The 137,292-nt window shown below is 38.8% G+C and overlaps 1 protein-coding gene and 1 long non-coding RNA gene across 2 annotated transcripts; one reads left to right on the forward strand and one right to left on the reverse strand.

The window, feature by feature from the left end:
* Positions 1 to 27,739: 27,739 nt before the first annotated feature.
* On the reverse strand, positions 27,740 to 91,063 carry LOC307110466. The gene is made up of 3 exons (XR_013814445.1): positions 90,948 to 91,063; positions 29,909 to 30,008; positions 27,740 to 27,876 (listed from the first exon to the last, which is right to left on the reverse strand). It is a non-coding gene; the product is annotated as an uncharacterized lncRNA (long non-coding RNA).
* On the forward strand, positions 58,893 to 80,968 carry TYRP1 (tyrosinase related protein 1; the record flags this gene model as incomplete). Its single annotated transcript, XM_079790728.1, has 7 exons — positions 58,893 to 59,283; positions 60,561 to 60,883; positions 63,565 to 63,769; positions 71,746 to 71,913; positions 75,713 to 75,892; positions 79,256 to 79,402; positions 80,763 to 80,968. The coding sequence occupies exons 1-7, from the start codon at positions 58,899 to 58,901 to the stop codon at positions 80,966 to 80,968; spliced, it is 1,614 nt and encodes a 537-aa protein (XP_079646854.1). The 5' UTR covers positions 58,893 to 58,898.
* Positions 91,064 to 137,292: the final 46,229 nt, after the last annotated feature.

A 137,292-nucleotide genomic window follows, 5' to 3' on the forward strand; every position in this document is an offset into this window, starting at 1 on the left:
ACTAGGCGAATGCTTCCTAAGGGGACAAATTATATTTCTAATGAACTCCCTTCCTATTGGCACTCACTATATTGATCTCCTGTAACCACCACAAACTCCCGACTTTAAAAGTAAACGCTGTCTTTCTCTGCCCACACATCGCTTCTCCTCTTCCTGTATTCTCTTTGACAATACAGAAATTTCAGACATCACAGACTCCTCCTCCTTTTCCCCTCTGCCTTCTCCATTTGAGTCATCATTAAACTTAGCTGATTCTATACAAAATTTGTCTTCCAAATCTGAGTCCACCTCTCCAAACGCATTCATCACTTCTTGCCTAAACTTCTGAAATAGTGCCCCAGCTGTGCTCCTATAGCCAGCATTCCTTTATTCAGCAATTAGCCAATCATGTTTATTCAGTCACTCAACAGAGATTAACTGAGCAACTAAAAGATGCCAGTAATTCTTTCATCTGCTAAAAAATCAATAATGAATACCTCTGAGCTACTGAGGCATTTATTTATATTGTCACAGTATAACCTTTGCAAATTAATCGTATCAACTCTGTTGAAAACCTCCATCCACTCTATTTGCATACAGACTATGACTCAGTACCAATTCTGTATCATGTCATACAAAGTCCCTCATATTGAGGAGCCAGTCTATTTTAAAGAAACCTTTTCTAAAAATGACTCATTTTTCAAATAACCAAACTACACCAAACTTATCTCCACAGTACTTTGTACACAGTAATGTTCACTTCTGCTCTCCCTTCCAGCTCTATCTGACGAATGGTCCAACTTTTAATAACCAGTTTAGTGTCTTCGCTATGAAAATGAAATCAGTCAATTAACAAGTTTCTACTGTACCTCTTCCTGCTTTAGTCTCATCAACCATTTAGTATTTTCTGACTGCTTATCTTAACTCATTCTGATTACCAATTGAGAACAATTCTCTATATCTCCTTAGAAAACTCACTCCTTTTGATTTTGTCCTTATCTTATGCTACCCTGTTTATATTAAAATACTATAGGCCTGTGCAACAGAATTAAAACATACAGAGAACAGCAAGGGGGGGGGGGTGGCACGATTAAACAAAGAACTTATAAGCATATATGCATAACCCATGGACACAGGGAGTAGTGTGGTGAAGGCCTGAGAGGTGGTGGGGTGTGGGGTGGAGGGGAACAATGGGGGAAAATGGGTACATCTTTAATACTTTCAACAGTGGAGATAAATTTAAAAAGAAACACACAGACAACAACCTAAAGTGATCCACATCTGGGGAGATTTTTGAACTACAGAGCATCTTTTTCTCCCTCTTTTCCAACATGTGATTTTCTGAAATAGAAATCAATCTCATATGTTGAACCAACTCAAATCTAAATTATAAGTTTGGAGTAGAATCAACATTAAGTAAACAATAGTTAAATAATTTAGCTGACGGCATGACTATTTCCACTCTGTTGCAAACACATGCTTCTAATTTCTTTAAATGAAGAAATAATGACTAAAACTAAATCACCCCATCATGTAATGCATCCCAATACAGTATTCCAACCCAATGTTGAATTCATTTGTTCATTCAATAAATATTCTTGAGATGATTACTATATGTTAATAAGCACGTAGTTCTAGTAAACTACTGAAAAAAGAGTAAATCAACAAACATAGCATAAAATTGTAACTGCTATAAGAGAAGTCTATATGGAAAATTGTGTAGTCCAGAAACTGAAGTTATATAAGAAGGAAGAAGACATTAGATAAGGAAAATAAAATCCCAGACCAGGTCAGGATAGGTGTCTAGCATGTGCAAAGAGAAGAGAGCATACTAAGTGTTCAAATAACCCAAGATAGATGTATGTGTATGTGTATGTGTGTGTGTGTGTGTGTGTGTGTGTGTGTGTGTGTGTGTGTGTATGAACTTAAAGATAGAGTCCTTCATGAATTATAACATCCTAGAGCTCAAGGACAGCATCTTATTAATCACTGTTTCTCCCACATTATATTAAGTAGTAGGCACTCAGCAATTATTTCTTGAATAAATAACTGTCTTATAAGAACTAATCAGAAGTGACAGTTCTCAATTTATTTGAAAATTCTAATATGTGACAAGGAATTGAGGCCTGAGACTAGAAGCAGCAGAGTTTATGTAATTATAGATTTTTTAAGTTTGATCTTTAAGATTTGGCTGTACTGTGTAGATTATCAGATAAATTTAACAAGAGGTCCTATATCAGAGCACATCAAGAATGTTAGATTAAATTCATTATGGCCCAGAATTTCTTTAAATTTTCAGGTAGAATGATATTTATGCTATCAGGATAGAACTGGCATGTGGCAGTTCTATCAGTGCAGACTAAAATAACTGGTTACTTAGATAAATTGTTGGGTGTGTGCCTTCTAAATGTTATAAAAGCAACGTGGTGGAGCCATGATGTGGAAGTGTGTGCTGCCTCTTTGATTCATTCTGGGAATATGCTTGTAATGCCAGGCAGAGCTGGCCACAGTTCATGCTTCTGTGCCCGGTTGTAGGACTGTATTAGCCTTCCTTGCCTTCACAACTCTGAAATTCTAGAGAAGACAATGAGGCAACAGACAAATTATTTTTATCCCTAGATGGGCTGTTAAGCACAGAGAAGAACCTTGTGGAAAGAGTTGGAATGCTGCAGTCAACTAGACCTCGGTTAAAATTTTGGATATGGACAAAGTAACACACAGCAAAAGAAAGCTCCAGTCCCTCATTTCTTCCCCTAGTCCTATCTATTTCTCAACCTTTGGATTCAACTGAGATCACAGTCCTAAAAGCTTTAGTACTTCCAAAATGGAATCCTGCCATTTCTCCCCACCTTCTATTCCCAATGGCCTCAACACTTGCTTCCCTGGTTAGAAAAACAATCTACTTTTCCCCAGTTTCCAGGGCAAAAATTCTGGGTAAACTTATGGCTTTCTACTGTTCCAACATCACATCCAATCCATCAATATTTCCTGCCAGCACTCTCTTTGGCATAAATCCTGAATCTGATCACTTTTCATAACTCCCAACATTGCCACCTTCGTCCATATCCCCATCATTGCCTTCTGTCTACCCTTCCAGCAACCATTCCTGCCATAAAACATCTTGTACTTTATATGACAATTAAAACTACCACATAAAATATAAATATTTATTTTGCACATTGAGAATGATGTTTGCTTTGGAATTGTCACATATGGTCTTTATTACATTGAGGTATGTTCCCTCTCTTCCCCTGAGGCTGAGAATTTTTATCATAAATGGGTGCTGGTGTCAAATACTTTCTCTACATCCATTAATATGATGGTGTAGTTTTTAGATTTCATTTTGTTTATGTGGTGGAACACATTTTATCATTTGCAGGTATTGTACCATCCTTGCATCCCTGGAATAAACGCCACTTGATCATGGTGTCTGATATGTTTAATGTACTTCTAGATCCAGCTTGCAATATTTCATTGAGGACTTTAGCATCTATATTCATGAGGGAATATTGGTTTATAACTTTCTTTGCAGTGTCTTTATCTGGTTGTAGCATTAGAATAATACTGGCCTCATTGGATGAGCTTGGGAGCCTTCCCACGTCTAGAAAGCTTATGGAATAATCCTGAATAGCTTCTGGAGTCACAGTTAGCACAGGGACTATGCCCTGCGATTGTACACTCTCTTACTAAAAGGGCTACTTTATTCACATCTGATCTCTAGTTCATTTGGGATAACAAAAATGTTGTTTAGGATTAAAACAAACAAAAATAGGGGAGCCAAAACATATTGTTAGGAAGATTCCATTAAAAGGAATTATCCAGAATATTGAAAGAAATAAAGACAGAAAGCAGATCAGGGTTTTCCAGGGGAAGGGGGAGTGGGGAGTGAGGACTGTTGGTGCTGGTTTCCTTGTGGGGTGATGGGACATCTGCAACTAGACAGTGGTGATGCCTGCACAGCATCCTGATGTACTCCATGCTCAGGAATGGCACCATTTCAAACACAAATGATAAATTTTATTACTTAAAATTAGTTGTAGAATTGGGAAATGAAGGCTAAGTACAGAAAAAATAAAATGATAAAAGCAATAAATCCCCAAAACCCCCAAACAGTAAACATCAAAAGATAAAAAATTGAACCACAGCATGGAGAACATAAAAACAAAATAAAAAAGGAAAAGAAAAGGAAAAAAACAAGGTTGTCCCTTGGGACAGGGTGAGCACGTTCCACAAGGGGCCCTTGATCTGGCCTCTCCACAGGCAGCTCCTCCTCTGAGGCAGGGGCCAGCATGGGCTCCAGGGAGGGTTCTTCCTCCAGCGGTGCTGGGGCCTCAGTTTTGTCTGGGGCCGGCCCTGGCTCCACAGCTGCAGCTGGAGAGGCTGCTGGAGGTGGTGAAAGCTCTGGAGGTGGAGATGCCTCCAGCTCCGCATCCTGCTCCTCAGGATGGACTTCCGGTGTGACAGGAGGAGCCGCCTCTGCCTCCTGGGCTGGTGCTGGAGTTGGGAGGGGAGAAAAGGTCACCCAGGGGCCTGCATGTCCATCTGTCCTACAAAGACAGAACACAGCCACAGCCCAGGACCCACCACAGGACGTCTCCCAACCCGCAGTCCAACAGATGGGTGTTCTTTGCTCTTCTCCAGGCTCTGGGGTGCTCCCTGTGTGTCTGGCAGCAATCCCTTCCCATAAGCTCCCATGCAGCTCCACCCCAATCCCACCCTCACTTTCCCCAGCTTCTCACCCTTGGGCTCTGCCTCTTTGGCCTCCAGGTGTTCCGGGCCAGTCTGGTTGCCATGGGCACTGTAGTCCAAGTCCCTGGTGAAAATTGTGAGCTGCCGGTTGAACCAGGGCTGCTTTGGACTTGGAGGCCTAGGGAACCTGGGCTGCTTCGGGGTTACAGGCCCGAAGAACCTGGGCAGCTTCGGTGGAAGAGTCCCTGGTTGTCCAGCCAGGGGCCTTGGCTCCCCAGATCCCCAGGTGGCCACACGCACTTCACGCCTGCCCTGGCGCTTGGTGGTGTGGCTCATGGGGTCTTCCTCAAGCAGCTGCTGCTCCTTTTTAACATAGGCTGAGCTCTGCAATGACAGTGACCATCAGCCAGTGGGGAGTCCTCAAGCCTGGCCCAGTCACTGCTGCTTGTGCCCACTGCACCTTCTGCTCTGGATCAGGCCCAGCCCTGTTCCTGCTATGGGCAGGCCCTCCACACTTGAACCCCGTTCTACACACACACACACACACACACACACACACACACACTCACACACACACATACATTCATGGGGAAGGGTCATTGGGCTACTCAGGGGGGATCAGTGTGGTGGCCTGGCCCCAACAAACCTCCCTGGGCCTCCCTGTGTTACCTTTGGGTTCCGCCGTGAGAAGGGCCACAGGCGGCGTCTGGGTTGAGCCTGGACCCAGCAGCGGGCACATCGGCAAATACTCTCATCGCTGCCTCTCTTGAGGCCTCGGCCTCGGGACACAGGGAGACAACACGAAAACATGGTGTCTTCCCTCTCCAGTGCCTCTATCCGAGTGAGATGGGAAGGGGCAGTTATAGAATGGGGCTGCCTGGTTACCAGGTTCCAGAGTTCCAGGTTCTGTTCCAGGTTCTGTTCCAGGTTCTGTTCCATCATCAGGAAGTGAAGTCACTGCCCCGGTCTGAGGACACACTCAGTGTAGGGGACCCAGGTAGTGACCAGTGGGCAGAAGCAGCAGCGACTACAGCTGGGCAGGGTTTGAGGCCTCCCAACCAGCTGCCAGTCACTGTCATTGCAGAGTTCATCCCAGGATATGAAGGAGCAGCAGCTGGTCAACAAAGACCCCCCACCCATGTCCACCAGTGAGGGGCGGGTGAGCCATACCACTGAGGGCCAGAGCAGGTCCGAAGTGAGTGTGGCCTCCTGGGGGTCTGGGGAATAGGGCCCATGGATATGTGAGTAAGGACTCCTTCACCGAACTTGCCCAGGCCCCACAAGCCTCCAATCTCAAAGCCTCTCAGTCTCCGCTGGCAGCTCACCAATGTTGACTCCAACCTGGAGCACGGTGCCCATGTTCAACAGACCTGGCCTGATGAGCTGGAGCGCAAGGAGGCAGCCCAAGGGTGAGAAGGTGGGGGAGGGGGGATGGGGGGTATAGGTGCATGCAAGCGTATCTGGAGTACTCTGGCCCAAAGACACAGGGAGCACCCCAGAGGCTCCAGGAGAAAAGACCAGCCTCAGATCCCCCACCAGATGGACTGCCTTCCCGGAAGGAATTCCTGTGGTGGGTCTTGGGCTGTGGCGATGTCCTGTGTTTGGAAGGCACATAGATATGTAGGCACGTGGGCGATCTTTTCTCCTCTCACAACTACAGCACCAGCCCAGGGGGCAGAGCAGGCTTCTGCTTCAACAGCTGTTGTACATGAAGAGGAGCCCAATGCAGAGGCAGACGTGGAGGTGGTCCAGCAGCTGTGGAGCATGGGCCGGCCTGTGCAGCACTCCTGACCTAACTGAGGACTCTCCACCCTTGACTGAAGAGCCCTCCCTAGACCCTGGGCTGGTTCTTATCTCAGAAGAGGTGCTGCTTTTGGAAAAGGCATCAGAGCCAGCTCAATGTCTGTTTGTTGAATGTGGTCACCCTGTCCCATCAGAAGAATTTGTTTTACCCTCACACATTGACCTGCTACTTTTATTTTCTTTGTTGCATTTTTGTTTTCTCCCTGGCATAATTCGGTTTTTAATTTTTTATTTTTATAATTTGGTGTTTATCTTTAAATCAAATGTTTTTCTTATTAGTAGCTTTCATTTTCCCATAGTGTAATTAATTTTAAATAATAAAATTTATCACTTGTATTTTAAATTGTGCCATTTCTGAGCATGGAGTACATTCACATTGCTGTGTAATGACTACCACTGTTTAGTTACAGAATGTCCCATCACCCTAGAAGAAAACTCTGCCCGAAAAGTACTCACTCCCCACTCTTTCTCCCCCTGGAAATCCCTGATATGCTCTCTCTCTCTCTCTCTCTCTCTCTCTCTCTCTCTCTCTCTCTCTTTTTTTAATCTATTCTGGCTGCTTCCTATAAATGGAATCTCATAATAGGAGCCTTTTTGTGTCTTCTCAGGATGCAAGACTGGTACAATATCCACAAATCAATAAATGAGATACCCCACATAAACAAAATGAAGGAAAATAAAAGCACATGATCATATAAATTGATACAGAAAAAGCATTTGATAAAATCTAGCACCCATTTATAATCAAAACTCTCAGGAACATAGGAATAGAGTGAACATACATCTACATAATAAAGGACATATATGACAAACCCATAGCCAACATCATACTCAATGGGCAAAAACTAAAACCATTTCCCCTAAGAACAGGAACAAGATAGGGATGCCCACTCTCACCACTCCTGTTCGACATAGTACTGGAAGTACTAGCCATAGCAATCAGACAATAAAAAGAAAAAAAGGCATCCAAATTGTAAAAGAAGAAATAAAGCTGTCATTATTCGCAGATGACATGATATTGTACATGGGAAACCCTAAAGACTCCATTAAAAAACTACTAAATTTAATAAATAAATTTGGCAATGTAGCAGGATACAAAATTAACACCCAGAAATCTATGGCTTTTTTATACACCAAAAATGAACTCACAAAAAGAGAAACTAAAAAAAAAAAAAAATCCCATTTACCATATCAACAAAAAAATTAAGATACCTAGGAATAAATTTAACTAAGAAGGTAAAAGACCTGTTCTCAGAAAACTATAGGACATTGGAAAAAGAGATAGAGGAAGACATAAACAAATGGAAGAATATACCGTGTTTGTGGATTGGTAGAATCAATATCATTAAAATGTCCATACTACCCAATCTATCTATAGATTTAATGCAATCCCCATTAAAATACTAAGGGCATATTTCATTTATCTAGAACAAACTCTCCAAAAATTCATATGCAACAAAAAAAGACCCCGAATTGCTGCAGCAATCCTGAGAAAGAAGAACAAAGTCGGAGGGATCACAATACCAGATATCAAGCTATACTACTAAGCCACTATTCTTAAAACTGCCTGGTACTGGCACAAAAACAGACATATAGATCAGTGGAACAGAACAGAGAACCCAGAAATCGACACAAGCCATTATGCTAATTAATATTTGACAAAGGAGGCAAGAGCATACAATGGAGTCAAGACAGTCTCTTCAATAAATGGTGTTGGGAAAATTGGACAGGTACATGCAAAAAAAATGAAACTAGACCACCAACTTACACCATACACAAAAATAAACTCAAAATGTATAAAGGACTTAAATGTAAGACGGAAAACCACAAAAATCTTAGAAGCCATAGGCAGCAAAATAGCAGACATTTGTGGTAGCAATATATTTAATGATACAGCTCCTAGGGCAATTAAAACTAAGGAGAAAATAGACAAATGGGAGGGACTACATCAAAATAAAGAGCTTCTCGGTGGAATGAGAGCAATTCTAGTTTTCCTTGTCTTTCACTGCAGTGCCCATGTTGGCAATGGTGTGGATAGCAGTTCAGAGGGTATCAATTGTGTCTTCTGTGTCTCTCAGTCCTCTCTAGCCGACCTAGCACCTGGCATATACTAGATGCTCACTACCACCTCTACTTCACTTGTTTTAGAGGATTACAATAATGGAATTGAGCCCAGATTTGGCAACTGATCATTTTTACTTAATCCAAGAGCCTTTTCCATTCTGTGTCCACAAGGGAGCAGGTCCACAAGCAAATTTGTATTGTTCCAGGAGGATACCCAGCTTTGAAATGCCTGAGGCATAAAGCTGATCTTTGATTGAGATCAACATTAATTGTAGTGCCACTTATTACCTCTTTGGGCAATAGATCTTTACTCATATTGTGGGGTCTGCACACCAAATATTAAAAAATAATAAATAAATAAAAATCTTCTGTACAGCAAAAGAAACCATTAACAAAACAACAAGAAAACCCACTGCCATATTTGCCAATGTTATATCTGATTAAGGGCCTAATCTCCAAAATGTATAGGGAACTCATACATCTTAACAAAAAGAAGATAAACAACCCAATAAAAAAAAGTGGGTAAAGAACTTAAATAGACACTTTTTGAAAGTGGACATACAGAAGGGCAAGAAAAATATGAAAACATGCTCAAAGTCACTTATCATCCGAGAGATGCAAATCAAAATGACAATAGGATAACATCTCACACCCATCAGAATGGCTATCATCAACAAATCAACAAATGACAAGTGCTGATGAGGATGTGGAGAAAAAGGAACCCTTGTGCACTGCTGGTGGGAATGCGGACTGGTGCAGCCACTATAGAAAATAGTATGGAGTTTCCTCAAAAAATTAAAAATGGAACTCCCATTTGACTCAGTGATCCCATGTCTTGGAATATATCCTAAGAAACCTGAAACACCAATCAGAAATAATATATGTACTGCTATGTTCATAGCAGCACAATTTTTAATAGCTAAGATCTGGAAACAGCCCAAGTGCCCATCAGTAGATGAGTGAATAAAAAAGCTGTGGTACATTTATACAATGGAATACCATTCAGCAGTGAAAAAGAAGGATCTCTTACCCTTTGTGACAGCATGGAGGGACCGGGAGAGTATTATGCCAAGCAAAATAAGCCAGTCAGATAAAGATAAGTACCACATGATCTCACTCATATGTAGAATCTAATGAACAAAATAAATTGATGAACAAACTAGATCCAATTCAGAGAAGCATGGAATGACTGTGGAAATTCAGAGGGAAGGTCAGAGAGGAGGGTGAGAGATGAAGGTGGGGAGAGATTAACCAGAGAATTTATATGCATGTATGCATAGAACATGGACACAGACAATAGTGAATAGTGTGGTGAAGGCTTGGGAGAGGTGGGTATGGGGTGGAGGGGGTCGATGACAAAAAAGAGGGGGGCATATCTGTAATACTTTCAACAATGAAGATAAGTTTTCTAAAAAGAAAGAAATTGTAGAACATACAAATAAGTAGAAGCATATACCAAGTTCATGGTTAAGAAGAATTAATATCATTAAAATGTCCTTACTACCCAAAGCCGTCTAGAGATTCAATGCAATTCCTATCAAGATGTCAATGGCATATTTCACAGAACTAGAACAAATATTCCAAAAATTACTATGGAACCACAAAAGAACCCAAATAGCCACAGCACTATAAAGAAAGAAGAACAGCCGAAACCGGTTTGGCTCAGTGGATAGAGCGTCGGCCTGTGGACTGAAAGGTCCCAGGTTCAATTCCGGTCAAGGGCATGTACCTTGGTTGCGGGCACATCCCCAGTAGGGGGTGTGCAGGAGGCAGCTGATCGATGTTTCTCTCGTCGATGTTTCTAGCTCTCTATCCCTCTCTCTTCCTCTCTCTGTAAAAAATCAATAAAATATATTAAAAATAAACAAAAGAAAGAAGAACAAAGTTGGAGGAATCATGCTACCAAAATACTCTATAAGGCCATAGCAATCAAAAGAGCATGGTACTGGCATAAAAACAGACATATAGATCAATGGAACATAATAGAGAGCCAAGAAGTAAACCCATGCGTTTATAGTCGATTAATATTTGACAAAGGAGGCAAAAACATACAATGGGGTAAAGATAGGGTAGTCATTCAATGGTTTTGAGAAGATTGGAAGTGTGCAAAAAAATAAGTAAGTCTAGATCACCATCTTACACCATACACAAGAATAAACTCAAAATGGATGAAAGACTTAATTGTTGGACTCAAAACCATAAAAATCCTAGAAGAAAATAGGCAGTAACATCTCAAACATTTCTCATACCAATATTTTTTTTTCTGATAGATTGCCTTGGAATCTATCAAGGGAAACAAACGAAAAAATAAAGAAATGAGACTACATCAAACTAAAAAAGTTTTTGTGCAGCAAAGAAAACTATCAATAAAATGAAAAGACAACCCACTGAATAGGAGAGCATATTCCCTAATGATACATCTGATAAGGTGATAATATCCAAAATTTATAAAAAAAAAAACTTACACAACTGAACACATACACACACACTCGGATAAAAATGGGCAAAGGATCTGAATAGATGCTTTTCCAAAGAGCGCATATAGATGGCCAATAGACAGATGAAAGGATGCTCAACATCATGTCACTAATCATCAGAGAACTACAAACCACAGAAAGGCTATCATCCACAAATCAACAAACAACAAGTGTTGGAGAAGATGTAGAGAAAAGGGAACCCTTTTGCACTGCTGGTGGGAATGCAAATTGGTGCAACCACTGTGGAGTTATCTAAAAAGTTAAAAATGAAACTTCCTTATGACCCAGTGATTCCACTTCTGGAACTGTATCAAAAGAAACCTGAAACACTAATTTCAAAGAATATATACCCCTCTATTTTCATTGCAGTATTATTTACAATAGCCAAGACTTGTAAGCAACCCAAGTGCCCATCAGTAGATGAATTAAAAAAGCTGTAGTACACAATGGAATACTACTAAGCTGTGGAAAAAAAAGGAAATCTTACCTTTGCAACAGAATGGATGGACATGGAGAGTATTTTCCTAAATTAAATAAGATAAAGACAAGTACCATATGATCTCACGTATATGTGGAATCTAATGAACAAAAAAAGAAAGTGAAAAACGACTCAAGGATACAGAGGAAAGAGTGACAGCTATCACAGGGGGTGGGGGATGGGATTGGGTGAGAAGGGTGAAGGGATTAAGCAAAGAAAAAAAAGAAAGACTCATGGACACAGACAACAGTATGGTAATTGCCAGAGGAAAGGCAGGTAGGGGGGAGGTAGAAGAAGGAAAAGGAGGGATAAGTGGTGATAGAAGGAGACTTGACTTGGAATGGTAAACACACAACAAAATATACAGATAATGTATTATAGAATTGTATACCTGAAACCTATATAATTTTATTAACCAATGTCACCCCCATAATTTTAATAAAATGTAAATAAGATTATGTCACTTGCTCAAAATCCTCCAGAGGTTTTCCATCCCAATTGGAAAAAAAAATTCCAAGGTTTGATCATCACATACCAGACCATACATAATCATAGCCCCAGGCAAATTCTCAAACACAATTTCCCACAGTCACTTCCTCAAACCTTACTGTTCCAATTTGAACAATACCAATCATACCCTGACTGTTTCCTCATTTCACAGGGTTAGCTTCCTCTTCTCATCCAAGTCACTGCTTACAATCACCTCCTCAAAGAGTCCTTCCCAAACCACCCCATCAAGAGGACTCACCTTTCCCTAGCTGTTTCCTATTATGCTTTTAACTCCTCTTCATCCCTACCTAATATTACATATCTATGTTTCTGTTTATTATATATCTTCCCTAATGAATAATAACATCCATGATATAGGAACTATATCTTTTGTTTGCTACCCCAAGGCTAATCGTGGTGCCTTACATGTAGTAAGTTGTTTGTAAATGTTTACTTAATATTTAAAACTAGAGGCCCGATGCATGAAATTCGTACAAGGGGCTTGGCCCTTGCAGCACCAGCTTTATCTGGAAGGTCATCTGGAATGTCATTCAGAAGGTAGTTCAGCCATCCGGTCTAATTAGCATATTATGCTTTCATTATTATAGATGTTCTCTCAATTGTTCCCAAATAATCCCTCCAGAGACCCATTTTTGTGTATTCTGGGGTGTAGTGTCCATTGTAACCAGCACATCTTTTTCTCCCTAGCACTTCTGATGTACCTGTTTCCTTTTCTAGATTCATCACCAGCTCATATGCTCTTCATTGTCAGAAGAGCATGTCTGACTTATTCACTATTATATGTCCAGTGTCTATCTCAAGGCTATCTCAAAATATAGTGAACAACAAATGCTCAATAAATATTGTTGAATAAAATAGTGGTTAATCATAGTGTCTAGGACCTGTTCAGTACTAAATAAATGAAAACCATGATAATAATAATACCTATTCTTATTTAATACAACTGGAAATTTCTTAAGTACTGCCTGCCTAAGGAAAGGAAGAAGCTGATTAAGAAGGTGTGAAAGACAAGCCATTTGTCATATCTATTTTAATTTTAGAAGACACAATCAACTTAATTTAGATTTATTATCCATAGGGCAGGTAAAAGGAAGATGCCTGCACTTTATTTTCAGCTTGCTAGGAAGCATTTTCCCAGCCTAAGAAAATAACAGGCATTAACAGCATTGTATTCATTTCTCTTCTCTATATCACTGGGCACAAAAAGGAACATACTTTTACTGTAGGGCTATTGTAATATACTTGCAGTCAATAACAGGGCTGAATTTAAGCATATGTTTATAGAAAACTTTCGCCAAATAGAAAAAGAAAGAGGTAAATTACTTTGTGCTTGAAAAGCAGTTGCTAACCTATCAGGAAAATTGTCAAGAGATTACACCATTATTTTCAAGAGTAAAACAGGAGATGATCTTAATCTCTACAAAGAGCTGAGTTAAAAGTGATGGAGTAAAATCCGACCTGTGAGTGCCTCCAACACTGTATCATTTTGAATTACTATTCTGGGTATTTATTGAAAACAATAATGTATTCCTTGAAAAGCTATCTGAGTTTTACATTAGGATGTGCAAAATTCAGGGGGGTTAATTTTTGTTCTCTCATAGAAATTTCTAGTAATATAAATTGTTAGAATTATAGACTCTAATATAAGGCTATGCTCTTGGACAATGCAAGTATTATTTGTAACAGTTTGGGGAAAAATATGGCAATTTGCTATGTCATTAAAATATATGTCAACAAACCTTTTAAAGGAAAAAATAATTTCAATTGAAACCAAGGTAATAGGCATTATGTTTGGTTATGATAATACACTGAACTGATGGATAATTTCAGATCCAACACTCTCCATTTATAATACATTTTTTTTACTATGTAAACATCATCAGAACATTTCACTCTCTGGCCTCAGACTTTAGTGAATCCTTAGTCGCTATCTTTAATCATTCAAGAAATCTTAAAGAAAAATTGGTTTCAGCTTTGTCAGGAAGGACGTCTGGAATGACGTCCAGAAGACGTCTGGTCTAATTAGCATATTACTCTTTTATTATTATAGATGCACAGACACACTTGCCTATAAAAACAAACCATAAAGCCTAACTTTTTAAAAACTGCAAAAGCCCCTCAAATGGCACAATGGTACAGTAATGAAATTATGAAAGTAGGCATACTTGTTTAGTTGTTTTCATTTTTTTATTTCCTGACATTATTAAAAATTTTGTTTTAAAATATGCTTAAAAGACCTAAAGAGGACAAGAAAAATGTAAATCCTACATATAAAATTAGTTACCCACAGTTACTACTTTAAAAATATATTTCTTAGCCTATTGTTCTGAATAATTCTAAAGTTTTGATGCCTACATTAATTGCTCTCATTCTCTCTTCCTCTCTCTTTCATTACCAAAGGTACTTGGAAATAAGTTAAAATTCCCAGTGAATAGGAACCATTATTTTTAAATAATTTCAGACACCTGACATGACCAAATATGTCCTAAATTTATACTTTCCATGCTCAGATATAAGTTCCGATCCAAGTTCAAATCTCTAAACTAGCAGCTGTAGCATCTTTATAGATTCTAAGGGCACAGCTATGAAATTTTTACATTTAGATGTATTTTTTTACTGTGCGTAAAAGTCGGATCTCATAAATCTGCTAGTTTCTAAAATCTCCAGCCTTTTGAATAGTGGTCCTAATATTTCTATTTAAATCAAATGGGACCAAACTTATTACTTCTGTTCTGAAAGGTCATTTTTCATCAAGATTGTATTAGAAAATAAATCATTTAAAGCCATCTTTTGGATGGCTTCTTACATGGATGTCTTAAGAAGAACATGTATTAAGAGTGGCTCTACAAGGCAAAGCTGATTTGTTAATACAATGTGGTCTGAAGCTGCCACCTTCTGGTACTCAGGCAATATTTCTCTAAATTTCGTATTCTGCTGAGGTAGCACAACATAATTAGAACAACCTCCATCAATATTAGAGAAGTCTGTTAAACACAACAAAGGCAAAATGCCACATCGTGTATCCATGTGTGTGTGTGTGTGTGTGTGTGTGTGTGTGTGTGTGTATGTATGTGTGTGAAATATTAAAAACACTATTAATAGAAACAGTTTGCATTGGTGGAACCCTAGGAACCAAGGAAGTTACTACTAAAACGAGACAAGCTCTAGTACTGAGACAGGGCATTCATATAAGACTCAGGAAACAGAAAGCTTATGTGGGACAGAGGTTCTGATTACAGTTTTTTCAGTGTTCTCTCACTCCACCTGAATAATGCATAACTTGCTACTTTCTAAGTATCCTGCTTTAAGGGTAGTTAAATGAATTCCTTACCGAAGAGGGAAATTTTAAACTTGGAAACTACTTAGAAATATGAACCAAAATATATCTCTACTTGCTAAATATTCAAATATGCAAATTCATAATGTTGAAAGGCTTTAAGTGTATTTATTACTTTTTTCTATCAAAGAGAAAATGAGATCCGATTAATTATATTTATAATTCATGGCAAATGATAGATGTTTCTCTTTGAAACCAATTGTTGAGGTCGTTCAGGGGCAAAGCCCAGAGCCTGAGTAAGGGGTCAGCTGCGAACACTCACTGAGTTCCATGAATGACCACTTTCTTGTATTTCTGAGAAGGCCGTTTTCTTTTTGCAATAGCCAACAGAATAAAGGAAGACTTTTACTGTGTTGTGTTTTTTTTTTCCTACTTGCGTGTATTGCATATAATGTTCTCCTTCAAGTGAAGGGCATCAGGGTTAGATATTTAGAATGAATAAAATAGTTCCAAGAAAAGAAACCGGCAACCTGTTCGGTGGTGCTGAGCAATGAAACAGACCTGCAGAGCCTGCTGGAGTTACAGCACATAAGCGAAGATTAATGAGGCCTGAAAATGTAGGGCCCCACGGTCTCCAAGCCACGTGCGAGGCATCTCACCTCAGCCCTCTGCACGTTGAACAGCTCCCATTCTCAAGGCAAGCATAACTGGGTTCATTCCTGCTTTGATTCAGAAACAGTTTAGCAAAATCTAGAACAAAAGATTTCATTTTTAAAAATCACTGTTTTGGTTCCTACCCAATAGCAGTTGGCCTGGTCATCTGTCCTGGACTACAGGGTGCCCTGGGTGGGGATGGGTGCTCTGAAGCTGTTTCCTTCCCAGTCTGGGTGACTCAGGGCCAAGACCTGACACGGAGCCCCATTTCTTAGGGCACAACAGTCAAAACAGGAAACGTGGCATAGCTTCATCTGTCTCCTGTCACTGCTCCGTCAGGCCGGAGGCAGCGTGCTCCTGGTAGTCAGGGAGCTTTGAAAGCTTGTAATATCTTTGATGAAGGAAACAGTGACTGTAATAAAAAATCACTTTCTCACATTGATTCTAGATCCCTGATTGTTGCTAGTGCCACATAGTTATCCCAAGTAGACATGAAAATAAAAAGAGGTTTGTTCTTAAATTTAGATGGTTATAGGGTAAGGTGACCAGATTTTAACATTGGTAAAGTGGGACACCATTGGCCGGGAGGGGTGTGTGGGGGGGTGTTCTTTTTTTTTTTTTAATATATTTTATTGATTTTTTACAGAGAGAAAGAGAGAGGGATAGAGAGCTAGAAACATCGACGAGAGAGAAACATCGATCAGCTGCCTCCTGCACATCCCCTACTGGGGATGTGCCCGCAACCAAGGTACATGCCCTTGACCAGAATCAAACCTGGGACCCTTGAGTCAGCAGGCCGACGCTCTATCCACTGAGCCAAACCGGTTTCGGCCCGGCGGGGGGGGTGTTCTTGATTAAAAATTTGGTCTATATTGTAATCGCTTTTGGTTTTTTAATAAAAGGAAATTCACTTCTTAGATCATCATTGAATTTGCATCCTCTTTTCTTACTCATTATGTTAAAAATCTAAAAAAATAATTTAAAATTATATTATAAATTATTATATACATATTACTTAAAAACACAGTAAGTAGGTACATAATTACATGAACATATTTTATTGTTAGTTTATAAATTAAATTAATTTGATTGTTATAAAGTAACTATATTTTAAAAATGATTTTAATCCTATATTTCTTTCTAAATAATAACAATACTAACTTGTATTATTTTTCCTCTGAATTTGCCGTAACGTAAGTCGTGTCACTTTCAAAGCCGGCGCTAGACTTTTTGCCACCACTATAAAATATAAATAATACGAGTACTGTCTGCTAAATGCAAGAAAATTTATGTATTTATGAAATAAATAAATAAATTACTTACCTAAATTATCTGAATAGCTGATTTGTAATGACATCACTTGTTTAACTAGCTTACTAGCACGCAGTACGATGTGTATCGTCTGAGAGACAGTTACAAAATGTTTTCGTCGTTGCCAATCCCCAAAAATGCCATTGTTCATTAAGTCCAAACAATGGTGGTCGAATTCTAACAACTGATCAACAATGCGAACTTTGATAAGCAGTTCTCGATAATCAGTTCTCAACAATTATTTGTTATTATTAAAGTTTAACATTATAAAATTAACAAAAATAATATAAAACTCATATCCTGGCTAAATAGCCACATGGCCGCCGAAAACCGTATATTCCCTTCCCGTTCTCCCGCCGCTCCCTAGCTTGTCGTGCATTCTTTCCAAAAATCGGGACTTTTTTAAAACTCCGTGGGACGCGGGACAAATTGTTAAAAATCGGGACTGTCCCGCCAAAAGCGGGACGTCTGGACACACAACCGACTACATTGTGATAAGGACTTCATGTATTTAATGTATCTTTTCTTGTTATTACAAATGGGGACCTTTTACAGGAGCTTCTAAAATGTTTTTAACATATATGTGCACATATATACACACATATATGTGTATATAAAGATTCCATATGTGTATGTATATATAGATGTATATGTATGTATAAATTCTTACAGGTTCAAATTCAACCTAGGATTTTTGGATGATCTGTCTCCTCCCCATAAACATTTATTAGCTCAAACCACTCAAAAGCTGAATTTCACAGAGATTTTTAGTGCTAGAACAACATGGTTCAATACATGCACATACTGAAGACACCATAAATTCCAATTAATAGCAGACCACTCTGTGAACCATAGCGTACAAGCAGTAAGACACATGAAAGTTGATTGCTTCCTCATTTCATCTCGTACAATAGCAGTGTGTGCTTAGTTCTCCTTTTGAAGGGACTTCACACTCCTACTCCCCTCTCATTTTCTATAGGCTCTAGAACACTCCTTGGTCACGTCTTCCTATTCCGCCTCCCCTTTTTTTCTATTCCTTTCCTTTCCTTTCCTTTCCCTTCCCTTCCCTTCCTTTCCCTTCCTTTCCCTTCCTTTCCCTTCCCTCCCCTCCCCTCCCCTCCCCTCCCCTCCCCTTCCTTTCCCTTCCTTTCCCTCCCCTTCCCTTCCCTTCCCTTCCCTTCCCTTCCCTTGCCTTCCCTTCCCTCCCCTCCCCTCCCCTTCCCTTCCTTTCCCTTCCTTTCCCTCCCCTTCCCTTCCCTTCCCTTCCCTTCCCTTCCCTTCCCTTCCCTTCCCTTCCCTTCCCTTCCCTCCCCTCCCCTCCCCTCCCCTCCCCTCCCCTTCCCTTCCTTTCCCTCCCCTTCCCTTCCCTTCCCTTCCCTCCCCTCCCCTCCCCTTCCCTTCCCTTCCTTTCCCTCCCCTTCCCTTCCCTTCCCTTCCCTTCCCTTCCCTTCCCTTCCCTTCCCTTCCCTCCCCTCCCCTCCCCTTCCCTTCCCTTCCTTTCCCTCCCCTTCCCTTCCCTTCCCTTCCTTTCCCTCCCCTTCCCTTCCCTTCCCTTCCTTTCCCTCCCCTCCCCTTCCCTTCCCTTCCCTTCCCTCCCCTCCCCTCCCCTCTCTTCTCTTCCCTCCCCTCCCCTCCCCTCCCCTCCCCTCCCCTACCTTCCCTCCCCTCCCCTCCCCTCCCCTTCCCTTCCCTTTCCTCCCCTCCCCTCCCCTTCCCTTCCCTTCCCTTCCCTTCCCCTCCCCTCTTCTCTCTCTCTCTCTCTCTCTCTCTCTCTCTCTCTCTCTCTCTCTCCCTCCCTCCCCCCTCCCCCTCCCTCCCTCTCATATCTACTAAAGATGAAACTAGCCAACAAGATTATATATTTCATGAAACTTTTAACTCTCACATAGTCTGTTGACTTAGTGCATACTATGTGCTATGTACATTTAATGATATTCATTATAAACATTGTTGATCATTATACTTCTAAAGCGTATATATATATAGGCTTATATAGGGGCAAGACTATTGCTTCAGAAATATGGTAATTTCATTATCAAATGTGAGAGGATATGTTCATGAAAATAAATATTCTCCAAATAATTCTTGGTAAGAAATGTTGAGAGACTGTTAGGAATTCTAGTACCATTCCTTCTCCTACAATTATAATAATATATTTCCTCTATTTTCAAGAAAAGTCCTTTTCATTATTTGAGTTTGTATAAATATGTGAAAATAAAAAGGCTGACAATTCTACATGGTATTCTAAATCAGTCTCTTTAGGGATATATTTGTTTCATTAGGAGAGACAACAAAAATGTGTGTGTTTATAATTCTATTTAATTTAGATATTTAAAATTTATTTGAATACACACATGATAAACTTACTTAAGATAATTCAAATAAACATAGTCTTAGTCCTTACATTCTTTGTTTTATTTTCCAAATACCATTTAGCACACTATACATTTTCTTCAGCTAATTTGTTAAACACTCTTTTTCAGTTTTCACATTTAGGATCTGAGTCTAAGAAAAGTTTATTTTGATTCAGGTTTTGACAACCCTCATAGCTAGAAAAGTTATGCAAACCTAAATAGAAAAAAAAAGTGATCATTGGTTGTTCTTACTTAAGACATTCATTTTTCAATTTCAGCTACAAACTATTCAAAGAAAGTTGCTGGAATATGGCTAGTAGGTAGACCTCTTTCTTGATACATTTTATATTTTTTGAGTTGGGTGAACTTAACTGTGCTATATGACCACAGGATATACTGGCCAATGAAAGAAGCAATGCCAATACATGAAGTAATGCTGAATTACTTTCATTTAATCAGAACATATGCAATTTTAAAATCTAATATTTTCTTAAATACCCCAATAAAACATTTTACCTACCCTGTAGAGAAAGTTGTACCCCCATAAACAACAAATCTGTATGTTCTAAAAGTTTAAATATTCAACTAATACATTGTTTACGCATGATATCCCTTGGGATAAGTTCTATGCCTTTAAATATCAATGATTTACTTCCCAGGACAAACAGACTGCCTTTATAGATCCTAAATCTTTCTGACAAATACTGTGACTTGTTTTAAATGCATGGTGTCAGTTCCCTTTCAGGTAGCTTTTTTGGATTTTGTTCACTTAGAAGTCTAAATAAAGTGGGGTTTTTTCTCCTTTACTCGTGGAAATAGTGCCATAATCTCACACCCCTGTCCTCCACTGCTAACCACAGGCACATTTTAGAGGGCATCCTAGGTGCAATTGGAAAAACAGCCTGAAATTACAATCTGTTAAGGAACTGTGGGGCGGAGGTTCCAGCTCAGACTGCAGCACAGTTTTATAGACAGCCTAGCCTTGCATCTAAATGATGAGCCTGTGCTATTTTCTCTGGTGGCAACACTATTGTGGGGGGGGTGGGGGGAACAGCTGGGAGAGGATTTCCTCCCTTACTTTGGGTTTGATTGTCTAAAAATGGTTAGTTTAAAAGAAAAGTTTAAAAATAGTATGTCCATTTGTTTTTAAAGAATAGCAAAATTATTCATTCTCATTAGCTAGGTTACAAGAAAGCTCTTTTAAATAAATAAAATTAAAACGCTAACGCATGGTTCTGAAATCCTAGCCCTGTTTAGTAATTTTGCTGTGTGCCTTTTTCCATCATAAATGGTGAAAAGGTCACATCTGACTGAAAAACCCATCAGGGCAAATATGAGATTCAACAATACAATAACAAGAAGATAAAGATATATAATTCAGCTGACAGCCATGCTTGGTTATTTGATGCTTGTCAGCTCCAAGAAACCTTATCTTTATTTGGAAGCACCTACTAAAAGATTCTTCAATGACTTCCTATCACAATACAAGCATGATTGCGCACTTAATGCGATTTCCTGCTGTCCCTGGGAAAAAATGAAAATGAGTTCAAATCAAGATATGAAATGATGTGAAAGGCATATCAAAAGGCAATGGCCACGCTTTAAACACTGTTTTCATTGCACCACTAAAATGATGAGGAATTTTAAAGCACCATCTACAAAATAGACACAACAGACTCTATAAAATAATTACGTATTTCAAAACAGGGCAAATGGAACTTCCTAGACTTTTTTATATCGATAGAAAAAATGAAAATCTTGGTTGAATGAATTCCATATGCACAGCAGACTTGTTCTCCATCACCCAGAATGTGAATCAAGATTGCACGATAAATCACTGCTTATTCAATCTTTTTCATGCAAGCATAAACAGGAACACAACAAACAACTAAGAAACTATTGCCAGACTACATCCCCAGGCCTCTTGAAAATTATTTCACACAGTATGCTCCACATATCAAATCCCACAGCGAATAGGAATTGAAGAAATGAGATGATTGTCCAGATAACTTGGTTTCAAATCTTATAGAAATTCAGAAGCATTAATAGATGATTAGCTTGGGTCTCAGAAGAGCACTATCTCTACAGAAACATAGTCTGACCAAGTTTTATTTCCTGATGCCACAGTATACCTCTCTTGTTGAGGGGTTCCCAGACTGGGCCAGATATAACCTAAAGTAGCCTCAGGTGATTGGCTAGGAACTCATTGGCCCAAGTCCCAAGAACACTATGGATGGGAATGTTTCCTTATATCTAGGCCCTCAAAGATATATTTTTGGAATAATATATAAAATTTAAGTCACAAAAAATAGTTAATAAGGCATGTTTGCTTGTTTTTGTTGTTTTGATTATAAATTCATTTGTCTTATAGTAACAAATTAATAGATTAATATTCTAAAAATGTTCAAATAAAATCTGTTTTCATATATATGTACATATATATAAGCATATATACATATATACAAACATATATATATAAACATACAATAATTTTTTTAAATGTATTGTCCATTGTGGGACCAGGATTGTGTAGATAGTGGAATTCCAGTGAGCAATACCTCGTCCCTGACCCTGGGAAGTTTTATTCTATTCAAGCAGGTAGGCCTGGCCAGTGTGATTCAGTGGTTGAACATCGACCTATGAACTAGGAAATCATGGTTTGATTCCAGGGCACATGCCCAGGTTGCTGGCTCGATCCCTAGTGTGGGGCGGACAGGAGGCAGCTGATCAATGATTCCTTTTGGTCACTGATGTTTCTATCCCACTCTCCCTCTCTCTTCCTCTCTAAAGTCAATAAAAATACCTATATTTTTTAAGTAGGCAGGATATTAAGTACCATAAAATGTGTAATAAAGAACAACAGGGGAAATTTTAAAAAAATTTAGTTCAGTTTAGTTTGGGAATGAGACTAGTAAGGATAGACTTTCTAGTTTAATTGATGCTCAGAAAACTTAATTAAAGAGAATAGAAAAGAGGGTGAGAGTAAGAGAAGGTTCCAGATGATGTAAATTGTTTATAATGCATCAAGCATAGAGCACTGAGCAGATGGGAATGCTGAAAGTATTTCAATATGGCTAGAACAGAGATATTGAGAGGGGAAGTTGGCAATAGATAAAACTGAAGAAGTAAGCACAGACCATGAATTGATGTTGTCAAGTTTATATCTAGGCCCTCAAAGATATAGTTTTGGAATAATACCTTGAGAACAGAGATGAGCTATCTCAACAATGCTCAGTGATGGGCATTAGTATGTGCATTGTAAAAGAAAAATTTTGAAATTCAAAGATAGAATAGGATTTTTCAAGGTAATTTAGTGTAGCGGTCTTAGTTCTGGCAGAAAACAAATGACACACTCGAACTAGGTAACCAAAGAGAGTTGGGTAAAGGTAGTATTTATAAAGGTGAATTCAGGGTGTAAAGAAATCAACAAGGAGCAGGTCTAAGTAAGAAGTGCTTGCTGCCTCTAGGCTTGAAGGACCACACAGACAGAGTATTGCCAGGATCAAAAGAGTAAAGAGTGTGGAGGGGCCATCTGACATTCAGTAAAGACAAGACTCTTACCCGCTGTGACCAGTGGGACGGGAGCAGGGGAAATTAAAACTCTGGCCACTTTGCATTGGTTGCACTCAACTGGAAGCCAAAGACTAAGAGAGCCCTTTGGTGCAGTCATGTTGGAGAAAGGTAGAAAGAGGATATAAAGAGACAAGACAAGAAGGAAGTCAATAACAGAGCTCAAACTTAAGCTCAGTTCTCTGTCTTCAATTTCAAAATCATTCTATCTAGTGTAAAAGAAAATCATTAAATTATCAAGAACAAAAACTTCCTTTACAGGCCACTATTTCTCTTCCATTTCTATATAAATAATGAAGTCTATTAACAAGATATTCAATGAGTGGAATTGTTCTGTAAAAAATACTTGAAACTCCTGATAATACTTGAGACTTTTGTGTCATAGAATTTGGGCAGTAGGATGTGCCTTTATGTTCCCACAAGGAGTGCAGTGGTCTTGGTACTGTAGTAATAATAGAGAAGAATAAATGTATATTTAATTTAAATGGAAATGACTTAAAATATCTTGAATTTCATGATAGAATTTCTAAAATAATTGGAATTCATGTCATTTCAAATTCATTTACTTTACTGATAAACTAATTTACTAGTGTAAAGTGCCTTAAGGAATGAAGAAAATTTGCTTTATTATTTCTTTTTTTCTTTAAAATACTAAACTATGATTTTCCATTTTCAATAAATTAGACAAGATTAATCCATCATATTGAATTTTAGATAAATTTAAAGTTATAATTGCATACTTTATTTCCAAAAGACAATACTTAGTCCAATGCCACATACTGACATACTGTAATAAAACCTATGGATATTAATAAATTCTTTTAATAATAAAAGGAATTATACTTCTATCATAGCTTCTAGGAGGAATTTCAAAATCCAGGTACAGGATAGAGCACAGCAGCATTTTACAGAGAGACCAGAAATGACCATTATATTTCTACAAAGGCATAAACTGGCTTCTTAACATGCTCAATCCACCCAACTTCCCTGAGTCTCAGACTCTTCCTTTGGAAATTGAGGGAGTTAAATGACCACTGAGGTTCACTTCAGTGATACCTGGATAGTTAAGACAGCCATACCTGCGATGAGATATGCTACACCATCAGCATCAAAGAGCTGTGGGTTTTGATTCCTCCACTTAAGTGTCATTAACAAAACTTAAAACTCTAAGCCTCAGTCTGTTGGCATGTAAAACAGGCCCCATAATAATCAATTCCTCATTGAATTGTTGGGAGAATTAAATTTTTAAAATGCATATGAAGCGAATCTAAAAGATAGCTAGTGTTTCTATATAAGGAAACTAATAGACATCACTGCCACTCTATGAATATGAAAGATTGAAATAAACACTCCCTACCCTATTTGTATAGCCCCTTGATGATAACAGTTTTTTATCTCACTGAATATTGCTCCCAGCCCCTCAGGGACCACGATTGCTTAACAAGTTACATGTGTTTATTGTTTCCTTATATTTGATCAGAACCATCCTGTTCACTAGAACAAGAATGGAAAGTGTAAACATGGAAATGCTCCTGAGGATAAATTGTGACTAACAGGAGCTGGGTTCCTCTTTAATCTCCCAACCCCAACCTCATTCCAATGATGTCTTCAAACTGCGATGAACATTTACGAATTGAAAAAGCTAGAGAAAACCTGTAAGAATTGTCCAGGAGACAAAATGTATGTGGGTCCCATTCTGGGGCAGAGCCCACCCAGAGTGGAAGAGGGGAAGCTAGTACTGGGAAACTTCCCCTGGAGGAGGTATATTTGGTTGCACTTTTTTTCTTTTACACACATTTTCCCTGAGAGGATCATCCCGTGCCCCTTGCGATAGAAAAGGCTGAAAACAGCTGCTGTAGACATGCTCGGTGGTGGGTCGGGGGATACTAATTCCTGCGGGATGGTGAGTAAATAAGCGGTCAAGGTATTTCTGATGTCCCTCAAGAGCTCCATCCACCAGCTCTACTCCAATACACTAACCCGGGTTCTCAGTAAACTCATGAAAAATGGGCATTATGTGAGGCCAGGGTCTTTGAAGAGGAAGCACACAGAGAAAGATAATCTTAGATCACACCTGCAGAAACACTGCACTCTGAAATTCAACTCTTTCCCACTCTAATGTCTCCAGATTTCCGGCAATGCTAGGGCCTAGCCTTTAGTCCTTTGGGAGGAAATACTATGTAACTGAGACCACAGAGAAATAAGAGCTCTGGGGGGGGGGGGGGGGGGGGAAAGAACCTAACATGACTTCCAACATCCATCAAGCACAAATATTGCAAAAGAAAAAATATAAATTAGCCAAGCTGGTGTGGCTCAGTGGTTGACCATGAACCAAGGGGTCACTCCTATTTGTGAATTGTTAGAATTGATTTGAGTCTTATTATCCCTAGCAATTCCTGAAAAAATAGTCAGATCTCACAGTATAAAGAGTATGCATTTTACTCTTTCAATTTAATATAAAGAGATTTAGATTTCAAAAATCAGAATTATTAGATATCTCAAAAAGAATTCACACTCAACGGTGATAAGAAAAAATCACTGAAAAAAAATGCCAAGCCACTTATCTGAATCAATTGATTTTTCTTTGCCAATCCCACTGAGTTTGAAAATTCACAGGCTAGAAAGAAGAGTAAGTGTGAACTACTACTGGAGACAAAGCATCATGATATGACATTTTAAATTAAGAGCAGAGAAAATATTTTCTCTCAATCACTTATAATATTTAAATTATTTCATGTCCTCTTTTTTAAAAGTATCCATTTACCACTAGTTTTTTTGTTTTTAAAGCATATGGTCATATCTGGGATAGTCAGATGATCTAGATCTGTTCTTAGGACTATAAATCCCATGTGTTCTTATTCAAAGTAAATAAATACAACTTTTAATTCAGAAGTAATTTGAAACTTAGAGGGAAAATTCAAGAACAGTATAAAGAGCCCCCCTATACTCTCTCCTGAGTCACCCAGTGTTAACATTTGACCCCATTTACTTTACAATTTGCTCTCCTTCAGTCATATCAAGGAGATACGTCAGACAGGCATCTGGATGCTCACAGGAGCATTGTTTTCTGTTGAATTCTCATTATAAATGGTATGAGTCAAGCACATCCTTTGACTTTGGGCTGGGCTAGATGCTCTGCTCTAATGCCACTCTAGGGTCTACTCCATGTTTGTAAACTGAACTTAATAATCTCCTTTAGAGCAGTTTTTCCGCAATACAGGACGAGGCTTAAAATCAGGCGTCATATGTGTTCAGTTCCCTTAATCAGAATAGTTGCTTAGGCGTTCTTCATCTTACATGACATTGAAAGTTTCTGCTGAATAATCTCTACCCCTTCCTTTTTAAATAGAAGGTTACTCATGTTGTTTGTTGGATATTTCTTCAGGATTAGATTCAGGTTATACCTTTCCAGCTGGAATATAACGTAAGTGATGTGTGCTCTTCTCAAATATCACTTTCCGGGGTACATTCAGTCAATCTGTCCCTATTTTTAAAGTGAATTTTAATTAACTACTCGAGATGCTGTCCTGGCCTCCTACTGTAGTTTTCCCCTTGCTACTAATGGGGATCTGCAGGGAGATTCTTTAAGATCCAACGAATACCCTGCTCTTCAACAAAATGTCCATCTCAGGTTGAGCATTTACTATGATTCTTGCCAGGCCCAATCTTTACTGTGATGGTTACAAAAGGGATTTTCCACCTCCAACACTTTCGCCTTATTTCATAGTCAGCACGTGGCATTTTCCTGTAAACAAACTCCCCATTTTCCCTAACCCCACATTTATTTTTACTCTATTTATTAGTGAAATGAATTCCTAATTTTCCCCATAGTTATAATTCGTTACTCTCCTTAGTTATTGGATGCTCATATTGCTCTTGATTTGGCAGAAGGGAGCCCCTTTAAGCTGACTCCTATGTGTGTGACAGGCCTCATCGTTGTTTTTATGACTTTCTTACTTGTCAGCATAACAAGATGTTCCAGGCTGGTCTCCTCTGCCTCAGCTCTGTGCTCGGCATCTCTTGAAGGAGCCCTGACCCCTTTTACTAGAGTGTGGGATTAGGACCTGAGATCTGGGTGCTATGTGTGCTCATTAATACCTGGGGGGGGTGTTTCTAGGCCTTTTCAGTGGACAGAGTTAGGAAACATATGCATGTTTTAAAGCCATAAATATACCAACATACACAAATATATAATCACATTCAAATATACAGATACCTAAATATGTAGACATATACCTAAATATACATGTGGACAATTTAGAAATCAAGAGTCCATTCCAATCCCTCAAATGCTATCCATCCTCACCTGGTTCATCATTCTCTTCTCCCATTTTTATATCATTATCTCCCTTTCTCCAAACATTGTTGGCACCCTTACCTATTTGCTCAATCAGGATCACTTCACACGTACTGTTACAAAAACAACCCACGTTTAAAAGTGTGCTATTTGTTTGCTGCTAAAGACTATGGGTGTAAACTTGAATGTTTTGCTCACAGTCTTCTCAGTCCCAGATATCCATATAATTTGCTACTCTCTTTTACTGTTCATAATCACATACCTTACACAAGGATCTGAACTTCTCTGAGCTTCGGCCTCCTCATCTGTGAAGCAGGCATGATGATATCTCTTACTTCATAGGATTGGCGTGAGAGTAAATGGGACAAAGAGCTTCACACAATGCTTGATGCTGGAAGAACACAATAATTGACCTGCAGTCCAATAAGCAAGGAAAGAAGCTGTAGACTCGATTGTCTTAGCGGTAAAAGTAGTGGTGGTGATAATAGAATTAAAGTTTGATTTATAGAAAATGCAGCCTCTTCTATGGATTATTATTGAAATATGTATAAACTTAGGCCTGGTTTTAAAGAATGACAGTCCATTACAAGTGTGTCAAATAAGTTTATTCAAAAAAATATTGTGGCCACTATTTTCTAGGTGTTGGGTTTAAAAATATAAATAAGCCCTAGACGGTTTGGCTCAGTGGCTAGAACATCTGCCTGTGAAGGGTCCCGGGTTCAATTCTGGTCAAGGGCATATGCCTAGGTTGCAGGCTTGACCCCCTGTAGGGGGTGTGCAGAAGGCAGCTGATCCATGATTCTCTCTCATTATTGATGTTCCTAACTCTCTCTCCCTCTCCCTTCCTCTCTCTGTAATCAATAAAAACATTAAAAAAAGAAATCCTATATAATAAAGAGGTAATATGCAAATTGACTGCCACTCCAACACATAAGATGGCCACCCCCATGTGGACACAAGATGGCCGCCACAAGATGGCCAGCAGGGGAGGGCAGTTAGGGGCAACCAGGACTGCAGGGGAGGGCAGTTGAGGGGTGGGTGACCAGGCCTGCAGGGGAGGACAGTTGGGGGGAACCAGGTCTGTAGTGGAGGACAATTGGGGGCAACCAGGCCAGCAGGGGAGAGCAGTTAGGGGCGATCAGGTCAGCAGGGGGGGGCAGTTGGGGGGGCACCCAGGCCTGCAGGGGAGGGCAGTTGGGGGTGACCAGGCCTGCAGGGGGGAGCAGTTGGGGAGGGGGGACGCAGGCCTGCAGGGGAGGGCAGTTGGGGGCAACCAGGCTGGCAGGCAGGGGAGGGCAGTTAGGGGCAATCAGGCCAGCAGGGGAGCAGTTAGGTATTGATCAGGCTGGCAGGGGAGTGGTTAGGGGGTGATCAGACTTGCAGGCAAAAGCGGTTAGGGGCAATCAGGCAGGCAGGCAGGTGAGTGGTTGGGAGCCAGCAGTCCCAGATTCTGAGAGTGATGTCCAACTGTCCGTTTAGGCCCGATCCCACTAAACGGGCAGTCGGACATCCCTCAAGGGGTGCCAGATTGGAGAGGGTGCAGGCTGGGCTGAGGGACACCCCTCCCCCCGTGCATGATTTTCATGCACTGGGCCTCTAGTAACATATAAATAAGACATGTCTTTGAGTGTTTATAATAGAATATGCAGATGTAGACAGGCAAAATAATTGTGAACACAAAATACTATAAAAGATAGATGCTTCTAAAAGGGGTTGAGATTAGGGAGAAGGTACTAAAACTAGAAATAAAGTATCTGTAATTACATATGGAATCCAGATTGTTTTTACTGGTATAATACTTAGAGTATTTACCCAAATGTTGACATGGGAAATTTTAGGTTTTTTTTTAAATAATAAAATAGTATTTTCCCTTAATTTTTGAATTCTACTGAAATTATTTCTAGTAATTGTTCTATATTAAAAATGAGGTTTCTGCCCTAGCCAGTTTTCCTCAGTGGTTAGAGCACCAGCCCACAGACTGAAGAGTTATGAATTTGATTCTAGTCAAGGGTACATACCTTGGTAGCAAGCTCATTCTCAGCCCCAGTTGGGGTTAATTAAAAATTTTAATTCCAGAGAATATGGATGGATTTGACCAATTGATGTGCCTCTCTCACATTGATGTTTCTCTCTCTCTGTGTCTCTTCCCCTCTCATCCACTCTCTCTAAATATATATATTTTTAAAAATCCTTGGGTAAGAATTAATCCAAAAACAAACAAACAAAAAATGTTTCTGAGACAATTTCTACCATATTTAATTAAAATACAATCTCCCATGTTGGGAGGGGGAGGGGCAATGGTAAGATATGTACAAATATAATACCACAATAAAAAATATATAAATAAAATAAAATAAAATAAAAATACAATCTCCCACCCCAGTTAGCTATGACTTAAAATTCAATTCATAAAAGATACAACATTTTATGAAATTCTCTACTTACCCATGATTTACATTATCAATCAAGTCTTGAGAGACTACAATATCTTGATCCAGATGGTTTCTCATTGGCTGGCCCAGAGATTCAAGAAACTCAGCAAATCCTAGGTAGAAAAAACACACACACATAGGCATATTATAACAGAGAATCAAAGACCTAAAAAATAAATAAATAAATAAAAGACTTAACAATTGTCACAGAAAATAAAAAGGGGGTGGGGGGGGGAGGACATAGTACATTCAAAAGTAGAACAATAAACAAACAACTAATTTTTTCATAGAAACCATAGAAGTAAAAGATAATGGAATTATATATGTAAAGTGATGGAAGAAAATAACTGTTAACATAGAATTTTATGTTATATTCAATAAAATTCTACTCAAAAATGAAGTTATAATAGGCATAAAAAGAAAATATAAGACAATAAAAGCAAAATATGTGAGAAGGGGAAAAATTTAAATTATTGTTTCTAACATAGTTTGAAAGTGGTTAAAAAAGTCAGAAAGAATATAGATTTGAATATTATTTTCCAACTTTACTTAAATTATATTTATCAGACATTCCACTGAAAAACGTGAAATTTACTGAAAGCAAACATATTCTGAGTTACAAATTAGGCCCAAATTTTATAGGAACTGAAATTACCCATAGTATGTCTTATGATCAGAAGGATAGAAAATATTTGAATTTAGGTTAACTGAAAAAAATGAAAAACACAACTTAAAAAAGTGACAAAGAATAAATAGAAATCTGAATGATACTATAACTTTTAAAGAAACTCAGTCTATAACTTAAAATGTTCCCAGGAGAAAAATTCAAACTCTAGTTTGTTTAACCAGTTAATTTTAAATAACATTTAATTAATATATGTTAATTAATTAACATATTCCAGAAACTCCTCCAGACAAAAGAAAGAGAAGGGACTCTTTGCAAGCCCATTTTATAATGCCAGTATAATAACACAAACTTCTGACAAAGATATTAAAAGAAGGTAACAGGTAAACATGTCTTATGAACACAGATGAAAAAAAAATTCTGAAACAAAATATTAGCAGGAAAAACCCAGCAATACATAATAAGTATAATACATAATGAGTTTATCCCATAAATGCAAAGTTGGTTTAGCATTACAAAATAAATCAATGTAATTCACCACATTAACAGAATGAAGGTGAATATTGATAATTTTAAGAGATTAAAAAGATTCATCTCCATTTGTGATTGTTAAAAAGTCTCAGTAAATTAGTAATAAAAAAGAATGCTCTTTTTGTTTTTAAGTCAATTAATTAATTAATTAATTAATTAAAAATTTTAAGTCCCACCTGAAAATATGGAATGTAGATTGATTTGAGAGAGAGAGAGAGAAAGAGAGAGAGAGAGAGAGAGAGAGAGAAAGAAACATCGCTGTAAGAGGGGAACATATGCACCCCAAACCGGGATCAAACCTGAAACCTAAGTATGTACCCTGCCTGGGAATTGAACCCAAAACCTTCTGGTGTATGGAATAATGCTTTAACCAACTGAACTACAGCAACCAGGGCAAAGATAATACTCTTAATCTGATTTAGGCTATCCAGTAAAAAATATATAAGCAATATTATAATCATCAGTGAAATGTTGAATACTTCCTCCTACATTCAAGAATAAGACTAAGATGCCTTATATCACCACTTCTAGTCAACATTGTGTTGGGGGCCTTATTTATGCAGTAAGGCTGGAAAGATAAATAAAAAGTAAGGAGATTGATAGGAAAAACTAAAGTTGACCTTTTTTTGCATAGAATATTTGAAAAGGATCTGTGAAAAAACACTATTAGAGAATTAACAAGGGAATTTAGTAAGGTGACTGAATTCAAGGTCAACACATATAAAATAAATTGCATTTCTATATACTACATACACAAAACATAAAAAAGAAAATTTTAAATTCAAAATCCCATTATTAAATATAAAATATCAATAAATAAAAGTAATGAAAGATATATAAGGCCATTAAACTAATATTCACATATATAGCTGATAAAATAAAGACCTAATAAATGGAAGGTGTATAGCAAATGATAAATCCTCTCCATTGAATCCAAATTTGAACAATCTCCTAGGGAAGCAGTTTGGCAATAACTACTAACACTGTTTATGAGCATAATTCATGACCAAGCAATTCCACTTTGAGGTATATACCCAAGAGAAATGCATAATTTTGTGCATCAAATGATATATAAAGTGTTCATTCATAGTAGTATATTTGTAATAGCCCCAAGCTAAAAACAATAAAAATGCCTATTTAAAGTTGAATAACAAGTTGCAATATGTATATACAATTGTTTATTATATAGAAACTAGAGGCCCAGTGCATGAAATTCGTGCATGGGAGGGGGTCCCTCAGCCTGGCCTGCACCCTCTCCAATCCAGGACCCATCAGAGGATGTCTGACTGCCGGTTTAGAACCAATCCCACATTCGGACATCCCTCTTGCAATTTGGGACCACTGACTCCTAACCTCTTGCCTGCCTGCCTGCCAGATCACCCCTAACCTCTTTGCCTGTCTGCCTGATCACCCCTAACTGCTCTCCCCTGCTGGCCTGATCCCCCAACTGTTCTCCCCTGTCAGTCTGATCCCCCTAACTGCTGGCTTGATCACCCCTAACTGCCTCTGCCTCAGCACCGCCACCATGGTTTTGTCCAGAAGAACGTCTGGAAGGTTGACTCGAAGATGTCTGGTCTAATTAGCATATTACCCTTTTATGAGTATAGATAACAAAGAATACAACATCTCTGACATAAAATAATACAGATGAATCAAAGACATGCTGAGTGAATGAGTTTAGAAGAGTCTATATCTGGAGAGGCATATTAACTGGAAGGAGGCATGTGGGACCCTCAGCATCTGCTGGAAATGTTCTATATATGGCTCTAAGTAGTTGTTACATAGGTGGGATACATATGAAAAATGTATAGCCCGACTGGCATGGCTTGGTGGTTGAGCATCTACCTATGAACCAGGAGGTCACTGGGGTTCAATTCCCTGTCAGGGCACATGCATAAAAGGCTTGAGCTTTCATTTAAAGGTGAGCCAGGACCGCGCCCGGCTAGCTCAGTTGGTAGAGCATGAGACTCTTAAAGGTGAGCCAGGGTGATCTCCTGTATTATTGCAAAGCAATTAGATCTAGGGTTTAAAACATGATTTTTCACTTTGGTTTTAGATAAATGTGTTTAAACAACAACTAAAATATATACTAGAAAATATTTCCAAACAGGAGTGATGAAGGTCTAATTCCACATCTCAATCATTTTAAATGAATTGTAAGACTAATGTTCTCGAGCCATTGCTAACATTCTGTTTCTATTGTAATTACTTTTAGGTTATGTGGCATAAAAAATATTTTCTTTGCATGGAGTTGGGGCAAGGGAAGGTTATACCTAAAAGACATAGGCAATTAGCATTCAAAGTAGCTGAAACTGAGAAAAAGGAGAGGCCTTTATATTTCCTAATCAGAAGTAAATGGCATGATTCCAATATGAGCCTTAACTTGTAATTCACAGGGACAGACACAAAATTACTAGCATTGATTTGTGATTAAACTGCTGTTCACATGAGCAACTCTATGAAGTATATTTCTCAGGTGAGTAGCATCAGGAATGTATTCATTTTATGATGAGAAATTATTTTCCTCTGGAATGACCGGAGAGGTCAACTAATCAAACATAAATTCATATGGCTGATAAAAGAGTTGAGGGGGGGCTGAAACCGGTTTGGTTCAGTGGATAGAGCATCGGTCTGCGGACTGAAGGGTCCCAGGTTCGATTCCAGTCAAGGGCATGTACATTGGATGCGGGCACATCCCCGGTAGGTCGATGTTTCTCTCTCATCGATGTTTCTAGCTCTCTGTCCCTCTCCCTTCCTCTCTGTGGAAAATCAATAAAATATATTTAGGAAAAAAAAAAAGAGTTGAGGGGGGTTGGTCATTGTGCTGTGAGATAAAGAGCTATTCCCAAGGATGTAGCTATCTAGAACATGATACCTTATTATTTTTTTTTTTGGTCACTTTTTCATACTATACAATAACTGTTCTTTTAAAAAAATATTTTCAAAGTTGACTTTTAATAATATCCAGCAGAGAGATCTTATGACAACCACAACTTGCCTGGATTATCCACAAAATTTTACTAATACTCCAGTTCACATTGAGCAATAGTGCATGAGAGACAGATGATAGAGATAGAGATAGAGATAGAGATAGAGATAGAGATAGAGATAGAGATAGAGATAGAGATAGAGAGAGAGAGAGAGAGAGAGAGAGAGAGAGAATCTTCCAGTCAAAGACACTTACTGTATCTATGTCATATGAAAATGCAGAGGTGACTGATCCCTCTGTTTTGACACATCGCCACATACTTTTCTTTCATTGAAACTTTATACAGTATATTTTTTATTTGTTTTAAAAATAAACCAAAGATAAATTAGCCAATAAAAAATCTGGCAAGTTATTGCTACTGCCCATAGTAGCATATTTCCACAAGATAACTATAGTTGCTTAAAAAAAAACGAGTTTTCACATTGATATATTTATCTCAGTGTTTTCTCACTTGCAATGGTTAGTACATCCCACCTGTAGAAGAATCTATGGAAGCAGTAAATACCTTAAAAGCATTTTCAAAAGGTATATTGCCTCTCTAGCCAGCTACAACGCAAAGGCGGAAGGAGTGGAGACCTTCTCAGCAGATGGGATGGTGTAATGTGTCTGGGGCTGGGGATTTGCATGAATATGAATTACAAATAGCACAGATAACATGGCGTTCAAAAGCTGTTAGGAATCTTGAATGTCAAAGTCATTTAGCTGACATTTGGAGGGACATAATTACCTTAAGAACATGGAAATGGGCTGGTCTAAATTGCATGGGCAGAGAATCACAGAACAAACAATGGCATTGCTTTGGCAATAATTGTGACAAGCGGGCACAGCCAAGGATGCCAAGAATGGCACACATTAATGCAGTGACATTTTTTCAATGTGTGCTGCCCTTTTAGAAATATGCATATGAGGCCTAAATAACCTCTGACCCATTATAAAATAGCAGGAGACAAAAACATAAAATCTACCATAAGTCCTATTATTGACAGTCCAAAGAAAAGAGTTCATTCACATATCATCCACACAGCTTTATGTATTTCAAACATTTTAAATGTATTTAACATTACCAGACTTCAAAGTGTCATCATTTGCACTAGGTTTACTTGCAAGTCACTAGTGGTACCTAGAGTATTTGCACTGAAAAGACTGACAGTTCCTGATTGTAGAATATGATGCTGTTAACAAAAGTAATTTCTTACAGTAACATAAATTATCAATCAAAAATTAAACCTGCAGGTATAAAGGTAAAAAATGTTTTCCATCAGGTCCTCATTTACTCAAGTGTATAACAAAAAAAGATATTTGAAATATGAGACGTGTGAGATTCTGAGGAAGAATACCAGACATGGTTTACACAATAATAGGTAAGTTCATGTATCCCTGGAGGAGGTAATTTACAAACATGTGGTAGGGCACTGCAAGAGAGCATATTTTGCTACCTCATTTTTGTATGGGTGCTAGACCTTCAGTACAAACGATGGTATGAAAGTAATGCTTCATTAACATTTCATCAGATAATTCACATACAGTTTCTGGAATATTGATTAAAATTCAACACTACTGATGCAATGAACACTTTAATATCTATCCACTAAAAGGAAATTTGTGAACCCTAATTAATATTTAATTTTCAAAAGTGAAATGAGATATTTGATTTTTTTTAACTCATCAGTATCCCTAACTGTCATAACTTTTGGAGCAAGTAGAAAGCAATTTACACTTATTTCCCCCTCTATTCTGATGCCAGCCCTGTTAGACCCCAAATTCATTGATCACCATTTTCCCTAACTTCAATAGCACTTGGTGTCTTTCCCACACCATTTAACACCTATTCACTCCTGTATTGCTTGCTAATTTTTCGTATGCATCAGTATTTCCTCTGCAGTGGAATTGCATAAATTACTTATGAAATTATTAATACTATATTAAGGCTGTAACATGTACAGAGATGGAATTTGTTGATAGATTAGCAAAACACTAGTTGTGTGGTGATTAAAAAAACACAAATATGATTTTCACTTACATGTGGAATTTAAAAAACAAGATAATAAAATAGAAAAAGACTCATAGATACAGAGAACAGACTGATGGTTGTCAGAGGGGAGGGGGATTGTGAGATGGTGAAAAAAGGTGAAGGGATTAAGAAATACAAATTTGTAGTTATGGATAGTCACAGAGATATAAATTACAGCATAGGGAATATAGTTAATAACATTGTAATAGCTATGTATGGGGCCAGGTGGGTACTTGAAATATTGGGGGGACCACTTTGTAAAGTATATTATTGTCTAACCACTATGTAGTTCACCTGAAACTAATACAGAATAATAGTGAATGTAAACTGTAATTGAAAAATAAAATTAAACAAACAAACACAAATTGCCTATTGAATGCTCAGAACTGTGTTAAAATGTGGAATAAGAAGACAAATAACATGTAGTCCCTTCTATAATGGATATTGCAGGCTGTGAAAAAGTCAGAAAGCAGATAGATGTACACACAGAAGTCAATGATTGACAAACAGACATGATAATTATCACAACGGAAAAACATTGTTATACCCAGCAATGGGGAAGACCCAAGGAGTTTCTGTTAATGAAAGGAATAAAACCACTCATCATTGAGAAGCCTATTTCTCAATCATAAAATATTTCAAGGTCAAATTTGAAGAATAATTCAAGATTAGGAAAAATTCAATTGATATAACCTTTGACAGAATGATGGAAATAAAATCAATATTAGATTATCTCTAATTCAATCTGAGTTGAACAAAAGACTGAAGCCAGTATAAGATATTTGTAAAGTATTCTGGTCTAAAGAACTGATTCTGAAATATAGCAATCAGAACCCAAGTGGGTTTATTCATTCAATGTATGACTAGTGATCCAGAACTCTGAGCCAGACAACATGCTAAGGTGTTGAGAGAGAAAAGTGAGCAAGACAGTCCTCATAACGCTAATAGTACAGTCAAACCTTGGTTCTTGAAGGTCTCCCATCTCAGACAATTTGGTTCTCGACCAAATTGTTCATGAAAAAAAAAAGTCTGTTTTTTAACAAAACCTGACAACCCTTTGACACTGATACATCAGCATGACAAAAAGTGTCTCTCAGGCCACAAAGGAGAGAATGGGAGTCAGTTTGCCTCTAAACTTTGCATTAACACCTCCGGGAATTGTGCTGAAGCACCAAAACTTATGGTTTTATTTCACATATATAATAGTATTTTCAATTTCATGTCTCATTGCTCTGAAAGAAATTCTAAAACAATATTCATAATAATGCTGATAGTAACTACACTGATTTCATCTTTATTTTAATAAAAATTGCTAAATGTTTCCCTTTTAATTGCAATGTTAGCTATTAATTTATATAGCGCTAGAGGCCCGATGCACAAAGATTCGTTCAAGAATGGGCCTTCCTTCCCCTGGCTGCCGGCACCACCTTCGCTCCAGCCAGAGCCGCCTTTCCCCCTTCCCATGCTGCCCAGAGGCCTAGAGCGGCTGGGGTGGTGCGGAACGCCTGCATTGTTGCCACGGCAATGACGCAAGTGTCCAGCCCCACCCACAGCCACTCGGCGCCTGCATATGCAAATTAACCCACCATCTTTGTTGGATTAATTTGCATACTCACTCCTGATTGGCTGATGGGCATCGTGAAGGTATGGTCAATTTGAATCTTACCTTTATTAGTGTAGAAGATGTTTAATGAAGTTAAAAGATATTCTTGTTATTAGGTCACCAAGATTTTATTTTTATCCGAAACAGGCACTAGATTGTCTAAATGTATTTTAAGCGTTCACTAAAAATTCCATTATATTACTTCCTTTTATTTATTGATAGACTATAGTATTCAATAAAATTAAGTTTCCATTTGTATATCCTAAATAAATTCTTGATTAAACACATTATATTTTAATTGATACTGGAATTTATTTACTGGTATTTTATTTTACATTTTTGCATGTATATTCCTACATCTTATTGTCTGTGGTTTTGTTTATATGTGCTATCTTTATGAGGTTTGGGGATTAAGGTTTTTAGAGCTTCATGCAATACATTTGAAAAAGTTCAACATTTTTCTATTTTCTTGTACAATTTAAATGCTAATGGTTTTCTCTGGTATTAAATCACTGTCTAAACTTAAGTAAATCTTGCCATTTATAGATGGGACATTTTATCAAAAGTGGGAAAATGTCTGAACATATTTAGTGGATTAGTGAATACCCATTTGTATGACAGATAGAAAACCACTGGGACTAGGAGTATCCTAACTTTTCTTACAAGTTTCTAAAGATCATAAAGATTAAGTTTTTCAGGGTACCCAAATTTCTCATCAAACATTGAGGTATATACATATGGACTCCAAAGATATCCTCTATGCTTAGTAAACCAAGAATTGTTGTTACTTAAAAATATGTAAAATATTATTATGTATGGCCCAAAGTTTAGTTTCAGGAAATTAACAACCATACATACAATCATATATTAACATAAAAAATTTTGTTTGCATTGACTCAGGTTTCTCTTTAATGCAGACCCAGACATCAAATAAGGCACAGCACAGATTTTACAGCTGCCTTTCCATAATAACATAATATTTTTTTTTGTTTCTTATGTGTTGTGTGTGTTTTTTAATCTCTATACTCAAAAGTGTAACACTTCCAGTCTGAAGTTACATGGAATGGGTTTGTTTTTCAGTTTAAAAATTAATAGTTTTTCCATATTTGTTTTAAATAATTAATGTGATTTGTACATCTTATAGTTGTTTCTTGGCATTAATTATTCTTCAGAAGGTAATTTCTGTTCATGTATAATTAATGAACAAATATATAGGTGAGGTGTCAGTTGAGTGGTTGACAGATTGTCTTTAAAACAAATAATGTTTCTTCCAACTACTGCACTTTCTTTTTAATGCTTTAAACCTCAGTTGACTGTATAGGATAGGCTCCCACTGGGCGCCTAACTGCGGCATGACAAACTTAATTAGAAAATAAAAGATAGGGTGCTGCTGAACTTATGAGAAAGCATTTTCAAAGTTTAAACTGATGACTTTCAAGCTTGTGAGGGAAACACAATATTGCATTCTTTGTTTTGCAGATCATGGGTTATGCTTGTACATATGCGTGCGTACATAACTGACGTCACTTGGCTCAAAGAACAATGCCAAGTTATCAAGACATCCATGAGAACTGCACTGATGGAATTCATTCAGTTATTTCCTTTTGTAAATATCCCCTTAAAATTTCCTTCTATTTTAAAAAAGTAGATGGGTTTAATTTTCTTACTTTGGAATCTCTCCAATTTGACTTGGTCAATTTAATTAACTCCATTGTGTTTTTTGAGTTTAACTTCCTTCATATAAAATAGGTTCCATTGTATTTGATGATTTCCAAGATCTGATACCCGTATAACACAATATAATTTGTAGTTGATACAAGATATTGGCAATTCAAATCACATCAAACACCTAAAGGTGAATTCAGGTTGTTTTTTTTTTGTTTACTTGCATTTATTCATAGCTAATTTATATAAATCCTCTAGCTCTGAATATCTGCATATGGAAAATAATGCTAACAATAAACCCTACCTTATATGATTGTGGGAAAATTTAAAAAGATACGTCTATAAGTGCTTTTATAGTACCTAGCATAATGGGTGCTCAATAACTGTTATTATTATAACCATATTATTCTTCATTCATCCTTATGGACATGATTTTAATCAAGTACTAATATCAATGAAGGCATAGTATCCCATAAAATATATTTTTTTAAAAGAAGGTACAATCATCTGTATCATTTTAGTTAAATTTTATTGAACTGTCATAAAATTTCTCATGTGATATTTATCTTTCTCTGACTGGCTTATTTCGCTTAGTATAATATTCTCCAGGTACCTCCATGCTGTATCAAAGGGTAAGAGATCCTTCTTTTTCATAGCTGCATAGTATTCCATTGTGTAATTGTACCACAGCTTTTTAATCCACTCATCTACTGATGGGTACTTGGACTGTTTCCATATCTTAGCTATTATAAATAATGCTGCTATGAACATAGCAGTGCATTTATTCTTTCTGGTTTGTGTTTCTGGTTTCTTAGGATATATTCCTAGAAGTGGGATCACAGGTCAAATGGCAGTTTCATTTTTAAGATTTTGAGGAAACTCCACACTGTTTTCCAGAGTGGCTGCACTAGTCTGCATTCCCTATTAGGGTTCCTTTTTCAAAACAACAACAAACTATTTCTCTCTGAAAGTATGGTCTTATTCTAAAGGTCATACGGAAATTCTGGCAGCAAGTCACTGACAAATCACAAATATTGCTTTCTGAGTTTTTTTTTAAATATTAAATTCATCTCATGATAAATGTCATTTAGTTAAGAAAAAGCATAGTGAATCCTGATGTTCATGAACTTTAGAGGAAATTTGCTGCAGCTCTGTAAATTCTGCCTTCAGTATATAATTATATTTATTTTTTATTTTCAAATCTTTATTATTGAAAGTCTTACGTAGCCTTGGCTGGTTTGGCTCAGTGGATAGTGTCGGCCTGTGGACTGAAGGGTCCCGGGTTCAGTTCCAGTCAAGGGCACATGCCTGGGTTGCAGGCTCGATCCCCAGTAGGGGGCATGTAGGAGGCAGCTGATCAATGATTCTCTCTCATCACTGATGTTTCTATCTCTCTCTCCCTTCCTCTCTGAAATCAATAAAAATATATATAAAAACAAAAGAACAACAACTCACTTATAAAAAAAAAAAGTATGCCCCCTTCTTCTCCCCATTGACTCCTTCTAGCCGTCCCCTCCCCTCAGCCCAGGCCTTCATCACCATATTGTCTGTGTCCATGGGTTATGCATATATGCATACAAGTTCTTTGGTTTATCTCTTCCCACATAATTATATTTATTTTATGATTATATAACCAATATCTGCGGCTCTTTGAATATTCCTCATTTTAGAACCTTCCAGGGGCCTTTTAGATATGGGTCAACCATAGTAGCCCATTCCAGATTGATTATTTTTTATAACCATTTGATGAAACCAAGAATAATGTTAAAAATATTTAACAGCAGTAAGAAAGAGGATTACTTGGACAGACATAAGAGCTGAGTCATGAAAGTCCCTGGTAACACTTGGCTTGAACCTTGTAGTTGTTGGTTCATGAGAATGTACAAAGAGTCCTAATAAAGAAGTTTTGATAGAAATGGGCTATAGGAAGCTATTTCCCTACTGATGGCAAAGTATTTCAATAATGTTTTAGCAGCTAATAAGGACTCTACTCCTGTGTAGCAGCTCTGTATGTATATAACCCCTAAGTATCATTCTGTGAACTAATGGAGTTGGGTTAAGTCAAGTATTTATTCTCTATGTAGTAGAAATGAAAAGATATTAATTACCTATATTAAAGATAATAATTCAATATAAGTGTGCATATTAAGCAGTATTTTTAAAAATATATCTTTATGATTTCAGAGAGGAAGGAAGAGGAAGGGAGAGGGAGAGAGGGAGATAGAAACATCAATGATGAGAGAAACATTGATCGGCTGCCTCCTGCTGCCTCCTGCACGCTCTCCATGGGGAATTGAGCCCGCAACCCAGGCATATGCCCCTGACCTGAATCAACCCTGGGACCCCCTTCAGTCCACAGGTTGACACTCTATCCACTGAGCCAAATCAGCTAGGGCTTAAGCAGTATTTTAACTGCCCTCCTCCTTGCCAACCCTCCCTTGCTAGCCTCTTTCCCACTCTGTGTCTATTTCCATCACATATGACAATTTGACTTACAATGTTTTTTATTTAAATATGTATTTAACTATTAGGTTGTGTGTGTGTGTGTGTGTGTGTGTGTGTGTGTGTGTGTGTGTGTGTGTTTACTCAGGTTCTTCAACTACAATTCAAGCTTTTTGAGACCGGGACCACTTTTTCATTGTACATATCTGTATTCTCTTTGTACTCACAGTGCCTGGTACATAGATGATCCATCATTATTTGTTGAATAAAATAATGATCCTATGTCATTAACCAAAACGGATCACTTCATGTTCTATAGTCCCACATCTTTGCTTGTTTACCACCATTTTATAAATAAATACTGTGGGCCTTTTTTTAATGACTTAAGCTCTGTGAGAGTAGGGGGCACATCTGATTTGTCTTGGTGTGCTATTCAATTATCCAGTGCCAAGCCCATTGATAGTTATTAGGTGGTGGCTGAAATGGGGATGGAGGACAGAGAAAGCTGCTCTATTACCTTCTTGCAACAAAGACATGCTTATTTGGCTGGAGATTTTAAGATGCTGAATCACTCAAAGGCTGGATCTCAATCTCAAAACACTGGGTTTCTTCCAGGATCATATGAGTTACAATAAAAAAAAAAGAAAAATGCCAACTATTTCTGCCTGCAAGCATATAATTACACAAAAAGTCATATGACAAACCCAGCAGCAGTCACTAACAAATCACCAACATTGCTGTAGAAGTTTCCCTAATTCTATATTTCAGATATGTTGTGTTAGGAAACTAAGAAATAATATCATGACCTAATTCTGCGGTCTCTTCCCACTTCTGGGAAACTGTGTAATGGATTCATCTGAGGATATTGCAAATAGCTTACATCTTTCTCCCCCTCAGAGAGACAAAAGGGAAACTTGGCTTTCTCCTTTAAGGCTTTACTTGTGAGACACGTAGGAGGATTGTGCTTATTTTTTTAAACAGTTTGACACAATGCAGCATCCACAAGAATGAACGTGATGAATTGGTGCAAGTCCTACCTGAGGTGAATGCTGGCAGGGAAAGGGCCCTGCGGTTTGCCCACTGCTGTCACCACCTGCTGGCTTAGACCAGGCGGAGGCAGCTGGTTCTTCGCACTTCAGTTGAGGAGCAAAGATTATATCAGTTTTATTCATATCAAATTGTGCACATTCTTTGAGAATTATCTAGGAGATAATAAGCAACGCCTTTTCACCTTTTGGTTTTAAAAAATTACATTACTCTTTAGACTATAGGATATGCTGTGATTATGGAATCATAGACACACTGTATGCCTTAATGACTCTAAATTAAGGTCGCCAGATTTAGCAAATAAAAGTATAAGGTTTCCAGCAAATTTATGTATCAATAAACAATGGTTTATTTTTGTTAGTGAAATTATGTTCCAAGCAACATACTTACACTAAAATTTACTTGTTCATCTGAAATTCAAATTTATCTGGGAGTCCTATATTTTATCTGGCAACCCTACCCCAAGTTCGAATTCCAATTTTTCTACCAGTTGCTTCTTGCTAGCTATTTAACTCTCTGAGCCTTACATATTTGGAAATTAAAGTGAACATATCTATCTTGAATGACTTTTGAGATAACCAAATAAGACATTTTTGTCTTTCCTGATATGAATGTCAAGTCAGAAGTAAGCTGAGCACACCTTTAAGTCTAAAGGCATATTAATAGTCAAGATAGGATTAAACATAATAAATATATATTGTACTAACAATGTCCAAATCTCAGTCTCCTAACATGAGAAGTTTATTTCTCATGCATGCAGGATTCCATGCGGCCTCTCAGTAACCCAGACGGCCTGGATCTGGTAGCCCCCCTTTGTCAGGCACAAGTAACAAACACATAAAACCTGGGCCAGCAATTACATGCTTCAGCCTAGAAGTGTTATACTTCCCTTTTGCACACAGTTCATAAACAAAACTCATCACATAGGCCTGCCTAGCTATAAAGGGGCAGCAACATATAACCCACATATGCCTGGAAGGAGAAGGGAACCAGTGTGGGTGAGTACTACAAGCATTTACCACAATCCTACATAATAAAAAGGTAATATGCAAATTGCATCACTCCGCTACACCCATGATTGGGCCGGCTGGAGGTGTAGGGGGCGGGACTCAGGGTGGCAGATTGGCTGGCGGTAGGAGCGGCGGGGGGGGGGGGCGCTGCGGGAGGACCCATGGGGCCGGTGGAAGACCCAGTGGCAGAACTCGGGGTGGCCGATTGCGTGGCTGCTGGCACCAGTTTTCCACCAGCACCAGTTTTCCTCTGGCCACCCCCGATTGGAGCGCCTCCCGAGTCCCGCCCTCAGCCTTTGGGAGGCGCTCCGATCAGCGGGTGGCCAGACGAAAACTGGTGCTGGCGGAAAACTGGTGCTGGCAGTCAGGTGAAGGAAAGTCTATTGCACAAAACTTTGTGCAACGGGCTTCTAGTACTTATCATATCAGAAGCAGTAACAGAATCTGAGAGTTAGATAAGTACTCAGTGGTCCAAACTTGTTCCTACTGGGGAAATCTCTTCCAGGATGTCACCAGTGCCTCAGTTCTTGAATGTCTCCAATGATATGGGGCTCATGGCTCATTATTAAAAATCTTCTTCGTTGTTGAACTTATTAAAATAACGTCTACTTCCTTATAATTCCTAAAATAATTTGCTCCACTCTGTGGCTGTCACTGCCAATGTTTGCACTTTATTAAAATAAAGAAAAGAAAAGAAAAGAAAAGAAAAGAAAAGAAAAGAAAAGAAAAGAAAAGAAAAGGAAAGGAAAGGAAAGGAAAGGAAAGGAAAGAAAAGAAAAGAAAAGAAAAGAAAAGAAAAGAAAAGAAAAGAAAAGAAAAGAAAAGAAAAGAAAAGACAACAGCTATAGACATAAGGTAAAAATTAAGAAGGTATGATTATTTTAAGAATGAAGAATAAACAGGCACTTGAAAAATAGAAAAGAATAGATCACTTTTGAAGGCTAAGAATGCTTAGTGAACATTAAAATATATAATCAGTCAATTAGAGTTTCCTTTTCTTAGACATTCCTCTTCAGAAGGTGGAGATAGAGTGAATGCATGGGGTAGTTTTCCCCTTCCTTTTTGCTTTGTGTTCTGGTTGTGTGTTTGTACTACTTTTATTCTGAAAGAATAATTAATATGGAGAATTTGTAACTGCAAACAAAGAAACCTTACTTGTTTTGGTCAATTTTAGGCTAAACTTTTAAATCTATTAGCCAGGTAAAAGTCCTTAATGTGCCACATATGATAAAATACATAAACAACAACAACAACAAATACTACTTTGATGGCATTGCCTACTGTTTAAGGACCTGACTTTTTTTATTCATGAATGAAAATAAAGATAGGAATACATATTTAATATATACATTCTATAAATAGAGAACAAAGTATTTTGTAACTAGATCACTATACTTTCTCTATTCAGAAGAAAGTTTTATTCGCTTCCCATCTGATTTTTCCTACCGATTAGTATCTGGGCTTAATTTTCTTTCTCATCAGTTTCCTGTTTTGTTTGTTTAGACCTTTCATGCATGTTGGAGGGAAATCATTGAGCACTTCAGGAAAAACTCAGAGTTCTATTTCTACTGGACCAAATTTTAATTCTGCACGAGAAAGTAATCTACTGCTAGAGTTCATTTCCAATTGTAGGAAAAGACTTAATAATGACCGCTGACCAGAAGGGGACTCAACAGTTCAATATTGAAAGGTTATGGTCAGTAATTGTTAAGACATGACATTAACACAGCTCGTAAATGAAACATTCTGATTTGATCAACCGATTTCTCAGTCCTTTAGACATCAGTTGACCACTTATTTATACTTCCCTCTGTGTCCCCTCCATCTCTATACCCTGCTTACCATTGTCCTGTTTATTTCAAACTGTCTGATAACAGAACCACAGTTAGTTGTAGTGTTGTGAAAATATTGCTAGAAATGGGACTGAGAAAACAATTATTTACTGGTTTACAAACTAGAGTAAATCATTTTAGTTTTATAAACCTCTATGAGTAAGGATCTCTACCCTATAGAGTTAGTGTGATGATTAAATAAAAAATGCATTGCAAATTTATAACTTAAGTTATTGCCCCCAGGATTATAAGTACTCCTTACACTTTTTAATGTACACAAAGACAAAAAGTTTCATAATAATTGATTAGCTATCAATAGCCTAGACAAAAAGTTAAATTATGAAACAAGCAAAAACCAAATATAGAAATTAAAACATAGAAATTAATGTTTCCTTGAATGATATAAAACATAAAATAAGCAGTGTTAAAGTTAATTCCATAACAAAAGCAAAAGACTTTCCCAATAGAGTCTAAATAAGCACTATTTCTAGAATCATGCTTAAGAATTTCATAAATATTGTACAAAGGTAAGAAGTCACTGTTGACATTAACAAAGTCTTTTTTTTTTTTTGTAGATCTCAAGAATTTCTAGATGCCCAGAGAAAAGACATGAATAAGTAAACACAACATTTGTAATGAGCAGCATTACAGATGATACTAAGACCCATAAGGAAGCCTACACATTTTTCCTGCCACTCTTCTCTGCGGATATGCATTTCTGCCTGAGGACTACCACTCCCTACCACCCCCTCATACTGAACATTCCAGGAAAACAATCGAGTGCAGAAATCCTTTTCTGTCACTGCTAGCACCTGTGACCCTCGGCTGTGACTCCCATGTGAAAGGGCAGGGTGGTAGTGACTACCCAATAAAAGCCTTGACTGATAAGACGACTCAAAGACAGAATTTACGTTAATCATCTGCTTACTTTATATTTACAGTGTTTCTCAACCATGCAGAGCTCACGGAGGACCAGCGATTGAGAGCTTGAGGGTGCCTTCTCTAGTCTATCACATGTGCTGGGTGAGCACCACTGCTGGAGTGGGCACACCCTCCCGACTACGTTCTCCACAGTCACTTTTCAGCAACCCCTCTACACCCTTCCCCTGCTGCGTGCCTCTCTCTCCTCCAGTACTGCAATGCTGCCAACTTTTTCATCCCCTCCCCCTGTGGTATCACTTCTGATGCCCAGTCCCCATGGTCCATTATTAAATGGAGAAGGGAGAAAGAAGGCAAATTTGGTTCTGGTGAAGAGGTGGAAAAGGCATGGGGTCTCTGTCATTGTCTGCCTTCTGAAAGGTTATTTCCAAAATAACAAGACACCATTAATGGGAGTATTAGCAAATGTTGGTTGTCTCTCCAAACCTCTTATGGAAGAAAGGAAGAGAAGGAAGAGAAGGAAGAGAAGGAAGGAAGGAAGGAAGGAAGGAAGGAAGGAAGGAAGGGAGGGAGGGAGGGAGGGAGGGAGGGAGGGAGGGAGGGAGGGAGGGAGGAAGGAAGGAAGGAAGGAAGGAAGGAAGGAAGGAAGGAAGGAAGGAAGGAAGGAAGGAAGGAAGGAAGGAAGGAAAATAAACAACAAAAAGTTGTCTTTTTACCTAAATTTGATTTATATTACCAAAGTCCCCTCAGGTGTGTGTGTGTGTGTGTGTGTGTGTGTAAAAAGGGAGAAAAGGGAGGAATGATGACACTTCTAAACATGTCAAAACTAGTTGTAAAGAACAATAGCAATAATTATACATGCACACAAAGTCTCTCAATATTGATCATGCTTTTTCATTTATCATTTTGGATTCCCTATTTTTTGTTGTTGCTGTTAATCCTCACCCGAGGATATATTTTCCATTGTTTTCAGAGAGAATAGAATGGGGGGGGGGGGGAGAGAGAGGGAGAGAGAGGTGAGAGAGAGACACATTGACAGGTTGCCTCATGCATGAGTGGAGGAGAGCGAACAAGTGACCCTTGACTGGGAATCGAACTCATGACCCTTTAGTGTTCTGGTGCATGCTCTGACCACTGAGAAACACCAGCCAGGGCTTCCTAATTTTAATTTCTTAAATGTCTCACTTTACCCCTCTGTAAATTGACAATATATTATAAGTTAATTCAGTGAAAAAAATGTTAGAAATGTAGACAAATAATTAGTTTGATCAAACTAAATCAAAACTAATACTCCTCAATTCATTATACATATAGATTTCATTCTATTTTAATAATAAATTTGCACTGATTATGATAAATCTTTCTAGAGTCTCACTTTATCTGCATATTTCAAGATTTAATTTTAATTTTAACAAGATTTTCAAGCTCTTAAAGGACTTTAAAGACCTTTTTTCAAAATGTTTAATGTGATCATTCTTATACGTAATATTTTCATACTTTTAAACTAGATATAATGTAATTTAAATGTAACCTGACTTACAAAAAGATTTCGGTTATTTAGGCTTTGCATTCTCTTTTATATAGGAAGCTACTTTTGCAACCAAAATGCTGGGTCAGGGAGTTCCTAGGTGAGGGGGAGGAGGGGGGAGAAAGAGAGAGAGAGAGAGAGAGCTGTCTTTCCACCAACAGGCAGTAAACAACCTGCTCCTAAAGGCAGTGAACTTCGCCCTCTGAGCTTCTCCCATCACCTGCTCTAGAATATATTGTTTAAACCTGATCAGCAAGTTTTCCTGAGCTGCTTCCTCTCTATTACATTGTTTTCTGACATTACCCAAAACTAATACTTATGTCTGGTCTCAGAATTATCTGATGTTCTTTAGCAGTGAGGAACATTTCTAGAAATGCCTAGCAAAATAATTACCAATTGTCCTCCAAACGAGCATTAACGAGGAGGAGTTGAACCCAAAACTTAGGTGGTCTCCTTTGGTTAGCAGTATTTCATTTCTGGGAGCATCCGTTTTATTTATTTTAGTGAAGACACTTCTAAACATCAATGGAGGATTCTGGTTAATGGTCCCAATGGGACAGTCATGACCCTTTGTAAATCTTCTAATGTTTTTCACTGCATCACATGTTCCTAAATAGAAACTTATTTTTGCCAACGTTGAGAAGTCTCATCAATCTCTGGGCTTCCTGTTTAGTAATGAGTTACTAAGACATAAGCACTGATTTCTCACAATTGGAAATATCCCCGGTTTCTCTAGCCCATGTAACTCCCCAACATTTTATAAACTATGTTGGGGATTTTAATTTTACTTGTGTTTTTCTATTCGTCTGCTGAGCAGCTGAGCTCCTACTTCCTCCTGTGCTACTTTCTCAATGTAGGCAGCTGTCATAGTATCATCAATGCAATGTGCTACCTTGCCCTTAACGATACTACAAACACAAGATATCACTCCAATGTAGTAGCACAAGATAAGCATGGAATATTATCTTGGCACCACAGCAGCACTACAATCCCCAAGCATCAATACTACAGTTCTCCCTGGCCTGGTGTGGCTCAGTTGGTTGGGCATCATCCCATGCACAGAGAGGTTGGCGGTTCGATTCTTGATGAGGGCACATGCCTGGGTTTTGGGCTCAATGCCCAGTAGGGGTTGTGCAGGAGGCAGCTGATCAATGTTTCCCTCTCATATGGATGTTTCTCTCCCTTTCCATCTCTCTCTAAAAATCAATAAAAATATTTTTAAATCCTGCATTTTCTTCATACTGTAGTCTAAAAAAGAACCCTGATCATGCATCAATCTATAATGATCTCTACCAATTTCAACATCCCCTGTACTATTTATCAGGCATTTCAGCAAATATATTGTGGGGATCATAATTTTGTCTCCCTAGCTAGATGTGAGCTTACTGAGGAAGAAGGTCAGTTCCTACTCTTCTTTTACAGTGGAGGCATTTACCCTTCAGATATATATTTAGGAATTCTGTCAGAACACTTCTCATGAGTGGCATGAGCATAGGTCAGAGGAAAAGAATCAGGTGAGATCACAGAATCACTAATGATATCTACATCTCTAAAATATCATGTATCCTCCACCTGCCACATTAAAAAATACACATATTTATGATTACTATGCTGGCTATTTTGGAGGCTTCAAAATAGCTAATGGTTGGTCATTGGAATAAGACTATTAAGTGATCACCAAACCGATCTCTTTTCCTTGGAAAATATGTGGACTCCATTTCCCAGCCCCCTTGTAGTAGGGTGGGGACAGTGGAACTTTGTAGGCAGTGATGAAACTACTTTCAGGTTTGGCCTTTAAAAAAAATCTTCCACATAACAGTACGCCATACTCCTTCCCGTATATTTCACTGTGATGCAAGTATGCATGGTGACCTTAGAAGTTGTGTGTTGAAGATGCAAGATTCACAAAATGAAAGCAATATAAATTCTCTCACTTTAAGAAGAACCACTCTGTCTAGGAACATCCATTTTACAATTCACATGAAGAGGAAAAGAACAATTATGGTATGACTAGAGGCCCGAAGCACGAAATTCCTGCAAGGGGCTTGGCCCCTGCCCACTGCGGCAGCCGCCTCTCCCCTGGCACTGCAGCTTCATCTGGAAGGTCTGTCTAATTAGCATATTATGCTTTTATTGTTATAGATAAGCTTCTGAGTGTCTGATATTTGCTTACAACTGCAACTAGAGTTACAAAAATATATAGGCAAGCATCCTTCCTTTTTTTACGAGGCATCATGTTGAAAGAAGAGAAGGAAGAAATGTTGCTACATAACCTCCAACCTTACCTCACCCAAGATGCTAGACCAGTGGTTGGTAAACCTCGGCTCGCGAGCCACATGTGGCTCTTTGGTCCCTTGAGTGTGGCTCTTCCACAAAATACCACGGCCTGGGTGAGTCTATTTTGAAGAAGTGGCATTAGAAGAAGTTTAAGTTTAAAGAAATTTCAATCGTTATACTGTTGATATTTGGCTCTGTGACTAATGAGTTTGCCGACCACTGTGCTAGACCATTAGCGTATCACAGAACTTACAAGGCTCTCTCATGTGTTTAAGTAAGGCAAATCTCAGAAATAAGCCTCAGTGTCTATTTTACATACACATCAAATTAGATACAAGGACAAAGTATCGAAGTCTAATTAAAACAATGGATAAAGTAATCACGTCTACCAATTATATTATTTATACTAGAGGCCCGGTGCACGAAATTCGTGCACGGAGGGGGGTTGTCCCTCAGCTCAGCCTGTACCCTCTCCAATCTGGGACCCCTCAAGGGATGTCCGACTGCCCGTTTAGGCCCGATCCCTGGGATTGGGCCTAAACGGGCAGTCGGACATCCCTCTCACAATCCAGGACTGCTGGCTCCCAACTGCTTGCCTGCCTGCCTTCCTGATTGCCCCTAACTGCTTCTGCCTGCCAGCCTGATAACCCCCTAACCACTCTGCTGCCAGCCTGTTTGCCCCCAACTTCCCTCCTCTGCCGGCCTGATTACCCCTAACTGCCCTCTTCTGCAGAGTTGATCACCTCCAACTGCCCTCCCTTGCAGGCCTGGTCCTTCTCAACTGCCCTCCCTTGTAGGCCAGGTGCCTCCCAACTGCCCTCTCCTGCTGGCCATCTTGTGGTGGCCATCTTGTGTCCACATGGGGGCAGGATCTTTACCACATGGGGGCAGCTATATTGTGTGTTGCAGTGATGATCAATCTGCATAGTACTCTTTTATTAGATAGGATAGAGGCCTGGTACAGGGGTGGGGGCCAGCTGGTTTGCCCTGAAGGGTGTCCCTGATCAGGGTGGGGTTCCCTTGGGGTGTGGGGTGGCCTGAGCGAGGGGCCTGTGGTGGTTTGCAGGCCGGCCACGCCCCCTGGCAACACAAGCAGAGGCCCTGGTATCTGTAATTTATTTTCCTTCTACAATTGAAACTTTGTAGCCTGGAGCAGAGCCAAGCCTGGGGCTCCCTCCGAGGCCCACAGCCATTTGTGTTGGGGTTATAATTGAAACTTTGTTGCCTTAAGCGGGTGGGCCCGGCCAGGGTGTGCATAAAGCTTTGCTTCCCCTGTTGCCGGTGGCAACCCTGGCCTGCTCTCTCAAGCTCCATTCTGCCGCCATTTGTTTGCATTTGTTTACCTTCTATAATTGAAACTTTGTAGCTTGAGTGGAGGCTTAGGCCTGCAAAGGCTGGCAGAAAGCTTGGCTTCCTCTGTTACCTAGGAAACCTTGCTCTCTGTGGCTGTAGCCATCTTGGTTTGGGTTAATTTGCATACTAGCTTTGATTGGATGGTGGGCGTGGCTTGTGGGCGTGGCTTGTGGGTGTGTCGGAGGTATGGTCAATTTGCATATTTGTCTATTATTAGATAGGATAGAGATACATGTATATATATACAGATACATAGGAGTGTGTGTGTATCTCTATATATACATATATATAACTATTATATATTTCATAATTAGGTATGTATTCCATATTTAAAATATATAATGTATATTATATAACTATTATATATTATATGATACATACCTATATATGTAACCATTATAAATTCTGTGTAAATTAAAATTTTATATCTACATAAAAAAATTTTAATCATCACCTGAGGATATTTTTCCATTGATTTTTAGACAGAGTGGAAGAGAGAGGGAAAGGCAGAGAGAAACACTGATGTGAAACACATCAATCAACCAGGGTCCAGGCCAGGGAGAAGCCTGCAACTAAGCCACATGCCCTTGACCAGAATCAAACCCAGGACCCTTCGCTCCCAGGCCAACATGCTATCCACTGGGCAAAAACAGCTAGGACTACAACATAGATTTTTGAAGTAGTTCTAAGAAAAAAAAAAAGATTTAGTATTCATTCTGTACATGTATTCATTCTGTATACATTGACATTTTCTCAAATATTTCTTTTGCTAGTAAAATCTATCACTATCCCTATACTTTATATTATGACTATTATAATAAAAGTTGCAATAAAACAGGAACAGTGTCAAAATCATTGCTACAAATTATATAGGCTTGATACATACTTTCAAAATATGGTTAAAAAGTAAAAAGTGAGCCAATCTGATTACTAAATATATACTATTCACATTTTATATAATATATGTATATATATATTATATATATGTATACACACATTATTTTATATACATATATTTAACTATTTTATAAGGACTTGGAATATAATGACTATACTATCTATCATTTGCAGAGCATCAGCCCTGTTGCAGCCCCTAGCACACAGTAGAAGAACATGAAGATTGACCACAATGATGACCATAGAGATAAATTTATAAATACCAAAATAATGGAAACTTTATTTTTTACCAGGGTTATAGCTCAGACACAACCTTTGGAAATGGCACCATAATTTTCACTACACAACAAATAATCAAAGATACTTGTATGTAGAGTGGAATAATTGCACTCTACATACAAGTATCTTTGATTATTTTACTTTGATGCCTAACACAGATGTAGTTGGCAGTTTCTCTATAGGGAAATTTTACAAGGTCATTTGTTAAAACAAGCAGAATATAAATCATCAGCACAATAAATACTTTAGCCCTGACTGGTAAGCTAAGTGGTTAGAGAATCAGCCTGAGCAGCAGAGAGTTGCAGGTTTGATTCCAAGTCAAGGGCACCTGCACCTGGGTTGCAGGTTCAATCCCCACCCCAGTCAGAGTGCGTGTAGGAGACAACCAATCCATGTGTTTCTCTCATATAAATACTTCTCTCTCCTCTCCCCCTTTCCGCTTGCTTCCACTCTAAAAAATCAATGGAAAAAATATCCTCACTCTTCCAGGGAGGATTAAAAACAAAACGAAACAGAAATGCTTTAAATGCTTTAATATTACCTTATCAAGAGAAGATTTCAATAAACAGAAATCAAATATTGTTAACTGGCCCTGCGCCAGTATTTGCAATATATTACAGATTTTCAAGAATGCAATAAGGAAATTAATGGCACATTTTATTGGAGACCACATTATCTGAGACCTCAACTTCAAATATTCCGCCCGGAAATAGCAATGGTATGTTTGACTGAATCTCTGCTCAGTGACACAAAAACACAGGCCTGACATTCTTCCCTTTGCTCCCACTGAATGTAAGCTCCTCCATGAGGTATGAACACATGACTGGCCTAACAGATGACTCTGAGTTGCCTTAATGCCTTTGGAATTCTAACCATTAATCTAAGCTGAGAACAACTAAGCATGTAATTGAACAACATGTAATCCAAAAGGCAATAAGTATAGTCACTATCATTTGCCACACATATTACTAAAGATATTAATATTCATTAATAATTTTTCTAGAAAAAGAAGGGTATTCCTGAAAATGTTTCTCCTCAACTTAACCTAAATTCCTGGTCCTTTATAATTAGGTTTTTTCCTAACTTCTTTTATAAACGACAATCATGAGACTTCAAAGGAAAATATAGGGAGAGAGGATCAGTCCCTTTGCCTGAGATATGATCTTCATTCACATCAGCTATAAACGTCTGACACGCACACTAATGGTGTTTACAGTACAATTCTTAGTACTCCTTCTGTGCATAGCTCCCTATGTCTTCAAAGCTATTTCTTTGGTTTAATAATGCTTTAACACTAAGACACAATTTATGGAATTCAGCAGTATCATTCATCTAAAGGTCATTGAGATTTGCTATTATTTAACTGTTAATAATAACTATTCATTTTTTTACTAATGCGTGTATTGTTAGATTCATGTGTAGACAGATACATGTAGGTAAAGTTTCAGACTTAGCCCATTTGTAAGGCAAAATTACTGTATAAAAATTAATTTCCACCAAAGAAATCTTAGAAATAATATTTGCAGTGGACTGAGGACTGTTACACATGTAGTTTGACATTCATTTCTGACCTATGCTGTGAATAACTCAGAAGGATCCTGACACTGCACATTTCACAATATCCAGGCAAAATAGAAAGACATAAGTGCATTTTCTTCTTTTTACACTTTGCTCCAGCCTCTCGCATAGGAAAACACCAGTAAACTGAGGAATAATGTCAGTGTATGTGTGTGGAATACACTAGTGGGGGGGGTCTATTTTCAGGTTTTCACAATTAATAGAGAGTGTTGTTTCAGCTTTCCTCTCTCTTCAATGTTTGACACTCTTATTTCACAGGACTATTTGTAACATCGATTTGGCATTTGTCAATAATAAGGGCATTGTGTAAAATACATTTGAGTATTGTAAGATAGTTATAAATATGGTATTAACTTTATTATTTTTCATCTATTTCAAAATTTCTACCTTTGATTCATTTACTTGTTAAATTAGTATGGATTGATTGTCTGCACTGTACTGATTACTTTTATCTGAGCTTATTTGCTTCAACAATATAGACTTGTCACACATAGTTGACAGATCTGAGCTGAGACTCAGGGAAACAAAGGCAGTTGCTCACTCAGTCAAAGCTGGTCTATTTTATGACTTGAAATACAGCACTCTCTCTATTTCTCAGCCTTCCTCTTTTAGAATGTGAGCAATACTTGCAAACCACAAACATTGTGGAGCCCAACGAAGTTGGTTTCAAAACCTGAGATTTCTAATTACAAATTGCATAATTTTAAAAAGGTTTAAACTCCATAAACTTCTGTTTGCTCATTTGCAAAACAAGAATAAAAGTAATATTTTAATAACATTTTGAAAGAATGAGAGGTGATATATGTACAGTACTTAGGGAAATAATAGATGTTCATTCATAGTAGCTAGTGAAAATACATTCCTTTCAGCAAGAGCACTGTTTACCATTAGACTGGGAGTAAATACAGCAAATGTCTGCTCCTCGCTCATTTTTAAACATGGCTATATGGCTCTCTAAGAGTGCTTAGGTCAATACTGAAAAAGAAGGACAAAAGGTTATCTTCTGATAAGTGAGAAACTACAAGTGAAAACTGAATAAGTAATAAATATTTCAGGTAGTGCTTAGTATTATGAAAAAGACTAAATCCTAAGAAGCAAGTGATGAATGATGGTATTGGGGATGGAGAGGTCTACCTCAGGTGGGGCGCTTAGGCAAGGCCTCTCTGAAGAGGTAACAGTGGACCAGAGACCTGAATGAAGTGATAGAGTAAGTCATAAAAGACCTGCGGGATGGCCGAGGGAGAAGTAGATATAAGGCACAGAGGCTGTAATAAGCTTGCTCTTAAGCAAAGAACAAGAGGGAGGGCAGTGAGAGGATGGTAGGAGGTCATCAGACATAGGAGGGTCCCGATCATATAGGCTTCTATAAGCACTTGGATTTATTCTAAGTGAGTTCAGATGCCATTGAAGGGATTTGTTGAGAGCAGTGCAATCAGGGATCAGCAATAAAAAGCTCTCTCAGACTGCCGAATGGAGAATAAAATCTTATGTGGAGAATAAATTCCTGTGTGGTTAAGCATGGAAAGTGAGGAGATAAACTAGGTTATTGTCATAGGCCAGGTGAGTGATAATGATGGCTCAAAGTTAGGCTGTTAGAACAAGTGATGAACGCAGTTTGCATGAAACGAAGAGAAAGAAACAGTGGCTTTTGCAGGTATGCCCCCCCCCGTCCCCTGCCCCCACCCCCCTGCCAAGCAACGGGATAAACAATAATTTCATTCACTGAGATGGGAAAGACTGAGGAACATGTTTTAAAAGTGTGCGACCAATTAGACATCTAAGTGGACTTAGTAAATAAGAAGTTAGAATATAAGTCAGATCCTCTGGGGAAAGATTGTTATTAGTTATCAACAGGATTCACCAGCTCATGGGTGAATTCCATGTGGCCAAATAAGATCGCTCTTGGTAGTGATACCTAAGGTGGTGTTCCCACAATCTCCTAGAAGTGCACAAATCCATTAGGGTCCAGAAAGAAAATAACAGAGCATAATTTTATATTTATTCTTACACTTAATTAAATGCTGTGATTCAATACTGATGCCCTTGCCTACCCCATATCAGTCATTTATGTATCACACTGCACTCGGGGTGTCCTGGGGTAACTGTGAGAATTGTATAACAAAGAGGTGTGATGGACAAAGCTTCATTTTTGTTTTTGTTTCTGTTTTGCTTTCAAAATAATACAGCACCTTGTAGTTTACTTATATCTGCACACATAAGCATATAGGAATAGGTTACCTAATTTTTAAAATAGCTTTTTACTATGAACATTTTATTTTGGGATAACTTTAGATATACAGAGAAGTTACACAGTTTCCATACACTCTTCACCCATACATGATTTTAGTATCTTTGTCAGAAGTAAGAAACCCACCTTGGTACATTGCTACTAGATTCAATCAAGAGAGAAAAATGATAATCTACTTCAATCCAGCAACGAGTTGAACTCAAAAAAATCAAAACAAGCAAAAAAGACTATATAAATATTATTTTATATTCATTATGTTTTACAATTAATTTTGCCCTGAATGGATATGAAACCTTAAGATATTGGTTACTGATGGTATAAGGCCATTAAAATTAGCAAGGCATTTAATTAATTTAAAATTAGTATCATTGGCTTAATCATTGAACAGAAAGTAGGAAAGAAGCTGGTTAGTGGTCAACTTCTAAACCACAGAAACAGCAGTGAACCTGTGATACTTTGATGAAGAGATGGACACCCCCCCACCCAATGCAGGTGAAGGGTACCCAAGGTCAACACCAGCAGGCACCAGGAGGACCAATGGCATGTGACGTGGTGTAATTGTATTTGATGCTTTTCTTTTATATATATTTTTTCTTTTATATTTCTAATAGGAAGGGAGAGGGAGAGAAAGAGATTAGAAACATCAGTGATGAGAGAGAATCATTGATAGGCTGCCTCCTTCACTCCCCACAGTGGGGATCGAGCCTGCATGCGCCCTGACCAGGAATCGAACTGTAACCTCCTGGTTCATAGGCCGATGCTCCATCACTGAGCCACACCAGCCAGGCAATTTCATGCCTTTTCTAAAACAATTATTCTCTCTAGAAATGATAAGAATGGCAGCACTGGTTTTCAAGACCAAACACAATCAAAAGCTACCATCAGGGCCAAGCATTGGCCTAACCTTGTATCACCAAGAAAGAGCCAGTATTCTGATTTCATCCTCTAAAGCAGTGGTTCTCAACCTTCCTAATGCCGCGACCCTTTAATACAGTTCCTCCTGTTGTGGTGACCCCCAACCATAAAACTATTTTCGTTGCTACCTCATAACTGTAATTTTGCTACTGTTAATGAATCGTAATGTAAATATCTGTGTTTTCCGATGGTCTCAGGCTCTACAGCATCAGTTCTCAATCTGTGGGTCGCGACTCACAGGTTGAGAACCACTAGCAGGGTTGCCTAAGACCATCGGAAAACACAGATATTTACATTACGATTCATAACAGTAGCAAAATTACAGTTATGAGGTAGCAACGAAAATAATTTTATGGTTGGGGGTCACCACAACAGGAGGAACTGTATTAAAGGGTCACGGCATTAGGAAGGTGGAGAACCACTGCTCTAAAGGTATACATGTCAAAAATAAAAACTCTACACTGGAGACAGACGTTCCCTAGTCTCTCTGATTTGTTGTATTCCAAATGAGTGCCTCTGGCCTTTTAAGCATCACAAGGAAATCAGTGGGGAGGGAATCATGTGCTAACCAAATACTTAAAGGGCAGAAAAACTCACTGATGTGAAAGAGGATTAGTAAAGGGTGCAGAAGAGCACCGGCCCCTCCCAGTTTGGGTGAGCAGATTTGTGATTAGTTATGAGGCAGAAACCCACATGCAATTAACAGCTCTGACATCAGGGGACTGGCAAATATAAAACACTCAGCTCTAAGAGAGCTTCAGCAGAGAATCCCCTCAGGAGTCGAAGGTACTGGAGAGAAGCTCCATGGGTAGTGGGTGGACTCCAGCCAGGCCTCCATTAGGCTGGGGGGATTTTAAATCATGAAAATTAACTTGCTGGAAACCTGCTCCCAATTCCTCTTGCAGCCCCATGGTTAAGTGTAATTAGTGGTGGTGACCTGCTAATGACTGCTTTTGATAAATGGCATCCAGGATGAGTATTTTTATAAATAGAAATTAAGACGGAAGTAAACTAAATGACTAGGGTTGGGGATTTAATTACGTGGGTATTATACATGTCAAAATTTTTAAGGTAAATAACTGTTTTTCTGACTTGAATTGTCATGGGACAGATGTGAAAAGCATTTTGAAGGTGGGTTGGAAAGGGCTCATGCCATTTATAACATGCCAAAGGGGGAGGGGAGGAGAAGCCTTGTATAATTCCATTTTGCTTTCTCCTTTTCAGCTTGATTTTTATCTATGTGCCTCAGCCTCTGCACAAAGGGCCGCAGAACCAGAGCCTGGCTTCCAGCAGAATGGAAGTTCATAAACTCCTCTCTCTAGGATACATCTTCTTGCCCCTGCTTTTCACTCAGCAGGCCGGGGCTCAGTTCCCAAGGGAGTGTGCCACCATTGAGGCTTTGAGGAATGGTGTGTGCTGCCCAGACCTGTCCCCCGTGTCCGGGCCTGGGACTGACCCCTGCGGCTCCTCATCAGGGAGGGGCAGGTGTGAGGCAGTGACTGCAGACTCCCGACCCCACAGCCCCCAGTACCCGCACGATGGCCGAGACGACCGGGAGGGCTGGCCCACACGGTTCTTCAATAGGACGTGTCACTGCAATGGCAACTTCTCGGGACACAACTGCGGGACTTGCCGTCCTGGATGGAGAGGAACCGCCTGTGACCAGAGGGTTCTCACAGGTAAGCGGGGGTATGGAATGGCTGGACAGTCCTGCACGAGACCCAAATCATTTGAGCTGGAAGAACATCTGGAAAAATCACACAGCTCAATCCTCTCTGCACAGTTGAGGAAAGAGGCTTACAGAGATTAAGAAATGTATTTAATTTAAAGGAATGAGCTTGGAGCTCAGGTCATCTGAGTAATATTTCCTTCCAGAACATGTGTTGAGCCACCACTGTCTGCTGGGAACTGTGCTAGAGGTTTATGACTATACTTTCAGTAACTCCTCAAGGTAGTTATGTTAATGAGCATAGGTGTGGTCCCGAAAGGACAAATCCACACCGCTGGTACTCGGAAAACCTGGAATTCATGCTGAGGTCTGTCTACCTCTAATACATGGGCCTCTTGTACTCCCCTTCCTCACCCCCCAGTAAATTTTCCCCTGTGATGAGCAAGTTTAGCCATTTTCGATGATGAGCCCAGCCAGCAGCCTAAATAGCAATTAATAACAAGGCATGAAATAGTAGCAGCCAGCAAAATGCGATTGTTTTCTGTGTGCCAGACCAAGGGCTGAACAGAATGTTTATTGAGTCTATTATGAGCCAGGCTCTGATCTGCTTTTTATGTGTAAACCCTTTAAAATGTACAACTCTGCAGAGATATATTATCCTATAAAATAAAAGCCTAATATGTAAATTGTCCCCTCGACCGGGAGTTCAACCCGGAGTTTGACCAGGGGGCAGGCAGGACAACCGCCCGAGGGCCCTCCCCTGGCCCCCCCTCCCGAACCCCTGCCGGACCCCACCCGTGCACGAATTCATGCACTGGGCTTCTAGTGTTTTATATATACTTTGCAGATGAAAATTGGGGCTTAGAGAAATGTGTGGCCATTGAATGAGTCTCTGGTCTTCACCACCATGCTACACCACATCCCTTGTTTTTGCAAGATTTATGACATTAAAAAGGTAGAAAAGCTTAAGAAAAATGTCAATAGAGAGCAGAAATAAACAGAATACAATCATAAAGTCCACAAGTAAGATGACAGAAAGCTCACAGAATTCTATATTAAATTGGAGAGGGAGGGAGAGAGCAATTGAGGGAGAGACAGGAGGGAGCCAGAGAGATGGGGAGGGAGGGATATATAGTAAGAGGTATTTTTTAAAGTATAAATTTTTTAAACATGCATGCAAATTATCATTACTGGTAAACAGAACATGGTGTGTTAGATTATTATGCTCATTCTCTACCCGTCCCCACAAGGCAGAGGTTTTCATGTTTGCATTTTGTATCCCTAAAGTCAGGAGAAACCTTCTGGATTTAAGTACAGAAGAAAAGAATTACTTTGTCCGGGCCCTGGATATGGCGAAGCGCACAACTCACCCCCGGTTTGTCATTGCCACCAGGAGGTCAGAAGAAATACTGGGGCCAGATGGCAACACCCCACAATTCGAGAACATTTCCATTTACAACTACTTTGTGTGGACACACTATTATTCAGTCAAAAAAACTTTCCTTGGGGCAGGCCAGGAAAGCTTCGGCGAAGTGGACTTCTCCCATGAAGGGCCAGCTTTCCTCACGTGGCACAGGTTCCACCTGCTGCAGCTGGAGAGAGACATGCAGGTACGCAGGCAACATTTCCATGTTCAGAGCCTTTACACACAGGGCGCCTTGTTTGCAAGTCGTTTGAGCCACTGTGTTCCAAAGCATGGCATGACAAAGCAATCCCGGTTCTTGCTCTGCCTTAGGCATTCTAAGTTCCTCCCTGTGCTAATTGCTTATTAATTGATCTTGACCGTTTGTGAAGTGAAAAGAAAGTAATCTCAATGATGAGGAAGGCAAGTGAGACATTTGTAGGTGCGAATGAAAGCACTGGACATGGTCCACGGCTCTGTAATTAAAACAATGACTCATAGTTTGCAATGGAAGAATCTCATTTGATATGCCCTTCTTCTCAAATGTAAGCCCCTTACTGGTTTGGGTGAAGCAAGTGTGTATGAACTTGCCAGTCTTCCAAGTCCCAAATACATAACTCTTCATACCAGTGGACAATACTAATGTGGTATAGTCTTTAAATGACGTAAAAAATCCCTTTCCATTTATATTGTCATATTTTCATTGAGCACCATTGTTTTCTGTGCCTGTTATCACTGAGGCTTTCAGAAGAAATCTATTAAAAATATCCCATTAGTTAGATATCAGTTTTATTTAAGAGACATTGGCATAAAGTGAACTTCAACCCAAACAGTTATTTCCTGCTTATTTTTAAATGTTTTATTGATTTTCAAGAGAGAGTAAAGGAGAAGGGGAGGGAGATAGAAACATCAATGATGAGAATAATCAATTGGCTGCTTCCTGCATGCCCCCTACTGGGGGCCAAGCCCACAACCCAGGCATCTGCCCTGACCAGGAATCAAACCCTTACCTCCTGGTTCATGGATCGATGCTCAGCCACTGAGCCACAGTGACCAGGCTTCCTATCCATTTTTAAGCACATAAGCGCAAATCACATTAAATTATCTGTTAACAAAATACTTTATTATTGTGTCTTTTACTAATTGCTCCTTCTTAAGAAAAGTGTTGTAATTTTAAAATAAAATTTTAAATTACTAGATCTAGGAAATCAACAAATTAAACCAGTTTTCTATGTGAAACAACTGTAATAAATCCCTCTCCCTAAGTTAAAATCTAAAAATTAACCTAAAAATATATGAAGGCAGAAAAGGTGTTTATTTATCAATGTGTAGTATCCCTGTGCCCAGCATTATTCCAAGAAAATAAATGGTTAGAAGAGTGAAAAAATAATGCATGACAATAGAGAATAAGATATTTGTATGAATGTAGTCTATCCATATGCAGTTCGAGGGTGATTAAATGAATTCATCTGGTATTCTGCACTTCATATTTTATAGCTCTGAATACAAGACATTTGGTAGATTACGCGTAGATAAATCTGTCATTTGTAATCGACTCTAGAGCTTCATGCCTTCAAGTCATTTTCCCATGAGCACACCAAAATGAAAGGGCAGATGGAAAGTATCTAAAAGCTTCAAATTTCGCCTGTGTAAACTTCAACCTCTAGGACTACTTACATTTTTAAAACCCAACAGCACAAGGGACCCAACAAATTACAGTCTATATGTAATGCGCCGTGGAAATGCCACATGAATATGCTCCGGCTCCCAAATGTCAGTTACTGAACCACAAATGACTCTTAATAATCCCTTGGAAGCTGTCACTAATATCTGTGAACCAGAACAATGGCTTCCAAATGAGGACTCTACATCCCTGGAGACCCATCCCTGGCGAAGCCTGGGAAGGCTCTTGGCCCTCTATCACACCCTGAGGGCCAGGAGATGCTTCCTAGAAAGGTTGGAAGTGAAAAAGCAGTAATGTCCCAAATGCATGGAGGCGGAATAAAACAATGGCTATTCCTATTTAAATCTGACACTCTCCATGTAACCCCCCGAAGACCGAAAGGAATGGGAAATAACAGGTACCATAAATGTATCTTTTAAGGAACCTAGGAAAAATACCCATATGATCTTGAGTCCAGCATTTTTAAAATCGTTGAGATCAGCCCTAAATGGAAACCAGGCCCCTGTTCTACAGAGCAGCATGCACAAAGAAATACTCTGTTTCCCTTCAGCATGTCCTGGTGGTATGAGCTTTGGGCAGGAGCCTGAATCTTCATAGTTTAGACTCTGAAGCAGAGGTCTCTACGTAAAACTTCTTTATAGCCCAGGCAGATAAGGTAAGTCAGATAGAGTCTGTGTAGCCTGTGGCCTAAGCAGAATCTAAATGCCTCAAGGCATTCCAGTTAAACTAAAAGTAAACAGAAACAAAACAAAAGGTACTGATCCACAGAACACATTTCAAGGCTGGGTCTGGCTCCAGACCAAGAGTTAGCAGTGCTTGAATTTCAGAAAGGAAAATGGAAGGAGGTGCAAATGTCAAGGAGTAGAAGTGATTATTGATAACTTTTGGCATAATCAATAGAAATATAATTACCTATCTAAAAAAGAAAAGGAAGACCTTTCCCCTGCCCCCTAAAAAAATCAATGGCAGGAACTTCTGTATAATGAGTTGAGTTTAAATCACTCCCGAGCCTAAAGTGACTCCTTTTAGTAAATGAAAAGCTTTGTTAACAAAGTAGTTGAGTCCTCCAGCCCCTCAGACCCACTAACTGGCTTCTAAGTGGCTGAAATGAACTAATAGAAATAGACTGCCAGGGAGGAAACCCAGCAAAGAGAGAGAATTTTAAACAAAAACCAGAGAATGCTAACTGAGTTTCTGTGATCTAGGAAATGTTGCAGAATCCTTCCTTCTCCCTTCCTTACTGGAATTTTGCAACTGGGAAGAACGTCTGTGACATCTGCACCGATGACATGATGGGCTCCAGAAGCAACTTTGATCCCAACCTTATAAGCCCGAACTCTGTCTTTTCTCAATGGCGAGTGGTGTGTGAATCCTTGGAAGATTATGATACCCTAGGAACCCTCTGTAACAGTAAGTTCCAAATGACATCTAGGATTCAGAATTCCATTGAGGGAGAGAGATTAAATGTGCTGCCTGAAGGCCATTCGTTCTATTAAGGATGCCAGACTAAAATCTATTATTGCAGAGAATTGATGTAATAAAATCAATTCATGAAACAACTAAGATACTCAAGGCAATCTATAAGGTGCAGCAAGGAGAACAGAGTGTCTGTACATTATTACATTTCTTTTCTTGAGCAATCTGGTAAGTGCATTGCTCACTTTCTTATTTTGGAAAGGTCTAATTGTATAACTTAATCCTCTTAGTGCACTCAGCACTGCTTACTGATCATGTGTCTTGTGTTGGAATTTCACAGAAAATGTTTCCCTAGGAAATCTGAAGTACATAGAAAGACTTGGAAGTGCCAAAGGAGTAAATAATAATAATAATAATAATAATAATAATAATAATAAATTATTATTACATTATGTTATTATTATGTTAATTTAGTCAGAGGGTTAAAAATAAAAAGATGATATAGAGAATGCTTAACCAGTTCTAGCATCCTTGTTCCAGGGATCTGAATACCAGCTCTGCCACAGGTCATTTCTGTCATATATGGATCTGCAACTGAGCTTTCTATTCTCTTCCTTGGATCCTATTATCTGTCCCTGTGCTGCAAACACAAGGTCTTCATTATTAGAGTCTCCTTATCCCCCCTTATTTTTCCTCTTTAGGCATGTCTGGCTATCCTGCATAATAAGAGGCTAATATGCAAATTGACCAAACCGAGGAAAGACTGGTCGCTATGAAGCGCACTGACCACCAGGGGGCAGACGCTCAACATAGGAGCTGCCCCCTGGTGGTCAGTGCACTCCCACAGGGGGAGCACCATTCAGCCAGAAGCTGGGCTCATGGCTGGCAAGCACAGTGCCAGGACCCCTTGGGGGATGTCCGCCTGCTGGGGGGAGCAGGCCTAAGCCAGCAGGCCGACATCCTCTAAGGGGTCCCAGACAGCAAGACGGTGCAGGTGGGGCTGAGAGACCCCCACCCCCAGTGCACGAATGTCATGCACTGGGCCTCTAGTTTTCAACTAATGTTCTTCCATATAAAAGTTAGAATTATGGGAATTTATTCTATTATTCTATTCATAACATTTATTCTGCATATATTCTTTAAAGCATCAATTATTTAAATTATTTTCTAAACTTAAAGAGAGACTATTCTAAATGGAACAAAGGAATTAGGTGGATTTTCATCATTAGGAGATTATTTAGCTGTGTTTAGGAACAAGAGAAGTGATATGCATGAAATTTTCTTCCATAGAAACTTAAGAATTAGAATAAATGTTTATTTGTTTGGCATGTTTAATAAGTGGTAGCACTTGAGGTAGGGAGATGAAATTGAGGATCAAGATCTCTTTAGATAGTAAAACATTAATCTCTTTCTGACCAGGCTATTATATTTTGGCCTGGAAGTTTTTCAGACATTTTCTAATCACCCTCTTGACTGAATAACAAAATACAGCACAAATTAAATGGGTAAATTAAATTATAGCATAGGAGATTTTTTCATCAGTTTTTTTTAAATGTAATATAACTCATAATTCTGACACATAGTTTCTTAAAATATTGAACATATTTTAGGTGGAACAATTTTTAAGTTTACCCTTTGTCTTAGTTCAAGATATAGTAAATGCTAAAAATTATATTAAGCCAGTGAAAGAAAAAAAGGAAAGAATATTTTATTGAGCACATTGTGCCTGATATGGTGTTAAATGCTTTAACATCTTATTTACTAGTCATAATAACAATGCTTTTCTCCTACTTTTTTTCCTGAATGAAATTTCCATTCCTGTGGTTTCAATGATCATCTTTTACAGGACAGCCATACTATACATCTTTATATCAAATTGTCCTTAGACTCTCCATGCCTATGTTTTCATATGCTTGTTGCACAGTACCTTTCCACTATCTCATTAATGCCCCAAACATGTTGTGTAAATTAACAAAGTGAATTACTGACCCCTAACATTCTTCCTGCCACTAAAATATAGTCTTTGGTTTATCAGATGAAAAACATTATTCTTTCTTCACAATACTTCTCAAATCTACTTTCTCCTTCAGAACCCAGAACTTTCCATTCATTTCTGCATGGAAATTGTACAGGACTCAATCCATAGGAAGTTAATATGGAAAGGGATGTAAAGTGCAGCAAAGGAAATATAGTCGATAATATATATAATCACTATGTATAGGGTCAGATGGGTTCTATGCTCAATGGGAAGATCACCTCATCCTACATAATAAAGAGGTAATATGAAAATTGACTGTCACGCCCTCACACAAGATGGCCACCCCCATGTCGTCACAAGATAGCCACCCCCATGTCGTCACAAGATGGCTGCCACTAGATGGCCAGCAGGGGAGGGCAGTTGTGGGCAATCAGCCCAGCAGGGGAGGGCAGTTGTGGGCAATCAGCCCAGCAGGGGAGGGCAGTTAGGGGTGACAAGGCCAGCAGGGGAGGGCAGTTGGGGGCGACCAGGCTGGCAAGGGAGGGCAGTTGGGGGCGACTGGGCCTGCACGGGACAGTGGGTAGTTGAGGGGGACCAGGCCTGCAGGGGAAGGCAGCTGGGGGTGACTGGGCCTGCAGGGGATGGAGGGAAGTTGGGGGGGACCAGGCCTGCAGGGGAAGGCAGTTGGGGGGGACCAGGCCTGCAGGGGAAGGCAGTTGGGGGGAACCAGGCCTGCAGGGGAGGGCAGTTCGGGGCGAGATCAGGCCGGTAGGGGAAGGCAGTTGGGGGTGACCAGGCCTGAAGGGGAGGGCATTTGGGGGCAAATGGGCTGGCAGGGGAGGGCAATTAGGGGAGACCAGGATGCCAGGGGAGGGCAGTTGGGAGCAATCGGACTGGCAGGGGAGCAGTTAGGCATCAATCAGGCTGGCAGGGGAGTGGTTAGGGGGTGATCAGTCTGGCAGGCAGAAGCAGTTAAGAGACAATCAGGCAGGCAGGCAAGCAGGCGAGTGGTTGGGAGCCAGCAGTCCCAGATTGTGAGGGATGTCCGACTGCCTGTGGGATCGCGTGTAAAGTGGCAGTCGAACATCCCCTGAGGGGTCCCAGATTGGAGAGGGTGCAGGCTGGGCTGAGGGAACCCCACCCCCCCAGTGCACAAATTTCATGCACCGGGCTTCTAGCAAGTTATATAAATGTCTAACCACTATGTTGTACACTTGAAACTAATATATTGTCAACTGTAATTAAATTGTTTTAATTTAAAAATAAAAAATAGATGCAATGGCAGAAGTTGTACATGTACAGATTTTAAAGTCACTAGATTAAAATTAAATTGGTTTAACTAGTTTCTTCACTATCAAAATCCTGCTCTACAAAGCTCTATGAGAGCACATTGAATATAGTGTTTTTGAAACCCATGTAACCAATACTTTCTTTCTTGGGATGTAGTGATTGCTCCCTGAATAGTAATCTCCAAAATATCAGCTTAAATTGATGGGTTAGCTAGTACAGTCTCAAAGTTTTTATAATAATGTATACCTAAAAAATACATATGCACTTTCCAGTCTCAATATAATCATGTTTTGTTTTTATACTAGAGGCCTGATGCACGAAATTCGTGCACGGGGAGCAGGGGTCCCTCAGCCCAGCCTGCACCCTCTCCAATCTGGGACATCCCTCTCACAATCCAGGACTGCTGGCTCCCAACTGCTCGCCTGCCTGCCTTCCTGATTGCCCCTAACCACTTCTGCCTGCTAGCCTGATCACCCCCTAACCACTCCCCTGCCAGCCTGATAGATGCCTAACTGCTACCCTGCCAGCCTGTTTGCCCCCAACTTCCCTCCTCTGCTGACCTGGTCACCTCTAACTGCCCTCCCCTGCAGGGTTGGTCGCCCCCAACTGCCCTCCCTTGCAGGCCTGGTCCCTCTCAACTGCCCTCCCTTGCAGTCCTGGTGCCTCCCAACTGCCCTCCCATGCTTGCCTGATCGCCCACAACTGCCCTCCCTTGCAGGCCTGGTCCTTCCCAACTGCCCTCCCCTGCTGGCCATCTTGTGGTGGCCATCTTGTGTCCACATGGGGGCAGGATCTTTGACCATATGGGGGCAGCCATCTTGTGTGTTGGAGTGATGGTCAATCTGCATATTACTCTTTTATTAGATAGGATAGACGCCTGGTGCATGGGTGGGGGCCAGCTGATTTGCCCTGAAGGGTGTCCTGGATCAGGGTGGGGGTTCCCTTGGGGTGTGGGGTGGCCTGGGTGAGGGGCCTGTGGTGGTTTGCAGGCCAGCCATGCCCCCCAGCGACCCAAGCAGAGGCCCTGGTATCTGGAATTTATTTATCTTCTACAATTGAAATTTTATAGTCTGGAGCGGAGCCAAGCCTCCTGCTTGCTCTGTGGCAGCAGCCATTTCTGTTGAAATTTACGTATCTTCTATAATTGAAACTTTGTAGCCTGGAGTGAAGGCCTGCGCTGGCCAGGGCTGCAAAAGCTTGGCTTCCTCCATCGCCCGGGCAACCCTAGCCTCCTCCTCTTACAGCTCTGTAGCTGCCGCCATTTCTGTTGGAATTTATTTACCTTCTATAATTGAAACTTTGTACCCTTGAATGGAGGCCTGGTCCCACCAGGGTGTGTGGAAAACTTGGCTTCCTCCATTGCCAGGGAAACCCAAGCCTCCCTCCTGCTCTCTGTGGCCACAGCCATCTTGGTTGGGGTTAATTTGCATACTCGCTCTGATTGGCTGGTGGGTGTGGCTGGTGGGTGTAGCGGAGTGATGGTTAATTTGCATATTACTATTTTATTAGATAGGATTATATAAAGTTATTTTTATATTATATAAAGCTATTTATGCTAATCATTATGTTAATTATAAAGCATACAATTAGGATTTCTATGAATGAGTTAAAGTGAAAATGGGTAGATGTTGAAATATTATCTCTTCCACCCAGTAACTTATTCTCTAAGGCATGAGCACTCCTCTCTGGAGACCACTGAGGCAGACTAACAAAAAATGCTCCGAATCAAACTCTTCTCCTCCCACCCACCTAAGGCCTCTCCCACTTCGTGAATTAAACATAACTTTCTCATCTTGCTGTTTGATTTCTTCACATTATGGTTCTTATCTAACTTTTCATCTTTCCCACCATCCAATAATCTCTTACATTGCCACGTAGCCCAGGCAAGCTATCCTCCAAACAGGCCCTCTTTTACAACCAACATGATCTATCCCATATAACAACATGTACAAAACAACTATTTAGCAACTATTAATGCCAGGCACTGTACCAAAACTGGGGCACATACTAGTGAGCAAGAACAGATAGAGTTCTTGCTCCAATGAGGCTTATCCTATATCAGTGATGGCGAACCTATGACACGCGTGTCAGCACTGACACATGTAGCCATTTCTGATGACACGTGGCCGCTGAGGCGGCCGCATGCCGAGGATGAAACATTTGCTGCTCCTGAGGATGAAACATTTGCGAAATAATGTTTTTTCCTCAAAGTGACACACGACCTGAGTTATGCTCAGTTTTTTGGCGAAGTTTGACACACAAAGCTCAAAAGGTTGCCCATCACTGTCCTATATAATAAAAGGGTAATATGCAAATTGACAACGGCACAACAACCGGGAATGACTGGTCACTATGATGCGCACTAACCACCAGGGGGCAGACGCTCTATGCAGGAGCTGCCCCCTGGTGGTCAGTGCACTCCCACAGGGAGAGCTCCACTCAACCACAAACCGGGCTGATGGCTGCAAATGCAGCGGAGGTGGCGGGAGCCTCTCCCACCTCCTCGGCAGTGCTAGGGATGTCCATGGGGAGCGGGCCTAAGCCATCAGTCAGACATCCCCCAAGGGCTCCCGGACTGCCAGAGGGACGTCTGACTGCCAGCTTAGGCCCAATCCCTTGGGGAGTGAGCCTAAGCCAGCAGGTGGACATCCCCCAAGGAGTCCCAGACTGTGAGAGGGCGCAGGCTGGGCTGAGGTCTTCCCCCCGCCCCCACCTCCCCCGAGTGCATGAATTTTCATGCCCTGGGCCTCTAGTTTATATTTGGAAGAAAGCTTATCATCTCCTGTTATTATCCCTGCCTAAAATAACACCTATTTCACATGTGGAAATTCTCCTCAGTACTTCAGGGCACTTTCTGGATCCACCCAACTGGGAAAGATATTTCCTTCCCTCCCTTAAGAGGCATCTATCATATGATCCCTAGTATCACAGCTCTTTGCTCAGTTGTTAGTCTTACTGCCCTTCAAAAGACTTTAATTATTTCTGACATAACTTCCTGTAAAATGTGTTCATTGAAATTGAAGATTGTTTTTCTTTCTTTCTCTGAGGGCTGAAACAGACAGCATTAAAGTACAAAACTCCATATATATATATATATGCTAGAAGCCCGGTGCATGAAATTTGTGCACGGCAGGGGGGGGGGGGGTTGTCCCTCAGCCCAGCCTGTACCCTCTCCAATCTGGGACTCCTGGAGGGATGTCCGACTGCCCGTTTAGGCTCGATCCTGGTGGGATCGGGCCTAAACGGGCAGTCGGACATCTCTCTCACAATCCAGGACTGCTGGCTCCCAACTGCTTGCCTGCCTGCCTTCCTGATTGCCCCTAACCGCTTCTGCCTGCCAGCCTGATCACCCCCTAACCACTCTGCTGCCAGCCTGGTTGATGCTTAACTGCTCCCCTGCCAGCCTGTTTGCCCCCAACTTCCCTCCTCTGCCAGCCTGGTCACCCCTAACTGCCCTCTCCTGCAGGGTTGATCACCTCCAACTGCCCTCCCTTGCAAGCCTGGTCCCTCTCAACTGCCCTCCCTTGCAGTCCTGGTCCCTCACAACTGCCCTACCTTGCAGGCCGGGTGCCTCCCAACTGCCCTCTCCTGCTGGCCATCTTGTGGTGGCCATCTTGTGTCCACATGGGGGCCGGATCTTTGACCACATGGGGGCAGCTATATTGTGTGTTGCAGTGATGATCAATCTGTATATTACTCTTTTATTAGATAGGATAGAGGCCTGGTGCACGGGTGGGGGCCAGCTGGTTTGCCCTGAAGGATGTCCCAGATCAGGGTGGGGTTCCCTTGGGGTGTGGGGCGGCCTGAGCGAGGGGCCTGTGGTGGTTTGCAGGCCAGCCATGCCCCCTGGCAACCCAAGGGGAGGCCCTGGTATCTGGAATTTATTTTCCTTCTACAATTGAAACTTTGTAGCCTGGAGCAGAGCCAAGCCTGGGGCTCCGGCAGCCATTTCTGTGGCAGTTAATTCACCTTCTACAATTGAAACTTTGTAGCCTTACGCGGGTGAGCCCGGCCAGGGTGTGCGGAAAGCTTTGCTTCCCCTGTTGCCGCCGGCAACCCTGTCCTGCTCTCTCAAGCTCCATTCTGCTGCCATTTGTTTGAATTTGTTTACCTTCTATAATTGAAACTTTGTAGCTTGAGTGGAGGCTTAGGCCTGCAATGGCTATGGAAAGCTTGGCTTGCTCTGTTACCTGGGAAACCTTGCTCTCTGTGGCTGTAGCCATCTTGGATTGGGATTAATTTGCATACTCGTCCTGATTGGCTGATGTTGCAGAGTGATGGTTAATTTGCATATTACCATTTTATTAGAGAGGATATATATATATGAAATATAGATTGCAGTGTAAAATTTAGGTTTATGAGATTATTTGGACAAAATTCAATTTTCCATTGAATGTTTATTTTAATATATTCTCATGAAAGAAGCATATGTTGATTTAACAAACACTGGGACCTCTATCTGTTATTGTGATCACTTCTTCTTTCGGATGATTTTACGTGTCACTTATCTATTCTTCTCAGAGAAGTTGACATGATAACAGATTTTCTTACTTTAATGCCACTGAAAAGCATTTTAAAAAATTATCTTCTCTACCAAGAAGAACCTATTATTCAGGGTCCATGCTATATATAAAATTTTATAAGGCAATAATAAGATCTCTAACCATTCTCTAAATGTTTGCATACCCCATCTTCTTCCCAGGCACTGAGGGAGCGCCAATTAGGAGGAATCCAGCCGGAAACGTGGCTAGACCAATGGTGCAACGGCTTCCTGAACCGCAGGATGTCGCTCAGTGCTTAGAAGTTGGTTTATTTGACACACCTCCTTTCTATTCCAACTCTTCAAACAGTTTCCGAAACACAGTGGAAGGCAAGTAAACAAAATTGGTGCTCTGAATTGATTTAGTTATCACAGTAAACTGAAGTACTCACATTCAGATCTCTTTGAAAAAAAATTTAAATGCCATATTGATCCAATTAGTTTATCTGAATAGTGCTGCCAATATGATATAGATACAATTCTCTGCTCAGAAAAGCACTTCCTCAAGTAAAAGTGTCAGACCACGAAAGTCCCTTTTATCTAAATTCTCACCCGAGGATATATTTTTATTGATTTTAGAGAGAGAGGAAGGGGATGAGAGAGAGAGAAAAAAACATCGATGTGAGAGAGAAACATTTAATCGGCTGCCTCCCATATGCGTTCCAACTAGGGACCTGCGACCTAGGTATGTGCCCTGACCCTGGAATCAAATCCACAACTTTTTGCCTTTTGGTGTATGACACAATGTTCCAACTAACTGAGCCATCCAGCCAGGGTCCACAAAACTCTCTTAAGCATAAGAGAAGCTCTTGGAAATTGTTTGCAAATCTCTTAAATACTTAAAAAGTATTTAAACTCAAATTTCTGGTAGGTGACTGGCCAATATGTATATAACTATATCAAATTCTAGTATAGACAAATAACATTGAACCTTTCAGAGCTTACTACATTTTTTCTTAAAAATTTGAAAATCTGAACAATTCATTCACATTCTGTAAAGCCTGGTTTTGGCACATGTTTATTTAGGTTAGTATTACCCTGTACCTTTTTAAATAAAGGTCTATAAAAATTAAATCTAGCATATAGGGACATTTAGTTTGAATTTCCTTAGTTAATTCCAAGTATTTTAAAATTGAGTAAACTGAGGTCCAAACAAGTAAAATTAATTTCCCAAGATATTCAGCTAGCTAGTAACAGCACAGATTCAAACCCAAACTCTCTAAGTTCAGTGTCTTTATTTAATAAATTTTGAAATCTATAAATCATGCCTGATATATACAGGGAGGGGCAAAAGTAGGTTTACCGTTGTGAGTATGCAAAATAGTTTATTCTTATATTCTTATTTATTATTTGTATATTTTCCATATGAAAAACTGTAAACCTACTTTTGCCCAACCCTGTATTTAATATATTAAAATAGAAAAACTTTTAACTTTATTATAAACTTGTTATTGTCCAATATTACCTTAAATATAGCATCGCCCATGTTAGACACACACACACACACACACACATACACACACACACACACACACACAAATGGGCACTGATCTCTCTGTCCCATGATTTAAGATATTTGATGTATAAATCTGATAATTATTTTCAACTCTCTCCCTTTTATTATCAAAATTATATGCCATCTGCTCTCTTTATGTTGATTTTGATAACTATATGTGAATCACTTATTTGTAGATAATTCAATAAATTATCACTATTAAATTGACTAGACATATACTGTATATAAAAAATGAGTTTATAAGTACTGATTTATAAATGAACTAGAGGCCTGGTGCATGAATTCGTGCACAGATGGTGTCCGGCCGGCCCACCCCAATGGAGGCCCATTGGGCCAGCGTGGGGAGGGGCTATGGGCAGTTGGCTGGCCACTGCCCCTCCCCTGACTGGGATGTTGGGGTCAATCTGGGGCTGGGCTGGCCAGGGGACGGGGTGATTGGGGCCCAGAGCAGGCTGGTTGGCTGCTGCAGTGCGCGTCATAGCCACCGGTCATTCCAGTCATTCTGGTCATTTCCCCGTTCTGGTTGCTAGGCTTTTATATATATCAGTGGTTCTCAACCTTTCTAATGCCACGACCATTTAATATAGTTCCTCATGTTGTGGTGACCCCCAACCATAAAATTATTTTCGTTGCTACTTCATAACTGTAATTTTGCTACTGTTATGAATCGTAATGTAAATATCTTCTGATGGTCTTAGGCTCTGCAGCAGCGGTGGTTTTGCTACTGTTATGAATCATAATGTGTTTTCCGATGGTCTTAGGTGTGACCCACAGGTTGAGAACCGCTGCTGCAGAGCCTAAGACCATCGGAAAACACAGATATTTACATTACGATTCATAACAGTAGCAAAATTACAGTTATGAAGTAGCAACGAAAATAATTTTATGGTTGGGGGTCACCACAACATAAGGAACTGTATTAAAGGGTCGCGGCATTAGAAAGGTTGAGAACCATTGATATATATATAGATGTGCAGATTATATCTTATTGATGCCTAATTAAGTACAACATATACTGATTTCTTTTTTTTTCCTGTTTTTTATTATCTTTATTGTTGAAAGTATTACAGATGTCTCCTTTTATATTCCCCCCATTGACTCCCTCCATCCACCATGTGCCCCTCCCAGGCCTTCACTACTCTAGTGTCAGTGTCCCTGGGCTATGCACATATGCATATAAGTTCCCCAGTTAGACTGAGTTCTTGGCAGAATTTATAAAAAGACTAGTGCTAGCCACATGCCACATACACTGCAGACAATCATTAAACATTTGAATCAAAAAATAATGGAATAGATGTATGAACATGAATGAATAAATAAATGTGTAATTACACAAGTAAGTTAATGTATTTTAAATTTGAATTTTGTTTTATAATATATAACCTTTCCCTGATCTCCCACCTCTGGTCCTTCAAGCCAATAAGAAGACACACATATAACTCCATCCCACATCACAGACACTCTATTTTTGTTTGTGATCTATTCTCAATATCACCATATAACATGGGAATATATATATGGGAAATATGTAAGTTATATTATACTAGAGGCCTGGTGCATGAATTCGTGCACCAGTGGGGTCCCTCACCCTGGCCTGTGCCCTCTTACAATCCAGGACCCCTCAGGGGATGTCAGACTGCTGGTTTCAGCCTGATTCCTGCAGGCCAGGCCGAGGGACCCCACCAGTGCAGTGCATGAATCCGTGCACCGGGCCAGTTTTGGCCCGATCCCCACAGGCCAGGCTGAAGAACCCCACTGGTACACAAATCTGTATCCCAGGCCTCTAGTATGCATATAAGATCTTTGGTTAATCTCTTCCCGCCCACCGCCCCTTTCCCTCTGAGATTCATCAGTCTGTTCCATGTTTCCATGCCTGTTCATTGAGCTTCTTCCCCCTGGTGGTCAGTGCCCGTCATAGCTACTGGTTGAACAAATGGTTGAACATTGGACAGTCATTTAGGCTTTTATATATGTAGATAATACATATGTTTATTATATGTAAAATGGAGATATATGTGGAAATATGTATATGGAATAGACATCATTATCAAAAGTTCTATAAATGTTTTGAGGGCAGGCTCTCCAGATGTTTAAAACTAATACAGAGATGTTAAGAAAGCCCTGAGAAATTGTAACTTCTCCACAACAGTAAGTTTCTAAAAATAAATATGCTGACAGTCATTCAAAGGGAATAATATAGGAAACTAAAGTAACATCTGGCAATTTAAATTCCAGGACAATCAGAGTGGTCTCCCAATTGTGTCAGCAGTTTTCAGTAGAAGCTAGAGATTTCCACTGTTATATAGAATGATGTTTGCCTTGTGGAAATAGAGTATTCTATGTATTTTGATTGGTATCCTTTGCAGGTCATTATTTTTAACCTGGAGGCTACATTTAGAATGCCATGCCACTAGTTTAAAACCAACCTAGTTCTGGGTATAGCAAACAAATGTCGCTAACCAAAGGTACAGAGAAATAATGCTATTATGTTAAGGTAAAAACTGTCCTGGCAAGCTTAGGAAAAACTGTTGCTCAGTATAATCACTGCTGTTGACTTGACAAGTAGAATATTTGTAATGATTTTTACTATTCTCATTCTATTTTTATATCTAGGTTACAGTGATCCCATGGGAAGGTATGACCCTGCTGTTCGAAGCCTTCACAATTTGGCTCATCTATTCCTGAATGGAACAGGGGGACAAACCCATTTATCTCCAAATGATCCTATTTTTGTCCTCCTGCATACTTTCACTGATGCAATCTTTGATGAATGGCTGAGGAGATATAATGCTGGTGAGACATTTTTATATGCTTTTCGCGGGCTCAGCAAAAAAAGATTGTTCGGATGGCATAGTTATCACTTCAGGCTAAGCCCTTGACACACATAAACTACATTTCAAAATAAGGCAAAAATAGCTCTATTATCTAGCCGTTTCCAAATACTCCAAACCACTTTGACAAGGCAGACAAGAAGTCTATCAGAATTGCTATAGTAAGATGATATTTACTAGCATTCAATAGAACTAAGCAGTTAATCCCTTCTCATTTTTACTGTTTCCCAAATTTTTCTTCCAAATATCTTCCAATGAACATTCTAATTGCTTTTTAATATAGACAGGAAATTCTTACAGAGCTCTTCTTTGATATTCCAAAAGAGAAAAAATATTACACTCATAATCCATAGTTTTTATTTTATTACTTTATGAACTCTCACAAATGGAAATTTTTCTCAACTTGAAAAGATGGTGTTGGTTTTTATATCACGCCATAGAAAATCTCTTTTTAAGTTCATTTTAACATACTTTTAAACTCTTGTTTACAAGGTCACTTTCTCTTAGTTTCTACTCAGCTGAGAGATTTATATTACTTTTATTTATTTTTTTCACATTACTTTTCAATTTGTTCCTCTGGTTAAAACATTGTAAATTTTTATATTTTAAAAGTGTCCTAAATGTTGACTTCTGTGCCTTTATCTCATCATGCATATAAACATAATATTTGAGATTAACTACCTATTCATTTATCCACCCAATTCAGCCAGTCCCTTATTTTCTTGTATGTGTTTGTGTGTGTACAGTAGAAGTTCTTAATTCAACCTGGTTAAGACCATTAATTGATGAGTTGGTCAAAATAGTATGTTCCATTATTTTTAACCTGGAGGCTACATTTAGAATGTCATGCCATTAGCTTAAATCCAACCTAATTACAGATATAGCAAACAAATATCGCTAACCATAGGTGCAGAGAAACAATTCAATTATATTAAGGGAAAAACTGCCCTGGCAAGCTTAGGAAAAATTGTTGCTCAGTATAATCACTGCTGTTGACTTGACAAGAGAAATATTTTTAATGAGTTTTACTATTCATCAGAAAAATCATTTAACAAGTGAATAACTTACATACAAATATTGGTTCATTTATCAATCTGCTATGAATTCACTGATTGGAATTCCACCTCATTTTCATGTGTATTTACGTACGTACGTATGACTATAATGCATTATCTATAATAAAGAGAGATGGGAGCCATAGAAAGGTTATGTTAAAATCCAATTGCTATTGTTTGTTACTTTTACTATTATTTCTCCCTTCATTTTAATGGCTATAACTTAATCACACAGCTGAAGCTGACCTGGATAAGGCTGATTAAGTGAAGGTGAAATGGAAGTTTACAAATCCAAGTTATTAATTTTAATATCTAACTTGAATAAATAATGTTCTGCAATACACCAACATGTGAGTTTCTTGAAGACAGGAATTTTGTCTGTTCAAAGCTATAGCCCCATGCCTAGAACAGGAACTCAACAGATGTTACTAGATAAATACTTAAGCGTCAAAAATATAAACACTACCTGCCATTTCTAGAATCAATTGTTCTTCAAACTAGATTCTAAAATGCTCTTCTGTGCTTCATGGAAACACATGGACTGTCCAGATAATGTACTTCTTACAAACACAATCTGACACTTCACTAGCTTTCTCACATATCCCAGCTCTTCTCAATATATTTCCACTCATGTAGTGCCCAAGCCCACTTGCAACTCTGGCTTTGTAACATTCCAGCTGGTAATTAATTGTAACAACATATAGAACAACCAACAAACTACAACTTTTGCCACAAAGGACATTTCAGTACTTTTAACCCTTACGACAAAAACTCACCAATGATATAAATACCTGCAACTTGTATTTAAACAGAACAGTCCCCCTTTGTCTATAGGGGAAATGTTCTGAGAGCTCCAGGGGATGCCTGAGACTGTGGATAGGAGTGAACCCTAGAACTGCATGCACTATGTTTTTTCCTTTAGGTACATACCTATGGTAAAGTTTCATTTATAAATTACACACAGTATAGATTCACAATAATAACTAGCAGTAATATAGAACAATTATAACAATATCTATATATATAAAAGCCAAGTGAGCAAAACAACGGAACCACCGGAACAACTGGAATGACTGATCGCTATGAGGTCCACCACAGTGACAAACTGGCCAGATCAGGGCCCCGATTGGCCCCCCCAACCTCTTATTGCCCCTCATCCCAATAGCCTGGCCCCTGATCGGCCCCCCACACCCCGATCAGGGGGGACCCACTGGCCAACTGCCTGCAGCCCCTCCCCCAGCCGGCCTCCCACCTGATTGGGAGTGGGGCTGGCTGGCCAACCTCCTGCATCCCCTCCCCCCCGCCAACCCGGCCCCGATCGGACCTCACCCATGCACGAATTCATGCACTGGGCCTCTAGTATTTTAATAAGTTATATGAATGGCTTTGGGGCAGTTACCTGAACACAAGCACTGCAATAGCACAACACTAATGTGATAACTGAGAGGATGCTAAGTGACTAACGAGCTGGTGGCATATACTGAGTGGATATGCTGGGCAAAGGGATAATGCACTTTGTGGGCAGGACAGAGCAGGAGGGTAAAGATTTCATCACGCTACTCAGAACTGAGCACCATTTAAAACTTATAACATTTAATTTCTGAAATTTTCCATGTAATATTTTCAGACCACAGTTGACTGTGGGTAACTGAATCGTGGACAACAAAACCATGGTTCAGGGGAGACTACTGTAGAAAGAGGAGAGGTAGCAGGAAGCAAGTACAATTCCAACACCGTGATTCGAAATTTTAAGTGTTTTTTGTTAACAGAGTAAAACCCAAGGAACAGGTTAATATTTATTTCTTTAAAAGTAAACAGAAAAAAAGAAAATATACCAAAGAGAAACATTCACAGTCAAGGAGAAACCTCCATTAGAAACTATCTCTCAAATTTAAATCATAGATGATGTTACAGCAAACTATAGACCCATCTTTTCTTTACCTTTGAAAAAATAAATTTAATTGATTTTATTAAAATCTGTTTCTGTAATCTAAAAGTAAAACAATTAATGAGCATCAAAGATGACAAAATACTAAAACACGCCAGCTTTTGAACTTGCTTTTTCTATGGGATAATACATTAATTAGTGCTATAATCAAGGCATTTGAAATCTGCTTTATGCAATTCCCTGTTCTGCTGTAGTAAAACTTATGTCTTTATTCATTGTAAAATATGAAAGAATGTTTTTAATGTTATGCTTGAATATTTCAGGACACCTTCAGAAAATAATTATATACTAATATTAATAATGTGTTTTTGGCATATTTTAGATATATCTACATTTCCATTGGAAAATGCCCCTATTGGACATAATAGACAATACAATATGGTGCCATTCTGGCCTCCAATTACCAACACTGAAATGTTTGTTACTGCTCCAGATAACCTGGGATATACTTATGAAGTTCAATGGCCAGGTGAGTATTAAAAATGTATTTTTACTGTGGAAATTTTCAAAAGCAATATGTTACCTTTAAAAGTAAACTAATCACAGTATTCTTGAGGCTGATATTTCCCACTTGCATTTAGAAACATTCATTTAGATTTTCCTTTGGGGATAAAGAGAGTGAACGTAACATTTGTTGCCAGCCCACTCTGACCTGGTATTGCGCTGATTATATAGCACACTATCTCATTCAATCCTTACACCCCTCCGTGATAGGGTCATAATCCTGATTTTACAAATACAGAAGACAAGGCTTAGCAAGGGTAACTGTCAAAGGACCCCTCGCTTAGTAAGCAGAGAAAATTAGTTTTGAGCCTAGCCCCCTAATTTTTCTACATTATAATGTGCTTCTGATTATCCTTAAAAAAATTTTTTAAATGGCATGAGGTACTCTGAGCTGTCCTTTCTGAGATTTTGAAATGCAAAACTTTGTTTAAATTTAAATTTATTTTTCAAGAAAGGCAGTAGGATTCAGTGGAAGAACACAGGGTTTGGATTCCGAAAGACCTGTACTCCAAAACCAATTATATTATCTACTAATCAACTGACCTTGGGCAAGTGACATAGACTCTGAGCCATTATTTCCTCGTGTTTAGAATGAAAATAACTACCCTAATGGAATCTACTCATTATGAGAAACTAGAGGCCCAGTGCATGAAATTCGTGCATGGGGGTGGGGGGCTGTCCTTCAGCCCAGCCTGCACCCTCTCCAATCTGGGACCCCTCGAGGGATGTCCAACTGCCTGTTTAGGCCCGATCCTACCGGGATCAGCCCTAAACGGGCAGTCGGACATCCCTCTCACAATCCAGGACTGCTGGCTCCCAACTGCTTGCCTGCCTGCCTTCCTGATTGCCCCTAACCACTTCTACCTGCCAGCCTGATCACCCCCTAACCACTCCCCTGCTAGCCTGATTGATGCCTAACTGCTCCCCTGCCAGTCTGATTGCCCCTAACTGCCCTCCCCTGCAGGTCTGGTCACCCCTAACTGACCTCCCCTGCAGGGTTGATCCCCTCCAACTGCCCTCCCTTGCAGGCCTGATCCCTTCCAACTGCCCTCCCCTGCTGGCCATCTTGTGGCGGCTATCTTGTGTCCACATGGGGGCAGCCATCTTTGACCACATGGGGGCAGCCATCTTGTGTGTTGGAGTGATGGTCAATTTGAATATTACTCTTTTATTAGATAGGATTAGAAAGTGCCACCAAGATGACAAGTGCTATACAATAAAAATTAAGTATGAGGATTTCAGTAAAGTGCCTAAATTTAGTATCCAATTTTTGATGGCAACTATTAGCAGATTTATTTTTTGCTCTTGTTTTATTTTTCAAATAGGTCGGAGTTTTCATATTTCTGAGATTATTACCATAGCAGTGGTTGCTGCTTTATTGCTGGTTGCAGTCATTTTTGTGGGCGCTTCTTGTCTGATTCGTGCCAGAAGCAACATGGATGAAGCCAATCAGCCTCTCCTCACTGACCAGTATCGACACTATGCTGAAGAATATGAAAAAATCCCGAATCCTAATCAATCCATGGTCTAACTATAAAAGACCGATTGTCTTACACAATAGTATTACAAAAGCCCTATGCTGAACAATAATAGATTGAGTTACTAACTGTATTTTCTTTCACTCTGTTCCTTTCTTCCTATGCCTGCACATGTTGGAATTAAAGCTCCAGAAATCACTTTCCAGAGCTGGGAAGAATCACAACATTTTCCTTTTTATTTCAAACAGTAGGTTGCACCCACTCCGTGTGTTTAAGCAGAAAGTGTCAAGAATTTTGGCATGTTTTAAAGGTCAATTATATGACAATGTAAATAAGCTGCTTTTGCTTTGTTTAAAAATCATAAAGAAAAATCATGATTGATAGAAAATTCCTGATTAAAATACATGAGTAAGCATTTCAACAGTATTAAGATGTAAATATATTTCCATTCATTGACACTGACCAACCAATGTAAAGGAAGCCACATTTATTAGTTAAAGTAATTTACGTGGAATTATAAATGGGACTCTAATAAACTTCTTCAAATTGGTCTTCCCCTTTTGGTACCAGCATATTTAGTGTAAGGTTCAAGACCAAAACAAAATCACAATCTTTGTCACATTTTAGAGAGATAAAAGCATCACTTTGTTTAAGAGATAATTGATATTGCCTGTCTGCCACTGTGTTCTCCGACCTCTCAATTTGCTGAAAAGGAACTACCCATCTATACATTTCCTCTTCTAGTAGCTCAGAGATCCACAGGAAGGCATGAAGGTGAAGAACCTGCATCACAGTGCTCTACAAATAGCATTCAGTTAGTTGTGTTTAATTCAAATAGCTCTCCCTTATCACTTATCACACTTTCCTGTGTTTTCAATTAAAATATTATTTCACTGGTCCTCTTTATTTTTATCTTTTTAATTTTTAAAAATGTTTATATTAAATTGAGAGAGAAAAAAACATTGATCTGAGAAACATCTATCTGCTGCCTCCTGCACGTCCCCTACTAGGGATCGAGCCCACAACTCAGGCATGTGCCCTGACCAGGAATCAAACTGGTGAGCCACAAGGGCTAAGGCTGGTCCTCTTTCTTATGCAGTTCTGCAAGAATGTCATTCTTTATCTTTCTAGCTGTTATACATTTTTCTCTTTTTGACCTGATACTGAAACAATATTCCCAATGAAGAACTCTCTAGGTTGGTTGCAGTAAACAAATACTTTAGTTAAAATTGGTAAAAAGTAAATAATAACAATAGTATTCATACACTACTGAAAATGGCTAGTCTGATATTCCCAACTCAATAAACAAAGCAAGATTAAAGTACTGTATACCTGAGTGGTTACTAGTTTTCTCTACATTAAGCAATCTTAAGGCTACATTTTAAAGACAGACAAAACGTGTTAATAAAATAGAATGCATATAGGAATAGCCTATTTTTAACTTTCAAAGAGCAGCACTCAATTTATTCTCTTGTAATACATTTTGATTTACATACTCATGGCTTTTCAGAAAAATTATTGTATAAGATGTTTTTATATAACCATCGATGAAACTAAGTCCCACACTTTATATTTTTGAAGTTAATAGTTATTTATATAAATAATTATCCATTTCATAAATATTTATTAAGTGCACATAGGTTTCAAACACAGTTCAAGGTAATGTTGATTTGAGGAAGGAAAAGTCAGAAATATAAAATAGAGAAGGTCACATTTGACTTGGGCCTCAAGGAATGCCAACGAATTTACCAAATATAAGGTTTGGGAAGGGCTTTCCATGCAAGAGTGACAGCATTAGCAAAGTCAAAGAAATTTGAAAAAGCATGAAACATTTAAAAATATAAAGTAGGTCAGTGTGCTTAGAACACAGTTTTTATGGAGGAGAGTATAAACATAAATTAGGAATAAAATCAGTGTCTTATATACAATCCTAAGAAACTTAGAACTTGTCCTATAGGTAAGAGGGAATAGGGGCGAGTCACGATTAGAGTGTGTTTAATAAAGATAATGCCGATGGTGATATTTGTAAATAATGTTGGTTAATGGTAAGAGTAGAGACTAAAAGACTAGTTAATACTGAGTAAGTCATGAGAGAAAGATGACCAGTCTCAAAACATAAACATTAATTCTAAGAGATTCTAAGTATAAGAGAAAGCTACACCCATTATCTTATAAATATAGCTTTGATAATTTATTCCTAAATGTGTTGCTTTATTTTTCTTTCATTCAATACCTTTTTTTTCTATTTATTTTACAGTTCTGTAAGATCTTGATCAGGTGACCATTACTTTTTCTATAATATTCTACATTATTCATTGCAAATAATACTCATTTGCGATCTTGGATATTTCCCACTGTTCTCAGTCTTCCAGTTCTCTTATAAAACACTAGAGGCCCAGTGCACGAAATCCGTGCACAGGTAGGGTCCCTAGGCCTGGCCGGCTATCAGGGCCGATTAGGGCCTTCCAGCTGCCAGCAGGAGCCTCCCTTCATTCTGCACCGCCCTCTGGTGGTCAGGACATGTCATAGCGAGTGATCGAACTCCCGGTCTCCCAGTCTAACTCCTGAGGGGACACTTTGCACATTAGCCATTTATATATATAGATAGTAAATAAAATTATTAATATTAAGTGCTCATTGGAAAGCATATTCCACACCACTTAAACCCATTCTTTCCTATTGTATAAGCACCCACTGCATGCCAATGCCACCAATTGAGCTAAGCTTAATAGTCTAAACAGAGTGAGTAAAAATGCCTGACTGCACCTGCCTGTACTGTCCTCTGAAGTTATATTCTGTCTTCATTCCTAGAAGCAGATTTCCGAGATAATGCTCATTTATAGTTCCACGTGATCTTTAAAATTTATTGCAGGGAAAAAGAAGCTTTGGGTTATTAAAATAAGTGTTCCAATATTTGGTTATGAGATATTTGTTCAGAGATAACTCCTTGAATATCCAATAATATCAAGTATTTTGGTCTTTGCCATTTACTAGTCAAAATTTTTATTAACCAAACAACCAATGAGACATCCAGTTGACAGAGCTAATGTGAAGCAGAAAAAAAATTTAAGTATATTAACAACAACAACAAAAAAAACAGAGCCTGATACGAAATAGATTAAGTTTAAAAGAAAAAAATGTCAGAAACTGGCCCCTTCCAAATCACAACTGCAAAATTAAAGGGAAAAGGAAAACAAGAATTAGCAGGATTCTTTATAAAACAGCCAATGAGATTTTAGTGGATTTCATGTTCAATGTAAGCCAATAGTTCAATGACACCAATAATGAGGGAAAATGCTAAGCAATCAAATAAGGGGGTGGGGAGAACTATGCAGGAGCTAATATAATGTTTTTCATTAATACAGAAACAAAAATTTGTAGAGTTTGAGTCACAGGTGGAGCATTCATTCAATGTTAAGGCCACAGTTTAAGGGGAACACTGATAAATTGGAATGTGCCTCTACATCTTTTAAATGATACAATGTTACAATTACTAGCCCAAGAGAGAAACTTGAAAGTCACCTTGACTTCTACCACCCCTTTCAGTCCTCACATCCAACTAATTAATAACTTTGTTAATACAGTCAACATCTATTGACCCCTGTATCCTGAGCACTGAGCCCCAGCATCTAAGGCCATGATCCTCAATTGGAGGACAATTTACCCCCAGGAGAATCTTGAAGGTGGGACTGCTACTGGCATCTATTGGGCAAAGGCCAGGGGTGCTGCTAAAGATCTTATAATGGACTAAACAGCCCACCTCTCATCAAAAAAAAAATTTATCCAACCCAAATGTCAAGAATACTGAGGTTAAGAAGACCTGATGCAATGCTATGAGCAATTTCATAGTGCTCCTGGCCTCACAGAGCTTCATATCAAATAAGAGTGAATGAAAATACCATAGTACTTTATTGGATGTGCATTATTTTCTCAAAAACTAGAGAGTTTGAAAGGTAGAGAGTCCAAGGTAGGTAAGGCAGAATAATGATGCCTTCAAGGACTCAGTCTCTTTCTACCTTTTCTCCATCACCACTCTTTTTATTTATACTGTCAGAGATGTAAAAACGGTTGCTGCATCTCCAGAGTTATATCTATGCCGGGCAGAAAGTTTCCTTTTATTCAGAAATACATATCCTCCCAAGAATTCTGCCTATATCTCATTAGAAGTTTATCACATGGCAAATGAATATTAAAAACTGAAGGGTTTTTGTTGTTGATGATGATGATTGCTTGGTTACTAATCTGAATAAAATCAAAATCTAATAGTAAGGAATAGAAGAGAATTAATTTGAGATTAGCTTGGAGACTGCCACACAAATGAACAACCCATCAAGATACGTAATAATTATAGTGGTATGAAAGAAATACAGCATGTTCCCCTTAAATATGACAGAAGGTATCTAATTTAGATGGGTGACTAGAGAAGATTAGCTGAAGAAGCGAAAATTAAGTTGAAACCTGGAAGGATAGGTAAACTGCTGGAAAAGTTAATAAAAAGGGCTATGATAAAAGCCAAGTCCTCATCATCCACAACAGAATGTTAAAATATGCTACTTCTGATTTTTTAAGAAATAGAAGTTGAAATATAAAATTTAGAAATAAAGAGGCAAAATTAGAAGAATCAACTTGAAGAGCTGAAAATTATTGTATCTGGAACTGTGATTTGTGTGTGGGGAGGACTGGGGCAGAGGATCCCTATAGTTCTTCATGAACCTTGGCTTTTGGGAAGGAAGTTTTAAAGAAGAGAGTGACTCTTCTGACAATCTCAGTAAAGAATGATTGATTTCAGAATTTAGGTCACTAAGCAGAAGTTTATTCTTAAAATTTTCTGCTAGAAAATAGGAATCTTTAGCCCAGGAATCTTTGGCTCAGTGGTTGAGCGTCTACCTATGAACCAGGAGGTTATGGTTGGATTCCCAGTCAGGGCATATGCCCGGGTTGTGGACTCCAGTGCAGGGCATGCAAGAGGCAGCTGATCAATGATTCTCATCACTGATGTTTCTATCTCTCTCTTCCTCTCCCTTCCTCTCTGAAATCAATAAAAAATATTTAACAGAAATAGGAATCTTCAGACTTTTAATTTGGGAAAGAGGGAAAGAAAGGACAATGAATAAAATCTGTTATGGATTTTGAACAGAAACTGTTAGTAAAATGAGTAAGACCAGTTACTAATAAATTAAGTAGACTATACATGGAAATACACTTTTGCATTCTTTTTTGTAGGTTTTAAAACACAGGCTTTGGGCATGTCCTAAAATGCATTTCTGGAATGTTCTTTCCTTCTAGTCTTCAGATTTAGCGAGGCTTGTATCAATACATCTGCTAAAAATTGAATAGAATATTACCACAAGATGGCAGCTTTGAACATATTTCAAAATGTTGATTATGAGCATCAAATGCCTCCTGAAATGAACAGTGAAGACATCTGCTATTCCTCATCTGGTTTTAAAATGTTCATATTATCTTTGCAAGCAGAATAAATGCATTTTTTTAAATTTTTGGTGGAAAAATAGCTTGCAAGATTAGTAATCTTCACATGGCTTCAATTCCCAACCAAATAATAATAACAAAAATGCATTTCCATATTGACTAGAACTCTCTTGTAAGCATTGTCCTCCTTCATCACAACCACTTATCACCAGGCTCCTCTGGGCCACAAAATGAAGAATGAGTGGCATATCACCCAAATGGTTTCACATAAAATAGATGATGCCAGTACTGAAGACACTGATCATTTGTGACATTGGCGAAGGGAATCAGCTCCATTCAGCCACTGAGACTACAAGTAATGAAAGTCATGGTTAACTTTGTAAATGTACACCTACAGCTTTCAAAGAAAAAGTGGCCTAACAGAAGGCTAAAAATAGAAACAATTCATATTACTTTGAAAATAATCCAATTTATAGAATAGTTTCAAGAATATAAGGATTTCCCACATACAATGCACCTAAATTTACCACTTGTCAATATTTTGTACATTTCCTTTGTCACTCTATTTCCCATAAACTTATGTATATATTAAGATTTCTCCTTATCAAGATCGAAATTAAATAGGAGATATCATGACCCTTTGTCCCTATTTTCATGGGCCTCCTAAGGAAAATGGAAAGCAGATTCTCTTACATAACCACAATACAATTGTCACTTTCAAGAAATTTAATATGGATACAATGGATACAATAACATTTTCTAATATAGAGTCCATATTAAGTTGCTCCAATTGTTCCAATACAGTTCTTTAGAGTAATTTTTAAAAATAACTAATCCAACACTTTGAAACATAAATGAAAATAATATGACATAAAAATATCAAAAACATAAGATAAACTTATTTAACTCGAATTTAGTAAAGCCAATAAACCCAAAATGTAGGGAGAAAGAGCAAAGGACTGTCTATCAAATTTCCTTTTTAAAAAAATAAAATAAAAGTCAACATCTGTTTATGAGAAGCAGCATTATAGGGTCAACTTGGCAATCAAACAGCCCCGGGCTGGCTTCAGGTCTCTCCTATTATTGGCAATGTCTCGTTGAGAGAGTTGCATTACTACTTTAAACTTCAGTTTTCTTATCTGTGAAATAAAGGCAGTTCTTATAATATAGGGAATTCTAGAACATTAAAAATAACTGTTTGTGGCAAGTATATCCCCCAATGCCTGGAAGATAGTAAGTGCTTAATAATTTAACTTTCATTCCTAGAATCGTATGAAAATTTAACTCTTTCTAACAACCTCCTTTTTAAAAAAATGGTTTGGCCAAAAGGAATTTATGCTCCAACGTTAAATCTTATGGTTCGCGATGCCATGTTGCACACTGGTTTCCAACAGAACGCGCTCATCCCACTGCCATCGAGGGGCATGTCACAGCTAATTATCTGTCATCACGCCCTGTTGCATAGGCAGTACCTCGCCTGCTGCTGCTGGGACCTCCGTGCTGTCTGCTGATGCATTTGCATGGCCTCCTGAGTGTCTCTGCTGTGGATGGATCACACAGAATGAAGCCCAGGGGCCAACTGGCAGGCCCATCTGAATTGTGGAACATATCTAAGGCCCCTCCTCATTACTTAGTGAGTAATGTGAGGGATGTTCGCTGGTTCACACACCCTGGCAGTGTAAACGGTCATCTGCTGCCTCATCTGCTTTCTCGCGTCTGGGGTGCAGGACCAGATCGGCTGAGGAACTCTGCTAGCACTTATGCAAATAGCTATGGGAGCTCCTGGGTTTGGCAAGGTTTCCTTTCAGAAGCCTCATTTGTGGCTGCACCGTCTGCCTCTTTTGTGCTTTCACAGCTCTGTGAGGCAATCTCAAAGTAGATCTCTCTCTCTCCAAGACTCATGCTGCATTTTGCCCCTTCACCATGGAAAGGCTAAAACTCTTCTCAATATGTTTAATAGGCCCTGTTCGGTGACTATGATGTTTCTGTTTAAATTCTTAAAGAACATATACGTAAGATAGAATCAGACTGTGTATATCTAGTTTTCCAAATTAAGAAGAAATCCATTTCATTAACTGATTCTCCAATTTATATTCAAAATACATAAATAAATTCTTAAAGCATGGGTAGATGTAGAACAATAAGTCCTAAACTGTTAGGCATACATGTATAATATTATAATTTTGTTCCATTACAAACTTCATTCTTTCAAATATACTGCATAATACACACTTAAAAAAAGCAAAAACAAATTTTGTGGTGGGGAAATGGGTGACATCTGTAATACTGTCAACAATAAAAAAATAAAATTTTAAAAATTCTATTCAAAATTCTGAAGTTATATTCCAATTAATAAATTCACAAAGCAACTATGGAATCTGCAACAATGTATTCTTACTAAAGGACAAGGACAGAGTTTAATCTTGATATGAATTTTTATTTCATTAATGGGTGAAATTTCTTAATGCTTCCTTCTCTTTTCTCTGCATTAAGCTATACATTTTATTGTGAGACTTCTATAGAAACTAAATTCAAAGTTTGCTTAGAAATGAAGGAAAAAATAAAGCATTATAAATAAGCCCCAAGGATGGGAAATTCATCTACCCCAGGCTGTGAAAACCACTGAAAATAAGTGATGTTTAAAACAATTTCCTCTAGATGTCAGTATAGTCCCAGGACTTTTAAATCTTAGCATTCAAGAAAAAAAGAACACAGTAAAAATGTTTATTGCCAGTCCATACTATTAATACATTAGGAAGATTTTTATCTTGAAAACTGAGCTAAATTGCAACTGTCAATGTTCATCTGCAGATGACTGGATGGATTTTGTACTAGAAAGAACAAAAGGTGGCTATGATGTATTTCTGCAAGCACACTTCATTTTCCATAACTTTTTTTTTTAGCATTGTAAGGCCTTATCATTCATTCTTGGATATCATAATTTATGTTCTCCTCTATAGAGTCATTAATATTTTAAAATTTTTATCTTCAATAATTATTGGTATCTATTACAATAAGTGGCCTCAATCCAACATGCCCATTGGCATGGACTCTTGACTTATATCTTTATCATCCACAGTGTACATCTGTTTAATTAGACTAACAGAATTTAAAAGGTAATGCAACAATATACAAAGATTTGAATGAGTGTTTAGTTGATATGTATCACAACCTATATACTCTGTTAGAATACTGGAATCCCCATTCCTTCAGCCATAGAGAATTTTTTCTCTTCTCTTCAAATGAAGGTTCCTCAGTAGTCTATATATCATCTGGGTGCCTCTCAATAATCAGATGAGATAAGTAATAGTGGCACTTCTACATCTATGGATTTAATGCATTTCAGAAATTCATTACCTCCCCTCATCTTAATTTTTCTCCACATTTTATTTTGAAACATGTCAAACCCCCAGAAAATTGAAAAAGCAAAACAATGAATACTAATATACACTCATCTATTTCGTTAATCATGTGTTAGCTCTCTAAGCAAATGCTCTGACATTTCCTTTTAGGTAGAAAATATTTCTGAGGCATAGAAATTTGTTGTTACTCTAGAACCTCGGAAGTATAAATAACCCTGACTGTTTTCAGAAAATCTTCAGTCCAACTCTTACACTGCACGACATATAAAGAGTCCGTGTACATATGTATGTGTCTCTCTGACTGCTGGCATGATTTTTAGTGCCCCCAAGAGGCTGGAGCTCTGGATCAGGCAGACAACAGAACAGTCAAGAAAGAAGAAGGTGTTGAGATCTTTCCAATCCCTGCCAGAACTCACACTACAGGGCCAGCACAGCCTCTATTCCTCTGAACACTGAGAACACTGCATGTCTTAACAGCACTGCAATTACTCTGCCATCTGAAGAGGGAGGAATTATAGAGAAGACTAGATAACCTGGGTTACTAATCTTTAAGACTGGAAAATCCAGAAATTTTCACATGACCTCACAGACAACCCCTTCCATTTATGGCAAAGTATAAAGTAGTCCCTCCCTACTCAAAAGAGACAGACATTCAAAACAAACAAACAAACAAACAAACAAACAAAAACACACACAAACTAAATTTCATGATGGAAGTGATCCTGCCTGCTACATAAATGAATATGTAGTTACTCATTTATCACTTCCATTCGCCTATCCTGAGCACCAAATTTTAGTCTACTCCATTTGCTACCATGGTCTATGGCCAACTCTCCTGATCTGTGTCACTCTCATAGTAGAAGGTTAAAGTTCATTTATCAAATTTCTCCAGAAAATAAAATTAGAACTGTGTATACTTTTTGAGGCTTTAGTTTGCACTTAAATTTAAATCATTTAAAAAATTTTTTTCAGTATGTGCTTAAGGACTTTTCTTTTTTTTTTTTTAAGAATATTTTGGGAGATATCTAGAGCAATTATTTTATAAGTTTAAAATACTGTTTTGGTTTCCTACTTGCCACTATATAACAAACTACCATGAACTTGATGGCTTAAAACAACACAAATTTATTCTCCTACAGCTCTGGAGACAGCTGTCCGAAACCGGTTTCCCTGGGCTGGACTCACAGTGCCGGCAGACTGTGCTTCCTCAGGAGGCTCTGGGGAGATGCCTTCTCCTGACCTTTTCTAGCTTCGATGCAGCTCCATTCCTTGCATTCCTTGGCTCGTGGCCCCTTTCTCCATCCCCGAAGTCAGCAGCATTGTGACTCTCTAATTTTGCCAGGTCATATGGCCTTCTCCTCTTCTGTTCCTCAAGTCTCCCTCTGCCTTCCTTGTAGAATACTTGGGATTGCATTTAGGGCCCACCCAGGTAATCTATGATCATCTCTCCATCTCAAGATCTTTAACTTAAGCAGGACTGCAAAGTCCATTTTGTCGTATAAGGTAACATCCCCAAGTTCCAAGGATTAGGACCTGGATATCTTTGGGGGCCATTTTTCAGCCCACCACAAATACTTTCTCTGTGTGCCCATTTTGAGAAATTGGCTCAGTTATTAGCAATAGCGAAAAATGAAGCTAGTTCCAAATTCTTCATTTTTTCTTCATTAAACTGTCATGAAAAGTTTATGTTTAGCCTCTCTCCTGGCAATGATAGGAGATACTAAATCAAGACTGTAAAACTGACAGAGGAATTCTGCCACGTCTTCATAAATCTCCCTTGAAATTTCCTGCTCTCCAATTATTTTCCCTCCTCTCCACAAAGAATCCTTGTTTTCTGCTATGTTTCAACTCAAACTACTTCTATGATAAACATTTTGGTTTAACCATTTAGCATAAATTTTCAGATTCTTCCCCTTAATCTTAGTTGTAGTTTCCCTTTTCTTCAACCGTTCATGTAGTCACAATAGCTTTGTGTCACAGCTTTCCCAAGAAGGATGAGGAACCCGCTTGCCCTTAGAACAATAGCTTTCAAACACAGGAAGAGTCACAGGGGGGCACTCTCAGTCCATTGTTCTTTGTAGACTAAGCACTCCCCTCAGGTTTTCTCAACCTTTCCAGTAGTTTTCATTACACCCCTCTGTGCCTGTAATGCCCGCATCTCTCTGTGAGCTTCGGTTTCACATATTTAACTGTGGGCCAGACAAATTCATTTGACTTGCTCTCAAGAACTTCAAATTCTACATATCCAAAATGGAACAATTTCTTTCTCCTACAAAAAAATGCTCATCCTCCTTTATGTTGTGCCTCAGTTAAGAGTGCCACCACCACCCCTGAGTCACTGAGGCAGGAAACTGGGGGGTTATTTGGTTTCCTCCTTTCTCCTTCATCTGCCCAGTGGCTACCTCATCTTTACATTTCATCCACACCACCTCTGCTCATTTGTCCTCCAAAATCATTTTCAATTCTCTTTCCTTTTTTTTAACCACTGTCCAGCTGGATTTTTCTAGAACTTAAGAAAGGCCTCAGATATTTTCATTTTGGGAGAATTTCACTATATTAACAAGTGGAAAACAAAAAGCTAAATCAGTTATAAAGTATATGTTAAATACTTAGGTTGAATAATGATCTCAATACAAGTACCACTGTATTATTCATGAGAAAATTATGACATAAATTCAGACTTTGTTACAAGAAATACTAATGTAGCCCTGACCGGTTTGGCTCAGTGGATAGAGCGTCGGCCTGCAGACTGAAAGGTCCCAGGTTCAATTCTGGTCAAGGGCATGTACCTTGGTTGTGGGCACATCCCCAGTGGGCGGTGTGCAGGAGGCAGCTGATCGATGTTTCTCTCTCATTGATGTTTCTAACTCTCTATCCCTTTCCCTTCCTCTCTGTAAAAAATCAATAAAAAATATATTTAAAAAAAAGAAATACTAATGTAGGAACACAGGTTTAAAATTGTTTGATATTGTCTTCTTTCAAACTTGACAATGTTTATCTGAGTCTGGATGCATAATCTCATTTGGAGAGGATACCAAACATCCCTTTGCAAATGTGAGTCCAATACCACCTGGCTTCCTTGTAACTTCCCTCAGCCCTGCCCCTCCCTCTTGACAGGACCTGAAGCTGATCAACACACTCCCCTCCCCCGTCTCAAATCCATCCTCCTCTGTGCCAACACTGATCCACTAAATCTTAACTATGTCCCTCTCCACTTAAAAGTCAGTAAAGCACAATCTCTTTAGCATGGCATCTGCCCCTCTGTGACTAGTTCAGGGTAGCTTTGCCAGCTCATCTTCTGTCTCTTCTTCTTCCCAAATTGTAAGTTACAGGACTACAAACTGCTTGCTTTTCTGAAAACAACAACAACAACAACAAACACAATGCTTTTTCTTACTTCTGTGCTATTGTTCATGATGTTATCCCTGGCCCACCATTTCTGCACCTGACTTGTAGGGAGGTAGCCTCCCTGGAAAGCCCAGCTAAGGGGTACCCCTCCTCTCGGGCGGAAGTCCTCTGCTCGGCAATTGGCAGAAGGCATATCCTTGGCCATTCCCACATTGGCAGCCTCATGACACTGATGTTCTTTGAGAACAGAAACTACATCTTACTTATTTTTGTGACCAGAGAGCCTGAAGATTACCTCGCACAGGGTTGAAGGAAATAAATAATTACCAAACTGCACAAAACTGAGTAAACCTAAAGGAGCCGCTTTCACATCTAACCTCCACCAGGGGGCACTATTTCATTTTAAATAGAAACCACACAAAAAATAGGAAGCCTTGCAAGGAAGGTGTTCATCATATTTGTATACACAAATGCACGTGTGTGTATGTGTACGTGTACAGAGTGGAACCTCCTCACGGTTACCCATTTATACTAATGCAAAATACAGACGGTCAATTTTGATATTGCCTTTGTAATCTTTACAAAAGCAGAGTAGGAACAAATATTAAATTACTGGGGAATTTGTAATCAGTATTTCTAAATGGAAGGAACCTAGTGTCTTTTTCATTTATAGTACTACTAGAGGCCCAGTGTGTGAAATCGCGTGCCGCGGGACCCATCAGCGCACCTCCTGGTGACCAGTCTTTGGTTGTTACGGCATTACGACCACTGGGTTTTTATTATATAGATAACCTAAAGGTTTTCAGGAGTAGAGATAACATGAATTTCCCCTGTTAAGATGATCCAAGTTATTCCAAACTATAGAAACGAGGGTGGAAAGTTGGGGGACTTATAAGTAGAGAGCCCCTGGCTGGGTACAAATTTAACCCTCTGAGATTCATGGTTTCAAGTATAAAAACCAGTTAATAATGCTTACCTTTAGATTCTGATGGAAAGATTAAACATTATGCAACCCATAATACATTTAAAATACTAGGCATAGTGAAAAAAGACTGAGGATGGGATCATGATTATTATTAGAGAAAGATGGAACAGGAAACTTATAAATTTCAACTGGCCTTAAAGTTTGTTAAAAGATAAACTGAAGTATATTAAAAATTTTAAGAGTTTATTTGAGCAAAAATCAATTGGCATCAGGGAGCGCCAAACCAGAAATGGTTAGGAGCATTATGCCAGCAGGAACCAGGGGAAGGACTTAAACAAAGAAAGTATAGAAGCAAAGAATGGAAATCATTTGGCTGTTTGCGATTGGTGATCCTTAGTGTTTTGATTTCGTAACCTTGAGGCATTTACAGGCTTAGATTTTTAGTTTGTTTATACTATAGACTGCCAAACAGTAGAGCCACATCAAGCTTCCTCCTTTAATTAATGTAGCAAGTTCAAAGAATTCAACATGCTTTTCTTTCAACAGACTGCTGGGATGGAATCTATTTCAACCACTTTTTTGATGTGTGAGAACTCACCTAGCCTCGTTCTTCTCAGCCATAAAGTGGACCTTGCAGCCATCCCTGCCTCGTTGCTTGTTAGGGGGAATTTGATGTAAAATGAGCTATTACTTTACTGGTAATACTGGAACAAAAGGGGTAGAAGTCTAGATGTGGCAAATTATTTGTCCAAAGCTATATCTGTTAGTCCTAAAACATGGTCCAAACCTTATATTTCAATTTAGAATGTTGATCCCCCTAATGGGTTCAAAAATATCGTAGTTAGATCTTTCAATGGGGTTTAGAAATTGAACTTGATGTATAGTTTGCTCTTTTCATTTAAGGAAGCGAAACCCATTTTCCTGACCTGTGTATTTACATGACAAATGCAGCCTGAATTCTTATGCAGGTGCTTGCCCCATTGGGTAAAAAATGTTTGGTAACATTGTCATTGTTAGGAATAACATTTCATTTGGGAGTTCTGCCCTTCTTAAAGAGAGAGTTAGAACTTATTTCTTAAATATTGAGCAGCCATGGAAGAAACAGAAGAAACCTGGTGTCTTTAAAATAAAAGCATAATTACCTAGAAAATTCTCCCTTTTTTCATCTTACTTGTTAGTCACCAGTGGACACTTGGGCGTTGGCTAGTCTCAGTAAGCAGACCACCTACCTCTGCCACAACAGCATGGGGAAGTAAACATCTGAGCAAAGAGCTTCTCCCTCGGTAAGGAGCTAATTCCTAAAATTCCACAATTAAAGGTTCATTCTTTTGACTTAACACCTCTGACCCCTGGTAAACAAGAATAAGGGCAGGTGACTCTTGAAGTCTTATCAGTTATTTGCATCTAAATATGAGTGACCTTATCCGATCCCTTCCCCCTTAAGCAGGTTTGAAGGTAAGGGTAGAGGAAGCACAAGGTCTCTAAAACCTGCCTGGGAAGGGGCAGGGGGGAGGCTGCCTGGAGTGCACTAATCCCATGATTTTCAATACCACCAACCATGTTGTGACCTTCATATTTGTTAAGATATTTACTCGTATTTCATAGGTAAAATGAAGCTCAGAGAGGCCATGTGACATCAAGTGGTAGAGCTTGAAAATCTGTATTTCCAAATCACACATATCCAGAGTTCAGACTGAGACCAAGACCAGATTGACTCCAGCAATGCCATGGTCCTGTGCTGGGGGCTGCCGGTCCTGTTTCACATCACCAGGAGGCTGCCAGGTGATGGGCAGTGAAAGGAAAAGGCACTCTCAGCCCCAACTTTACAGCTCTTATCCCTACTTCCATCTCTTCCTTCCTCTTCAGTCCACACATGTTAATTAGTCTAATTTAATAATAAGACTCTTGAAGACTACATTTTAAATTCTACACTATCTTCCGGAAGCCATGAGCATTCTCAGATAATATGATCACTAGGAATGAATTACTTATGAACATTTTTCCACATCCACAAATTATTTCACATGCTATCCAACTTTTCCTTCCCCCCACTTAAAAGCATCTACAATGATAAGAGATGCTATACTGCCATCCTTCACAAAATTAAACACGGAAGTTAAAACTGGCCGCTGCGAAGGTTCTTTCACCATTGCAGCTTGACATAACTAATCGTATTAGGAAAAGTGATGGCGCTATCCTGTAGTTGTCAGTCAGCATTCCTATCACTGTCTTGTTTGACGGGTGGTAAAACATATTTCTTCCAGTAAAAGGACAAAAGCAAATTCATCAAAATTCTTTGTAAGCAAACAATGTTTGTGAGTGCAGAGTGAGGCTAGATCTCATAGATCACCTTGAAAAATCAACCACTTTGCTGAAATTCAACAATGATACGGGGCCTGTTCAGCAATTGTGATTCATGGTGTAATTTTCTTGTGTGTCTACAAATGTGGTTTTCTAATGTGCTTTCTTCAGTTGACTAATCAAAGGAGCATATATATATATTTTTAAACCCTCTTTCAAGTAAAGAATTTATAGGATGTGGCAACGGTTTCATTTATTTGTTCATTGGCTCAATTCATTCAATAAATAACATATTACAAGCCTACTGTGTGTAAGACACTATGAATTTACAAACATGTGGAAGGCATGGGCCTTGGCTCGAGGAAGCTTAAAAGAGAGAAAATCTACATACAAAAAACAACCACGCAAAGCAGTGTATACTAAGCAAGCACCAAAATATCCCTGCTCGCTTAAAGTCCCACCAAGTTATGGTGGGAGTCAAATGTCTACAGGGGCCAGGTGACAACACAAATGAATGAAATGCTTCAGGAAACAAACACTTTAAAAGGGCAGCTGCCATCCAATCTAAGCTAATTGGTATCATGCAAGCATAGGGGTTCAGAACAAGCCACCCCAAGATGTGCCTCGGTGGTATGTGTATTATTTTGATCAAAAATCAACTGAGACCGAGGCTCAAGACAAAGGTCTGTCCCACCCTCCCCTTACCTGTCTGGAAGAATTTAAATTAGGGTCTGGCCCATGATCAGAGTAATCAGTCGAAATGACAAAGATCATTACAGGACATGTGCTCTTCCTACAAGTAGCTCCCGAAGCCCCAAGGATCCTTACTGCATCCCTCGCTCAGAATGTCATGTACAATTCCCTTTCCCTTTCTGTCTTGGAACCTTTCGTTTATGTAGGGTCTCTGACTCCCTCATGTAATCGAGGTTCCCTTACATATGAATGTAATGAAATTTGGCCATTTTCTCTTGCTAATCTGTTACAGGTCTTTCTGATTATTAGATTAAGCGAAAGAACCCCGAGGTAGAGGAAAGTTTCTTCCGCCCCATAGTGGGCGGCATGCCAGCAAAGGTAAGAATGTTTGCCAAGTCAAACACCCAGATCTCTACCTACAAAGTTTCGGGAAAGCAAAGAGGTGAGAGTCCTTTTTTCTTTTCTAAATTTGGTTTAGCAGAAGAAAATATTTGTGAAACTAGTTTCTTGGGCTTAGCGACCCTTGGTTATTTGGTATAAATAATCATGGGTTTTGTAAATTCTGCTTTATTCTCTGCTCTCCCTGTCCAGTGTTGCTCTTTTATCTAATTATATGTCCTGAGAGCTTCACGTTTATGACCAGCGAGAATATTTTCTCTGGTCCCCACCATCTGGAAGGTGCACTGTGAGGGTGCAGCTCGTGGCCAGTCACATAGACTAGGGTTCCAAGTGTTGGTTGTTACAAAAGGTTTATAGGTCCTCTGTCCAGTCACACAACTCTCAGAGGTACCTGGTCATCAGCAGCCCCAGCCCATAATGGTCCTTTGTTATCTCAACCTTCTTTGCTTGTTAATCCAGGAAAAATCTCATTCCAGTAGTGCCTGCCTGATGTCTCAAAGCTACAGGTTTGTGGCTGCAGGCATCTCACAATTTTGTGGGAGATGAGAGCTATACATCCTTCCTGTCTGTGCAACAAATGCCCTGCTTTCTCTGGTTATATTCTTGCTTCTGTGTTTAAGCCATAAAAGGCTTCTTAGGCTGAGTCCCTACTCATCAAGGCAAGATGATATATTGGAAAAACTTCTAAATTGAAAAGAAAGAAAAAAACGTTTATGCCTTTCATAGTGTTATAATGGCTAGTCACTAAGATTCCCTTAATAAGATGGAAGAACAGAAATTAAAACAAAAATCAAAGTCCACTCAAACCAATTCCTATTTGCCTTCAGTCATTTGCAGACATTGTAAAAATGAGGCCATTGGAAATACAATTGTCCTGCACTTAAGGAGAAAAATAATAGTAAAATCTTACTAAAAAAAAAAAAAGAAAAAAGAAAAAAACCACTAAAAAATGGTATGCCCCAAGGACTCGGCTTGTTGGAGGTTCTGAAATGTAGCCAGACAGAAACGTGGGCTAAATCCCACTCACATACGGCGAAGGTCCAATCACACTGCTGCCAGCTCCCGAGGAAATTATAGCCTAAAAGTACAGGCGATTATGAGAAACGTTCCAATTAGATTAGATCATTTAAAAGTGCCCTCACAAAACGGGGACTTCCAAATCAAATAACCAGAATGAGATACCTATTTTTAAATAGTGATGAGGGTGAAACAAAGAGCAAATAGAGAGGAGAGTTACAGGCAGGACTTGTTCCAGCAGAATGGAAATTGTTAGATTTAAAAAGTTGATATAAATAAAATGAACACTGATGGGGTTAAAACAAAGGTTTTCATACAGCACTACCAGGACCCCCTGGCTGTCAAGGGGACCCAAAGCTTTTTTACTCAAGAGTGGGTAAATGATCAGAAATTTCCAGGACTCCCTGCTATGAGAATTCATGAACTATGCTACCAAAACCCAGTTGTGAAGCTCTAACTTGGGCTGAAAATAGATGAAAAGAATATCAAAATGTTAGTATTGATAAAATTGTGAAAATTGGAATTTTCAAATGAAGGCTAGGAGGTCTCTGTTTGTGACTGTCTGTATGTTTGTATGTGTTGTGTGGTATTTTCTACCTTCAGAAGACATTGTTAATTTATAAAAGAGCTCTATCAAATTGCCTTAAACAAACAAGCACTTATATGGCCAATTCCCCAAAATATAACAGAAACTAACCCCAGTGCTTTTCAGAACCACATGACCTGGGAAAATATTTGATCTTAAAGCTTGTTTGAGTTGGGTTTGGTTAAATAGGTCTGTCTACAGAATCATCAGCATTACATATAATACTTTTATTCTAGGTGGGTTTATTAGCCAAGTAAGTTCATGCTGTCTCTTGCAAAATTGCCAGCAAAAAAAATAACTCAGTATGATGAAATTCCAAGAGTAATGTAAACATAATTGTTAAGAGCAAGTAAATTAAATAAAGATAAGTAGGATAAAAAGTTTCTTTTTTAGGTAAACTCTTTAGCAATAATTATATTGTACATCTACTTAAAGATGGTTTCTGATATTTCTTTGGTAACTTGAAACTTTAAAGTTTTGCTAGTTAAACTACATGACAGATAGTCATTGACTATTTAGATAATTTCCAAATAAGATAAAATAATTAAACATTAATTACTGAACATAGATTTATCTACATTTTGCTTTTTATTATAGAGGAACTAAAGATATTTGGGTCTATTAATAAACATGTCTTGTGCCACATTGAAAAAAATTATGCTGTGAGGAAATATATATTTCTAGAAATCATGAAATGCGTTCATAAACTTATCACTCTGAAGAATACTGGTGTAATAGACAGTTCATAAATGCTTACTTCTTAGTCTTAACTAGAAATTAAGGAGTTTAAAGCATTCTATTATACATAATTAAAACTATAAAAATTAATAACAATAGGGAAACAACTATACATATACAAGAAAATAGAATAAGTTTTGGCTTAAAAAAACAGGTATAAGACATGGAGACATGTTTTTGTTAAGGGAAATGAAGTAATTTTGTCCTAATTATTTCTGAATGGGTAAGAGACAAGGTAAAAGGGATACTGAAAATTTATGAAAAATAAATCTTGAGAAATTTTATGTGATCAAACTGAATTCAAAGAATGAAATAAGTGTAATCAAGTAAGTAAATTTAAATATCAAATATAAGCTGATACAAAATTAGAATTTGGTTCTTTCTATGCTAAAAGAACAAAGTTTTCTTGGACTATTGGTCTGCTACTGATAAGAATTATCTTAATTGTGTCCTTAATTAAGAAAACTAAATCTCCTCAATAGTAAGAACTAAGTTTTGCTAAGAATTATGTGAACTTCTGTATTTTTGAAATCGTTTATTGTCACTTTGGTAAAATTGATAATTAGAATTCTTTCATAATGACTTACTATCTTATTTGGTTCAATGTCCAAACCTCTTGATATACCAGTATTGTGACAAACTTTGCTAAATTCAAATTACAAATAGACTCTTGACCTAGGGACAACTTAAGGGCCCCCAGAACACCTCAAAAGATTTGTTTCCTCTCCTAGAAATTTTAAGTTAATCAGGTTTATGTAGTACTAGAGGCCCAGTGCACGAAATTCGTGCACAGAGGGGGGTTGTCCCTCAGCCCAGCCTGTACCCTCTCCAATATGGGACCCCTCAAGGGATGTCCGACTGCCCGTTTAGGCCCGACCCCTAACCGCTTCTGCCTGCCAGCCTGATCACCCCCTAACCACTCTGCTGCCAGCCTGTTTGCCCCCAACTTCCCTCCTCTGCCGGCCTGGTCACCCCTAACTGCCCTCTCCTGCAGGGTTGATCACCTCCAACTGCCCTCCCTTGCAGGCCTGGTCCTTCTCAACTGCCCTCCCTTGCAGGCCGGGTGCCTCCCAACTGCACTCTCCTGCTGGCCATCTTGTGGTGGCCATCTTGTGTCCACATGGGGGCAGGACCTTTGACCACATGGGGGCAGCTATATTGTGTGTTGCAGTGATGATCAATCTGTATATTACTCTTTTATTAGATAGGATAGAGGCCTGGAACAGGGGTGGGGGCCAGCTGGTTTGCCCTGAAGGGTGTCCCTGATCAGGGAGGGGTTCCCTTGGGGCATGGGGCGGCCTGAGTGAGGGGCCTGTGGTGGTTTGCAGGCTGGGCCACACACCCTGGCAACCCAAGCGGAGGCCCTGGTATCTGGAATTTATTTTCCTTCTACAATTGAAACTTTGTAGCCTGGAGCGGAGCCAAGCCTGGGGCTCCCTCCGAGGCTGGCAGCCATTTGTGTTGGGGTTATAATTGAAACTTTGTTGCCTTAAGCGGGTGGGCCAGGCCAGGGTGTGCGGAAAGCTTTGCTTCCCCTGTTGCCAGCGGCAACCCTGGCCTGCTCTCTCAAGCTCCATTCTTCCACCATTTGTTTGAATTTGTTTACCTTCTATAATTGAAACTTTGTAGCTTGAGTGGAGGCTTAGGCCTGGCAAGGGCAGGTGGAAAGCTTGGCTTCCTCTGTTACCTAGGAAACCTTGCTCTCTGTGGCTGTAGCCATCTTGGTTTGGGTTCATTTGCATGGTCGCTCTGATTGGATGGTGGGCGTGGCTTGTGGGCATGGCTTGTGGGTGTGTCGGAGGTATGGTCAATTTGCATATTTGTCTATTATTAGGTAGGATGTTAAGTTGCTCAGGAAGCATGAAAAATAAGTGATAATAAATGTCTAGGGTATATTGTGTGGGTAAAAAATAGATGTAATTCAAACAAACAGAGCTATGGGAAACCCAAAATGGCCATTTGGTTGTTCCAGCTCCCAAAAAAAAAAACTCCTTCTTCTTTTTTTTTTTTTTTTGCATTCCTTCATCCACCCTAGTACATTTAAACTGGACTTCATTCAACCTCCATTTAGAAAGTGTTATCAATATATTCTTGTTGTACATATGTTTTCTGGGTGGGTTGATACTTCCCCTCCCACAAAGCTGATGCCCTTACAATGGCAAAAAAATAAATAAATAAAAATAAAAATTTTTTAACACTTCTGGGGGTATAACTTCCACAATCTCTAGTGATCAAAGCACCCACTTCACTGAACAAATCATACAAGTCTTAACAAAGAACCTTTGAAACTTCCTGGAATTTTTACTGTCTCTATCACCCTGAATCCTTAGGCAAGATTGAGAGAAAAAAATTGAAAACTGGATTCAAGCAGAACAAGTTTTAATTACACAGGACTGAATGTCCTGATAGGATGATTAAAATTTGTATGACCTTTTGTTTGTAACATTGCTTGTTCTTCTTGTTTGTTTTCCTGATATAAGAATTTTTTTTTCCTTAAGCTAGCTAGGACTTAGAATATTTGTAAATTATGCTTTGTAAGAAGTGAAAACATTTATCATTTTCTCCCTACCTATCCCTCCAGAATTTGGAACATTTTAGTATTCTTATTTTTATGGCAATATGGTTATTTACATAATTTAAGTAAAAATCTGTTTTCCTTCTCACAGGACACAATTGGAAACAGGTTATTTATCAAGGCTTTGGCTGGAATGTCATAGACTCAGATGTGACCACACAGCTCTAAGGGATTAAGATTGACTTATGGAAGCCAATAAAACCATTGGAAATATCTACATGTTAACTTGCTTACAGATTCCCCAGCAGTCTTACAAGTTGAATAAAGAAGATCACCTCCTGGCAGGTGCAGAAACCTCAAGATATTTGGGGGAGCCTAGTGCAGAGAGGAACTCACCCAAATCTGTAGGTAGTGTAGGCAACTTCTGATATCAAGTACTTGCCTTGGATATTTTGGCCTTGAGAGGCCTTTGAAGTTTAATCTGAAGATTTCTAATGAAAAAGGTCTAGCAAAGCAGATTTAAACAAGCCTATATGGTTAACTATTATTCTTGTGGGACATATACAAAGAAACAGACCAAGTTTATTGAAACCAGACTTATTTTGCAAGTAAATCAAGTCTTAATGGCTATCTTTTTATAAAAAAAGGGTTATTTTAGAGAGAAAGATTTGCAATAGAAACTATAATACACCTTCGTGGGTATTAGATTCTAGTGCTGTTCATTGTCTGTGGAGTTGTTGTTGTTGTTGTTTTACTTATAGTTTCCTCCGATATCTGCCTATGACTCCCCAAAGTAATATTTCCAATTTTTCCCCCATTCTTTGACTTGGAATTATTGAAAACTAAAACTGCCCTTTTCCCAAGGTCATATAAAGTAAAGGTGGACCACTTGATATAAACTTCAGAGAAATCACCACCACAGCTCTTACATGGACAATCTCCAGTCTCCATGCCTATAGCAGAAAGATTATAGGAGGCTTGACTTGGGGTAGTGAACACACAATACAATAGACAGATGTTGCATTGTAGAATTGCACACCTGAAACCTATATAATTTTATTAACCAGTGTCACTCTAATAAATTCAATTAAAAAGTGAAAAGAAAAAAGAAAGATTACCAGATAAATTCAAGTTGCAGATTACAGACCAGGGGAGTCTATCAGACTGTCACTGCCTACCCTCCATCTGAAGATGCTTCAAGACTGACATCTAGACATTTTCTTGACTGCCTGCCTTCAGAACTCAGAAACCGAGATCACAGTCTGCTCCAATCATTAACCTTTTTCTTCTGTTCCCATAGTGATGCCTCTTATTAAATACCTGATTGCTTGTACCATAGGCTTAACTTTGAGAGCCCACCAGCATCACTGCCTCCTAAAATGAAACTCAACTGAGCTAAAGTTTCTCAAGACTGTGATATAAAACAGTCTACCAATCCCACTTTTGGAATGAGGAACGTCCAGAGGCGTTTCAGAAAAGCCACCCCAAGGTGAACCTCAGTGGTATGTGGATTATTTTGAACTAAAGGCAACCTAGACCCTGGGGCTCAAGAAAAACTTTTGTTCATCTTAACTATCCAGAGGAATTTTAATTAGGGGCCTTGCCCATAGTAAGAGATTATCAGAGACAACCTATCAATATGGCAGGAAAAAACTACTGATTACTGAGCATGCACTCTCCCTGCAATTACCTTCTGAAGCCTCAGGGTTCCCTACCTCATCCTCAGCTCAGAATGTCAGGAAGACCTCACTACTTTCCTTTCTGTCTTTGAACGTCTCATGTATGTGGGGTCTCTGACTCCCTCATGTATGCCGTGTTCCCATACACGTGTATATAATTAAATTTGGTTATTTTCTCCTGTTAATCTATCTCATGTCTATTTGATTATTAGACTAGCAGAAAGGACCTTGGGGTAGAGAAAAGTATCTTCCTCCCCACAAAGGCAAAATTAGTTACAATATATACACTGCTTTTTAAAATCATTTACACACAAAATTATTTTGAATACCATTCTGTGTCATTATATTTTCTTCTAGCGTCATCTTTAATTTCTTCTTACTATTCCATTGCATTTGCAATTTTGATGAAACCAGTTCTCTTTTGGTGGATAGTTAGGATGTTTTCAGTTTTCCCTCGATAAAGTACAAATTTTGATGGATTCAACCAAAAGAGAAGATCCAATATAAACTGCTTAAACAATATTAAGGCTCATATGGATCATTAAGGCTCACATATCTGGTTAAAATCTAGAGGTGGAGAATGGGTCAGCTAGAGTTCAATCAGAACTAAGGCTCCATTTCCCTGAGATCCTTTGGCCCTGCTTTTCTCAAAAGGTCTGCTTAATCCTTTGGCTGGTGAAAAAAAAAAAATGATAGCAACTTCTAGAAGAACAGAAACCACCTCTTTTAGTGCCTCAGCAAATGTCCTCTTGTGTCGCAGATACCCATTTGTGAAGGGTTTTCTGTGAGGTAGGAAATCCATCAATAGGTTAGAATAAGCCAGTGTTTTGGATTTGTTTTGTTTTTTATGTAAAGCCAAATTGCCAACCAGAATAGCTATGTCAATATATATTCTTTCTGATATCATATATGTCTTTTGAATATATGTTTTCTCAGTCTGTGGCTTGTCTTTTCAATCTCCCACATTTATATTTTATTATTATTATTATTATTATTATTATTATTATTATTTTACTCTACAACCTTTTAAAACACCTTTTTAAAAGTGGTATGTCAAATAAAAATTTTGACTGAAGGTTAAATTTCTCATTATGGCATTTAAAGATGTCCATATTTCAGCCTGACCTATGTTTCTAAAAAGCTGTAGCACATTTATTCAATGGAAGACTATGCTGCTGTAAAAAGGAAAGAACTCTTACCATTTGCAACAGCATGGATGGGCCTGGAGAGTATTAAGCGAAATAAGCCAGTCAGAGAAAGATAAGTATCACATGATCTCACTCATATGTGGAATCTACTGAACAAAATAAACTGATGAACAAAGAATATCCAGAGACATGTAAGCATGGAACAGACATTTGAACCTCAGAGAGAAGGTGGAGGGATGGTGGGTGGGTGGGAAGGGATCAAAGAACTTGTATGCATATATGCATAACCCATGGACGCAGACAATAGGGTGATGAAAATAAATAAAAAAATTTTAAAAAGACACATCTGATAAAGGATTGTTATATAGTATACAAAGAACTCTTAATACAACAATAAGAAAACAAGCTACCCTATTAAAAAGTAAGTGAAAGACTTTAACAGACACCTAACCAAAGAAGATACATGAATGGCAAGTAAACATATAAAAGATGTACAACTTCCTATGTCATTAGGAAATTGAAAATTAAAATAACAATATACCACTACATACCTATTACAATGGCCAAGTTCAAAACACGGACAACACCAAATGCTGGTGAGGATATGAACAACTAGAATTGACATATATTACCGATGGGAATGGGAAATGGTGTAGCCACTCTGGAGGACAGTCTGGCAGTTTCTTACAAAACTAAACATATTTTTACCATACAATCCAGATATCATCTTCCTTGAACCTGCACACAGATGTTTATGTCAGCTTTATTCATAAGTCCCCAAATTTTGAAGCAACAAAGATGCCCTTCAGTAGGAGAATGAATAAATAAACTATGGCACATCCAGACAATGGAATATTAAATGCTAAAAATAAATGAGCTGGAATGGCACGAAAAGGCATGGAGGAAATGAAAATGCCTGGTACTAACTGAAAGAAGCCAATCTGAAAAGGCTACATACCCTTTGATTCCAACTATATGAAATTCTGGAAAAGGAAAAAAAAATATGGAGACAGTAAAAAATGTAGTGGCTGCCAGGGGTTTGCAGGTTGAGAGGAACAACTAGGCAGAGCACAGAGGAGTTTCAGAGCAGTGAAACCACTCTAAGGTGAATACATGTCATTATTTGTTTGTCAAAACCCACACACAGTCAAACCCCGAGAGTGAACCCTAATGTCAACTCTGACTTTGTGTGACAATGATGTGCGAATTTGGGTTCATCAGTTGTAGCAAGTACACTGCTCTAGTGGGTTGGTAATGGGGAAGGTTGTGCGTGTGTGGTGACGGGAACATGTGGGAACTCTCTGTACTCTCTGCTCAATTTTGCTATGAATTTAAAACTGCTTTAAAAAACAAGAAGTGTCTAGATACAGGGTGGGGCAAAAGTAGGTTTACAGTTGTTCATATGGAAAATAATACAATAAACTGTGTTTCGCCTACTCTTGCCCCACCCTCTACATACAGCTTTTGGCAATAGAAAGTAGCCCACAGATTAGCACATTAAACGTGCCGAATTATTGAGGAAGACCTGAAAATAAATGAAGCTGCTGAAAGAGACAGGTAGAAAGCTATTCTTATTGTCCAGACAAAAAGGAAAAAAAAAATTTCAGAGTAGGATGGTGTCAATGGAGTACCACAGGCTACACGGGGGAAGCAGAAGAAACAGTGAGATTTGCCAACTGACTGCATGCTGACCTGTCTGGGGCCCGTTCCTACTGAATATTCATGGGGTTTAAGGGAAACCGGAGCCAAATCCTTAATTTTCCGTTGGTGAGAAGTCATCTGGAGCTAACCCATGTCTACCCTTCCTTCCTCGGAGCCTGTAACTTTTCATTTATATTTTCAGTCAAGCATACTGAATTATTTAGTGCATCCTAAGCAATGCCACATTTTTCCAGGCCTCCATACCCTGCACCATCTGTTCCCCAAGACTGAACGACCTGCCCTGACCGAGCGAGGTAAAAATATCAGGTGCTTGGCTGTGTGACCTTAGGCAAGTTCATTCCCTTTTTGAGTCTCATTTTCTTAACCCATAAACTTGAGTAATAAATAAAAATATACCCCTTACAGTATCGGTGAGGTGATTAAGATAATACATTCAGCCGAATGCCAGGAACATATTCAATGTACAATCTTTTTTTTTCCTTCCCAGGGACCCTTAAAACAATACATACACTCACACACCGGCTGCTGCTAGCACCCTCATTTACTCTTTGCCCAGCTCCTTTAACAACCTGCTCTCATGTGACAGACACCTGCAATTCTTCTTCTGTTCAGCAAGTTACAAGCAGGCTGAGAGAAGAAGGGCCTAACCACCATCAGGAACACAGGGACTTTACATTCCCCTCCCTGTGCTGTGGTGAAAGCCAAATGGAGAGATTGTAGCCTCATGCTATCATAGTGAAGTTCCTTTTCCTAGACCCTTGGGCAAAAATTTGGCATGTGTATCACTGCAGTAGTTTTGACATTAAAATAACATTGATTTGGCCCAAGCTGGTTTGGCTCAGTGGATAGAGTATTGGCCTGTGGACTCGAAGGGTCCCGGTTTCAATTCCGGACAAGGGCACATGCCCAGGTTGAGGGCTCAATCCCCAGTAGGGGGTGTGCAGGAGGCAGCCAATCAATGATTCTCTGTCATCATTGATATTTCTCTTTCTCTCTCTCTCTCTCTCTCTCTCTCTCTCTCTCTCTCTCTCTCTCTCTCTCTCTCTCTCTCTCTCTGTCTCCCTCTCCCTCTCCTTCTCCTTCTCCCTCTCCCTTCCTCTCTGAAATCAATAAAAATATACATTTAAAAAAATGATCTCTTTTTTAAAAAATAACATTGATTTGGCTATTCTACTCTGAGCACCTCTGAGAGTGTCCTTTAAAAAAATAGATATGTCTGGTCAGTTTACAAATGGACATATGTGTGTATACATGGAAAGCTCAAAGTTATTGTGAAAATAAAATGGCTGAGCGCCTATTACTAGCTACATGTTTAATCACAGTTTATATTATGATGCTTTCATGAGGTCATTTTATTAGACAACGAGCAGCAAACTGATCTGGGTCAGGACAGATAAGCAGCACTAAGGACTCTTCCTTTCTCAAGATATCCTAAGGAAGATTGCACTCAGGATGCAGGAAGTTACAAAAATACTTTCGGGGGATTTCCTGGAGCTGGTTATTGAGAACCAATTTTAATTTGAAAAGCAGCAGCATTTGGCATAGGAGGACAGGAGCAACAGGATATAATGCTATAAGCAAAAGCTCATGCACATTCAATAGCACTAAGTATGGGCAATGGGACAAAGACCATTGTTCCACCCTCCCAATTCCATCTGCTCTAAAGGTAATTTAAGATATTTTATGTATAATACCTGTAGGCATCAAAGACAATAAAACAAGGATGGAAAATAGAAGATTATTCACAATTTAATGGCTCCAATATTTTGGTCATATTCCCAAACATTCATATTTAATCACCAGTTCTTTAAATATTTAATCACATCTTTCCCTGTGCCATTTCATTTTATTGCTATTTAACTTTTTAATAAATAAACCATGTTAAAAAAAAAACCCTATAAGCACCATAGTGAATCATTTTTAATCCATCAATATAAGAATGATCAGAAATTATGTATAAATGATCCGATGGGTTTGGTGCTATATTAAAGGAATGCCTTTGAAAAAAATAACTTTTCCTTCTATAGTTATTCTGTTAAATTAAAATGATATAATTCAAATTTCTCTATGTATATATGGGATTGAGAGGCAACTCTATATCTGTGGTAACCTTCCAGGAGGTTAGGGGTGGGGAACTTCCAGTCCACAGGCCATACAGGCCCCAGAAATCCTTTGCTCTGGCCCTGCCAAGACATTAGGGGTGAGTTAATTAAATGTATGACCAAATATAGCAGGCTAATTTTTAGGTTGATAATTTTGTATGGCCCGCAAATGATGTTATAAATATCCACATGGCCCTTGGCAGAAAAAAAGGTTCCCCACCCCTGCAGTAGGTGGTCTAACTCTGAGGTTGAACTTGACCTGAAGTAAGCACATCTGCCGCTCCAAGCGTAGAGACAAGCTCTGTGCAGTCCCAGAGCTTTAGACTCACAGCAGCTCATCTGACCTCCCAGACTCCTCAGTAAGGGAATGAAATTAGACACCGCCTAAGGAGTGCCCATCTAGACATCTTGACACCTCCAAGGTTAAAGACTGAGAATAGGTTATTCCCCCATTAACATCTACTAGAGTTCTCCATCTCACATCTATTTTCCCATTTGAATAAACCATTCCTGCCAGGTGACTGGCCCAACAGTGACCAAAACCCCCAACAAGTCCATGTAAAGGCACTGTGTTATGATTCAGGCACATTCTTATAATTACAGCTTAAATCAGCACACCGGTGGTTTTACTCATTCAGGTGGCAGAGCGCCTGGAAGTCATGGATATTTTAGGAATACTCCACAGAACATTTATACATGCTTAAAATAAACAAATACATTGTCTTATTCTAAATAAGCTGTGTGGGTGGGGCACAAAAATAACCTTCCTCCCACCTTCTAAATTCTTCAAGCTTGGCTAATAATCAAATTAACATGAGCCAGATTAACAGAAAAAAATTGTCTAAAACTTATTACCGTGTACATGTGGGCATGCCATAAGAATATGAGTCCCGAAGACACGTTGGGCAGTTGAGAATTATATGCCATTATGGACAAAGGAGACAGGGTGGGGGTGGGGGAGCAGGGGTCTGGAATTTCAAAAGAAAAGTAGGCAATTTACCGGTAAAGGAGAAAGAACAAACAGAACAGAGTGGTAAATAAATTCTTGCTGGGCCACCCACAGACAATGGGACACAGAATGAAATTCACAAACAGGCTGTGCCAGATTGCTCCCTGGTATATTTAGTTTATGTCATGATGCTAAAGTGATGTTCTCTTCCTGTTTTTCTATCTGAATTCCTTGAAGCAGGTAAGGTGCATGTGTGTGTGTGTGTGTGTGTGTAAGGCTCTTTCTGAATCTTTTGTTTCTTAATAACCAGCTTGAAATTAAAACCCCAAAAAGCATATTTGGGGGTGACAAAATTTGGTTCCCCTCAGTTGCAACCTCACACTGGGTGTGTGGTGGCAGACATTAAAGGTTTCAAAAAACTTATGAAAGTTTAAATTTAAGAAAAATCTATACATTAATTTACTAAATTATTTCCCTAAGTATAAGAATGACTCGACTCAATTATAGAATTTTACTTTGTCATGAAACACAAGTATTGCATCTTTCTCAACCTCAAAGGTAGGCCAAAAATCCACTACCCAATTGAGTCTCCTTCTTCTGTTTAGCATTAGTAAAATAAAGTTCTAACATCCTATTTAGACCCATTACACAATGGTACCAATACAGAAAACGGGTGGTAATTTAGGATAACAGAAACTTCTAAGTCTGGAGACACAGAGCCTCTTCACTTGAATTCATTTTAAACCATAGAGCCTGACTGGGTTTTGAAGGAAACCTGTGTCCAGAGTGAATCAGTTTGATGATTCATTCTGATTATTTGCATGATAATTTATTTATTCTGATAATTAATTTCTAGAACTGGTGCTGCTGTTATTGTTATTATTATTGGGACAAAGCATATTCTTTTCCATGAATGATTTCATTTTTAAATTAATCTAGATTCCCTTTCCCTCAAAGATCTTTTAGAAATATTAACCATGTCATTAAGCATGATTAAGCAGCAACATCTGCACTGATCTTTAGATCTCCTTAATGGGGTATATTTCAGCTCTTACCAATAGAATAAGATCACTTTATAATATCCTCTGTCTTCAATAAAACTCTTTAAAAAGAATGTTTAAACATACTCTTGAATGATTCATTTCATTGAAAAAAAATGAGTTATAGCTGTACCTCATTTTTAGGGATGAGCTGAATGAGGAATATCATGAACCAAATCTGGAATAATATTATCTTCTTGTCAGGCAAATTAGCTTTGTGGTTCATCTTCCCACGAAATCTATGAAGAAAGGCAAGAGCACTTTTACTTCAAGACTGGCATTGGTCATTTTTAAAATTATTGCTGACACATGGATAATTGCCGTAACCACCCCTGACTTGTTGGGAAGCTGAGCTTCTCCCAGGTCACTGCCCTGTCTCTGGCCACCCTGGCCTCACACATGCGTGGAGGAGGAGAGTCTGCCACGTGATCATTGCTGGGCTTGCCAAGTTTCCTCCAAGTGTGGTCCATGAGCACCTGCTTCAAAATCAGTTGAGGGAGCTTGCTGAAAATATCAAGTACTGAATTCAACCCAATATCTACTGAATCACAGTCTCAGGGTGGTGCCCAGAAGCCTACATTTGGCAAGGTTCTGAAATAAATCTCGTAAGTATTCACTTGAGAACAAGAGAGAAAAAAGTAGAATGATATTACAGCCCAGAGATACCCTAGTTCTCTAAATGTGGTGTCTAGTGGTCCTTAGGAGACTAACTTGGTCTGAAAAGAAATTTAAATGAAAAGGGTTTATATTTCCTTCTGTGGATTTAGAAATTAACTCAATAGAAACCATGTCTTCACAGTAGATTTAAATCTAGCATTTTGAATACTGGTCTATTGGAGTTTTAGGACTTTTATGCTCCTATTTAAAACTGACTTCAATTTGCATCAAAAACAATCCATGGAAGCATTTAATGTCCAAACATATCATTAAATCAGTTGTGTAACAGTATAGCCAATAGGAACATCTGGGAACCAAGCTTTGTTACAAGTCAGATTTTAAATTTGTTGCCATTGGCATCAAGGAATTGGTTTTATGCTGCTCTAGGAGGCATGAGAAAAATGTGAGTAGAAAGGATGCCTTAGTGGTGGTAAAGGATTCTGTGCGTGCTTTATAGCTCTCAGTATAATTACTTGATTATTTGTAGGGAGTTAAATTACCTTCACTTAGCAACCATTTTTCTTGTGTGGTCATTTTCATGTTAACATGCAGCTGGTTAAATATTTAACAACCAGTAAAAAATAAACACTAGATACAGTGAGATTGTAGCCCAAATAAATTAGAGAGGGAGCAGGAGTGAATGAGAAAGATAATGAATGGGCTGGACAACTCATTTGACACTTGGCAAAGGAATCTGGTCTCTGGCCCCAAATCTGAAACAGCACTTTGTCAAAAGGAAGCTGAGGGAGATGGAAGAAACACTGGACTATAAGACAAGACACCACCAGTGATATTCTATTCTTCTATTATTTATGTGATTGGATAAATATTTTAAATATATTTTTATTGATTTCAGAGAGGAAGAATGAGATAGAAACATCAATGATGAGAGAGAATCATTGATCAGCTGCCTCTTGCATGCCTCCCACTGGGGATCGAGTCCGCAACCGGGCATGTGCCCTGACCCAGAATTGAATCTTGACCTCCTGATTCATAGGTCCATGCTCAACCACTGAGCAACACCAGCTGGGCTGGATAAATATTTTAAGTCTCTAACCCACTATTTCCTATTCTATAATAAAAGGGATTAAACTGAATTATCTCAAGGATTTATTTAACTTGTAACATTCTAGTACTAAATATAGAAAATGTTATCCAACTTCAGAAAAAAGTCAAATACATCATATGGTTAAATTAATTGTAATTTATTTGTAGTAATATGGAGCAGTGGTTCAGAAATTTTTATGGATTGAAAGCTCTTTTGTTAAAGAAAACTCTATGCATACTTTTTTTTTACTTTGGTTATAGGTTGATTAAAAACAATATTAAATTTTAATAGACATCCAGAAATACACTTAAATTTTTATTTTATTAATCATAGAGGCATCTACATAATCCTGAAAAATAGAATCCATGGACATAAAATAGAACTGATTCAATGTAAAAGCAATTTCAAGTTTATATAAAGCTTCTTGGATCCCTTGCAGTAACTCCAAAAATAATTCCAAAAATATTTGGGCAACTACCAAAATAGAATATGAACAGATAAACTTGAGCATCCTGAAATAAAAGCTAGATCTTCTTAATCTAAATGAGATATCAAAAGTTGGGACCCTCTTAAACATAATGGTCAGGGAAGTCTTTCGGAGGAGGTGGTATTTTATGCTGAAATTAAAGAACAGAAAGAACTAGACACACAGAACTGGGGGAAGAGCATTCGAAAGACAGGCTGTGCTTCCGAAGTAGAGTGTGCTGTGCTTGCAATGGGACAAGCAAATGGCATGACTTTAGAGAGATTAGATGAGGGTGTAAGGCAGATTCTTATAGTTTATTACAGTGTGTGGATTAAGACTAAGTATAGGAGAAATGAAAACTTTTAAGCAAGGTAGTGACATAATGCAGCTACGTTTTGAGAAAAAATCACTTCTGCTACATGTATTAATGGAAGGGGATGGGGAGAGAGAGAACATGAAAAGACAACTAAAGAGACTCATGCAGAAGTCCAAGTAAAAGGTGATGATGGTCTGCAACAAAGGCGAAGACAGTCAAGATGGAAAGAAGTGGAAGAATGTGAGAGTATTTGGAATTAACAAGGCCTGATGATGGGATGAACACTTGGGATAAGAGAAACTGTGCAACCAGAAATTACTCCTAGTTTTCTGCTTCTTTTTGTTACTGGGTGATTTGGTAATCCTTTTGAGATGTGGAAGATTGTGAATGAGGAAATTAGTGGAGTTAAGGAAAATACATGAATTATACTCAACAGTTTTCTAATAAATCGCTCATGCAACTTATTACTTGGGATAAAAGAGGATGAGCAGGAAACACTAGGAGAATTTAACTGAGTGTAATATATATTTTTTTCAGGTTAAAGGCATCCTAATAGATCTGTAAGATTACAATTACCTTGAACATATAAGCCTTTTAGTGCAAACCCTCTTCCCACAGTTTATTAGCAGACCTTCAACCTTAACTGTCAATACTGGCTTGATTCTTGTCCTTTTGCTTATAGCCTATGTTCCAGTGGGGACTTTGTTTTGGTTACTGTTAGCATTGAGCTCTGAAACAGTGTGCTGCAACAGGGAGTGGCAGGAGGCTGCTTATTAACTAGTCATGAGAGTATCTACCCACCCTGTGACTTCACTTCTGCTTTAATGGAAGGAAGGGAAAGTGGGTGGATATTGTTTGCCTAAAAAAATGTGAGACTAAATTATTATTCTAAACCTAGCATATGCTAGAAAAATGAGAGACATTAACATTTTCCATATTATTATAAAAATTTGTAATATACACAAGACAAATTGAAAAAAATTATGGTGAACACCTATATACCCACACCTAGATTCTATCAGTAATATTTTAGAAAAGGTACTTTATATTGTATCTTTCCATTTATCCATCTTTCCTATCCATCCATTAATTCACCTTAATTTTTGATGCATTTCAAAGTAAATTATGAACAGTACAGTTCCCACCATATGTACTTCAACAAGCATATCGTTAAATAAATATGGTTAGCTTTTCCTTTTGATAAAAAAATTATATATGTAATACATAATTCTTAAGTGTATTTTCACTAAATTTTGACAAATCTATATATCAGTGTAACCCAAACCTGTCAAAATAAAGATTACCATCGTCCCAGAAAAATTTCCCAAACTCCTTCCCATTCAATCTTTATTTCCACCTCACCAGAAGCAACTACTGTTCGATTTATTTTCAGTCTAGAACTTAATAGAAATGAATTCATACAGTATATACTCTTTTGTGTCTGTTTATTCGACTCAACATGTTTTGAAATGTATCTATCTGGTGTGTATATTGGTATTTTATTCCTTTTTATTGATGAGTAGTATTCAAACGTATGGCTATACCATGTTTGTTTATCCACTCTCCTATTGAAAGATACCTAAACTATTCCAGTTTTTGCTATTCTGAATAAAACTACTGTAAACTTTTTTAAATAAGTCTTTTTGTGGACATATATTTTATTATCTTGGGTAAAAACCCAAGATTAAAATTGCAGAGTTATAATGTAGGTGCATGTTTAGATTTATAAGTAACTTCCAGAACTTTTCTGAAATTAGTTGTACCATTTTACAGTCCAACCAGTAGAGCTCTATTTGCTCCACAATCTTAGCAATGTTTGGTTTATCCATTTTTAAAATTCTAGACATCTTAGTGAGCGTATAATGATATTTTGTTGTGGTCTTAGTTTGAATTTAGAATGATGACTAATGATGTTGATCATTTTTGTTGTGTTTATTACCCTTCCTGTAATATTTTAATGAAGTATCTGTCTAAATATTTTGCCTATTTGATAACTGGGTGGTTTGTGTTTTTAATTACTGAGTTGTAAGAGTTCTTTATACATCTTCAAAGTCAGTCCTTTGTCAGATGTATGTCTTGCAAATATTTTTACTAGCCTATGATTATTTATTTTCCTAATAGCTGCTAATAATCAGAAGTGTTAAATTTCAATGAAGCTTAATTCAATTTTTTTTCCTTTTATGGTTATTGCTTTCTATGACACAAGTAACCTTTGTTTACCACTGAATCAAAAAGATCCTTCCATGTATTCCTCCAAAAGCTCTATAGTTTTAGCTATAGGGTCATAAGTGTATAATTTATTTTTTATTTATGTTTGGTTATAGAGTAAGACAAATATCAAGGTTCTTTCCTTTTAATATACATATCACTATTTGGTACCATTTGATGAAAAGACTTTTCCTTCCCCAAGCAATGACCTTCCCATTACACAATGATTACCTTGAATTGTACTTCTTTAAAATAGCAAATTTTTTTTTGTGCAAATTTTATATGCTTATTTTTTTTTAATGTAAAACAAGCACTGTTTACCCTGTGTCAATAATATAAAACCTGCCTCACCCTCCCCAGAAAAAGCCAGTCACAACAGACCAGTTGAGTCTGGCTGATGTTGTCATTTCCCTCTAATAGACAAAGGCTTCTGTTACACAGAATAAGACAAGCCTACTCAGCCTGATGATTCAGAGTCCCAGGGAAGTGATTCACATGGCACTTCTTCAGTGGTGCTTACTAGCTGTGGTCTGTGGCTCATCTCCTTCCACTCCCTGACAGACAGACACCCTGCCCTCACAATTCTGAAATACTTGTTCCCAGAAAAGTCTAGGCTTTTCTCACTTCCAGGGATCTGCCTGTGGTATTATCTTTGCTATTAATGCCCTCATCCTGACATGTGAGGAACTCTATTCATATCAAAGGAAGCTCTTCTCGACCTCCTCATAAATGTTAAATATTCCCTCCTAGATGCTCCCATGGCACATTGGTCATAAATGTATTACATCACGTATCCATATTACTCTAATTATTCATCCTATATTTGTCTCTCCTCCTCACACACAGTATCCTTAACATGAGCTTCTGGAAAGCATAAATCTCACCTATCTTTCTTTGCACCCAGTAAGTTAAAACAATGAACATAACAATAGACTTGTTGGACAAAAGAATTTGAATTTTCTTTATGTTAAGCGAAGTAAGCCAGTTAGAGAAAGACAAATATTACGTGATATCACTTGTAAGTGGAATCTTAAGAACAAAATAAATTGATGAACAAAACAGGGCCAGAGGTATGCAAGCAGGGAGCAGAATAACAGACCCGGGGGTGGAGGGGTGGGCAGGAAGAGATTAACCAAAGAACATATATGCATATATGCATAAACCATGGACACAGACAATAGCATGGGGAAGACCTAGGTGGGGTCGGGGTTGGGTGGATGAGGGCAAAAAGGGAGAAAATGAGAGACATCTGTAATACTAACAACAATAAAATTTTAAAAAATAATAAAATAAAAAATGAAAGTGACTAGTAGTATGTACTCCAAACACACACACACGCATGCACACACACACACACAAAACCCACAAAAATTTAAATTTTCTGATGTAATTTAAACTTTAAATTTCTTTTACCTTACTCATAATTATATTTATATTTATATTTACAAGTTCTCACATCTGGACCATTCAGTTTGGAAACTTTAATCATGTTCTTATATTGTGGAATGGAGGAAAACAACTCCCATGAAAGAATAACAACATTTGCAATTTTCATAGTGTATATTCTAAAATTTTCTTATATAATGGAAATTGGAATAATGTTTGTAGTGGGACATTTGAGGTACACCTTCTCCAAAAAATATATTATGCGTAAGCTACTGTTTTTCAAATTAAGTTTCTTCTAGCGTGCTATATCAGATTCTGAAAAGAAAGCATATTAATATGTAGATGAAATCCCAAATCTGCTATGTACTAGCTGTGTGACAGGATCAGCGAGGACAGGCTGGGTTTTGCTGCAGTAACAGTGACCTTGAAAATCACAGTGGTCTCACTCACATTGCAAGACTCACCATAAATCAGCCACAGCCCTATTTTACATTGCCATCACTCTGGACTCGGCAGTGGAGCAGCCTGTACTTGGAATACTGCCAATCATTGAGATGGAAGGAAAAGACATGGCAAACCATACCCTGACTCTTGCAGCTACTTCCTGGGAATGCCACCTACATTACTAATGGCCACTTCTGAGCTTGTAGAGCAGAATGCATAATCTTCAATTAGGGAGAAAATGTGGACCACAGTGTTGGGCAAAAAGTAATCAATCTACCAAGTGGCGGCAGGGCTCTGTGGTACCATTTCTTTGTCTGAAACACCACTGATGCCCGACAGTGGAGAGCCGAGCCGCATGGCAGAACCCAGTGCTCTGTCAGGTGTCTGCTGACTCAGACACTGTTCACTCCCTCGCCACCAGCCCTGCTGAGCTGTCCCCCAGCAGCTCTGTTCCTCCCAGGCAAAGGAAATGCCTGCTGCTGCTGGCTTCCTCCCCTCCCGGGCCCAGCTGTGAGCTCCTGGCTGCAGGGCTGCGCGGTGGGTCATCTCCACTTTCCTCCCTTCTTCTCTCCCATTTATTTCCGGTCGCTCACTTTTAGATGTTTCAATGCAGGTCTCTCAGGCATGCGTCTGTATTGAGCAGGGATTTCTCTTTTGAATTATAGTTGGTGAACTTGTTGAAATTTCAGGGGGAGAGCCAAGGTGTTTTCTCATGCCCCCATTCCTCTGACTTGTTTAAATACCAAGAGAGAAGTACTGAAGTCTTCAAGCCATATTGTGAATTTGTCTATTTCTTATTTCAGTTCTATCAGATTTTACTTCATGTATTTTAAAGTTGCTGGGTTTTTTTTTTAGACCATAAACATTCAGAATCATTAGGTCTTCTTGGTGAACTGACCCTTTTATCATTGTATAATGTCCCTCTTAATTCTTGGCAGTTTTCCTTGCTCTGAAGCCTATTTTGTCTAATATGAATATATCCCTTCTACCCTTTTGAACTGAATCTTTCTTCATCCTTTTACTTTTAACATATATGACCAGCTAAAATCCAATGGATTCGTTGTAGCTTTTGCAGTAGAATGTTTAGGTTCTCTGCATATTTTGACTCACCTTCTGTGGATTATAGTTCATATCAGTTCACTATCCAAAGCCTTCACCATGCCACTTACACCTTTTCTGTGTGCTCGCCACCCAGTGGCTAGACTGAAACCTAGGATGTAGTCTACCCCATAGTTCAATTCTCAAAGCATCTGCACTATTAAGCATCAGTTCTACCTCTGGCTCAGAGGCAAGACAAAGAGCTCATATGCATTTTATGGCATCATTTTCTCAGGCCATCTCCTCCATCCAATCTCTCTAGCTCTCTTCAACACTCCGAGGTCCTCCTTTCTGGTCTTCTGGCTACAGGGTCAGAGCTTGAGTTTCCCTGCTCTACTAGACACTCCACATGACTGAATTAGCCTCTGGTGTCTGGCTCTTTGAAAGACTACAAGAGTTACCGATAAGCTTCAAAGCTTTGAATCTGTTGAAATTTTAGACTAATTTTTGTAAAAATATTCAGATACCCAGATACCAATTTTACTTTTCTCTTCTTTTCTTCTCTCCTCTTCCTACTTTTTCTCCTCCTCCTCTTCCTCCCCCCTATCCTGTCTTTGTGTTGGCTTTTGAATTGCATATTTCTCTTTCTCCTCCTCCTCCTTCTTCTTTTTTGGACGAGTGTTCTCTCAGAGAATCATCAACTTCATGTCACCAGTGAATCAAAATGTCTTAAACACCTTCTATCAGAGGCAACACAGAATGGAAGCAGGAGCATAGACAAGGAGACTTTGTTCCCCTGCATCCAACTGCCCATGTGGCTTTTGACAAGTTATAGGCTTTCATTTTCTCTTCTGGAAGCACTGAAAATTCAAGATTCTGTGTTTCTGGAACTTGATCTATTTTCAGTCTTCTCTTTCCAAATTAGGACCAAATTACAGCCCATCCTTTCAAACTCACTTTTGTCATTACTACCATGTTTTTTGCTTATTTTTTAAAATTTTATTCCTACCTCACAAGCAAGATATCAAACTAACCATCCTTGTTCTTCCATCAACCTCAGTTCTATTGAGGCTGTTAAAGTCACTCAAACTTTTATAGCCATGCTTCATGGTCTTCCACTCAGTTCTACTCCAACTGCCACTTAGGTATTTATTAAATGTTACCATAGTTAGCTCCCTTTTCTCATTATAGACATGTCCACCAGATCAAATGGACATTTCTCTCCTGGCCCAATGATTATTACCTATCTATTATCTACCTCCTGTGACCATTGTCTATGTCTTAAAATTGCTTTCTCAAATCAAGTTCATTGAGAAAAAATACCCCAACACCCAACTGGATAGCCTCTCACCTTTTCTCAAAATGTAAACAGCGACTATTTGTGTGCCCTACAACTGAAGAAGCCACCATCTGAATACCAGAACCGGTCCTAAATCAAAGGGTGTAAGCGGGAGATTTGTCTTCAGTTGCCTGCTGCACTCTGCCTCTACCTGCAGTTCCTTTTTCTGTCCTCTCAGCACTTAGCTCTAGCTATTTAACTGGCCACAATCCCCAGACCTGCCTGCTCTCTTGTATAAAAGGGGAAATTGTTAGGATAAATGAAATCATACACAACTGCTCAAGTCATACTCCTTCAGGGAACATTCACATTTTAAATAGCCTTGTCAAGACAAGTTATTCCTTTATCTTAATTCTGGATTTTCTAGCCTGCTGATACTTGCAAAGAGGGCCTAGTATGAGGCAGAGGCACCCCTAAAATTTAAAAGAACACCTTCAGCTAATGGAAAGGATTGAAAGTGAGGTGAGTATTTTGTACTGTTGGACTGTAGGGTGTTGGGGTGTCATGTATTACTGTGTGAGAAAGATAATGTGTACATTTTGTTGTCCACATATTCTAAGCTTCAAAGCACTTACAAAATACTTATAAAATTAGGGAGATAAATGAGTGAAAGAAATTCATTATATTTTCTTAAAATGCATCTCTGATTTACCTAATCAAACAGAATGCATAAAAAATCCTCACAAACTGTGGGTAGTAATAATATAATGATCTGCAAGGATTTGTAAAACACTTCTTGTTCTTCAGTCACATTAATAGTCTTCACAGTGTATAGAAAAGATCCATGTCACTAACAAAATACCTATTATATATGATGTCATATATATATATTTTAAGCAAAAGAGAAGTGACGTTTATTATGGCAAAAGTAACAAAGCTCTTGGCATGTGAGGTGGGTCCCAAAAAGGGCTGCCCAAGTGCCATGCATTTTAACTTAAACTGTGGAAAATATACCACAAAGTGTTTTATGTAGAACAGCAGACTCCCAAAGGTTTCTAAGAAAAGGGGACACATGGCTATATAAGTTTAAGAAAAGCTATAAATTATTTTTCCTCTTGGAAATTGAAAATGTATTTGACCATATAAAAGGCTCTGAGTGGCTCTGCAGTAAAGAATTTTTTTTGGCAAAACTTCCTCCAAATTGATGGGACTACTGGACACTTCATTTCCCATAGAGCCCATTACCCCTCGATCCTGTATACACACTGCACTGTGGGGAGCATTCTGGTAGACTCCGTCCATTGGAAGGGAGACAGTCGGTACTTTGGCAAATCCTCCAGTTGGTGAGCAGCACTGTAGCGCACCATTTCTTTCCTCAAACGCACCAGTGCTGCAGCTTATGGAAACAAGCGCTGGCACGCTATGTTGAATTGTTTTTCCTGTTCCTGTGAGGAGTACATGGTAGATCCATTCATGTTTTCAATCCCAAATTCCTTCCACAGAATTAGGCATTAAACCCTGCATTTACCCCAAACTTCTTTGTTTCAAAAAACCAATGTTTAAAACTTCATTACTTTTTCTTCATTTCTATCACAAGGATTGGCAGAGGATAATTTGGGGGAAATTTTGTATCTCTGACACTCTCCCTCCCTCCTCCTTATACACACATACATATGTACAATTTTTTTCGTGGTTTGGTTTGGTTTTGTATTCTGTGGAGTGATATAGCATAAAGTGTATCCAAGGTACTACATGCACATAATCAGAAAAAGAAAACATGTAAGCAAATATATATATGACCAGCCTTATCCTTTAACCCATAATGACCTACCCCCACAAAGCAGAAAGTTGGGAGAAATGTTGGTGTGATATTTGCGGTGGTTTTGAAGTAAAAGAGAATTATGTGGATTCTAGATAACCTTGAGCAAATTACTTTATCTCTCTGGATTATGTTGTCCTTGTTTGTTGAATGGGAACATAACAGTTATTTGAAGACTATTTGAGATAAATTATGTAAACTCCTGGCCCCTAGCAAGTAATCAAAAGGCAGTAGTAATAGTGTAGGGAACAGCCTCATGGCAGAAATGTTATTAAAATCAAAGTCTTTAAAAATTGCATGTGTGCCATGTATACAGAAATCTAGGCTAAGACTATGTTTGATTTTATCGGTGCCTTTGTAAGCTAGTTCAGATTTACGCCACATTAACGATTAAATAAACATCTCCCGGAACACTCTTCCAGCCCTAAGTAGAGAGAATGATATTCTTTGACCCAAATTCTGGAAGCAAATAACCTCCCTGAATGTCTTCTCTTCTGAGTAGAGGCAAATAGGATACTCAATTTAGATACTTCTCCTTTATCATACATTTCTTCAGAAAGCAACAATCATTTTCTATGCAAAGATGCTTCGATGCCAGTGGTCTACTTATTCCTATTTGAGTGAGTGCTCAGTAAGTATTTTGGCAAATAAATGAATATTAGATAAAATTACCAACAGTATGAAGAGCAGGGATTTATAGCAATGACTGGCAAGTAAAGAAAAAAAGAAATCACACCCATATACCCATTTTTAATACAATATTTTCCTTTTAATATCCTCTATTTGACCTCGCATATACTCTATACATGCATGACCTGAACAAAACAAAGTGTGAATAAAACATAATGGTAGAAAATCTTCATGTTTAATCTCCCTTTGTTCAACTTCCCTGTCCTGTGGTGGTGAAATGGGACAGAACCGCTCCGATGCAATGTCTCACAAACAGTAGAAATACAATACTCACTGTCATCTCTCTCTGTCACACACACACACACACACACACACACACACACACACACACACACACACGGAAACCCAGAGTACAGTAGATGGTGTTTCGTGTGACTGAAATCAAACAAAACACAAACAATGTCTGGATTACTATGACAACAGAGTCAATGCCGCGATTTCTGGGAAGCTCTGGCAGCTGCCTTTAATTTTAAGTATTTGCTCTGCTACCTTATATCCTGTTAGGAGCTCTGCACGCCTCAAAATGTGTGTCTTGGCCAATTAAAGAAGTTTCCTTATTCTGTGTGCTTCTAAGCCTGCGGAAATAAGGCCAGAGCCAATAAGTGAAGCTCAGGGCTGAGCCACTTCATAAACCTCACTCACAGAGAACCTAGGTGGTCTTCTCGTGTTCCTATAGACTATGGGCAAACTGCAGTAGTGGGGCAGTGCTAGTGTTCTTTTAAATTAATTACTGCAGAATTCCTCATTTCAGAGGAGGGTGTAGGTTTTATGTGCTATCATTTTTTTTCTTCTCTCACAGACATTGCCAAAGAATCAAAATGGAAAATGTAAAGATGTATTTAGATCTCAGGTCACATTCAAGAGTCTTTTAATGTTACTTGATAGATTATTATACCATTCATATAATAGTTTTCCAAAGTATAAAATCAAAATTGTACAACTTGAGTGAGTTGTAAAAAGAATAAGTTGATAGTGATAAACTTAAATTTACAATATCATTGCCTGTATAGTTTGATGTTCATACCCAATCAACTAATAACCCACTGGAACACTCTTCCAGCCCTAAATAGAGAGAATTATACTCTTTGACCCAAATTCTGGAAGCATGTCTTCTCTTCTGAGTGAAGGCAAATAGGATACTCAATTTACATACTTTATTGCCCAGGTCAGTTCTAGATGCTCTAGGCCAGTGGTCGGCAAACTAATTAGTCAACAGAGACAAATATCAACAGTACAACGATTGAAATTTCTTTTGAGAGCCAAATTTTTTAAACTTAAACTTCTTCTAACGCCACTTATTCAAAATAGACTAGCCCAGGCCATGGTATTTTGTGGAAGAGCCACACTCAAGGGGCCAAAGAGCCGCATGTGGCTCGCGAGCTGCAGTTTGCCGACCACGGCTCTAGGAGATAAAAACAAACATATATCTGACACATGTGCCATCCAAGAAGTTGGTGAGACAGAATTCAGAGATATAAAAGAATTAGGATGCTCTAAAGAGAATATAGAACTAATGATATCAAATATCTTGCCCTCATCTAGTCACATTTTCCCTCCAAAACCAACTAAACCCTCATTTACTCTGGGAAGCCTTCCCTGAATTTTCTAGCTCATATCTACCACATTTTTGTCTTTTTTCAAATCTTTGGATTTTAACGTGCTAACAAATAAGTTGTTTTCCCATCTAGATCATAAGTCTCTTGGTCAGGAACCATATATGATTTTTCTTACATCTTCAAATCCAGTCACTTTGTTTTGCACAAAGATGTACCACTGAATTTTTACCTAATTATCATAAAAATTATGACAAAATATTAGTGGAATATGAATTCACATAATGGAACAACCATAGAGGCAGTATTTATATGAGGTTATTATGTTGCAGGCACAATGGATACTGTGACTCTGAGCTCCTTAAGCACAATCATTGGTCTTTTTCATGCTTATTTCTTGTTTTTGTCCTAGCATGATGTCTGACACAGTGGAAATGGCAATGTTTGACTAAGGAAGGAAAGTTGGAAGGACAACATTGAAAGGAGGGAGGAATGAATCTGGGTATTGAAGAATGGACTCAAATATGAAAAAAAAGTCAGGAATTCTAGACAAGAAGGACATTATCAGCAAAGGCAGATGGTTAAAGCTGGCAGTGTGGGAGCCTCTGTGTGGGTGAAACTATGTGGGAGCTATTCTAACTGCAATGACAAATTTTCTTTATGATGGCTCAGCACATCTGCAGAATAGGTAAGATATTTTTCATGCTGTGGAGATCAGAATAATTTAGAACTCGGGCCAGAGGTAATGGAGCCATTATAGATCTTAAGAGGATGAAAAGCATTTTTTTAATTAAATATCTGTATTTTATTTTTTTCTTTGTATCTATTTTATTTTTATTTTTTAAATTTCTTTATTGATTAAGTTATTACATATGTGTCCTTATCCCCTCCATTACCCCCCCACCCTCCCCTCTTATGCCCTCACCCCTCTGTTGTCTGTGTCCATTGGTTAGGCCTATATGAAAAACATTTTTAGGAAAACTACTTAGAAACAGCATTATGCAAGGTGGAGGAGAAAGGAAACAGTAAAGAAGGGAAATCAGTTTCAATCCAATTGTGACCATGTAATCCTGAGGTGATGAGCCTGATCACCAGATAGAAAATCTTTTTTTTTTAAAAGTCAGTGGGGTTTAATGATTGACTGTAAGAGTAAAAGGGACAGAGACACAGTAAATATCCCCAAACTCCTAAATGTGTGAGAGAGGTTGAGCTCATAAATTGTGGTGCCATAAATTAAAATAAGGAAGTACAGAAAGTAGTTGGCTTAAGGAAAATGACAATTTAATTTTGTACATGATGATTTTACATAGCATGAGGTAGTAGAAAGAACAATTATTATTTAAAAAATATATTTTTATTGATTTCAGAGTGGAAGGGAGAGGGAGAAAGAGATAGAAACATCAATGATGAGAGAGAATCATCCATGGGCTGCCACCTGCATGCCCCCTACTGGGGATTAAGCCCACAACCTGGGCATGTGCCCTGACCAGGAATCTAACCAGTGACCTCTTGGTTCCTGGGTTGATGCTCAACCACTGAGCCACACCCAGCTAGGCTGAAAGAATAGATCATTAATGATAGAATAAGCAAAGCCTCTAGTTCTGTGCAGAGCATGACAAAGGTACTTGGATGTTCAATTTTTTTAAAAATATATTTTTATTAATTTCAGAGAGGAAGGGAGAGAGATAGAGAGATAGAAACATCAATGATGAGAGAGAATTATTGATTGGCTGCCTCCTGCATGCCCCCTACTGGGGACCCAGCCCACAACCTGGGCATGTGCCCTTGAAGGGAATCAAACCCAGGACCCTTTAGTCCGCAGGCCGACACTCTATCCACTGAGCCAAACCAGCCAGGGCTGGATGTTCAATTTTTATTTTTATTAAATAAATTGACATATCTGGATATTTACGTTTCCTAAAATATTAAAAGGGCACATAAATTCCTGCTATAATTATCATACTGTGTGCATAAAATAAGATGGTGATTGTTAGAACTGTTATTGTCAAATAACAATTGTCAAATCTTTTCGTAAGTTATAAATCAGAGACCAGGGGCAAAGGTATATATTTTTGCCTGATCCATAAAAAGGTAGTTTTTCTCCTCTTTCTAGGCTCTTAAACAATGTTGCTCTCCCATATTCACTTTCAAAGGAATGAAAGATAACAAAACTACAGAGAACATAGAATTTATTTTCTGGGAGCGGAAAAACAGAAACCCTAGGATAGGCTGAGCTTTCTTCTGTCAACCTATTACCTCTATTTTCCTAACTACAAAATAAGAACAAGACATCCCCTAACCACGTAACCTACCTGTTCTACAAGCTTCAGCCAACATGGGAACAGGGATGCTTAACAGGTAGAAGAGGGGGAAAGTGATGCTGGCCTACAAGGACATATGGCTTTCTAAACTATAGCAGATCTACAAGGAGCTAGAACCAAGAACCAAGGAGAAGGAAGGGGCCTGATCGCAGGGAATTTTTATTAAAAGGGGAGAAAGCACTCAATAATGATTAAGTGCATGGACTCTGGAATCAGAGAGAAAAGTGTTCATCTTGAAATAAAACACAGCTCCTAGCTGTGGTGGCCATAGGAAAACTACTGAATTTAGCTAAGCCCACAAATTGTAATATGGGTACAATAAGAGAATCTACCTTCTATAATTGTAGAAAGTAAGTACTCAATAAATGCTAGCTAACATTATTTAAAAGGAAACAGTGTGAAATCTACTTTAATTAGCATGAGGACACCACTAATTTCTAGCCTTTAAATATAAGAACAGAAAAAGAAAATGAGAGGAGGGGGGCAAGGTAAGGAAGAGGAGGAAAGATGAGAGGAGATGAGACAAGACAGCAGCAAGGATAGGTAAAGAAGGAGAAATGTGATAAAAATGAGAAAATGTGGGAGAAAGTGACAGAAAAATTTGAGAGAACCAGGAAAGGATTCTTAAAATTAACACTTATAATTTGAAATTTTCATATATAATTTCTTTGTTATTTAAATAGAAGCAGGACAAAATAAAATACAATTCTGAATGAAACTGGAAACAAATGTTAATGGAAAACTCATTGGAAAGCTTAATTGGGGAGCGGAGGATAGGGGAGGAAAGGGCCTGGGTGTTGGCCATATGAGAATTGATTAATAGGGTAAAATATGACTCCATCTCATTCTTTCCTATGCCTTCTTTTTTCATATTTATATAGCTATATAAAAACGCTTGTTTAAATAATGTGCATTGCAAGCCTTCTTAGTCAAATACGGTTTGCCCTTTATACACTATTTTAAACAAAGTACACTTATATAATTAGGAATGGTATATAATACAAAGTAAAGATATTATATTACACCAGGAAACGTATGTTCTATAAAACAGAGGCCACATTCCAGCAAACTAGAAAATCTTTCTTTATAATCCCTATTCAGACACAATTTAGAATGAGGTAATGCCAGGTTATATGTCAACTAAACCATTCTTTCAATGAATCTCTGGCCCAAATGCCTAAGGAATCTGTCTGAAGTTGATGGCATGTTGCAGAAATGAATACACTCTGTAGTCTATTTATTATAGTTTACTACAGCTCTCACACAGGAACCAAAAATAATTTAAGTTACTCACGTTATGCTTAGAAAATAAATATGAATGAATGATGACAGTTCATTGAGTTAGGACTTAATGCAATTTTCTTGTGAGCTGAGAATATCTTCATACAGATTGAGATTTACACGTTTAGTGACCAGAGACTTTTGCAAACTTTTAATGTGTAAGACATGAACATTCAGGGTTGGCCAGAGGGAAAACTGTGTGGTATCTGTGTTATATTTGATGACTCATCACATCTCAACCCTCTCTACCTCCCACACACCCAGATGTACCGACCCAAGGACTCACAGTTTTGGCTTGATCCTTCTCTATAATATTACCTTGTATCTCAATCCCTCCTTTGCAATTACTTGCTACCCAACATAGCATTAACGCAAACCAGACTAAAGAGTTCCTGAACATTCATGGATTGAATTTCTAGCTAATATATTTAAAATCGAAAGGTATTTTTTTTTTTTAAATAAAGTTCAGTGGCAGTGCTGTGGGAAGATAATTTTGCTAGATCATTTATAATAATAAAAGGCCAGGCGTCACAACCAGAATGACCAACTGACTAGTCACTATGAGGTGCATTGACCACCTCTCGGGGCCATCACTGGATGGCCAATGGGGAACCACGGGAACTGGGCTGGGTGGCAGTGGAGCGGGACAGGGGACTGGACTCGCGGGGCAGCATCAGTGTCGTGGAGGGTTGCGGGGCAGCGGTGAGCAGCGTCGTGGAGTGGCGGACATGGCTCTGATCGCAAGCTAGGCCTAGGGACACTACACGCGCATGATTTCATGCGCTGGGCCTCTAGTTTATTAAATATATAGAGAACTCATTGTTTTATGTCACATGTAGCCTGCTTTTGACTATTTTATTCCATGTTGCATCAGGCAATAATCCTGGCCAATTTCTAGAGTTATTTATCCTCTGCTCCCTATTTGAAGGAGTTATTCCAGTCAGACCCAGAGTAGGCAGCCCACTTCATCATGGGAGAAGTAGAACACAAATTTGCCATGAGGTAGCCAGCGATCAATGATAGTATTGGCACTCTATAGCATTAGGGTTTTAATAGTTATATTAGCAAAGGCTACTTAGAAAACTAATATATTAAGTTATTAAATGACATTTGCATTTATTAAAACACCCAGGATTCTCCTTAAAAATATCCCACTTAATTTCTTTCTTTAGGGTTTAAAAAAAACAAAAAACAGCTGTTATAAAAGGCATTCATAAACATGTAATAATAAAATGGAAAGCACTAAAAAAAGATTTTAAAGCAATGTTCTGAGAACCTTCCCATAATTTCACCACAAAGTGAAAGCTTCTTCATTATTTGATAACTATGCATATATATTTGATATGAATTTAGGTGACTATTTTATACTTCCATGTATATGTGGATGAATATGTGTGCATATATATATATATATATATATATATATACATATACATATATATACATATATATATATATATATATATATATATGTACATATATATATATACTAGAGGCCCAGTGCATGATTGAATCATGCACGTGTAGGGTCCCCTACACGCTTTCGCTTTTCGCGGTGTAGCTGGGTGCCTGTCCGCTGGTGCACCAGGCCTTTCAGAAGCCTCCCCCGAGCCGGAGGCTTCTGAAAGGCCTGGTGCTGGAGCAGACAGGCACCCAGCTCCCCCACTTTTGATGGTCCGCGGCCGCTGAGGGGGGGCTACCCTGCTGTTGAGAGGCGCAGGGGGCGGGACTCCCGCCCCCTGCGCCTCTCAACGGCGGCTGAGGGGGGCTGCCGCGGACACCTGGCTACCCTGCCGTTGAGAGGCACAGCTGGGTGTCCTCAGCAGGCCCCCTCAGCGGCCGCGGATCCGGCCATTGAGAGGCACAGGGGGCGGGAGTCCCGCCCCCTGCGCCTCTCAACAGCAGGGTAGCCCCCCTCAGTGACAGCGGATCCGTGCCTCTCAATGGCCGGATAGGCCACCCCGAGTCCCGCCCCCCAGCCTCCCGCCGCCCAATCGTGGGCGTAGCAGAGTGATGGTAATTTACATGTTACTCTATTATTAGATAGGATATATATATATATATATATATATATATATATATATATATATATATCTGTGTGTGTGTGTGTGTGTGTGTGCGCGCGTATTTGAACATGTTGTGGACACGAGCATTTTTTTTAGTTTTTTAAAGATTTAACAACATACTGGCAATATTTCTCATTTTACTGTTAGGTAAAGTTCTGTTAAGTATTTCCATCATGGGTTGCAGAGTTGTCCAAGCTGGGGCTATACACCATACATAATTTATTTACCTAATTGCTTATGACCAGACATTTATATAGCTGCTTTTGCTTGCTTGGTTGTTTTTCTTTGGGATTTGTATTGAACAGATTTATAAATAAATCTCTCTACATATTGCTGATCATCTTTTTAGAGATAAATTTCTAGAAAAGAAATTGCTGAGTCTAATGGTATGCCGATTTTAAAATGTGACCATTGGTCCTCTAAAAATGTTACCAGTTTACATGCACACCAAGAATATATTTAATTTACCCAGGCTATAATCACAACTCAGGTGTTTTTAAATTTTAGGTAAGTTGTAACGAAGTAAATAAATGAATAAGTAAATACTTTGCTTTCTGGTTTTTTCTTTTTTTTTTTTTTTCTTGCAAAGGAATTGTAACAACCTACTTACAAGTAATCAAAATTTGTCTTTTCCGAATCCCATTATTCACCCTAAATCATCTCTAGAAAAAAAAACAGAACTGAGAGAGAAAATGAGGATGAGAGGTGTTTCTGGCCCAAATTTTTACACAGCTGTCAAATGAGAATGGTTGCTATTGTAGCCAGAGCGACCACACCTGTCTGTGTGAAACTGTTGGGTTTTCACCTGTCAGGAGAGCTCTCCCATTTTCTCCCACACTTGCTCTCTCTCCCCCAACCCTTTTCTTTCCTCACTTCCTCCCTCCCTCTCCCCGTCTCCTTCTGAGGCCATATCTTGTGCTATGGCACCTCCAATACTTATGATCACATCTCTTTAACTGGCCCCTAAGAACCAGCATTGACTCACAAACTCAATTGAAATATGAAGTGGTTCTGGTAGAACATAGTGAAGTTTAAATGACTTCAGCAATGTTCTTAAAACAAACGGCGAAGTGTTTGAACTACCAAAGTATAGCCTAGGATTATAAGCCAAAGGTTACTATGGAATTGAGGGTCCGCTACCACAAAATCAGCTACAACACATGGGTAAGCAATTACACTCTCACTGCCTTTTATTTTCTGAAATGGCAGGGTGCCGTGGGTTCCCCCCACCCCTGTGACTTTGCCATGCCCTTGGCATTTGCCACATCAGACTGGCAAGCGAAGTTTCCCTGGTCAAAAGGTCATAAAACCTTCTGCTCAGCCAAGATTATTGCACAAGCTCTCATACAGCACCCTTTCATGATTGCTTTGCTCCTCCAAACCTTTCATTTCCTGTAGGGCCATCCCCTTGTAAACCAAAGAGTTAACCCCCACACCTATTCAGATCTGGGGTCCACTAACTGCCACATTCCGTCTCAAGTCCTGGCCCTGTGCTAGAGGAGGAAAGGATGATTCATATGAAATCAGAGGTGGAACATGGGAACAGCTTCGTAGACTATCCTAATATCCCTTAATGAGTCATTATATATAAACCTTCCATGAATGCACTTATTTTTAAAATCCATTTTAAGTTTTATCTCTACCTCACTTAGAATATGAATTCCCCCTAAACATCAGAAGCAGTAACTTGATATTGGCTTCTTAAAAATTAAGTTTGGCCCAGCTGGTGTGGCTCAGTGGTTGAGCATCAACCCATGAACCCAGGTCACCAGTTTGATTCCCGGTCAGAGCACATGCCCAGGTTTCAGGCTCAGGGGCATGCAGGACGTAACCTATTGATGTTTCTCTCTCTCTATCTTTCTCCCTTCCTCTCTCTCTAAAAAATATATTTTTTAAATGTTCAGCAGTAGATACCCTTAAAAATTCTGAAGGAGGGCTCATGCCCATCTGTAAGTAATGGAAAGTAATTGGGCAGTAAAATATAACTTGAGGCAAATCCCAGCTTCCCCACTTGATGCCAGTGAACCCTGGGCAAGTAGTTTCACCTTCTGGGACTTCACATTAATCTTATGAGAGCAGGTTAATATCACTGTTTCTCTGTGTTGCCGTGAGGATTAAATGATACAAAATCTGTGATTTGTGCTGCTCTGATTTAAAAATGTTTTTCTACTTCAAAAAATGTTCTTGCTGATGCATCAAATGAATATAATAACCAGTAACTACCTGCCTTAATATTTTAACGACATAATTATAGTATTTATCTTTTATATAAGGTACATAGACTCAAAAATATCTCATTATGGTCACAAAAGTATTCACATTGACTCATACCTACTTCTGGAAGAAAAATGACATTCATATTCTCTCTCTTTCCCTCCTCTCTCTCTCCCTCTCCCTTTCCCCTCTCCATGCATCCAGCAAGGCTAGTTAATAGCTTAAGAAGGCTAATTTTCAACTGAAGAGTAATGCTCTTAACTCATAAGACTACAATCTGAAATTCTAATATGGGGACTTGCTGAGTTTTAACTCCCAAATAATGCTAACTTACTCATGTGTGTCTTTACATAGAATCTCTGTGATGTGTATAAAGTTTAAAAAATGCATATAAATGTGTAGTCTTTATTCTCTTCTTTTCAAGACTACCGAAAAGCATTTCTGCCTTGCCTTCCACAACTATAACACTCCGGATAATGAGAAGCTAGAAGCCTAAATGATGGAGAAGAACTGAGCTATTCATAAGACACTGCCAGAAATGGGCATTGAAAATGAAGCCATGACCTCCATGGGAATTCTACGGCATGTGCCACATCTACAGGTCAAAACCTTTTGTGGAAAATCATAGGTCTCTCTGAACTTCTCAGACACCATCCTCTCTGTGCTTTTCTCTGCCCTCACCGGGGTTCTAGTCCAACATGCTTAGCCTCCATGCTGTATAAAATCAAACACTTCAAATAAAATCTGTGAAGTCTTTTTCATATCAAATCCAAAAGGATGTCTCTAAGCTAGGACATGGAAAGAGGAGATTTCTTTAGGCTCTTTATGTTTGTTTTCATATTTACACTATCTATTGTTAGACCCACCTCATATTTGATTTTAGAAGTCATCAAGGTCTTTGGTAAAAGATATGAAAGGTGGATTCTATAAATTATGTCCACAACTATGCCACTGGATTACAGGATAAGATTATTTCTGTGATCAAAGTTTTCTAGCCTATAAAAAAGCATACTTTAATAAAAAGCTGATAGTTGTTATTATCTAACCATAGGTGATTATGACTAAAGGGGTAAACTAGCCTGTCATTTTTAATACCCTTTTCCCGATTAGGAAAAAGCCCGTTATCTATTTCTTCCCTGTGGCTTTACATAAGCATTCAAGGCTGCCTCCATAGCTTGAAATCAGCCACAGTGGAATAGTTACGCCATGAAAATTGTCAAAAGCTACAAATCAGTTCTTTATATATTTTCAGAGAGATAGTTATAAACATTTATCAGCATGCCATTGAAATACAACCTACAGTCTATTTTATAAGCCAAACTGGGATGGCTACGAAGGAAGAGACCCAGGTTAGCTTCGCTGAAGAGGTCTGTTTCCTGGGCCCTGGCTTTGCACATTTCAGAAGGAATTCAGAGCTCAGCCAAACAGGTAAAAGCAAATAAAAGACTCTTTACACATAACGAAGGCAGAGAGATTTGACAGGGATTGAGAAGAAGGGATAAGGCTGACTTAGATGCTGGTGACCTACTTTTAGTATTGTCTACTAAATCTCTCAGGGAAGTGTTTAGCTCTGATTATAAATATTAATTAGATTCCAATCAGAGTACTATTTAAAGGATCTGTGCTTCTTAGGGAGAGGCATTTCAGATAATAGATAATAGATAGATAGATAGATGCAGTGATACATATATACACACATGCATAAGTAGCTCAGGTTGGTAATAAACTAGATGATTTTATGCTGTAAAAAAGACCCAGCTACAAAATAGGTGAATGAAATCACCCTATACATAGACAGAATAAAATCTTTGCAGCTTTAGCAAATATATGTCTACTATGTATGGAAACGATCAACATTCTTTAAGGTGTTTTTTGTTGTTGTTATTGTTTTGTTTGTTTGTTTTAATATATTTCTATTGATTTCAGATAGGAAGGGAGAGAGAAAGAGAGATGGAAACATCAATGATGAGGGAGAATCTTTGCTTGACTGTCTCTTGCACACCCCTACTGGGGATTGAGTCCGCAACCTGGGCATGTGCCCTTGACCGGAATCAAACCCAGTCTGCAGGCCGACACTCTGTCCACTGAGCCAAACCAGCTAGGGCAACGTTCTTTAGTTTTGTATGACATCTTCCTTGTTAAGCACATCATCAGCTAAACAAAAATATTTATAGAAACAGCATCCCTACACATTTAAAACAAAGATCCAAAGAAGCTGATACCCATTAAATAGTTACTTCTTGAAATTCTTAAGAGTAATTTGAGGCAGTAAGCTGCTTGATATTATTCTGCACTGTGGGGAGTGGAGTCTCAGGTTAGAGAATCTGCCCTAGTCCTTGAACTTGGTGCCAGCAAGATCTGGGAATGCTGAAAACCTTGAATCAGTGCCTGGGAGAAGGTGGAAGGTCTTTTTTTCTTTTAACCACAATGCCAGCAGAGTAAGGAGTGGCATTACTCACACCATACAGTCTTGCTGAGTCTACCATTGCTATAAGTCTCATACCAGAAAATGTTCTAAGCATGGAATATGTGAAGCATACACCACATCACTCTGTTTTGGGGGGAATGAGACATTCTTTAAACCTGTCATCTGAGTTCAACAATGTTCCTATTAAATTAGACACTGGGTTTTGTTATGTTGTGTGTGCTTTTTAGAAATGATAAATAAGAGGCTTCCTTTCCTTCTCTGGAAACACAATTCAACTGGGGAAGAAATTCAGTTTCTTAAAGTTCTCCATAGTTTAATACCCATGCTTAGATTCCTTAGTCTGAATAGAAAAGAAAACTAAGGCAAATCTAGTTCATATATAAGGCAGTTAGAAAAGGAAGCATATATAAGGTAGTCTGGGTCTAAAAAATGTACCACAAACACAAAAACAATAACTACTTTCATAAATTTATTTTTCAACGTATCAGCCTTGGAGAAACACCCTGAGTTTAGGTTGTTGTGGTAGGTGCTCTTAATTAAGAAAATAAGAAATGATTAGAGATGGACAAGAAAGGCTGAATCAGGAAGGAAGTGCTGTTAAGACTGACTCGTCTCTATATATAAAAGGCTGTGTCCTTCCTTCCCTCCGACCGGTAGCTATGATGCGCACTGACTACCTCGGGGCAGATGTTCAATGCAGGAGCTGCCATGAAGTGCACTGGCCATTTAAAAATAAACAGCACTACAAACCTGGCGCTGAAAAACCAACACTCGGCTTCCCCCAAGTGGGACACAGGCCCCACCACCACCCCAGAGCGACACCCCACCAAATCGCAGCCAACCCTGCCAGAACCCATGGCGCAAAATGTGGTCCACAGCCCAGACCAGCCCAAAAATGGTCACTGTGGGTGCTGGGTAATGATGTCATGCAGCAACACCCGGCTTCCTCTCCCTAGCAACTAGCCGCCTTGGAGTTTCTTCAGCCCAGGAACCCGACTTACTTTATAGCCAGGTGCAAACATTTTACAGTTTAACCAAATGTTTGTGAAGCATTTTCCCGTGCCTCATCTCATTTGATCCTCACAGAAGTCCTGGAGTAGGGAGATAGGAGACTCAGTAGAATCCTGATTGTGAATTTGGTTGACACTTCTATTATAGAGAAAGGGTGAATAGAGATATTAAAATATTTCTTCTAAATAATTTCCTTCCAGTGTGCACAAATTCGTGCACTGGGACACTAGTTAAAATATAAACTGATTGCTCTGATGCCCTAGCTAGTTTGGCTCAGTGGATAGAGCATCATCCTGCAGACTGAAGGGTCCTGGGTTCAATTCTGGTCAAGGGCAAGTACCTGGGTTGCAGGCTTGATCCCTGGCCCTGGTCAGGGTGCCTGGAGAGGTAACCAATCAATGGAAAAATATATTTGGGATTAACAAAGAATAAAAATAAAGCCCTGGCTGGTTTGGCTCAATAGATAAGAGTGTCGGCCTGCGGACTGAAGGGTCCCAGGTTCGATTCCCCATCAGGAGCGCATGCCCAGGTTGCGGGCTTGATCCCCAGTTGGGGTGTGCAGAAGGCAGCCAATCACTGATTCTCTCTCATCATTGATGTTTCTCTCTCTCTCTCTCTCTCTCTCTCTCTCTCTCTCTCTCTCCCTTCCTCTCTAAAATCAATAAAAATATTATATATATATATATATATATATATATATATATATATATATATATATAAATAAATGGTTGCTCTGAAGGGTTTTTCCTTATTTCTTTCTCAGTTCTCCCTGTGTGCCCTCTTCATCTCATTGATACCCTCAATCACTCCTACCCCTAGTCCTCATCCTGGACCAAGTTCTTGCAACTAATTCCTCCAATCAATATGTGCAATTAACATACCAGGATAACAGCAATGGGTTAAACTCCTCACACATTTTCTTTTCTTAATCATAGAAGAATCCTAAAAAGAAGCAAAAAGTAGTCTTAAGACTCAAAGGTAAAAAGACGCTTATTTTTTTTAACATTTCGGATAAGGAATGTTCTGAGATCAGACTATATAAAGCAGTAATGACAGGGTTAACACAATCTATGAGGCCTAATAAGAGTTCTCTGATTCTACTATGTGTTTTTGTAAATATTTTTTTTTCTTGATTTCAGAGAGGAAAAGAGAGGGAGAGAGATAGAGATAGAATCATCAATGATGAGAGAGAATCACTAATTGGCTGCCTCTTGCATGCCCCCTATTGGAGATTGAGCATGCATGTGCCCTGACAGGGAATTGAATCATGTCATGACCTCCTGGTTTATGGGTTGATGCTCAACCACTAAGCCATACTAGCCGGGTTGATTCTAAAATGTTTTGAAAATTAGCATTTCAGCATTCAAAATATCTCTATTTTTTTAAAAATATATACTTATTGATTTCAGAGAGGAAGGGAGAGGGAAAGAGAGAAACATCAATAATGAGAGAGAATCATTGATCAGCTGTCTCCTGCACGCCCCTTACTGGGGATCGAACCTGCAACCTGGGCATGTGCCCTTGACTGGAATTGAACCTGGAACCCCTTGAGTCCACAGGTTGATGCTCTAGCCACTGAACCAAACCAGCTAGGGCAAAATGTCTCTATTTTAAATATCATAAAGCATTAAACTGAGAAAATGTAAGTCTTAACATTTGTTTTATATTGTACTGGCACAAAGTATTATTTTCAATATGGGTCATATTTTTAATTTCAGAGGAATTTTCTCTGCTGACCTTTAAAAGGCAATTTTTTTTCTATTTTTGAGTTTTCACCAGTATCAAATACTAATTTTATTGTCTGTGACTCACAGCAAAGGAAGTGTTCCTTTTTTGTAGATTATATTGATAATTTGACAATAAACTTTTTAAATTGACCAAGTTCAAGGTAGATATTGTATTTGTAAGCTACTCTTCTCAGCCAACTCTATTATGAACTTTGTAAGGGTTTTATAATTTTAAAAAAAAACCTGTTCTTGACTGAGATGCATAATTGACTAAAGCTTCCATAATTACATGTCACAGTGCAATTCTTACGCAATGGGCCTGTGGTTTTCCAAATTTAGTATAAAGCATGTAGTTTTATCAGTGAGTTGAGATTTAGTCTTGTTCTCCTTTGATTCCATAAATGGTTGTTCCAACTTTAAAAAGGGCCACCTAATTTACAACTATTCTCTATTTTTTTAAGAGAAATAACACAAATATTTGACATGCTGACAAGAGAACTTCAGCAACTTTCTCCCTGACATGAAATGCTT

The sequence above is a fragment of the Cnephaeus nilssonii genome (genome assembly GCF_951640355.1).
Source record: "Cnephaeus nilssonii genome assembly, chromosome: 14".
In the NCBI taxonomy this organism is placed as follows: Eukaryota; Metazoa; Chordata; class Mammalia; order Chiroptera; family Vespertilionidae; genus Cnephaeus; species Cnephaeus nilssonii.